The sequence below is a fragment of the Bombina bombina genome, chromosome 3 (assembly GCF_027579735.1).
Source record: "Bombina bombina isolate aBomBom1 chromosome 3, aBomBom1.pri, whole genome shotgun sequence".
Taxonomy (NCBI): Eukaryota; Metazoa; Chordata; class Amphibia; order Anura; family Bombinatoridae; genus Bombina; species Bombina bombina.
Window position 1 is genome coordinate 1003271067 of NC_069501.1, and position 144179 is coordinate 1003415245.

Here is a 144179-nt window from a genome sequence, read left to right on the forward strand (position 1 = left end):
AAAATTAAGAGGCAGAATCAATATACAATTCTAAATCCAGTAGATTTGAACTTTTATGAATTACTTTATGTTTAAAAGGATTAAGAAGCAAAATGCTAAATGAGTATTGTACTTTATAACATAATAAATGTGTATTTTTCAGGGATTTTTAATGTGTTCTAAACATGAGATAATTATACTGTTATGGAGCAAAAGTTATTTGAAGTGCGCTCCCTTTCCACTCTCTGAAGAAAACAACTTTCATATGGCTGGGCAGTAACGCCAGGGCACGAGCTTAGTACAAACTCTAAAGCAAACTAGCAGTAGAAAGCCCCTGTGCACTCATAGCTCGGGTGTATGGCAATACGCATGCAAGTCTCCTGTGCACAAGAGTCCTGCAATGTGCTTGTAAGACAATGTAATATACATCGTACAATAGGCATATCTTCAACCCAATTCATTCCTGCTCAGCCAGGCAGTCAAACAAGACCCACATGATTTCTGACTTCGCATGTATGCCTGTCAATGTGGTCAAAAGGCAGATTTCTTAAAGGGACACTATACCCAAACATTTTCTTTCATGATTAATGTAGAGAATATAATTTTAAACAACATTCTAATTTACTTCTATTACCTAATTTGCTTTATTCTTTAGATATACTTTAATGAAGAAATAGCAATGCACACAGTGAACCAATCACAGGAGGCATCTATGTGCAGCTACCAATCAGCAGCTACTAAGCATATTTAGATATGCCTTTCAGCAAAGAATATCAAGAGAATGAAGCAAAATAGATAATAGAAGTACATTAGAAAGTTGTTTATAATTGTATGCTCTTTCTAAATCATGAAAGAAAAAATTTGGTTTTCATGTCCCTTTAAGAGACAGTACAAAGACACAGCACATAAACCCATCTCTCCAGTACCATGCAGGAGCAGGCCGTAAATAGCCACTCAAGGTCGCCTACATCTGACAGTGACAGTAAAATAAGTGACATTTTTACCTTGTCTGACAGCATATCAGCTGCGGTAACAAGTGGCTGCCACAACTGAAGCATAAACCCTGGGCAAGCAACAGGGAGTCATTGGCAGTGTCATTACTCAAGTGCATGTGTGCACATATGACTATTCATGCTGTATGCAACATCAAATGTGTGTTACAGGCATGGAAACTAAACGCACGTTTTCTTTTATGATTCAGATGGAGCAGTAATTTTAAGCAACTTTTAAAATTATTTCTATTATCAATTTGCATTCCTATTATCACTAGCAAGAGAATGAAGAAAATGTTATAATAGGAGTAAATTAGAAAGTTGCTTAAAATTACTGCTCTATCTGAATCATGAGAAACAAAATGGATTTAGTAGCCATTTAAGTGGAAATATTCTTATTCATGAAAATCACAAAAAAAATCAGAGTAGCAAAGAAGTACCTAAAGGAAATACATTCTCACTCTGTATACTGTAGATTAGCGTTTGTCACATGCACCTTTAATTCCCCATCACTTCTGCTCCAGGTGCTGGCCGTCATACAGAGCTATCAGGGAATATGATGCCCCCTACAGCAGTAGCCTCTTAAGCTTGTGTGCACAGTAAATAATTACTACTAAAGAAGTGATACGTTTTAATTAAAGGGCCATAATACCCAAATGTTTAAACACTTGAAAGTGATGCAGCATAGCTGTAAAAAGCTGACTAGAAAATATCACCTGAACATCTCTATGTAAAAAAGAAAGATATTTTACCTCAAAAGTTCCTCAGTAGCCACCTCCCATTGTAAAGGATTTCTAAGCAGCATTTTAGTGCGTCTGTCCTGGGACATCTGAAGGGACTAGCATCGTGCACTCTCATATTATTTCAATCATCAGGTAAAGGGAGCTTACTATGAAATCTCATGAGAGTTAAGTCAAATCTCATGAGATCACAGTAAGAGTTCATGACCTCAGCACTGCTCATGCTGATTGGCTGCTGTTTATTTCTTCATTTTTTTTTTATTTTTTTTACCTGCAGCTGGGAGCAGGTGAAGTATAACTTTTTACACAGAACTTACTCTGCTGAGCTGAGGAAATTGTGAGGTAAAATATCTTTCTTTTTTACATAGAGATGCTCAGGTGATATTTTCCTGTCAGCTTTTTACAGTTATACTGCATCAGTTTCAAGTGATTTAGCATATGAGTATTATGTCCCTTTAAGTATTTATCAAACAGAAGTTAAAGTATTCTTGTGAATTTCAAATTCTACTAGAATGGTTTAGACCTTCTGTGAGTCTAAACACATGTAAATAGAAGAAATAAAGGGGCCGCACTCCACTTGATATTTGCTGGATGCAACGTTTTGGGGCTGCTTAAAAAGAGGGACAGGAAGCCCGAAAAGTTTCTCTTGTATGAATGATGTTTTTACGTCAGCAAAAACCAAGTGCAGTGCCGCCCCATAATTTCTTCTATTGACGTGTGTTTGGGCTCACTGAGGGGAGCCTTGGGACTGTGCACCCTGACTAACACGGATACATAACCCCTAGAGTGCACGTTAAATGACAGTCTAGTAGTCTTTCAGGCCTTTGGTCATGCTAAGACAACCTACTCTAATAAAACCTTGGTGCTTCAGAACAACGGGTTATTGGATTATGCTAACAATGTTCTATCACAAATCTATGTTGTATGGTAGAAGTTGGGAGTATAGTATGAACTATATCTACTTCAGCATAGTGAGCATTCACCTCCTATTTCCACTTATCCATGTTAGAAGTTTTTTTTTTATTCAACAATAAAATTAGATTTTTGGTTTTACCTCACATTCACAATCGTTCCAGAGGGCCTAGACATTCAAATCCTCATAAAATGAGCAGTATAGTAGGTTAGCAGAAGAAAATTATATCCAGCAATTTGTTCTATTGCAATTTTGCAGATACAAAATGTCATTGATATTTCTTATGCAATAATACAGCAACTACACGGCCAATGTAAAAGGGTTGGCTAAGAAGGGGTTGGTTTTCCAGAGGTTTTGTAACTACATTTCCCATGATGCTCAGCCAGCGCATCATGGGAAATGTAGTTTTTTAAAACCTCTGGAGAGCCAAGGTTGATCACCCCATGGCTAAGGAGTTAGGTTGACATCTGAAATATAATTCCTTGGATCCAAAAGCTAAACATGATTTTCCTCCACCATCAGTATTTGGTGAAGGTGCAGCTATGTCAGCCTTAACACATGTAATGTTACAACATTATTCCTCTGGCAGAGTCACCATGCAGATATGTATGAGAATCAAAAAGAGAAGACTTAGGTAGGCTGATAGGATTGTTTGCTACAATATAGAACATTGCTATATACACTGTTGCAAACACTGCTGCTAAGACACGTGAATGCTCCTGAGCGCACCTTGGATTACTCTTTAACAAAGGATTATCAAGAGAACTAAGGGAAACTGATAAGGATTGAAAAGTTGTTTAAAAACTTTCATGCTCTATTCAATCCATTTAAGTTTCATATCGAAATAACTGTCCATTTATGCTCAAAGCATATAATTAAGCACTGTATTACACAGTCATTTTGTTAGCACAACATATAAGGTTAATCTGACCTAACAAATCAGTGTGTAGAATGTTAATGGCTTAGATACATTTCATCACTTAAAAAAGGAAAATGTATTCAAGCAAACAGCTAATAATTAATTGTACTCTTTTTACTTGAACAGTTTTTTTACAGCTAGACAGTGCTAGTCTGTGTGCCATATAGACAACATTATGCTCACCCCTGTGGATTTACCTATGAGTCAGCACTGTTTGGCTAAAATTAAGGTCTGTCAAAAGAACTGAAATAAGGGGGCAGTCTGCAGAGGCTTAGATACAAGGTAATTACTGAAGTAAAAGTAATAATTTTTAAAAATATACATAAAAGGCAAAAATAGCTATTTTACACAACAAAATAAAGACAAATTAGCAATTTATAAACAATTTAAACATTCCAGCAGGTAAAATGCATCAATGACAACACATTAAAAAGGGAGAAATTGCTGATTACATCTAATTACATCTAGTAATGTACTCACCATGCCACCATATTTCCTCCTGCCCCTGCAGCAGTCTTCAAAGTTATTCTCTTATTTTAACCCCCTACAACTATCAGTTAATGGAGCTCTGCATCTTTACACTGGGAGCCGCCATCTTGGAACTTATATTTATTATATAACATTTAAATTGTGCAAAAAAAATCCTGTAAACTCTTTGCTCTTATTTTGTGAGCTAAACTGAAATGAAAGGTACAGTTGTCAAAAAAGCAATTGAAAGTGCACTGCTTTTATCACAAGAAGCAATAATAAACACACTACAAGATGGCAGCACCCAGTATAAGATGCAGAGCTTTACCAGCTGGATTCTGTAATGAGTTAACAGCTTTAAAGGGACACTAAACCCCAATTTTTTCGTTAATGATTCAGGTAGAGAATACAATTTTAAATATGTGCGTTAAAAAAAAACAAAAACACCCCAAACGGGTGGGGCCTCGTGAACTCTCGCCACCATGATAGAAATTAATTTATCAGGTAAGAAATAAATTATGTTTTCTTTCATATAGGTGGTGCGAGTCCATGAGCTGTTACATATGGGATATAATACCCAAAATGTGGAAGTCCACGTGTAACATTAAAGGGAGGGATAAAATAAAAAAAAGCTTTTCTTTCCTATGGCATGGAGAGTCCACAACGGCATTCCAATTACTAGTGGGATATTCAACTCCTTTCCAGCAGGAGGAGGCAAAGAGCACCACAGCAAAGCTGTTAAGTGTACCTTACCCATAATCTCCAGATAGATTACCTATCTTTTAAACAATAACATTTTTGGTGTTTACTATCCCTTTAAGTCCATAATAGCAAGAATATGGAAATCCCTGCGTCCCCCTTCTAGACAAATTTGGGTTGATAGGTTAGAAGATTATTAATATCTTTAGAAGGTTATGGTTTTTATAAAAGACAGAAAATATAATAATTTTTTCATGCATTACAATTTTATTGGGGCCAATTTGCGGGGCACTTTTATTCCCCTCCCCTGTATGGACAACCCCTGTCCCAACATTAAATGTTACCTATATAAAGAATAACAGTGTATATTACATTTCCTGATACCATAAACACTTCTACATAAGCTAAATACAGGATAAACATTGCACCTTTTCATAACTTTCCTGAAAGTGTGGGCCCCCAAAGCACGGGGCCCTGGGCGGGTGGCCCCTCTCACCCTGCTCAGAGGGCAGACCTGCTTCCATTAGTGGAACAACTTCCTAAACAAACGTCAAATGCAGTAAAAGTAAATGTTGAATATTTGCAAGTCTGTTTTGAGAGAAGGTGCTATGATTTAATTTGCTGCTATTATTCTAAATACACACACTTCCCATAATTGTTTGTATTGTTTATGTTTTGTTTTTTTATGTTTTAAATGTAGCAGTTTACTTTTTTGCATTTTTCACACAAACACTGCTCTTTTGCTATTTGGATCATCATCATAAGTTTTACTGCTACAATACACCCAATATTTGTGTTCAGCTATGTCCCATGAGTACAACGATACACCCCATGCACAAGTTTTATTGGGTTTCAAGAAGTTACAGAGCTTAACATGGGGCCGGCCCATTTACATGGAAATTCGGCACATTGATTTTCTGGACCTATGTTGCCTTTGAGACAGTATGGCAGCCCAGGAATGAAAATTACCCTCATCATGACCATTTGCAAAAAGTAGATAACTCAGGTGTGACGGACTCCGAATAGTGGACACACTACTCTGTATAATGATGTGAGTATCTATACACTAATAGTGAACATGCTGCTCTGTATAATGATGTGAGTATCTATACACTAATAGTGAACACGCTGCTCCCTGACACTAATAAAAGTTATTAACCCCTAATCCGCCGCCCCAACATTACAGACACTAATAAGTTAACCCCTAATCCGCCGCCCCCACAACTAAATAAACCTATTAACCCCTAAACCGATGGCCCCCCACATCGCCAACACTATAATAAAATATTAACCCCTAAACCTCCAGCCCCCCCCCAAATGGTAACAACTAAACCTATTAACCCCTAAACCGATGGCATATAGTATTAAGAAAAACCTTAAAACACACAGTGTGTCTAGAAACTGTGTACATGCACACAAAGGACAAAAAAACCCATTATGAGCATCATTCCAATTGAACACATTCCGAGATCAAATGCCAATGCCTTTATTACCCTCAGAAGTAGAGAATCATTTGACAAGCTTTTAAAAAATATATTTGTACACTCTAAGTCATATAAGTATTCAAAAAGTTTAAAAAAATATTTAACTCCCTAATATTAAATACCTATTTTTTTTTAAATTCTGTTACTCTCTTTGCAGATGAAGCTGCAGTCTGGTATAGGTGTGTACTGCCCTTTTCTAGCAGTTATCAGTGTTTGTTATGTAATTTATTAATGTTTATATTACTGGATACAATTATACTGGGGGAAAAAAATCATATTACAGATTTAGTATGTAGGAAATAAAATGGATAATTAACCAAATGGACCTGTATATACCCACAGAAACCTATCCTGATGTATTTCACTGTGTGCGATATGTTGTGTGCCGGAGTCATGAAAGGGGGGGACGATACCTGCCAGGAAGGAAAGGAAATTATCTGGTAAGCAGAAATTATGTTTTTCAAAAAAAAAAAAAAAAAAAAAAAAAATTATATATATATATATATATATATATATATATATATATATATATATATATATATATATATATATATATATATATATATATATATATATATATATATATATATATATATATATATATATATATATATATTCTCTTGGAATCCTTTGTTGAAAATAAATATGCACATATCATACACTAATGGAAGCTAGCTGGTGATTGGTGCCTGAATACATTTGTCTCTTGTGATTGGCTAACTAGATGTGGTCAGCTAGCTGCTAGTAGTGCAATTCTGTTACTTAAAGGGACAGTCTAGTCAAAATTAAACTTTCATGATTCAGATAGGGCATGCAATTTTAAACAACTTTCCAATTTACTACTATTATCTAATTTGCTCAATTCTTTAGATATCCTTTGTTGAAGAAATAGCAATGTACATGTGTGAGCCAATCACACAAGGCCTTTATGTGCATCAACCAATCAGCAGCTACTGAGCATATCTAGATATGCTTTTCAGCAAGTGATATCAAGAGAATGAAGCAAATTAAATAGAAGTAAATTAGAAAGGTGTTTAAAATTACATGCTCTTTCTAAATCATGAAAGAAAAAAATTGGGTATCATGACCCTTTAAGCAAATATGAGAATAAAGCATATTTGATAATAAAAGTAAATTTGACATTTGTTTAAATTTGCATGTTCTATCTGAATTACGTAGAAATTTTTTGGGGTTTCCTGTCCCTTTAAGAATGACATAGAATGACAAAATCAAAGCTAAATATAGCCGATTACAGCTTTAGATAAAGACAAATGGCAAGAATCTGCACTGTAGCTCAAAATGAATATTTTAGTTTGAAACAAAAATTTCAAACAAAATTTGTTTGAAACGAATACAACCAACGTAAATGAAAATTTAAAAAATTTACTGAAAAGAACATTTCAGATGAAAATAAAAAAATTCCTGTGCACATCTCTAGTACAATGTCCCTTTAAGAATTTTCCTAGGAGATTAAATGTTGGTTTAAACGGAAAATAATTATAATGTGCCTTATGGATTCCCAGTTGGAGTGTTGCAACAGGAGAGTGTAAGAAACATGTATAGGCCCTTTTCTCTTCCCTATGGCAAAGGAGAGCAGGAAGAAGGCTAGAATATAACCTGGCAAATAAAACTATACCGGCTTTACACTACATGGTTAAGCACAGTGGGTACTTCATGGGCCACAATTACAACAGAAATATAAACATAGCTGAACAGCTCAAAAATAACCGGTTTTACTGTGAAAATAGAATCACTTTAAACTAGTCTAAGCAAATAAATATATTAATTCACAGCATCCTTAAAATAAAGACATTTATATATATATATACTGTATATATATTTTGCGAGACTACAATAAATGCCCTGTAACATGACAAAGGAACATAAAAATACAGCCCCCTTCATGTGACCACAGATTTCATTGTCATTATCGGATTAACCAGAACCATGTATTTATTCCACATGAAAGCCTATTAATAAATATCTGTCATTTAAAAATTATTTTATTCTATTGCACTGACAACAAGCTGAAAGTCCTAATCTTATCTTGACATTTAAATGCACCACTGACAACATACTATTTTATCTTGCCAGCTGAGTTAAAAGAATGTGTGTGTGTTTTTATTAAAAAATATTAAATTAAACTTATGACAGTTTATTTTGTTTTTGAATGAGATAGATGAAGAGCACTAATGCTACTGCAAGAAAAAAGGATTTCATGAGTGTTTTGTCATTATTTGAAAAGGACGCAGGACTCATTTATTCTATCCTATCCTATATATGAAGGGGCAAGCAGCCAATAAGAGTTCATTGTATTCAGGTTGGTAAAAGAACACACTCTCTCCCACCCCCACTTGGTTTATTTCTACTGCTGCCTCTAGCTTACATAGGAGAGTTGTGTGTGGGGGGGTTAAATTAAGAGTACAATATCCCTTTAAATTCTGCTTCTATTTGATATATTCATAATGTCTCTTTTATAAGATGTTTTATTTGCATAAATCAAGGAACAAAATGTTCCTCAATCCATTCAGCCGCCACTTTACTTTTAAGGACATGACAAGGTAATAATCATTCCAATAATATACATCTTTGGGTATACAGAGACATTCATAAATTTATTGTTTTAAGTCATTTTGTGTCTCCACCATACAAGCCAACATTTCCAATCTCATTATGCATTATGTCATCTAAAATACTTGTATATAATATGTGAAATGTTATTTACTCATCAATACTTTGAAGGAAAAAAAAGGAAAAGGATTATGCATGGTTCTGATGTTTTAACCAAACATGATGATTTTACTAATAAGATTCTATATAATAGAAATAATTATTCCCAAGAATAACCAGGGAACACCAAATGCACTACAAATTTAGGATATACATTGACGTTCCAGCCTTCTTTAATGGAGAGTGTTGCAAGCCTGCTAAAGTTTAGTCATGCCCTAAAGCAGGCTTACAATATTGTTATTTTTGGCCCCTGATGACATGGCTATGAAATAAAGGCCTATTTAAATTAGAAAATGCAGGAACTTGTATTTGGTGGAAGCCCCATTGTTCTGTGCCTGTTTGGAGTGTGCTGTATTCCGATTTTTTTATATTGGAGTCTTTGCAAATTTAGGAGCCAATGGGAATAGAGAGGAGTCAGGCAAACACGTTTTAGAAGCAAGGCAGGTTTGTTTTATATATGGAGGTAAGTAGAATAAAACTCAAAAGGTTAGGAGTCAAAATCAAATTAAAGGAGCTGTGCATCTCTTGCTTATGGGATGTTAACCCTGTGTACCCTCATCATTACTGAAGGAAAAACAATTAACAAGTCCACTTAAATTAAATGAAAGTATATTATTGAGGTGGCACATCTTTGGTAATACTTATTGCATATATCTCTTCTTTTCAAATCCTTTAACAAAATGTTAAATGAATTCTGAGGTCAGTAAGCAACAATGAGAATCACACAGATAATACTACTCACAATAAGTCAATAGTGACTGCTATTTTTCATACTGGCACCAATATGGCACAGCTTAATCGCTAAACACTGTTCTGCATATTTCCTTACGGATTTGGCAGCTTAATCCAAGTATCAGTATTGCAGATATCAGTGGATGAAATTGCTGCATAATAAAATTTTCCATGAAAAAAATCTCAATAGTGCTTTTACGCTCCAAACAATCTCCTTGGAAGTGACAAATGTAAGGACAGCCCAAGCAGATGTAATCATTTTCCATTCCAATAGAATATTTTACCCTTGTTGAAGCTTTGACTCTTATGGCTTTTTCCAATGACTTATTACATTTTATCCCTAGGCCTTCAGGCATGTTAATAAGGTTGGTGACCGTGGGAATTTCTACGGTCCAGTTCATCTTCGTCATTCATGTCACTGTCTTCATCAAAAAGTTCTCTCTCTAAGAATGAGCCGCCCATGCCGTATTCATGCTCATGAATGGAAACCTCATTAGGTGTCAGATGAGGTGAACCTTCCACAAAATCAGCAAACCTATAGAAAGATTATAAATAAATAGGGGATATTCCACTTTAGTTAAAAGAACAAACAAAAGTTAAATAACTATTTCTACCAATGGAGCATTAGAAGTCCACAACTGATCCTGTTATATTTGATCCAAATTTAAAGTTAAATTTATATTTTTTTCAGGGTGTAAAAAAAAAAAAAAAAAAAAGGAGGTAAGTGCAGCTTTTCAAACGGATGAAAATGAGATACAAAGTTCCTTTATCAGCGCAGCCTTAAGCTTTCTTTTATTGTTGCTTTTTGACAATCCAGGGTAGAAAATTAGACAGTTTTAAATTTTGCATCAATGCCAGCTCACCTCTTATCCATTCATCAAAATGTCACTTTGGACACTCAATCGCCAAATCTAAGCATTGCTACGTAAAATACCTTGTACATCAGGTGGTTACTAGCCAGCAGTCTACTCTAATCTTTTAGTCTATGCAATAGTCTTTTTTTGCAAATATTTACACCACATATCTAATATCACAGTTTTAATGAATAGGTTGATAACTTTCAAATGATAATTGAGGTTGGTAAATTAATTTCACTCTTAGGAGTCAGCAGTAACATTGATATGCCTGTCAAATGTGTTTTTTGATTATCCTATGTATGTTTGTATACAAAAGGTAGGAGCCATTATCAAATAAATTAAAAGTAAATTAATAAAAATTAAAAAATTAAAGGCCCCAGGGTTTGTCAAATCTGAATACTAATAATCATCTGTAGACACAAATAATGTGCAAGTGTTTTTTATATTAAACCCCCCCCAACAACTTCATAAAGTTTAAATCTGCTCTTTTAAAATGAATAAAGTCTCTATAATACCTGTGATTTAAACCATTTATACAAAATGTACACCACATTCACGTCTTAGATTTTCAGTGAAGGCTCAGATGCTAAAAAAAAACAGTGTAGGGGCTTAAGAGATGATAAACTTGATAAAATCAGAATTAAATCATATAAGCCACAAAGCTAAATTTTAATGTGTTTCTTTGTCAAGGTTTAAAAGGGACAATGAACCCAAATTGTTTCTTTTGTGATGCAGATAGAGCATGCAATTTAAAGCAACTTTCTAATTTACTCCTATTATCAAATTTTCTTCATTCTCTTGGTATCTTTATTTGAAATGCAAAAATGTAAGTTTAGATGCCGGGCCATTTTTGGTGAACAACCTAGGTTGTTCTTGCCGATTGGTGGATAAATTAATCCACCAATGAACAAGTGCTGTCCAGGGTCTGAACCAAACAAATAGCTTAGATGCCTTTTTCAAATAAAGATAGCAAGATAATAAAGAAAATTATAATAGGATTAAATTAGAAAGCTGCTGAAAATTGCATGCTCTATCTGAATCACGAAAGAAAAACATTGGGTTCAGTGTCCCTTTATAAAAGGGACAGTAAACACATTGGAATTACAAGATATTTCTGTTGAGCTGCTATGGAATAACGTATCAGCCAAGAACATTAAAGGGACAGGAAACCCCAAAATTTACTTCCATTATCAAATTTGCTTTGTTCTCTTGTTGTCCTTTGCACACGGAACAGCATTGCACTACTGTCAGCAAGATGAACACATCTAGTCAGCCAATCACAAAAGACAAAATGTGTGCTGGCACCAATTAGCAGCAGCTCCCACTAGTGTAGGATATGTGTGTATTCTTTTTTCAACAATGGATACCAAGAGAACAAAGCATCTTTGAAAATAGAAGTGAATGTAAAAGTGTTTTAATATTACATGCTCTATCAGAATCATGCAAGTTTAATTTTAACTTTCCTATCCCTTTAAAAAACAACAACTCATTTTTACTGAAATAGTGGTTCAATAGCCAATCTCCGCCCTCTATTTGCATTATTTAGAGAAATCAATCTGCCTCTTAATATTATACCTGTGTAAGGTCACACATATGCATGCATATAGCTAGTTTGTTATAAGAAAAACTTACAAGGGTGCCATACAGAGCACACTCTCATTCATGCAACTATGCAAGTACTACTGAATGCACAACACACATCTGTATATCCTTTTTGCTGGATGTTAGCACAGCTGCAAAAGTATTAGAGAAGGATTAAAAAAAATGTTTTTTAATTGACTTGCTTTAAAAACTTAAAGGGACATTCAACACTTTGAGATTGTAATATAAAATTATAAAATCGTATTTATATAAAATATAACTCTACAATATACTTTCATTATTTATTTTGTCCCCTTTCCCTGTAATTCCATTCTTAAATTGTGAGCTTTTCAGTTCCTGTTAGAAATGGATGTTCAGATTCAGAACACGTATATACCACAGAGACCTATTTATAACTCTCTCAGACGGGCCATAGGAGAGAAGGTAACTTAAGTTACAACATTGCTTTATAAACTACACATTTTTCACTTATTTTGTCAATATTTAAACAGCTAATGAAACTTTAAAAAATACATCTACATATAATTATTATACTAATCTTTCATTTGAATGCATCATTCTATTGAGCATGTATTTAGTGTCCCTTTAAAACTGTAAAACAATGTTCATAAAAGAAGCTAGTCAGCCGTCCCTGGATCCTCTAGATTTACAAGACACAAAAAAGAAAACATTTAATGCTTTTAAAGCATCAATCTTTATGTTGTATTTTTAACAAGACATTCCTCAATTCCAAATATAAAAACTATATAGATAACATTTTTTTAGGTAGTAATTCAGAAAGTTAATTTACTTCAGCTCATCTGTCAGGTGTAATAAATATTTACTGTATAGAACTCAGTGACCCAAATCTGCATTCAGATCAGAGGGACACCCAGATATTGTCAGAACCTTATTTATCTCAAGAATTCTTAACTTTTACAACAACATTTATGACACTTTTAACCTTTAATCTTAACCTTTACAACACTTATTTCAATTTGTACAGTTTGAAACGTTTTTTTAACCCAATGACGAACAAGAAAGGTTACATCTCCCTGTACAGAAATACTTCAGATCCCTCTCTTTAGCGTATGGTTAAAAGAAAAAAGTCAATTTAAAATGTTCTTTTATGATTCAGATAGAACATACATTTTTAAACAACTTTCCAATTTATTTCTATTTATATCAATTGTGTTTCATTCTCATGGGATCCCTTATTAAAGGAGCAGCAATGCACTACTAGGAGCCTGCTGAACACATCGGTAAGCCAATGAAATAAGGCTTACAGCCACCAATCAGCAGCTAGTTCCCAGCCCGAGCCTACCTAGGTATGCTTTCCAACAAAGGATAAACAAACCAGGTGGGCACGGAGGTGTAAAAGTCAAATATTCTATTGCAGTCCATCAGAATAATTAAAACAAGAGTGTAACAAAGGATACCAAGAGAACTAAGCAAATTAAATAGAAGTAAACTAGTTGTTTAAAATTGTATGCTGTGATTCGTAAAAGAAAATTAAAAATGTTTTTTATGTCCCTTTAAAATTTCATGGTTCAGATAGCACATGCCATTTTAAAGGGCAATTATAGTTTAAAAATGACATGCTGTATTCTGTTAGAGAATGTCATTTTCCAACAATCAACCCTGCTCTACAGTGTATTTAATCCCCGCAAAGTACCACCACTCAGGACCTGCAGTGTACTTCTGGTCCCAAGTAGAACCCACTGCTAATCCAATCAGCGGCACCAGTGGCATGATTAAGGTGTACAACGAGAGCCGCTGATGGGATCAGTGGCAGGTTCTGCATGGGACTAACAGTGCACTGTGGGTCCTGAGCAGAACTCAAGCAGTTTGAATAAAGGATATCATACTTGTATAATCCTATATTGTAAAAGGTTAGGTATGTTTGTCCAATGCAGTCAAGCGCAGTAGAGACTGCGCGAGGACAAACATACCTGGCCGTAAGAAGCATTGGTAGGAGACTGCGCGCCTGCTGCAAGGCTCAGTAGTGGCGCGTGTCTGTGAGAGAAAGGCCGTGAGGACTTACTGGGAGGGTTAGGAGGGAGGCGGGTGGGCCGATCATCGCTGGAGGGCGAGACCGCTACGTGACTAAGTTGGTGGTGTGGGAGGGTTAGTAGGGAGGCGGATGGGGCCGCTATGCGGCTAAATTGGTGAAGGATTATGAGGGAGGTGGGCGGGCGGATGATCGCTGGAAGGGGGAAAGAGCGGGGAGAGGTGATTTTGGCCCGTGTAACGGGCTTTAAGACTAGCAACTAATAATTTGCTTAATGTATGGGGAAAAAAAACAACTTATGCAAACATGGATTTTCATGGTCTGTTTTTGTTTACAGACAGGCCCCATAAACCTGAGAAAACTGCAGGTCAAATTAATTTTGGTCAAAGATTTTAAATTGTATTTTTAACCACAGGAGTTTATTAGTCTGTTTTAATATTTTTATGCACTTTTGCCTCTGTAATAGTTTGAGCGTTTTATTAAGGCTTGATTAACCCATTGTCAGGTCTGACAGAGAGGTTTGTGTTTACAGCTATTCAGCTAGCTGGGAACTAGTCACCACTGCCTGATTTAATATTCTATCTAATGGGACTTAATTACTAAATAGTATACCCTTGGATCTCTCTTTGTTGTTTCAATATTGTATGCATCGTTTAAAATGCTTGGTCTGCTGAAAATGTAGGATTTGTGTGGGTACCTCACTGATAAAGATGTTTAATTGTGATCAGTGAAAAAGATTAAAAAAAGGCTTTAGCACAGGATGGTAATTGGTTTAATGAAGGGGTTAAACCAGGGGATGGCCTATCCAGAACTACATTTCCCATGATGCTCAACTGGACTTCAGAGTGCCTAAGCATCAGGGGTAATGTAGTTCTGAGACATCAGGAGGGCCAAGGTTCCCCATCCCTGGCAAACCATGGCTGCTCTATCATAGCAATAAATATACACATGTGTAGAGCAGCTTTCAACCAAGTCAGAGCATCAATGATAGTTTAACAAGGTTAGGGCTACATGCTAAAAAAGTTACCTTTTTGGTGACTGGATACGAGAGACAGTCTTCCATGCTGCAAATTCAGGACTATTGCAGTATTCCCGAAGCTCTTCCAATGCTTTATGAGTCTCCACCTCACCCTGCTTTCTGTATTCTTCCTCTGAGAGGAGCCGTGGTGGGACAGGTTTGGATCTTGATTTCACAATAATTCTACAATAAAAATAAATCAATGTACAAGTCATTATGGAAGAGTATCTAGCTGGTAACGCAGCATAATGATTTCTCCAAGGAATTATTTAGAAATGATACAACACTAAATGTAGCTTTTAATTGATTCCTCCCCTCCTTATCTTTGTATGTGTGTGTGTGTGCAATTAGGGGTGGGATTAGTTTAACCTGTGTTGGCCTATACTATACATTTAGCACATAATTGTGTGAGGGCTTGCTGTATTCGTTTCTCTGTTTAAAGGGACATTACGGTCAAAGATTAAATCCACATAATTGAATTACATCTTTGAAAAGAAACATATTTGCAATATACATGTATTGGCAAAAATGCTTTTAGTAAAAAGTTATCACGGTTTTAGTGGTAACATTTTTCTCTGCGCGTGCATGTGAAGTATAGCTAGATTTTCTCAGAGCACCAGCATTTTAAATAACACAGCTGCTCTGAGTGCAAGTGGGGCTTGTATCATGTCAGCAAATAACAAATTGAGTCATTAGCAGATGGAACAAGCACCTTAGGCTGTCTGAGCAAGTGCAATGTTAAAATGCTAGAGCACATTTAAATACACTTTTGAAACAGCTGTAGCTTTTAATTAGAAGCATTTTTGCTAATACAAATATAATACAAAGATGCTTCTATTCAAAACTGAAATGCATTCATGTGGGTTTCAATATTGTTAGGCCCTCTAAGTATGAAGTTAGAGTAAATAAGGGATTTGAGTAACCAAGGGTGAATATAAATCTTTTATAGATAAACCATTTAAGTAAGAATGTGTAAGAATCTCACTCAGTGTACAGTATGTTTGCATCACTGGAGCAGCCACTTCAGGGATCACATGTGTAACAAGTGTCAGCATATAGGCTCTTTAGAAACTCGTATTAGAGTTCTGGAGGAACAAATTGCAACACTGCGTGATATTCAGACACTTGAAAGAGAAATGGATATGACTGAGCAGGTTGTTCATGGTTCTAGCAGGGGGATTGGAGAGGATTCAGATGGGGAGAATCCGGGAAGTAGCTGGGTTACAGTTAGAAGGGGAAGTAAAAGAAATAAAAAGAAAATTTATGCTTACCCGATAAATTTATTTTTTTTGACACGATGAGTCCACAAATCATCTTAATTACTATTGGGAATACCACTCCTGCCCTGCAGGAGGCGGCAAAGAACATCACAGCAAAGCTGTTAAATATCACCTCCCTTCCCTCCCAACCCAGTCATTCGACCGAAGTAAAGGAGAGAAAGGAAGTAACAAGGTGCAGAGGTGTCTGAAATTTATGAAAAACCTGTCTATAAAACAGGGCGGGCCGTGGACTCATCGTGTCAAAAAAGAAATACATTTATCAGGTAAGCATAAATTTTCTTTTTAATGACACGAGTCCACGGATCATCTTAATTACTATTGGGAATCAATAACTAAACTAGAGTACACAGATGATACGGGAGGGACAAGACAGGGAACCTAAACGGAAGGCATCACTGCTTGAAGAACCTTTCTCCCAAACGCGTCCTCAGCCGAGGCAAAAGTGTCAAATTTGTCAAATTTTGAAAAAGTGTGAAGAGATGACCAAGTTGCAGCCTTGCAAATCTGTTCCACAGAAGCTTCATTTTTGAATGCCCATGAGGAAGCAACAGCCCCTCGTGGAATGAGCCGTAACTCTCTCTGGAGGCTGCTGTCCAGCAGTCTCGAATGCAAACTGTATGATACTCTTCAGCCAAAAAGAAAGTAGCCGTAGCCTTCTGTCCCCTACGTTTTCCTGAGAAAACCACAAACAAAGCAGAAGACTGACGAAAATCCTTAGTCGCCTGCAGGTAAAACTTTAAGGCACGAACCACGTCCAAATTGTGTAGAAGCCGTTCCTTCTGAGGAGGAGGATTAGGACACAAGGAAGGAACAACAATCTCCTGATTAATGTTCCGATCAGAAACAACTTTAGGAAGAAATCCTGATTTAGTACGTAAAACTACCTTATCTGAATGAAAAATAAGGTAAGGAGACTCGTACTGCAAAGTCGAGAGCTCTAACACTCTGCGAGCAGAAGAAATAGCAACAAGAAATAAAACTTTCCAAAATAACTTAATATCTAAGGAATGCATAGGCTCAAACGGAACCCCTTGAAGAACTTTGAGAACTAAATTAAGACTCCATGAAGGGGTAACTGGCTTGAACACAGGCCTGATCCTGACCAAGGCCTGACAAAAAGATTGTACATGTGGAACATCTGCCAGACGTTTGTGTAACAAAATAGATAAGGCAGAAATTTGACCCATTAGGGAATTTGTCGATAATACTTTCTCCAAACCCTCTTGGAGAAAAGACAAAATTCTAGGAATCCTAACTCTACTCCAGGAGTAGCCCTTGGATTCACACCAATAGAGACATTTACGCCATATTTTATGGTAAATGCTTCTAGTTACAGGTTTACGAGCCTGAATCATGGTCTCTATGATCGATTCTGAAAAACCCTGCTTGGATAAAATTAAGCATTCAATCTCCAAGCAGTCAGCTTCAGAGAAACTAGATTTGGGTAAAGGAAGGGCCCTTGAATTAGAAGGTCCTTCCTCAACGGAAGTCTCCAAGGTGGCAGAGATGACATGTCTGCCAGATCTGCATACCAAATCCTGCGAGGCCAAGCCGGTGCAATGAGGATCACTGAGGCCTTCTCCTGCTTGATTCGAGAAATGACCCAAGGAAGAAGAGCAAACGGAGGAAATAGGTAAGCTAGCCTGAAGGTCCAAGGTACAGCCAGGGCATCTATCAGTACCGCCTGAGGGTCCCTGGACCTCGACCCGTACCTCGGAAGCTTGGCATTCTGTCGAGATGCCATGAGATCTAATTCCGGCTGACCCCATCTGAGAATCAGGCTGGAAAACACTTCTGGATTGAGTTCCCACTCCCCCGGATGAAAAGTCTGCCTGCTCAGGAAGTACGCCTCCCAGTTGTCCACCTCTAGGATGTGGATCGCCGACAGACAGCAAGAGTGGGTTTCCGCCCCCTGAATTATTTTGGTTACCTCTGTCATCGCTAAGGAACTCCTCGTTCCTCCCTGATGATTGAAGTAAGCCACTGAAGTTATGTTGTCCGACTGGAACCTGATAAACTGGACCAAGGCTAACTGGGGCCAGGCCAGAAGAGCATTGAAGATAGCTCTCAGCTCCAGAATGTTTATAGGTAGAACAGACTGACGGAGTCCAAACTCCCTGAGCCTTTAGGGAGCCCCAGACTGCTCCCCATCCTAGGAGGCTGGCGTCTGTTGTCACAATAACCCAAGATGGTCTGCGAAAGCAGGTTCCCTGGGAGAGATGATCCAAAGACAACCACCATTGAAGAGAATCCCTCGTCTCCAGCTCCAGTAGTATTCGAGGAGAGAAGTCCGCATAATCTCCATTCCATTGCCTGAGCATGCTTAACTGCAGAGGTCTGAGGTGGAACCGAGCAAACGGGATGATGTCCATGGCCGAGGAGTGGACTGAAGAGCTAGACAAGTATTGAAGATCTTTGATTTCCTGACTTCTGTCAGAAAAATCTTCATTGATAGGGAATCTATTATGGTACCCAAGAAAGTTACCCTTGTCCTTGGGACTAAGGAACTCTTTTCCAAATTTACCTTCCATCCGTGAGATCACAGGAAGGATAACAACATTTCTGTGTGGGATCTTGCTTGTTGAAGGGATTGCGCCTGGACTAGGATGTCGTCCAGATAGGGCGCCACTGCAATGCCCCGTAACCGAAGCACCGCCAACAGCGAACCCAGAACCTTTGAGAAAATTCTGGGTGCTGTGGCAAGACCGAAGGGCAGAGCCACTAATTAGAAGTGTTTGTCTAGAAAGGCAAACCTTAGAAACCTGTGATGGTCCCTGTGAATGGGAACATGCAAGTACGCGTCCTTTAAATCCAAAGGGAGAATGGAACGAATAGTTTCCATCTTGAAGGACGGTACTCTTAAGAATTTGTTTAGACTCTTGAGATCTAAAAAAGGCCTGAAAGTTCCCTCTTTTTTGAGAACCACCAACAGATTGGAATAAAATCCCAGACCCCGTTCCTGAATCGGAACAGTCACTCCCAGGTCCGAGAGGTCTCTTACACAGTGGAAGAACGCCTCTCTTTTTGTCTGGTCTACAGATAATCTTGAAAGCAGAAACCTGCCTCTGGGAGGAAAACTTTTGAACTCTAGTTTGTATTCCTGGGACACTATTTCTACTGCCCAGGGATCCTGAACATCACAAACCCAAGCCTGAGCAAAGAAGGAAAGTCTGCCCCCTACAAGATCCGGTCCCGGATCGGGGGCAGACCCTTCATGCTGACTTTTACTCAATAAGCAGGCTTCTTGGATTGTTTTCCCTTATTCCAAGACTGGTTGGGTCTCCATGAAGGTTTAGACTGTTCCTGCTTGGAAGCGGAAGAATTTCCCTTGAAATTTCGAAAGAACGAAAATTACTCTGTCATCCCTTTTGTTTGTTTCTCTTATCCTGAAGGAGAAGGTGACCCTTACCTCCCATGATATCAGAGATTATTTCCATCAAGCCAGGTCCAAACAAGGTCTTCCCCTTGTAAGGAATCGCTAAAAGCTTAGACTTAGAGGATACATCCGCAGACCAAGGCTTTAACCATAAGGCTCTGCAAACTAGGACAGAAAAACCTGAAATCTTTGCTCCCAGTTTGATAACTTGTAGGGAAGCATCTGTAATAAAGGAATTAGCCAATGTAAGAGCTTTTATCCTGTCCTGGATTTCATCCAGGGGAGTTTCTGTCCTAATAGCATCAGACAACGCATCAAACCAATATGCCGCTGCACTAGTGACGGTAGCATTGCCCACAGCTGGCTGCCATTGTAAGCCCTGGCGTACATAAATCTTTTTGAGTAACCCCTCTAATTTTTTGTCCATAGGATCTTTGAAAGCACAACTATCCTCTATGGGTATAGTAGTTCTCTTAGCTAAGGTGGAAACAGCTCCTTCCACCTTGAGGACCGTTTGCCAAGCCTACTTAACAGAGTCGGCTATGGGAAACATCTTTTTAAATATAGGAGATGGAGAAAAAGGTATACCCGGTCCCTCCCACTCCTTAGCAATGATCTCAGAAGCTCGGTCTGGTACCGGAAAAACCTCGAGAAATTTACCTCAAAATATTTGTTCAGCTTACTGGATTTCTTGGGATTAACAACAACCGTGGAGTCTCTGTCGTCTAGAGTAGCTAAAACCTCCTTAAGTAACAGACGGAGGTGTTCTAGCTTAAACCTGAAGGATACAACTTCAGTATCAGCAAGAGGAATTACACTGTCAGAATCTGAAATTTCATCTTCAGATGCTACTACGTTATCCACATCCTCAGGCTTCTGTGAGGGGACATTAGAAATAGCGACAACTATGTCAGAATCCTCGCTTACTGAATGTCTAATTTTCCTCTTACGCTTTCCCTGCAACATTGGGAAAGCAGACAACGCAACTGAAACTGCCGAAGATATGAGAGAAGCAATGCCTTTTAAAGTAACTCCAGCAGGAGCTAGAGAGGAAGCGCAGGGCACTGCATGTGAGGGCGGTAACATTTGGGACACTTGAGGAGAAAGCTGCGGCATATATTGAACATTGGCATTAGATTCCTGAACAGCATCCTCTTTAGAAAATGTTGGCTCAGAATTTTTTTTATCCCTGTAGCTTAAAGTCCTCTCAATACATAACAGAAAAAGATTGGTGGTTTCACATTGGCATCAAAACATAAGGAACAAGTGACACTTTGCAAGGCCTCTTGGTCCATTCTGACTCTTAATGAAACATACAAAAAAGCGTTACTGTCCTTTTAAATTTTAAACAGTAACTTTTTTTTCCTTTGTCAAATGAAGTTAGACAGGCTAGAAGGCTAAACTAAAACTACAGAGTGCCTCTACACCTCAGCAATACTTTGCTGAGGTGCCTACCTGACCAATGAAACCTCTGAACAGGAGCCGATTCAGATCCGGGACTCGCAGCAGCAGAAGAGTACAGTCTGTCTAAACGCGCAAATTGATTCGGAGATGCGTATTAGACAAATATCGACATTAGAACTTCCCCTCCGTTGTCGGAAGTGAAGGAAAAAAAAAGGCACGCATACACGAATGCCGCCTCCTCTTGTCCCGCCCATTGTGGGCGTAGCAAACGTAACAATCTCCTGGTCTGTATACTTGTTAAAGTAAATGCCGGGAGATAAAATTACTGCCATTACAGAAATACCTGCCCCAGTGCCTGCGACTCTGCTGTCTCATAGTGTCTCCTGATAACCAGGAGAATTTATGTAATACAATATAAAGTCCCCCTTTCTAAAAAAAGGTTCCCTTATATGTCCCTCATATGAAGTAATGTGCCCAACTTTTTCTGACTCTGTTATCCCAGAAATCAAGCCAGCACTTACCTCCTCTTCTGCCTGACAGCAAGGCAGATCCCAGGTTTGAGAGGTCCTCTCCCTCACATGGACCTGTGGCAGAAAAAGAAAGCACTGAGTAAGACTTCTCAGTTTTTCCAAGTTAGGGCAGCATCAGTATGGGAGGCGCAGTGAGAATTATGTCCCACAAGTTCCCATTGCTCTAAAGCCACCACTGCTCTACTGAAGAGACTGATATGGACTACGGCTACACCCTAGGACAAAGCAGCACAATCTTGCACTACTTTAAAAAACAAACTCTTGATTGAAGAATCTTTTTCTAACACCTACTTTACCACCTCCTTGCTCTTAATGTAGGCAAAGAAAATGACTGGGTTGGGAGGGAAGGGAGGTGATATTTAACAGCTTTGCTGTGGTTCTCTTTGCCGCCTCATGCAGGGAAGGGGTGGTATTCACAATAGTAATTAAGATGATCTGTGGACTCATCGTGTCATTAAAAAGAAAGAGAGACAGGTCAGTCCTGATCCTATATAAGAAGCTCCAAGGTAATATTTTCAGAGATAAACAATTTTCCAATTTACTTTTATCACCAATTTTGCTTTGTTCTCTTGGTATTCTTAGTTGAAAGCTTAACCTAGGAGGTTCATATGCTAATTTCTTAGACCTTGAAGGCCACCTCTTTTCAGAATGCATTTTAACAGTTTTTCACCACTAGAGGGTGTTAGTTCATGTATTTCATATAGATAACTGTGCTCGTACACGTGAAGTTATCTGGGAGCAGGCACTGATTGGCTAAACTGCAAGTCCGTCAAAAGAACTAAAATAAAGGGGCAGTTTGCAGAGGTTTAGATACAAGATAGTCACAGAGGTTAAAAGTATATTAATATAACTGTGTTGGTTATGCAAAACTGGGCAATGGGTAATAAAGGGATTATCTATCTTTTAAAACAATAAAAATTCTGGTGTAGACTGTCCCTTTAATTCCTGGTTAAAAACCATGGTGTAAAAATGAGGGGTTTGACTTTTTAGAGCACTGGGCTAACTTTTCACTTTGGTACAATTTGTACAGAAAGGAAGGATTGCACCTGAATTACATGGGTGCAGGTCTGTTGGGGGGAGCGGATGATAGCACGCTCAGAGAATCTTTTAAACTAGGCAAAGGGGGGGTCAGTCCAAGCTTAATAGAACAGACAGATCAGTCTGTGAATATGTCACAACTAGAATATCTCAAAGAAGGGATGACAGAAGGGTACACTTAGGAAATGTCACATTAGAAAGTCTAATTAGAAAGTCTTAAGGCAAATTATAAATCTATGACAGCAAATGGAAGAAGCATGATGTGTAAAACGGGGAAGCTGGAGCTCTTAATTAAGAGTACTATGATATTATGAGTATAACTTATACTTGGTGGGATGATTCATATGCCTGGGCAGTTAACTTCTACTTTATTTAGGAGGGGCAGGAGTAATAAAAGGTGTGGGGGAATTTGCATTTATATTAAAACCTGACCTTCAACCTATAACAATGGAAGATATTTATGATGATACAGGTTATAATGTAGAGACCCTGTGGGTTTAAAAAAAATCCTAAAAAAAACAAAATAAAAAAAGTTTCTAGTGACATGGAAGAAACTCAACTACTAATGCCAATAGGAAAGGCTGCGAATAATAACAGTGCTGTAATTATGGGAGATTTTAACTACCCCGACATAAACTGGGCCAATGAAACTAGTAATACAGCTAAGGGAGATATATTTTTAAATGTTCTCAGGGATAACTTATTTTCACAATTAACCCCTTAACGACCGAGGACGTGCAGGGTAAGTCCTCAAAAAAAAGGCAGTTAACGCCTGAGGACGTACCCTTCACGTCCTCGGTGTGGAAAGCAGCTGGAAGCGATCCTGCTCGCTTCCAGCTGCTTTCCGGTTATTGCAGTGATGCAATATTGCATCCTGCAATAACCTTTTAAAGCCATCCGGTGCAGAGAGAGCCACTCTGTGGCCCTCTCTGCACCGGAGATCGGTGGCTTACAGTGCGTTGGTGAGTGGGAGCCGAACCGGGAAGCGGGTGGCGGCCATTGATGGCCCTCGTGATGTAGAGGGGGGCGGGATCGTGGGCGGGGATGCCAGGGGCGTGCACTGACGCGCGCACGTGCACGGGGAGGGAGCGGGTGGGAACCGCTACACACAGAAAAAAAAAAGTTTAGGAAAATAAAAAAAAAAATGTTAAATTTTTTTTACAAAATCAGATAAAAAAACACATCAGTTAGGTGGTGGGAGTTGGTCTGTGGGGAGGGGGAAACTACACTACAGAAAAACCGGGGGGAAAAAAAAAAAAAAAACATATTTTCTTGCAAACTGGGTACTGGCAGACAGCTGCCAGTACCCAAGATGGCCCCCAATAAGGCAGAGGGGAGGGTTAGAGAGCGGTTTTGGGGGGGATCCTACACAGTAGCATATGTAAATATGCTAAAAAAAATAAATTGTATTATTTTTTAAAAACCCTTTTATTTTAGTACTGGCATACTTTCTGCCAGTACTTAAGATGGGGGGGACAATTGTGGGGTGGGGGAGGGAAGGGAGCTGTTTGGGAGGGATCAGGGGGTGGGATGTGTCAGGTGGGAGGCTGATCTCTACACTAAAGCTAAAATTAACCCTGCAAGCTCCCTACAAACTCCCTAATTAACCCCTTCACTGCTAGCCATAATACACGTGTGAGGCGCAGCAGCATTTAGCGGCCTTCTAATTACCAGAAAGCAACGCCAAAGTCATATATGTCTGCTATTTCTGAACAAAGGGGATCCCAGAGAAGCATTTACAACCATTTGTGCCATAATTGCACAAGCTGTTTGTAAATGATTTCAGTGAGAAACCTAAAATTGTGAAAAATGTAAAGTTTTTTTTAATTTGATCGCATTTGGCGGTGAAATGGTGGCATGAAATATACCAAAATGGGCCTAGATCAATACTTGGGGTCGTCTACTACACTACAGCTAAAATTAACCCTACAAGCTCCCTAAAACCTCCCTAATTAACCCCTTAACTGCTGGGCATAATACACGTGTGGTGCGCAGTGGCATTTAGCGGCCTTCTAATTACCAAAAAGCAACGCCAAAGCCATATATGTCTGCTATTTCTGAACAAAGGGGATCCCAGAGAAGCATTTACAACCATTTGTGCCATAATTGCACAAGCTGTTTGTAAATAATTTCAGTGAGAAACCGAAAGTTTGTGAAAAAATTTGTGAAAAAGTGAACGATTTTTTTTATTTGATCGCATTTGGTGGTGAAATGGTGGTATGAAATATACCAAAATTGGCCTAGATCAATACTTTGGTATGTCTACTAAAAAAAAATATATACATGTCAAGGGATATTCAGGGATTCCTGAAAGATATTAGTGTTCTAATGTAACTAGCGCTAATTTTGAAAAAAAAATGGTTTGGAAATAGCAAAGTGCTACTTGTATTTATGGCCCTATAACTTGCAAAAAAAGCAAAGAACATGTAAACATTGGGTATTTCTAAACTCAGGACAAAATATAGAAACTATTTAGCATGGGTGTTTTTTGGTGGTTGTAGATATGTAACAGATTTTGGGGGTCAAAGTTAGAAAAAGTGTGTTTTTTTCCATTTTTCCTCATATTTTATAATTTTTTTTATAGTAAATTATAAGATATGATGAAAATAATGGTACCTTTAGAAAGTCCATTTAATGGCGAGAAAAACGGTATATAATATGTGTGGGTACAGTAAATGAGCAAGAGGAAAATTACAGCTAAACACAAACACCGCAAAAATGTAAAAATAGCCTTGGTCCCAAACGGAAAGAAAATGGAAAAGTGCTGGGGTCATTAAGGGGTTAAAAGGAGGAGCCAATTAGGAATAAAGCTATAGACGTCAAAGAACATTTGAAAGCACATTACATAAGCAGTGTCTTAAGAATTCAACTAAGAATTTTAAGATAGCAAAATTTAACGATTGCTTTACAAGGGGATCTGCAAAAATTAGAAGAATGGGCAGGTATATGGAAAATGAGATTTAATACTAGAAAATGCAAGGTTCTACATTATGGAAATAAAAATAAGCAGGCAATCTATTATTTAAATGGGACTATACAGTCAAACAGAGAAGGAAAGGGATTTGGGAGTAGTAATAGATAACAAGCTAGATAAAGATAGGCACACAATGCAGGGCAGCGGCTTCTAAGGCTAGTAAGATACTAGCATGTATTAAGAGAGACATTGATGCTATGGAGGAAAGCATAATTCTGTCACTATATAAATCCCTAGTAATACCTCACATTGAATAAAGACTGCAATTTTGGGGATTGATCTCAAAAATAATCATTTATGTAAGAACTAACCTGATAAATTCATTTATTTTATATTGGCAAGAGTCCATGAGCTAGTGACGTATGGGATATACAATCCTACCAGGAGGGGCAAAGTTTCCCAAACCTCAAAATGCCTATAAATACACCCCCACCACACCCACAATTCAGTTTAACGAGTAGCCAAGAAGTGGGGTGATAAAGGAGCAAAAAGCATCAACAAGGAATTGGAATAATTGTGCTTTATACAAAAAAATCATAACCACCATAAAAAGGGTGGGTCTCATGGACTCTTGCCAATATGAAAGAAATTAATTCATCAGGTAAATTCTTACATAAATTATGTTTTCTTTCATGTAATTGGCAAGAGTCCATGAGCTAGTGACGTATGGGATAGCAGATACCCAAGATGTGGAACTCCACGCAAGTCACTAGAGAGGGAGGGATAAAAATAAAGACAGCCAATTTCGCTGAAAAATTAATCCACAGCCCAAATCAAAAGTTTTAATCTTTATAATGAAAAAAACTGAAATTATAAGCAGAAGAATCAAACTGAAACAGCTGCTTGAAGTACTTTTCTACCAAAAACTGCTTCTGAAGAAGAGAAAACATAAAAATGGTAGAATTTAATAAAAGTATGCAAAGAAGACCAAGTTGCTGCTTTGTAAATCTGATCAAAGGAAACTTGATTCTTAAAAGCGCAGGAAGTGGAAACTGACCTAGTAGAATTAGCCGTAATCCTCTGAGGCGGGGATTTACCCGACTCCAAATAAGCATGATGAATGAAAAGCTTTAACAAAGATGCCAAAGAAATGGCAGAATCCTTCTGACCTTTCCTAGAACCAGAAAAGACAACAAATAGACTAGAAGTCTTCCTGAAATCTTTAGTAGCTTCAACATAATATTTCAAAGCTCTTACCACATCCAAAGAATGTAAAGATCTCTCCAGAGAATTCTTAGGATTAGGACACAAAGAAGGGATAACAATTTCTCTACTAATGTTGTTGGAGTTCACAACTTTAGGTAAAAATTTAAACGAAGTCCGCAAAAACCACCTTATCCTGATGAAAAATCAGAAAAGGAGACTCACAAGAAAGAGCAGATAATTCAGAAACTCTTCTAGCAGAAGAGATGGCCAAAAGGAACAATACTTTCCAAGAAAGTAATTTAATGTCCAGAGAATGCATAGGCTCAAACGGAGGAGCCTGTAAAGCCTTCAAAACCAAATTAAGACTTCAAGGAGGAGAGATTGATTTAATGATAGGCTTGATACGAACCATTAGCAATTTTTCTGTGGAACAGAACAGAAAGAGCAGAGATTTGTCCTTTCAAGGAACTTGCAGACAAACACTTATCTAAACCATCCTGAAGAAACGGTAAAATTCTAGGAATTCTAAAAGAATGCCAAGAGAATTTATGAGAAGAGCACCATGAAATGTAAGTCTTCCAAACTCTATGATAAATCTTTCTAGACACAGATTTACAAGCCTGCAACATAGTATTAATCACAGAGTCCGAGAAACCTCTATGACTAAGCACTAAGCGTTCAATCTCCATACCTTCAAATTTAATGATTTGAGATCCTGATGGAAAAACGGGCCTTGAGATAGAAGGTCTGGCCTTAACGGAAGTGGCCAAGGTTGGCAACTGGACATCCGAATAAGATCCGAATACCAAAACCTGTGTGGCTATGCTGGAACCACCAGCAGTACAAACGAACGCTCCATTATGATTTTGGAAATCACTCTTGGAAGAACTAGAGGCGGAAAAATATAAGCAGGTTGATAATTCCAAGGAAGTGTCAACCCATCCACTGCTTCTGCCTGAGGATCCCTGGACATGGACAGATACCTGGGAAGTTTCCGGTTTAGATGAGAAGCCATCAGATCTATTTCTGGAAGTCCCCACATCTGAACAATCTGAAAAAACACATCTGGGTGAAGAGACCACTCTCCCGGATGTAAAGTCTGACGACTGAGATAATCCGCTTCCCAATTGTCTATACCTGGGATATGGACCGCAGAAATTAGACAGGAGCTGGATTCCGCCCAAGCAAGTATCCGAGATACTTCTTTCATAGCTTGAGGACTGTGAGTCCCACCCTGATGATTGACATACGCCACGGTTGTGAACTTGTCTGTCTGAAAACAAAACAAATGAACGGTTCTCTCTTCAGTAGAGGCCAAAACTGAAGAGCTCTGAGAATCGCACAGAGTTCCAAAATATTGATTGGTAATCTTACCTCTTGAGATTTCCAAACCCCCTGCGCTGTCAGAGATCCCCAGACAGCTCCACAACCTGAAAGACTCGCATCTGTTGTTATCACAGTCCAGGTTGGCCGAACAAAAGAGGCCCCTTGAACTAAACGATGGTGATCTAACCACCAAGTCAGAGATAGTCGAACATTGGGATTTAAGGATATTGTGATATCTTTGTATAATCCCTGCACCATTGGTTCAGCATACAAAGCTGAAGAGGTCTCATGTGAAAATGAGTAAAGGAGATTGCATCCGATGCTGCAGTCATGAGACCTAAAAACTCCATGCACATAGCTACTGAAGGAAATTATTGAAACTGAAGGTTCCGACAAGCTGCAACCAATTTCAGACGTCTCTTGTCTGTTAGAGACAAAGTCATGGATACTGAATCTATTTGGAAACCTAAAAAGGTTACCCTTGTCTGAGGAATCAACGTACTCATTGGTAAATTGATCCTCCAACCATGCCTTTGAAGAAACAGCACTAGTTGATTTGAGTGAGATTCTGCAGAACGTAAAAACTTAGCAAGTTATAGTCCAAGATATCGTCCAAATAAGGAAACACCGCAATACCCCCGCTCTCTGATTACAGAGAGTAGGGCACCGAGAACCTTTGAAAAGATCCTTGGAGCTGTCGCTAGGCCAAAAGGAAGAGCAACAAATTGGTAATGCTTTTCTAGAAAAGAGAATCTCAGGAACTGATAGTGATCTGGATGATTCGGAATATGAAGATATACATCCTGTAAGTATATTGTGGACATATAATGCCCTTGCTGAACAAAAGGCAGAATAGTCCTTTATATAGTCACCATTTTGAAAGTTGGTATTCTTACATAACTAATGAAAATTTTTAGATCCAGAACTGGTCTGAAAGAATTCTCCTTCTTTGGGACAATGAACAGATTTGAATAAAACCCCAGACTCCGTTCCTGAGAAGGAACTGGCACAATTACCCCAGATAACTCCAGGTCTGAAACACACTTCAGGAAAGCCTGAGCTTTTTCTGGGTTCACTGGAATGCGTGAGAGAAAGAAACTTCTCACAGGCGGTCTTACTTTGAAACCTATTCTGTACCCCTGAGAGACAATGTTCTGAATCCAATGATTTTGGACTGAATCAATTCCAAACATCCTTGAAAAATCTTAGTCTGCCCCCTACCAGCTGAGCTGGAATGAGGGCCGCACCTTCATGCGGATTTGGGGGCCGATTTAGATCTTTTAAATGGCTTGGATTTATTCCAGACTGAAGAAGGCTTCCAATTGGAAACCGTTCCTTTAGGGGAAGGATCAGGTTTCTGTTCCTTATTTTGTCGAAAGGAACGAAAACGATTAGTAGCCTTAAATTTACCCTTAGATTTTTTTATCCTGAGGCAAAAAAGCTCTTTTCCCCTCAGTGACAGTTGAAATAATTGAATCCAACTGAGAACCAAATAATGTATTACCTTGGAAAGAGAGAGATAGCAACGTTGATTAGAAGTCATATCAGCATTCCAAGATTTAAGCCATAAAGCTCTTCTAGCTAATATAGCTAAATACATATATCTAACATCAATTCTAATGTTATCAAAAATGGCATCACAAATGAAATTATTAGCATGTTGAACTAACTTAACAACTATACACATTATGATCTGGTACTTGTTGCGCTAAGGTTTCCAAGCCTAAGAAGATGACCTGAACATAAATAAGCCTTCCTTAGATAAGATTCAAGTTTCCTATCTAAAGGATCTTTAAAAGAAGTACTATCTGCCGTAGGAATAGTAGTACGCTTTGCAAGAGTAGAGATGGCCCCATCAACTTTGGGGATCTTTTCCCAAAACTCCAATCTATCAGTCGGCAAAGGATACAATTTCTTAAACCTTCAAGAAGGAGTAAAAGAAGTACCCAGTCTATTCCATTCCCTAGAAATCACATCTGAAAGAGCATCAGGAACTGGAAAAACCTCAGGAATAACTACATGAGGTTTAAAAACCGAATTTAAACGTTTATTAGTTTTAATATCAAGAGGACTAGTCTCATCCATATCTAATGCAATCAACACCTCTTTTAATAAGGAACGAATATACTCCATTTTAAACAAATATGAAGCTTTGTCAGTGTCAATACCTGAGGCAGAATCTTCTGAACCAGATAGATCCTCATCAGAGATAGAAAAATCAGAATGTTGTCGGTCATTTAAAAATTCATCAATTTTATGAGAAGTTTTAAAAGACCTTTTACGTTTATTAGAAGGCGGTATGACAGACAAAGCCTTCTGAATGGAATTAGAAACAAATTCTCTCACATTAACATGAATATCCTGAACATTAGATGTTGAAGGACCAGCAACAGGTAATGGACTACTACTAATGGAAATATTGTCTGCATGTAAAAGTTTGTCATGACAACTATCACAAACTACAGCCGGAAGGAACAGTTACCACAAGTTTACAACAAATACACTTAGCTTTGGTAGAACCAACATCAGGCAGCAGGATTCCAGTAGTAGATTCTGAAACAGGGTCAGTTTGAGACATCTTGCAATATGTAAGAGAAAATATAACATATAAAGCAAAATTATCAATTTCCTTACATGACAGTTTCAGGAATGGGAAAGAAATGCAAAACAAAATGAGCCACTGGAAACAAGAAGCAAAGTCTTAAATAATGTCAAAAGTTTGGCGTCAAGTATGACGCCCACAACTGACAAAATATTTTTTGGCGCCAAAAACGTCTGCAACAAACACGAGCGTCATAGATGACGCAACTACGTGAAAAAACTCGGTGCCAACTAAGACGCCGGAAATGGCGAAATAACATCAAACGTAATTCTCGCGCCAAAAAAGTCTTGCGCCAAGAATGACGCAATAAATTATAGCATATTGCGCTCCCGCGAGCCTAACAGCCTGCAATTTAGAAAAGAGAGTCAATTTGATAACTTCAGGTAAGAATTTTTTTTTTATTTTATATGAATTTCCCAAATATGAAATAGACAGTCTGCAAAAAGGAAATATACTGATTAACCTGAATCATGGCAAATATAAGTACAAACATATATTTAGAACTTTATATATTATAAGTGCCAAACCATAGCTGAGAGTGTCTTAAATAAAGGAAACATACTTACCAAAAGACACTCATCTACATAAAGTAGATAGCCAAACCAGTACTGAAACGAGAATCAGCAGAGGTAATGGTATATAAGAGTATATCGTCGATCTGAAAAGGGAGGTAGGAGATGAATCTCTACGACCGATAACAGAGAACCTATGAAATAGATCCCTGTTAGGATGACCATTGTATTCAATAGGTAATACTCCCTTCACATCCTTCTGTCATTCACTGCACTCTGAGGAACCGGGCTTCAAAAAAGCTAAGAAGCGCATATCAACGTAGAAATCTAGCACAAACTTACTTCACCACCTCCATAGGAGGAAAAGTTTGTAAAACTGAATTGTGGGTGTGGTAGGGGGTGTATTTATAGGCATTTTGAGGTTCGGGAAACTTTGCCCCTCCTGGTAGGATTGTATATCCCATACGTCACTAGCTCATGGACTCTTGCCAATTACATGAAAGAAAACAGCATTTTGCACCCTTGCGAGCCTAGATTTGCCCGCGAAAAAATGAGTCAAAATGAAAAAGACTGAACCCCAGGTAAGAAAAAAAGTTTAAATAATTCCTAAACTGAAACTGTTTAGACTGCAAAGGGAAATACACATATACCTGACTCATGGCAAATATAAGTAAAATACATATATTTCAAACTTTATATTAATACATAAAGTGCCAAACCATAGCTGAGAGTGTCTTAAATAATGACACACTTACTGAAAGACACCCATCCACATATAGCAGATAGGCAAACCAGTACTGAAAACTATCAGCAGAGGTAATGGTATATAAGAGTATATCGACGATCTGAAAAAGGAGGTAGGAGATGAATCCCTACGACCGATAACAGAGAACCCTTGAAAAGATTTCCCGCAAGGGAAACCATCAAATCAATAGGCGTTACTCCCTAAAAACTGAATTGTGGGTCTGGTGTGGGGTGTATTTATAGGCATTTTGAGGTTTGGGAAACTTTACCGCTCCTGGTGGGATTGTATATCCCATACGTCACTAGCTCATGGACTCTTGCCAATTACATAAAAGAAAAGACATTGCAGACTTAGAAAAAGTTCAGAGAATGGCCACAAAACGTATAAGGGGAATGGAAGCTATGATGAGTTGTTCGCCAAATGGTTTTTTATCTAGAAAAAAGGCGCTTGAGGTGACATGGTTATAAAAAAAATTTTCTTTCGTGATTCAGATAGAGCATGCAATTTTAATCAACTTTCTAAATTTACTCCTATTATCAATTTTTCTTTGTTCTCTTGCTATCTTTATTTGAAAAACGCATCTAAGCTTTTTTTTTTTTTTTTTTTTTTTTTTGTTCAGAACTCTGGACAGCACTTTTTTATTGGTGGATGAATTTATCCACCAATCAGCATGGACAACTCCGGTTGTTCAAAAATGGGCTGGCATCTAAACCTACATTCTTGCATTTCAAATAAAGATACCAAGAGACTGAAGAAAATTTGATAAGAGTAAATTAGAAAGTTGCTTCAAATGTCGTGCTCTATCTGAAACATGAAAGAACAAAATTGGGTTCAGTGTCCCTTTAAGCTCAACTGGAGCTTTTTAGTAAGTATATTACGATTTGTTTAGGTTGAACTAGATGGAATTCTGTCTTTTCTCAACCTCATCTACTATGTTACAATGTAAATTTCCCATGGGATAGATCTGGAGACTCTTTGTCTTTAGAAACTCACTTATATAAGCTGTATATCCACTGTACAGGATATTCAATTTGTTTGGTACAAAATGCAATGACTATCAAGGTAATTGCAATCTGTCGAATTTGCACCCCAATGTACATCAGCAGCAGGCCAATCAGCTGTAGTGTCCAGTTCAGCAAGTTGATGCTCCGCTCATTTTCTAGAGGTCCATACTTGTAGCACACTGCAAAGCTGACAAAGCCCACAAGGCCCAGATAACCTGAAAATCAATGAAGACCGTAAAAGTGATGTATTGCAATAAAAAAACAAAAAAACATTTATTTCAAGACAGCAGTGAAGTAATTATCTAATCAATTGCACAATTAATGTTTTGACAGCATAAGAAATAAAATAAAAACATTTTTGTCTTGTACTCTACTAAAAACGTACTGGCCCATTACATGCGTACACAAAGTATTCTGTATAAAAACATAATTTATGCTTACCTGATAAATTTATTTCTCTTGTAGTGTATCCATAAAACATGCAGAGAAAGGAAAAACCATAGGGTGCAGTGGTGACTGTAGTTCAAATGAAAAAATTACCTGCCTTAAAGTGACAGGGCGGGCCGTGGACTGGATACACTACAAGAGAAATAAATTTATCAGGTAAGCATAAATTATGTTTTCTCTTGTTAAGTGTATCCAGTCCACGGATCATCCATTACTTATGGAATACCAATACCAAAGCTAAAGTACACGGATGATGGGAGGGACAAGGCAGGTACTTAAACGGAAGTTACCACTGCCTGTAAGAAACCCTTTCTCCCAAAAATAGCCTCCGAAGAAGCAAGGTATCAAATTTGTTAAATTTGAAAAAGTATGAAGCGCAGACCAAGACTCTGTCTTGTAAATCTGTTCAACAGAAGCCACATTTAAAAAAGGCCCAAGTGAAAACCACAGCTCTAGTAGAATGAGCTGTAATCCCTTCAGGAGGCTGCTGTCCAGCAGTCTCATAAGCTAAATGAATTATGCTTTTTAACCAAAAAGACAGAGAGGCTGCCGAAGTCTTTTGACCTCTCCTCTGTCCAGAATAGACAACAAACAAGGTGAACGTTTGATGAAAACTGTAGTAGCTTGTAAGTAAAACTTTAAAGCACAAACCACGTCCAATATTGTGTAATAGACGTTCCTTCTTTGAGGAAGGATTAGGATACAAGCATGGAACAACTATCTCTTGAGTGATGTTCTTGTTAGATACCACCTTAGGAAAAAACCCAGGTTGGTACGCAGGACTACCTTATCCGTACGAAGGACCAGATAAGGAGAATCACATTGTAACACAGATAACTTGGAGACTCTACGAGTCGAGGAAATAGCTACCCAAAAGGAACTTTCCAAGATAAAGATTGATATCTATGGAACAAAAAAAAGGTTAAAACGGAACTTCTTGAAGAACCTTAAGAACCAGGTTTAAGCTCCATGGCGGAGCAACAGTTTTAAACACAGGCTTGGATCTAACCAAAGCCTGACCAAATGCCTGAAGGTCTAGAATACCTGCCAGACGCTTGTGCAAAAAAATAGACAGAGTAAAAATCTGTCCCTTTTAAGGAATTAGCTGACAACCCTTTTCTCCAAAACATCTTGGAGAAAAGATAATATCCTGGGAATCCAGACTTTACTCCATGAGTAACCCTTGGATTCATAACAATCAGATATTTACACCATATCTATGTTCAATTTTCCTAGAGACAGGCTTTCATGTCTGTATTAAGGTATCAATGACTGACTCGGAGAAGCCATGCTTTGATGACATCAAGCGTTCAGTCTCCAGGCAGTCCATCTCAGATTGATTCTATTTAGATGGTTGAAAGGACCCCGAGGTAGAGGGACCTGTCTCAGAAGCAGAGACCGTGATGGAAAGGATGACATGTCCACCAGATCTGCATACCAGGTCCTGCGTGGCTACGCAGGCGCTGACAAAAACACCAAAGCCCTCTCCTGCTTGGTCTTGACCTCCGGAGGAAATCCCACTCCCCCGGAAGAAAAGTCTGACGACTTAGAAAAACCACCTCCCAGTTCTCAACACCTGGGATATGGATAGCTGATAGACAAGAGTGAGTCTCTATCCAGTGAATTATTGTAAGACTTCTAACATCGCTAGGGAACTTCTGTTCCCCCTTGATGGCTGATGTAAACCACAGTCGTGTATATTGTCCGACTGAATATGATGTACCTCAGAGTTGCTAACTGAGGCCAAGTCTGAAGAGCATGGAATATCACTCCCAGTTCCAGAATATTTATTAGAAGGAGGGTCTCCTCCTAAGTTCACTATCCCTGAGCCTTCAGGGAGTTCCAGACTGCATCCCAACCTAAAAGGCTGGCATCTATTGTAACAATTGTCCCATCTGACCTGCGGAAGGTCATACCCTTGGACAGATGGACCCGACATAGTCACCAGAGAATCTCTGGTCTCTTGGTCCAGGTTTAACAGGGGGACAAACCTGTGTAATCCCCGTTCCTCTGACTGAGCATGCATAGTTGCAGCGGTCTGAAATGTAGACGTGCAAACGGTACTATGTCCCTTGCCGCTACCATTAAGCCGATTTCATTCATGTACTGAGCCACCGAAGGGCGCGGATGGAATGAAAAACACGGCAGAAATTTAGAAACTTTGACAACCTGGACTCCGTCAGGTAAATTTTCATTTCTACAGAATCTATCAGAGTCCCTAAGAGGGAAACCCTTGAGATTGGGGATAGAGAACTCTTTCCTTGTTCACTTTCCACCCATGTGATCTCAGAAATGCCAGTACTACGTCCGTATGAGACTTGGCAATTTGGATGTTTGACGCCTGTATCAGGATGTCGTCTAAATAAGGGGCCACTTCTATGCCCCGCGGCCTAAGGACCGCCAAAGTGACCCCAGAACCTCCATAAAGATTCTTGGGGCTGTAGATATCCCAACGGAAAGAGCTACAAACTGGTAATGCCTGTCTAGAAAGGCAAACCTGAAAAACGATGGTGATCTTTATGCATCACAATGTGAGGATAAACATCCTTCAAATCCATTGTAGTCCTCTATTGACTCTCCTGGATCATAGTTAAGATGGTACGAATAGTTTCCATCTTAAAAGACGGAATTCCGAGGAATTTGTTTAAGATCTTTAGATCCAAAATAGGTCTGAAGGTTCCCTCTCCTTGGGAACCACAAACAGATTTGAGTAAAAACTCTGTCCCTGTTCCTCTCTTGGAACTGGATCGATCTCGTACACAATGTAAGAATGCCTCCTTTATCTGGTTTGCAGATAATTGGAAAGGCGAAATCTCCCCTTTTTTGGGGGGGAATCTTTGAAAATCCAGAAGATATCTCTGGGATATAAATTCCAATGCCTAGGGATCCTGGGCATCTCTTGCCCACGCCTGGGCGAAGAATGAAAATCTGCCCCCTATAGGATCCGTTACCGGATAGGGGTCCGTTCCTTCATGCTGCCTTAGAGGCAGCAGCAGGCTCCTTGGCCTGCTTATCTTTGTTCCAGGTCCGATTGTCTCCAGACCGCCTTGGACTGAGCAAAAATTCCCTCTTGTTTTGCCTTAGAGGAAGTGGATGCCACACCTGCCCTGAAGTTTTAAAAGGCACGAAAATTAGACCTTTCTTGGCCCTTGATTTGGACCTATCCTGAGGAAGGGCATGACCTTTTCCTCCAGTGATATAAGCAATAATCTCCTTCAAACCAGGCCCGAATAGGGTCTGCCCCTTGAAGGGAAGTTAAGTAGCTTATTTATTAAAGTCACGACAGCTGACCATGATATAAGCCATAGCGCTCTGTGCGCCAGTACAGTAAAAAACTGAATTCTTAGCCGTTAGTCTAGTCAAATGAACAAAGGCATCAGAAAACAAAGGAATTGGCTAGCATAAGCTTGTCAAATATATTCATCCAATGGAGTCGCTAACTGTAAAGCCTCATCAAGAGACTCAACCCAGAACGCCGCAGCAGCAGTGACAGAAGCAATGTATGCAAAGGGCTGCAGGATAAAACCCTGTTGAATAAACATTTTTTATCCATTGGATCTAAAAAGCACAACTGTCCTCCCCAGAGGTAGTGGTACGCCAAGCTAGAGTAGAAACTCTTCTCTCCACCTTAGGAACTGTCTGCCAGAAGTCCCGTGTGGTCGTAACTATTAGAAAACATTCTTCTAAAAAATAGGAGGGGAAGAGAACGGCACACCTGGTCTATCCCATTCCTTATTAAAAGATTATTTTTTTTAATAAACCTCTTTAGGTATTGGAAAAACATCAGTACACACCGGCACTGCATATTATTTATCCAGTCTACACAATTTAGACTGCGATTGTACACATTCATTCAGGGCAGCCAAAGCCTCCCTGAGCAACAAGTGGAGGTTCTCAAGCATAAATTTTAAATGTAGAAATTTCAGAATCAGGTTAAATCATCTTCCCTGAGTAAAAAAAAAAAATCACCCACAGACTAAGCATATTGTGAGGTAGTATCATACATGGTTCTTAAAAGCGTCTGTATGCTCTGTATCTACCCCCAGAGCTATCTGCTTTCCTTTAATTTCAGGTAGTCTGACTAATACTGCTGCCAGAGTATTATTCACCACCTTTGCCATGTCTTGTAAAATAAAAGCTATGGACGCCCTTGATGTACTTGGCGCCATTTGAGCGTGAGTCCCTGAAGCGGGAGTCGAAGGGTCTGACACGTGGGGAGAGTTAGTCGGCATAACTTTCCCCTCGACAGAATCCCCCTGGTAAAATAAACGCTATGGGTGCCCTTGATGTACTTGGCGCCATTTGAGCGTGAGTCCCTAAAGCGGGAGTCAAAAGGTCTGACACGTGGGGAGAGTTAGTCGGCATAACTACCCCCACGACAGAATCCTCTGGTGATAATCTTTTTAAAGACAACAAAGGATCTTTATTGTTAAACATGAAATCAGTACATCTAGTACACATTCTAAGATGGGGTTCCACCATGGCTTTAAAACATAATGAACACAGAGCTTCCTCTATGTCAGACATGTTAGAACAGACTAATAATGAGACTAGTAAGCTTGGAAAACACTTTAAATCAAGTTAACAAGCAAATATATAAAACGTTACTGTGCCTTTAAGAGAAACAAATTTTGTCAAAATTTGAAAAACAGTGAAAAAAGGCAGTAAAACAAACAAAAATTTTACAGTACATGTAATAAGGTAACAGAGCATTGCACCCACTTGCAAATGGATGATTAACCCCTTAATGCAAAAAACAGATAAAAAAACAAACGACAGACGTTTTTAAAAACAGACACAACAAACTGCCACAGCAGAGCTGTGGATTACCTTCCCTATAAACGATTTTGGAAGTCTTTTTAGCCCTTTAGAAATGTCCTGTAGTATTCATGGGACTGCTGAGGGAATCTGGATGATTCATTTTGTAATTTTAACTGCGCAAAAAAGCGCTAAATTAGGCCCTTCCCACTCATATTACAACAGTGGGAAGCTTCAGTTAACTGTTTCTATGCAAAATTTAAGCCAGCCATGTGGAAAAAACTTAGGCCCCAATAAGTTTTATCACCAAACATATGTTAAAAAACGATTAAACATGCCAGCAAAGTTTTAAAACACATTTTTACAAGAGTATGTATCTCTATTAATAAGCCTGATACCAGTCGCTTTTACTGCATTTAAGGCTATACCAACATTACAGTGTTATCACCAATGTACGTTAAAAAACGATTAAACATGCCAGCAAACGTTTTAAAACACATTTTTATAAGAGTATGTATCTCTATTAATAAGCCTGATACCAGTCGCTATCGCTGCATTTAAGGCTTTACTTACATTACTTCGGTATCAGCAGTATTTTCTTAGTCAATTCCATTCCTAGAAAAATATTTTACTGCACATACCTTATCTGCAGGAAAAACTGCACGCCATTCCCCCTCTGAAGTACCTCACTCCTCAGAATGTGTGAGAACAGCAAATGGATCTTAGTTACGTCTGCTAAAATCATAGAAAAACGCAGGCAGATTCTTCTTCCAAATACTGCCTGAGATAAACAGCACACTCCGGTGCCATTTAAAAATAACAAACTTTTGATTGAAGAATAAACTAAGTATAAAAAACCACAGACTCTCACGACCTATCTATGTTGAGGCTTGCAAGAGAATGACTGAGTATGGCAGTTAGGGGAGGAGCTATATAGCAGCTTTGCTGTGGGTGGACTCTTGCAACTTCCTGTTGGGAAGGAGAATATATTCCATAAGTAATGGATGATCCGTGGACTGGATACACTTAACAAGAGAAAAGGATATTTGCAATTGCTTATAATTTCTGAATGGCTAGACACATTTTGCCAGAAATGTGGTAGTTTACTTCTTTCTAATAGTAACAATCCCTGGATAGGAAAGTTAAAATAAAACTTGCAGAGAGCGCATGTACTTTTAAGACCCTTTTAAAATTAACTTCTATTTTCAAAAGTGCTTTCTCTGTATCCCTGCTTGAAAAAGAATACGCATATATCTTACACTAGCGGGAGCTAGCTGCTGTACATATTTGTCTCTGGTGATTGGTTAAATAGATGTGTTCATCTAGCTGCCAGTAGTGCAATGCTGTTCCTTCAGCAAAGGATAACAAGATACAGCAAATTTGATAATATAAGTAAATTGAGATGTTGTTTAAAATTATATGTTCTATCCAAATCATAAAATTTGGGGATTTCCTGTCCCTTTAAAGGGACAAGAAACCCCAAAATGTTTCTTTCATGATTTGGATAGAACATAACATTTTAAACAACTTTCCAGTTTACTTTAATTATCAAATTTGCTTTGTTCTTTTGGTATAAATTGGTTTAAGAAGCAGTAATTCACTACTGGTTTCTAACTGAACACATGGGTGAGCCAATGACAATCGGTATATATATGCAGTCACCAATCAGCAGCTAGAACCTAGGATCTTTGCTGCTCCTGAGCTTATCTAGATAAACATTTCAGCAAAATAAAATAATAGAAGTAAATTGGAATAATTATTTTTTTAGGTTATTTTAAAGTGTTAAGAGACAGCAAAATAAATTAGACACCTTAGAAAAGGCAATAAAAATACTCAGGAAAGTATTTGGCAGGTCACTGACTGCAAGATTAATGTGAATGCATCTGGCACAATTAAATTTAAATTGCCTTTTATGAGGCAAATACATGAAAGTCGGCATTTCTTAAAAGGATTAAGACAGAGAACACAATTTAAAAAAAATAAATACTTCTATTACCCAATTTGGTTTTTTTCTCGTGGTATTCTTTGTTGAACAGATACCTAAGTGAATAGTGTGCACGTCTGGACCACGTCAGAGAAAAAGTGCTCTTAGGACAGCTTATACCAAGCATTCTTGAATTCCCTAACAATATTTGCCTAAACCACCTTTATTGGAAGTCTATTCCATGAATAAACCACCCTTTGTGTAAAAGTGAAGTGCTCTTGTAAGTTACTCCTGAACCTGCTACCTTTAAGATCAGGACCCCATGTTCTTGTGTTATTTTTGTGCAAATATTTTCATCATAAGCTTTAACAAACCTCTTGAGGGTTTCAATCGTATCACCTCTCCATTCTCTGCTCAAATTCTTTCCTTGGAGGTTATTTTAAGACCAAATGTGTTTTAATTGATTATACATTTTAACTGACCAATTCAAAAGGTTTTGCATTTTTCAGATTATCTACAAAAATGTAGAAGCCCTGCTATAAATAGTATATAGCCTTTTTTATATTCTTCATGAAATACAGTCTCCAGAACTAGTCATACGTATACAGAAAATTAAACACACAATCAGTTGGCCAGGTATAGAACAGGTTATACCCGCACACATGATAGTGACCACATACCTAATACATACTGCCAGTATTCACTGCAGATTTCCTGGAAGTTTTTCAATACCAGCTGGATTACATATAGCGAAAAAGACCAACCTCCAAACAACAACACGTAAAAGGGACTTTTCTACACAAGTATAAAAAATAAATGAATGAAAAATGGTAAAATTATTAGACATCTTATGTACAAAATAAACACTATAAATAACAATAATGAACAATGACAGTTTGTGGAAAATAGATTTGACAGGAAGAATTGCAAATGTTATTAAAAAGAGCGCCAAAGCCATTTTAGATTATTTTCTTTTATTTCTTTAAAATCATATTGGGTATATTAACCCCTTAAGGACCAGCGACGTACCCTGTATGTCGTTGGCCTTTTTTTGGGACTTGATTGTTTTATAGCGCGGTCTTGCCACCAGCTTTGAGACTGCTCTATTCCACAAAGCCTGCTGGAGGGAGGGCATTAATAGCGTGTTCTTGCTAGACTTATGCTATTATGTCCTGAAAAAAACCCTTAACGACCAGTGACATACAGGGTACATTGTGGTCATTAAGGGGTTAAAATGTATTATAGTATTTGTTGCTTTAAAAATTACTTTGCTGTACTGAGCGAGACCATAAAAGATTAATCTCTGGGTATCAACATAATTGAACAGCTTTAAAGCATAACATGTAAATATATTTTTAATATGCATAATTGCTGTTCTTTCACATGAATGAGGAAATGATTCAGTTTAATGCTTCTTTAAGAGAAGAGACTCAGTAAGGCCTGAATTCTTTAAAGTGAATGTCAATTTTGATGTTAAAGTCCCCGGTTTTTAAAAATTTGATTAAAAACAGGGGGACTTTAATTCATCAAAATTTACATTTCACTCCTGTTGAGAAAAAAAAACGTACCTTTTAATCTTCACAGCAGCTCCAGCTTCCTCCGGTCGTTGCAAGCCATTTCTGACGTCAGAAATGATGGATAGGTCATCCTCCAATCACAGCTTCCCCCCCGGGGGAAGCAGTGTCTGATTTAATGCCTTGATTGGAGGAAACCGGATTCCTCATTTTAGACCCAGGAAGATGCTTTGCAACGGGCGGAGGAAGCTGGAGCTGCTGTGAAGATTAAAAGGTAAGTTTTTTTCTCAACAGGAGTGAAATGTAAATTTTGATGAATTAAAGTGCCCCTATTTTTAATCGAATTTTTAAAAACCGGGCACTTTAGCATCAAAATTGACATTCACTTTAAAAATAGTGGACTTCTATGGAACATTTAGAATAAGTGATTATTTCTACCTATTATATATAAAACACAATGAATATTATACACGTCAGAGCAAGCAAAGGAGATAAAGAGTAAAGTACATGAGCCAATAAAAAAATATAAGGAATTTCTGTTATGACTGCCTATTTACAGCATTGCTTTGATTTTTTATTTTATTCATAAAGTAACAATGTTATAAGTAGTTGAATTGTAAATATTTGTCATCCAAAAATATGACATGCTTTACTTCATAAGAGCATATAATGTTTTATTAGTCACCCTACACAGCTATGTGTTTATCTACGTATTTATTCCCTCTGAAGATATGCAAGGCTGACTTATGTCCTGCTTGAGGCTTTACTTCATAAGAGCATATGTTTTATTAGTCACCCTACACAGCTATGTGTTTATCTACGTATTTATTCCCTCTGAAGATATGCAAGGCTGACTTATGTCCTGCTTGAGGCTTTACTTCATAAGAGCATATGTTTTATTAGTCACCCTACACAGCTATGTGTTTATCTACGTATTTATTCCCTCTGAAGATATGCAAGGCTGACTTATGTCCTGCTTGAGGCTTTACTTAGGCGTTTAACCAATGTGTAGAGGTTAGACACAGTTATCTAGTGTCTCAAATGCAAACATTACATGCGCTAACTAATGACAGCATGCACTTTTATGATCCTTTAATTCACACAATACACTAATTACAATTACATTAGGGAAGTAGAAGCAAATCTAGTTGCAAAAGCATTATAATGTTTTAATAAAAGTTACCCTTGGCAACAACTTGGAGAGAATAAACACAAGTATCAGCATTGACGCTACCATTCCCACGCTCATGCCAGTGCTGTAGAAAAAGAGTTGGCTTCTGTGAATAAAAAAAAAAAAAAAAATGATATATAAAAAATTACTTTCAACTTGCAATATACGCGCTAACCTGTGCGCAAAAAAATGACGTCTAGCGGTGTTTACACGCGAGTTGGAGCACCAAATACTGCTCCACTTGTAATCTAGCCCAATGTATTAAAGACCTTTGTTTTTGTAATTGTTAAAGGAACAGTATTGCCCTTTTCAACATGCAAGCAATATATATGCAACCTTTCTGAATACTGGCTAACACTCCCACTTGTAACCCTTGACCAGTGGAGGTTTGCCTTACATGTGAAACTCAATTATAGTGACAATCTTGGTAAACTTTCCAAGATTATCTACTAAAACAGAATCAATTATCTTTCAGATATATTTTCTTTATCCTCATAAAAATAAAAAAGGTTAGACCTTAAAGCGATAGTATACTGTAAAATAGTATTTCTTTTACTCTGTTTCCAATGACTTGTTATACCAGCTGCAGAGTATAATGTGTGATAAATTGCATTTCAAGTTTGTGTATATAAAAGTGCAGGTTTTGTGCTTTGAAATTAAAATGGGCTGACCTTGCAGGTAAAATCAGATCTCATTATTGTTTTACTTCGTGTACACACACACATTCTTCCTTAGTTTATATCTCCCTGTAAACCAAAGACAAATACTTGGAGAGAACAATGGAAAATTCACATTTTATTACTTTATCTCTCCTACCTCCCACTTGGAGAGTAATTTCTTCTGCTGGTTGGGTTTACTTAGTTTGTCAACAGCCTTGGCAAAAAACCTAATTAAAAAGTCGATATGAAGGCAAAGGAGCTATTCGTAAACAATTTAAAAAAAACACTCCAGAAGATAATAGATAATTGTGAAAAAAATTAAAGGGGAGAAAATTTGGGGTAAACTGTCCCTTTAAAGTTAAGGGGTATTTAACAGTGCTCCTTTTGTAAAAAGAAACATTAAAAGAAAGTAAACATAAAAAAAGAAACAGAGTGTATAATAAACAGCAAACAACTTATTTGCTTTCTTTCTAAATAAGAACTTCTCAGTGCAGCCCTGCCCACAGCTAGATATGGTTGCCACCATTACAGTCATGGGATTTCTGCCGCAAAGGTCCTTTACTGAACATGGGCAATAAACAAATTGCAGCAAGCAGAGCGGTGTCTCCTGGCAAAACTTCAAAAGACTAACTGCTAAACTGCCTTCTGCAGAGGCCCCGCCTCCTTGCAGGGCTGTGACAGGAAGTAAAGAAAACTAATGAAGTTAAAGTAATAAAAAGGTAAAATTCACATTGCAATGATATCTATTAAAGGGACACTGAACCCAAATGTTTTCTATTGTGATTCAGATAGAGCATGACATTTTAAGCAACTTTCTAATTTACTCCTATTATCAATTTTTCTTCATTCTCTTGGTATCTTTATTTGAAATGCAAGAATGTAAGTTTAGATGCCGGCCCATTTTTGGTGAACAACCTGGGTTGTTCTTGCTGATTGGTTGATAAATTCACCCACCAATAAAAAAAGTGCTATACAGAGTACTGAACCAAAAAGAAAAAAAACTCTTAGATGCCTTCTATTTTAAATAAAGATAGCAAGAGAACAAAGAAAAATTGATATAAGGAGTAAATTAGAAAGTTGCTTAAAATTGCATGCTCCATCTGAATCATGAAAGAAAAAAAATTGGGTGCAGTGTCCCTTTAACCCCTTAATGACCGGACCATTTTTCAATTTTCTTACCCTTAATGACAATGGCTATTTTTACATTTCTGCGGTGTTTGTGTTTAGCTGTAATTTCCCTCTTACTCATTTACTGTACCCACACATATTATATACCGTTTTTCTCGCCATTAAATGGACTTTCTAAGGATACCATTATTTTCATCATATCTTATAATTTCCTATAAAAAAAAATATAAAATATGAGGAAAAAATTGAAAAAAAAACACACTTTTTCTAACTTTGACCCCCAAAATCTGTTACACATCTACAATCACCAAAAAACACCTATGCTAAATAGTTTCTAAATTTTGTCCTGAGTTTAGAAATACCCAATGTTTACATGTTCTTTACTTTTTTTGCAAGTTATAGGGCCATAAATACAAGTAGCACTTTGCTATTTCCAAACAACTTTTTTTCAAAATTAGCGCTAGTTACATTGGAACCCTGATATCTGTCAGGAATACCTGAATATCGCTTGACATGTATATATTTTTTTTTAGAAGACAACCCAAAGTATTGATCTAGGCCCATTTTGGTATATTTCATGCCACCATTTCACCGCCAAATGTCATCAAATAAAAAAAAAAGTTCACTTTTTCACAAATTTTGTCACAAACTTTAGGTTTCCCACTGAAATTATTTACAAACAGCTTGTGCAATTAAGGTACAAATGGTTGTAAATGCTTCTTTGGGATCCCCTTTGTTCAGAAATAGCAGACTTATATGGCTTTGGCATTGCTTTTTGGTAATTAGAAGGCCACTAAATGCTGCTGCGCACCACACGTAAATTATGCCCAGCAGTGAAGGGGTTAATTAGGTAGGTTGTAGGGAGCTTGCAGGGTTAATTTTAGCTTTAGGGTAGAGATCAGCCTCCCACCTGACACATCCCACCCCCTGATCCCTCCCAAACAGTTCTCTTCCCTCCCCCACCCCACAATTGTCCCCGCCATCTTAAGTACTGGCAGAAAGTCTGCCAGTACTAAATAAAAGGAGTTTTTCTTATTTTTAATAAAAAAAATTAAAATGTTTTAGCTGTGATGGACCCCTGCCTTAGCCCCAACCTCCATGATCCCCCCCCCCCCAGCTCTCTAACCCTCTCCCCTACCTAATTGCCGCCATCTTGGGTACTGGCAGCTGTCTGCCAGTACCCAATTTGCCCCAAAAACAAGTGTTTTTTTTGCACTTTTTTGGCCATTTTTAATGTTTTCTGTAGTGTAGCAGCCCCCCACAATACCCCAACCCCCTCCCCCTCCCAGATCCTTATATATTTATTTATTTTTCATACCTCTTCCTTTCTCATTGGTGTCAGTGGCCATGTAATCGGGCGCGCGCGCGCCCCCGCACGCTCCCGGCACCCGGCGTGCACATAGCACTTACAGGAACCGGATGCCGGGTAGCGATGGGCCGCCCACCCGCCTCCCTGATATGCTCCCACCCACCAACGAACCGGCACCATCGCTACCGGTGCAGAGAGGGCCACAGAGTGGCTCTCTCTGCATCGGAGTCTTCTGAAAAGATATTGCAGGATGCCTCCATATGGAGGCATCACTGCAATACCCTGAGAGCTGCTGGAAGCGATTGCGATCGCTTCCAGCACTCTCTTAGACAACTGACGTACCAGGTACGTCTATTGTCATTAACTGTTAGTTAATGCATGACGTACCTGGTACGTCAGTTGTCATTAAGGGGTTAAGTATAACGCACTGCTTAGTGCATTTGATATCAATACAATGAAACAGACTGTTTAATGTCTCTTTAACTTGGTCTAAATATTATGTGGTTTCTAAAGCACAAAAAAATGCTATACAGCTGAGATATGTTTGTGTGTCTATATACATGCTGTATTATAAAAATCTAAATACAAAATATATTTCAACATAAAGTTAACTTGGTCTATAATCATTTTAGTTAAAATACAAGTTATGTAACATAATAGAAAATGTAATTAATAATGTAAAATGCAGCTGTGGTTAACATGTCAATGGAATAAAAAACATTCCAACGGTTTAAAAAAATGACACATTTAGCTGCACCCAATTATGCAAATTCCTGCCCCAATCAGATAATCTTAGCCCCAGAAGCAATGAAAATGTGCAGAACTCACCTGCTAAGAGAGTCGCCATAAAAAAAAAGTAGCAGCCCAATTAGGAAAACCAGAAAGAGTTTTGGATCAAAACCTGTAGGGAAAAAAAAAGGCAGTGTTATTTGGTAAAACAGCTCCAGCTGGTGGTTGATTAGAAAATCTGGTTATATCACATCTGACTTTATAGCCGTAAAACAAAAAATGGGCTCTTTCATGAAACAAAGGCTTTGCAAAAGAAAAAACACAAGTTATAAAAACTCCACATTTATTACATGCAGAAAATATTATATAAAAATGGGATAGGGCAACACAACATCAAAAAAAGATTAGTATAAGTTCTAATGGAGTTCCTATTATTAAAGGGCCATAATAAGCCAAAAAGGGAAATTTATTCTTACCTGATAAATTTGTTTCTTTTACGATACGATGAGTCCACGGATTTCATCCTTACTTGTGGGATATCGCCTCCTGGTCAGCAGGAGGAGGCAAAGAGCACCACAGCAGAGATGTATATATAGCTCCTCCCTTCCCTCCCACTCCAGTCATTCGACCGAAGTTAGGAAGAGAAAGGAAAAGCCAAGGTGCAGAGGTGACTGAAGTTTAACAAAAATAAAGACCTGTCTCATAAAAACAGGGTGGGCCGTGGACTCATCGTATCGTAAAAGAAAAATAATAAATTTCCCTTTCTTTTACAAGATACGATGAGTCCACGGATTTCATCCTTACTTGTGGGATACAATACCAAATCTATAGGACACGGATGAAGCGGGAGGGACAAGACAGGGAACCCAAACGGAAGGCACCACTGCTTGAAGAACTTTCCTCCCAAAAACAGCCTCAGACAAGGCAAAAGGATCGAATTTGTAAAATTCTGAAAAGGCGACCATGTTACAGCTTTGCAAATCTGTTCAACAGAAGCATCATTTTTGAATGCCCATGAGGAAGCCACAGCCCTAGTGGAATGAACCGTAATTCGTTTAAGAGGCTGCTGTCCAGCAGTCTCATATGCAAAACGGATGATACTCTTCAGTCAAAATGAAAGGAATGTAGCCGTAGCTTTCTGACCCTTACGCTTCCCAGAAAACACAATAAACAGGGAAGATGATTGACGAAAATCCTTAGTGGCCTGTAAGTAAAACTTTAAAGCACAGACCACGTCCAAAGTATGTAACAAGGTCCTGATTAAAATTTTTATTAGAAACAACCTTAGGAAGAAAACCAAGTTTGGTACGTAACACCACCTTATCAGAATGAAAAATAAGATAAGGAGAATCACATTGAAATGCCAAAAGCTCAGAAACTCTGCGAACAGAAGAAATAGCAACCAAAATAAAACTTTCCAAGATAACAACTTAATATCTATGGAATGCATAGGTTCAAACGGAACCCCTTGAAGAACATTAAGAACTAAATTCAAACTCCAAGGAGGATTGGAGAATCTATAACACCTCACTCTGCCTCTTCCTATCACTAACACAGGCAAAGAGAATGACTGGAGTGGGAGGGAAGGGAGGAGCTATATATACAGCTCTGCTGTGGTGCTCTTTGCCTCCTCCTGCTGACCAGGAGGCGATATCCCACAAATAAGGATGAAATCCGTGGACTCATTGAATCTTGTAAAATAAATTAAAAGCTTTTATTTGTTAGAGCATTATTGACCCTATAATACAAAGGGGTTAAAGACATAGTAGAAGTGCCCCTCAGGACCCGCGGAGCACTGGAAACAGCACATCTAAGATGTGCAACTAGCGCTGCTGATTGGATCATTGGCTGGTTAATGTCTTTGGGTCCTTTATATACATAAATGTAATCTTCAACAAAAGGGACATTATACACTTGTTTTTTTTCTTTGCATAAATGTTTTGTAGATCTATTTATATAGCCCATAAAGTTTTTTGTTTTTTTTCCTCAAATGGATAGTTTTGCTTATTTTTAAATAACATTACTCTGATTTTCAGACTCCTAACCAAGCCTCAAAGTTTTAAGAGAATACCGACATATACCTACTCCAGCTTGCTACTGTTTGTGTAAAGGGTCTTTGCATATGCAAAGGAGGGGAGTGTCTCTGATATTATTCTGATAGTGGATGTTCAGTAACCTTTTAAAACAGAGCTAAACTGGAAGCTTCTAAGTAAGTTTTTAAACAGTTTTATTCTGGATTTTTATATCAGTATCTGTGCATATTATTATTTATAGTAGTGTCTATTACATGCAGTTATATAAAAATTGGTGTATACTGTCCCTTTAACAATACATGATAACATTGGTTCACTTAACAGAGCTTTGGATGAAGTTATTGTAGAGCAAAAAAAGTAGTTGTATACCCAAACTCACCCCTGAAAAAGGACACATTGTACTTCGTGTCTGCCTCAATTACATGAATCCTGATACAGGTTTCATTACTATAAAGGTCCACAGAAATGAAGGTGTCATTTAATTTTTCCTTTAGGAATGAAGAAAAAAAATCAACAATATTGAAGCTCTCCATTTCCTTCAACTTTTCTTTGTTTTCCACTTGGGTCACTCGAATCATTTTGCTGCTGTTTACCCGGATCTGCATTAAATATACAAAAATGAGAAGATGATGCTTAACTGTGGAAATCTAGATGTAGTATTGATATAGTAATAAAAAAAACACTGTCCTCCCTAAGAGTAAAACTGAAGCACAAGATAGTTTTTGTTTTCTTTATACAGTAAAAGGCGCTTTTAGTTCTTAAATATTTTTAGAACAAGAGGTGACAAATAAAATTGTTTTTCAACTCTACAAATAGGCCTAAACTAACATAGCATGTTCTTAGTGCTGTGGAATCTGTTGGCGCTCTACAAATACCTGATACTATTCTTGCTGCTCTGTATACAAACTAGATACCTGCGCTGTATGCAGAGTGGCGGGCACACACAGTCCAGCCTAAAAGATGGTAGGTAAAGCATTATGGTTACTGGTACTGCCTTTCTTTAAGGCTTGCTATCATTATTCTTTATTTATAAAGCACCAACAGATCCCGCAGTGCTGCCCATGGGTACAAGGATAAAAGTACAATGGAGAAACAATACAATAAAAGACAACATTTTACAGACAAATATTGAGGGCCCTATTCCCGTGGGAACTTACAATCTAGATGGGTAGGAGGATGGGAAACAGGAGGTGGGGACTGCAAAGGTGAGAATTATATTAGTGAGGAGATAGATGAGGGCAACTGTTGGGTTAGTGAAGTTCATTTGTTAATGAGTCGGATGATAAGCTTCCCTGAACAAAAAGGTCTTTAGGGAACGTTTAAAGGAGGAGAGGTTAGGGGAAAGTCTATTTGCAGCAGGTGGTGCAGGCCAACAAGGAGCACCAGATGGGGTGCAAAAAAATAGCATGTGGTAATTGTTTAAAAAGGATTGGAGTTTAGTACACATTAGTCCATACAGGAAAGCAAATTTGGTATTTTTCATGACTTGGCTATTATTCTTCTGATTTTATTTGGGGTAAACACTCGAGCATTGGAATTTACATATCTTTAATACAATGTAACACATTTTGTGTGTACGTGTGTGTGGGGGGAGGAGGGCAAAATCAGTGTCCTCTCTCTCACATAACAGTTCGTAACTGTGTCCTGTTTTTATTAGATTCCATCACAGATAATCAATGTGATCGGATATGGTTAACAAAATCCAGGTACTCTTGTGCCATTTGATAAAGTATATGGCATTGCTGGGAGGTTTGGTAATGGATGTGCTAACAGTTTAAATAACAAAAAAATTTTTACATCTGCAGTGGAATTCTCAGCAAACACTAGGCCATGCATCAAGATTTAAAAGGACAGTCAAGTCCAAAAAAAAAAACAAAAAAAAAAAAAAAAACATGATTTAAATAGGGCATGTAATTTTAAACAACTTCCCAATTTACTTTTATCACCAATTTTGCTCTTGGTATTCTTAGTTGAAAGCTAATTCTAGAAGGTTCATATGCTAATTTCTTAGACCTTGAAGAATGCCTTTAATCTGAATGCATTTTGACCACTAGAGGGCATTAGTTCATGTGTTTCATATAGATAACATTGAGCTCATGCACGTGAAGTGATCTAGGAGTGAGCACTGATCGGCTAAAATGCAAGTCTGTCAAAAGAACTGAAAATAAGGGGGCAGTCAGCAGAAACTTAGATACAAGATAATTACAGAGGTAAAAACAGAATTTATGCTTACCTGATAAATTACTTTCTCCAACGGTGTGTCCGGTCCACGGCGTCATCCTTACTTGTGGGATATCTCTTCCCCAACAGGAAATGGCAAAGAGTCCCAGCAAAGCTAGCCATATAGTCCCTCCTAGGCTCCGCCCACCCCAGTCATTCGACCGACGGACAGGAGGAAATATATAGGAGAAACCATATGGTACCGTGGTGACTGTAGTTAGAGAAAATAATTCATCAGACCTGATTAAAAAACCAGGGCGGGCCGTGGACCGGACACACCGTTGGAGAAATTAATTTATCAGGTAAGCATAAATTCTGTTTTCTCCAACATTGGTGTGTCTGGTCCACGGCCTCATCCTTACTTGTGGGAACCAATACCAAAGCTTTAGGACACGGATGAAGGGAGGGAGCAAATGAGGTTACGGAAGGCACCACGGCTTGCAAAACCTTTCTCCCAAAAATAGCCTCCGAAGAAGCAAAAGTATCAAATTTGTAAAATTTGGCAAAAGTGTGCAGTGAAGACCAAGTCGCTGCCTTACATATCTGGTCAACAGAAGCCTCGTTCTTGAAGGCCCATGTGGAAGCCACAGCCCTAGTGGAGTGAGCTGTGATTCTTTCAGGAGGCTGCCGTCCGGCAGTCTCATAAGCCAATCGGATGATGCTTTTAAGCCAAAAGGAAAGAGAGGTAGAAGTCGCTTTTTGACCTCTCCTTTTACCAGAATAAACGACAAACAAAGAAGATGTTTGTCTGAAATCTTTTGTAGCCTCTAAATAGAATTTTAGAGCACGGACTACGTCCAAATTGTGTAACAAACGTTCCTTCTTTGAAACTGGATTCGGACATAAAGAAGGTACAACTATCTCCTGGTTAATATTTTTGTTAGAAACAACCTTTGGAAGAAAACCAGGCTTAGTACGCAAAACCACCTTATCTTCATGGAACACCAGATAGGGCGGAGAACACTGCAGAGCAGATAACTCTGAAACTCTTCTAGCAGAAGAAATTGCAACCAAAAACAAAACTTTCCAAGATAGTAACTTAATATCTATGGCATGTAAAGGTTCAAACGGAACCCCTTGAAGAACTGAAAGAACTAGATTTAGACTCCAGGGAGGAGTCAAAGGTCTGTAAACAGGCTTGATCCTAACCAGAGCCTGAACAAATGCTTGAACATCTGGCACAGCTGCCAGTCTTTTGTGTAGTAAGACAGATAAAGCAGAGATCTGTCCCTTTAGAGAACTTGCAGATAATCCTTTCTCCAAACCTTCTTGTAGAAAGGAGAGAATCTTAGGAATTTTTATTCCATGGGAATCCTTTGGATTCACACCAACAGATATATCTTCTGATTGGAACCTTATGAATCTGGCCTTTGCTAGTTGAGGCCAAGCCCTGAGAGCATTGAATATCGCTCCCAGTTCCAGAATGTTTATCGGGAGAAGAGACTCTTCCCAAGACCATAGACCCTGAGCTTTCAGGGATTCCCTGAGCTTTCAGGGATTCCCAGACAGCGCCCCAGCCCACTAGACTGGCGTCGGTCGTGACAATGACCCACTCTGGTCTGCGGAAGCTCATTCCCTGGGACAGATGGTCCAGGGTCAGCCACCAACGGAGTGAATCTCTGGTCTTCTGATCTACTTGAATCATTGGAGACAAGTCTGTATAGTCCCCATTCCACTGTTTGAGCATGCACAGTTGTAATGGTCTTAGATGAATTTGTGCAAAAGGAACTATGTCCATTGCTGCAACCATCAACCCTACTACTTCCATGCACTGCACTATGGAAGGACGTGGAACAGAATGAAGAACTTGACAAGTGCTTAGAAGTTTTGACTTTCTGACCTCTGTCAGAAAAATCCTAATTTCTAAGGAATCTATTATTGTTCCCAAGAAGGGAACTCTTGTTGACGGAGACAGAGAACTCTTTTCTATGTTCACCTTCCATCCGTGTGATCTGAGAAAGGCCAGAACGATGTCTGTATGAGCCTTTGCCTTTGATAGGGACGACGCTTGTATTAGAATGTCGTCCAAGTAAGGTACTACTGCAATTCCCCTCGGTCTTAGAACCGCTAGAAGGGAACCTAGTACCTTTGTGAAAATCCTTGGAGCAGTGGCTAACCCGAATGGGAGGGCCACAAACTGGTAATGTTTGTCCAGAAAGGCGAACCTTAGGAACTGATGATGTTCTTTGTGGATAGGAATATGTAGGTACGCATCCTTTAGATCCACGGTAGTCATAAATTGACCTTCCTGGATAGTGGGTAGAATCATTCGAATGGTTTCCATCTTGAACTATGGTACCCTGAGAAATTTGTTTAGGATCTTCAAATCCAAAATTGGTCTGAAAGTTCCCTCTTTTTTGGGAACTACGAACAGATTGGAATAAAATCCCATTCCCTGTTCCTTTATTGGAACTGGGTGTATCACTCCCATCTTTAACAGGTCTTCTACACAATGTAAGAACGCCTGTCTCTTTATTTGGTTTGAGGATAAGTGAGATATGTGGAACCTTCCCCTTGGGGGTAGTTCCCTGAATTCCAGGAGATAACCCTGAGAAACTATTTCTAGCGCCCAGGGATCCTGAACATCTCTTGCCCAAGCCTGAGCAAAGAGACAGAGTCTGCACCCTACTAGATCCGGTCCCGGATCGGGGGCTACTCCTTCATGCTGTTTTGTTAGCAGCAGCAGGCTTCTTGGCCTGCTTACCCTTGTTCCAGCCTTGCATCGGTTTCCAGGCTGGTTTGGGTTGTGAGGCATTACCCTCTTGCTTAGAGGATGCAGAATTAGAGGCCGGTCCGTTCCTGAAATTGCGAAAGGAACGAAAATTAGACTTATTCTTGGCCTTGAAAGGCCTATCTTGTGGAAGGGCGTGGCCCTTTCCCCCAGTGATGTCTGAAATAATCTCTTTCAATTCTGGTCCAAATAGAGTTTTACCTTTGAAAGGGATGTTAAGCAATTTTGTCTTGGATGACACATCCGCTGACCAAGACTTTAGCCAAAGCGCTCTGCGCGCCACGATTGCAAACCCTGAATTTTTCGCCGCTAATCTAGCTAATTGCAAAGCGGCATCTAAAATAAAAGAGTTAGCCAACTTAAGTGCGTGAACTCTGTCCATAACCTCCTCATATGGAGTCTCTCTACTAAGCGAGTTTTCTAGTTCCTCGAACCAGAACCACGCTGCTGTAGTGACAGGAACAATGCACGAAATGGGTTGTAGAAGGTAACCTTGCTGTACAAAAATCTTTTTAAGCAAACCCTCCAATTTTTTATCCATAGGATCTTTGAAAGCACAACTATCCTCGATAGGAATAGTAGTGCGTTTGTTTAGAGTAGAAACTGCCCCCTCGACCTTAGGGACTGTCTGCCATAAGTCCTTTCTGGGGTCGACCATAGGAAATAATTTCTTAAATATAGGGGGGGGAAACAAAAAGGTATGCCGGGCTTATCCCACTCCTTATTCACTATGTCCGCCACCCGCTTGGGTATAGGAAAAGCGTCGGGGTGCACCGGAACCTCTAGGAACTTGTCCATCTTGCATAATTTCTCTGGAATGACCAAGTTGTCACAATCATCCAGAGTAGATAACGCCTCCTTAAGCAGTGCGCGGAGATGTTCTAATTTAAATTTAAATGTCACAACATCAGGTTCAGCTTGTTGAGAAATTTTTCCTGAATCTGAAATTTCCCCATCTGACAAAACCTCCCTCATGGCCACTTCAGATTGGTGTGAGGGTATGACAGAACAATTATCATCAGCGCCCTGCTCTTCAGTGTTTAAAACAGAGCAATCGCGCTTTCTCTGATATGTAGGCATTTTGGATAAAATATTTGCTATGGAGTTATCCATTACAGCCGTTAATTGTTGGATGGTAATAAGCATTGGCGCGCTAGATGTACTAGGGGCCTCCTGCATGGGCAAAACTGGTGTAGACACAGTAGGGGATGATGTAGTATCATGTTTACTCCCCTCATCTGAGGAATCATCTTGGGCAATTTCATTATCTGTGGTAGTACTGTCCTTACTTTGTTTGGACGCTATGGCACAATTATCACACAAATTTAAATGGGGAGACACATTGGCTTTCATACATATAGAACATAGCTTATCCGAAGGCACAGACATGTTAAACAGGCTTAAACTTGTCAATAAAGCACAAAAAACGTTTTAAAACAAAACCGTTACTGTCTCTTTAAATTTTAAACAGAAAACACTTTATTACTGAATAAAGACACAGTGACCACAGTGTCTTAAAGCATTAAGAGTATTGCACACCAAATTTCAGAGCTTTAAACCTTAAAATAACGGAACCGGAGCCGTTTACAAATTTAACCCCTATACAGTCCCAGCTATAGCCTTTGCTGAGACCCAACCAAGCCCAGAGGGAAATACGATACCAAGTGACGCCTTCTAGAAACTTTTCCAGCAACTTTCAGATCCTCACACATGCATCTGCATGTCCTGCTCTCAAAAAACAACTGCGCAGTAATGGCGCGAAAATTAGGCTCTGCCTACAACTAGGAAGGCCCCCTGACTGGAAAAGGTGTCTAACATAGTGCCTGCCATTTAATAAACGTTCCCCAAGTTTATAAATGTGAAATATCAGCCTAAACATGAATAAAATGCCCAAATAAAGCAATCGATTTAGCCCATAAAAGTGTCTACCAGTTTTATAGCCCATATTAAGCCCTTTATTCTGTTTGTTTGACTAAGAAAATGGCTTACCGGTCCCCATGAGGGGAAATGACAGCCTTCCAGCATTACATGGTCTTGTTAGAAATATGGCTAGTCATACCTTAAGCAGAAAAGTCTGCTGTTTCCCCCAACTGAAGTTACTTCATCTCAACAGTCCTATGTGGAAACAGCAATCGATTTTAGTTACTGTCTGCTAAAATCATCTTCCTCTCACAAACAGAAATCTTCATCCTTTTCTGTTTCAGAGTAAATAGTACATACCAGCACTATTTTAAAATAACAAACACTTGATAGAAGAATAAAAAACTACATTTAAACACCAAAAAACTCTGAGCCATCTCCGTGGAGATGTTGCCTGTGCAACGGCAAAGAGAATGACTGGGGTGGGCGGAGCCTAGGAGGGACTATATGGCCAGCTTTGCTGGGACTCTTTGCCATTTCCTGTTGGGGAAGAGATATCCCACAAGTAAGGATGACGCCGTGGACCAGACACACCAATGTTGGAGAAACATTTATTATTATAACTGTATTGGTTATGCAAAACTGGGGAATGGGTAATAAAGGGATTATCTTTCTTTTTAAACAACAACTATTCTGGTGTTGACTGTCCCTTTAATAGATGTGGTTTTCAACCTGAAAATTTGAAGAAACTGGGCATACTGAGGATGGAAACTGCAAATCAATACCTTAAAAGATACCTGCATCTGATGAATAATAGAAGCAGTCAATACAGGGCTTATTAGAGTTTTCCCAGCTGGTGATGGGGAAGAAGGTAGTCATGCTATGGGCATAGATCAGCAATCACAGCTCTGAATGCTCAGTACGTGGCATCGTGCAATGTATTCCCAGTAATGAACTGGACTAATTTTACATTATGTGCAGCCACAGTTCAAGTATATATACTAAAGGCAGAATTAAAGGGACAGTCAAGTTACAATTAAACTTTCATGATTCAGATAGGGCATGCAATTTTAAACAACTTTCCATTTTATTTTTATCATCAAATTTGCTTTGTTCTCTTGGTATTCTTTGTTAAACGGTAAACCTAAGTAGGCTCATATGCTAATTTCTAAGCCCTTGAAGGTCGCCTCTTATTTTAGTGCATTTTTCACAGCTAGACAGTGTAGTTCATGTGTGCCATATAGATAACACTGTGCTCACTCCCGTTGAGTTACCTATGAGCCAGTACTGACTGGCTAAAATGCTAATCAAAAGAACTGAAATAAGGGGTAGTCTGCAGAGGCATAGATACAAGGTAATAACAGAAGTAAAAAGTATAATAACAGTGTTGGTTATGCAACACTGGGAAATGGGTAATAAAGGGATTATCTATATTTTTAAACAATAACAAATCTGAAGTACACTGCCCGTTTAAAGTTTCACAATTCAGAGTGGGCACACAATTTTAAACAAACATTTTGCTTTGCACAGACAGTCCATCACAAACACTGTACCACAGTCAGACATTTCACCCAAACTGATCACGCCACCCTAAACCGCAAAATTAAAGTACTTAAAAGGGAAGTTTAAAAGACACCCACAAACAGAAAACATTTGAGATGAAACAGATAACACTTTTCAACGCCATAAAGGAGGGACTTAACGTCATTTTTTTTTTTTTTTTCATTTTAAATCTCTTCTACACTTTGCTATACTTTTATTTCAGTATATATATATTGATTATGCAACATAAAATCCACAATGCAGCAGCATTTCCCTATAAGCTTCTTTATTCAGTCCATATACAGTGTGTGTGTGTGTGTGTGTGTGTGTGTGTACACACACACACACACACACACTGTATATGGACTGAATAAAGAAGCTTATAGGGAAATGCTGCTGCATTGTGGATTTTATGTTGCATAATCAAACAGGGCATAAAATACAGTGTCAAATGCACAAAACTGAAAAATATGGAATTTAAATACATAAATACTCCTTAACCCACACAACTTTTTTTTTCCTTTTCTTTAAAAAAAAGAAGATAATGGAAATACTTGCATGTGATTTGTTCAGAGTGAACAATACCTCTCTTATGTAGCAGTGTCACTATAATTTTAAAGGCACATTCTACCTTTTGTAAATGTTTAGCTGCTGCATAGGATATATATATATATATATATATATACACACACACACAACTTTCCAACATCTATTATCAAATTTGTAGGGCTGCATCTAACTTATTGATTAATCAGCCGATAATTTTTTCGATTAATTGTTTAATCGGATAAAAAAATGTTTTTATTTTATTCCTGTATTTAAAAACAGATTCCACATACTGAACGTTACAAATATAAAACTTCAAACTTAACATTAACAGAACTGTTTGTCCAATTTGTAAGCAGCAGAGCACATTTTTATAATTAAGCAAAACAAAACCACAAACTTTTTGAAGAGGTAGAGCTAGAAAGAGGTAGACTATCACTGGTTATAACATTCTGTTAGGAACTTTGCATTGAAATGCAAAAATGTCAACATACCGACATGCTCCTTTCTGGCTGAGGCCGGCTCTCTTTTTGCAAGCTATTTTGCCTGCAGCAGAAAAGGCGCTCAGATGGTGTTGAGGTACCTGAGATGCATAAGAAGGGTTTTGCCAAGGTGGGATATTTAGCTCCACCAATGCAAAGTGATTTCTTCCTTGGCATGGGGCCTCTCAATAAAGTAAACCTAGACTTCATTCTAACATAAAAATATCAAACTTCTATATGCTATGGTAAATAACCAGCTATAAGGTTAGGGAAAACAATATCTAGTCTGCTCTTAAAATAACAAATATATACTTAGAGGTTGAATCTGATACAAATCACAATTTATTAAAAATAAAAAAAATAACAAGCCCATCACTATATCATGCAAAAGCATAGTCCCAAATCACCTGATTTAATATAAACAATCCAAATTATGACTCCTATTATTTCTGGGTTGCACATAAGCCAGGAGTAGTTGTATACTTAAAAAGAAACTTATACTATCCTGAAAAAGTGAAAAGTAAACGTCTGTAGCCGTTATTTAGGCTAAGGACAGAAACATAAAACGCAATACCATGTGCAGGAGTTAATCAGAGTTAAGCATCTGGTGCTGTGTTCAAACCAACTAATCGATTATGAGATTCGTTGACAACTATTTTCATAATCGATTATGAGATTAGTTGTTGCAGCTCTACAAATTTGCTTAATTCTCTTGGTATTTTTTTTGACAAGGCAGTAATGCAGTACTAGGAGCTATGACAATGCATATATGTGCATCCACCAATCAGCAGCTTCTGATCCTACCTAGATATACTTTTCAACAAAGGATACAAAAAGAAAAAAATTAGATAATAGATAAAGTATTGTATTGAAGTCATTATAGTTTATTAATCAATCTGTCAAAAAAAAAAAAAAAAAAAAAAGGATGACTTTGTATGATTAATAACATTTGAAATTTGGGTAGATTAACTACATCAGCTTGAAGAACTAGAGCTGGAAGATGTCACAAACATTTTAAACTTTAGGAACAGGGCCCCATCACCTCACATCTCTTTAGCACTGAAAAAAGCTCTGAGGAAGCCCTGAGATGCAACTTCTTAATGATGATAAACTATTCCACCCTCAACTCTTGCTGCAGATTTGCCCTGGCACAACAGCCAACCAGACCACTCCCCCTTTGGCCATGCAGCATTCTGGGGCTTGTAGTAATTGGCCTGGAAAGGATTTAACTACACTGTGCTGTGTTGTGCAAGCAGAGAAAGGTGGCGGTGGAAAGTGGGGACATAGAGATCCAAAACAGGGCTACAGGGCTAATTTTAAAAAGGTAACAGTAGTGCTCAGATTACTAGACCACAGTAATTTATATTTTAGATAATTGATTACCATCTATTACCATTATCATCCGCCCCCTGCAGAACTCATATGGCAACAAGCATGAGCAGCTCAGCAAAACATGTTTTTTGCATTTTGTTTTGCTAAGTCGTACTGGTATCATAGTGGATTGTATAAGAGATCAATACGTCACAGAGAGGGAGGAAAAAAAAAAGTTTTGCAGAGGGTTGGACGGAGGGGGGGTAATAATGGTAATAGATTCTTAATCTAACAAATTGAAGCATCTATAACATGTTATAAATGAAAGTACTATAAGGATCCACTTATACTTTGTATAAACATTACCATAACTAATTTGTAAAAACTCAATTTTATTTTAATTTTATTTTTTTTAAAGTCATCTCTCAAAGCAAAATTATTTACAATTAGGCTTTTCCATTACATGTTCTCACACTAAACGACCATATTTCCACATTCAAAATGTAACAGATGGCTCCAAACTTCCCTTTTGGGCCTTTATATTTGTCAAACAGATGGATAGTCTAATAAAGGCTTTGTTGTTGTAAGAAAGACAGATTTGTATTCATACCTTTCTTTAAAAACTTAATGAGAACAGTTTTTACCTGCACCTTAGTCCAGACATCATTCCACTTTGGTTCAAAAGTTTTTCTGTAGCAGAAATTATGAGATACGTTATGTTGTTGTATTCCGCCCTCAGTAAGAAAAATCACCTCCACTGTTCGTTTCTCTAAACACAAAAATTAAGAAAGAATTCAACAATTTGCTCATATAAGTCAACATAATGACATTTAATTACCAATATGTTGTAAAAGACAGTGTGCACTTTAAAATAATCACATGCATCAATATATGAATGTTATATTCACCTCTAGGCTTTGTTCTACATTTAATATAAACTTATAGAAAGTTGATAAATAGCCACAAAGCTTTACAAAGGTTTTTTCTTAAAATTATATATATATATATATATATATATATATATATATATATATATATATATATATATATATATATACACACACTATAGGCACCAACACAACCATATCCACTATGCATATTTATATTGCAATAAAACCCATAGTGAATTGAAAATAAGGGTGAAGTAAAAGCTGAGCCTTGCAGCCACATGCCCAAAGCTGTCAGGTAAAAAAAATTACAATCTAGAGTGCTGGTAGATGTCACACGGGGGGAGTGGCTGTGGCCCGCACACTAATCCCCATCCTTCAATGAGAGTCATCCATGCTTCAAAATGTATGCAAACAGACATTACAAAATCCAAGTTCTAATGTCACATGATTTTTGCAGCAATAGTCCTTTTCTTCCTTGCAAGGGCTTCCCCTCCAGAGCAAACATTGCCTGAGGCCACGACGTGATTGGAGGAAGCCGGATTTGTCATTTCTGACAAAAGAAGAGACACGACCTGGATGCGGGGGAATCGCTGCTCCAATGTAATCTTTCATGAATGAGAGTGCCTGTTTTTAATAGTATTTTTAAAAACAGGGCTTTCATTCGTGAAAATTTACATTCACTTTAATCATGAAAGTTTGATTTTGACTTTCGTGTCCATTTAAAGGGACATAATGGTAAATATGACTCTAGGGTTGAACATCCTAATGGAAAGCAATGCTAAATACTGTGCATTTAAAACAGCAGATATTGACATCATGTGTATGTGCCCAGTAACATTTTCTAATCTTACACAGACTGACAGTGCATGCTGTATAACTCAGAAATCTGCACTAAGCACATGACCTAGTATTTTGTTTTGTTTTCTTCCCTTTTTTAACCCGCTCCACGCTGTTATGACGTTCCATGCCACCCTAACAGCACTGGGCTTTAATGCCATTTGGATGGCATGGAACGTCCTACCTTACATGGTGTCCAGCAGTCTCCTCCTTTTATGGAATGCGAATGCACACAATTACGTTATTGCACTCCACGTTTCAAAAGAACGTGTGGAATGCAAATACAGAATTACAAGCATGCGCTCATCGTCAGGAAACAAATTTTGATGAAGGAAATTAGTCCTCGCATTTCTTCTTAAAGTGGCCATGTGTATGTGCAGTTAAACATGGTGGTAGCAAATATTGACGGGGTAATTTCTCATTCAGTTACACAAGGTTTTTGACGTCTCATGCGCACACACACACACATCTTAGTTACAGGTCCGTATTTAAAAAAATTAAATAAAGTGTCTCTTCACTTCTCCAACTGTTTTTAAAATGCACATTATTTAATAAAGCTATAATGTGCATTTTAACCCTTTCCAGACTGTACTTATTTGTCTCAACGGAACAAAGTTGCAATGTAAACAAATAAGTAAAAATTTGAAAACACGCGATTGTGTGATTTTAATGATGTGCTCTACATATAACCGATTAAAAAAAAAATAATCGTATCGGGGGGAGTGCCTATGATGCTAGGCACCCCCTCCAACCAGCGATCGATCCCATTCAGGAAGCACCTATGGTTGCAGTACAGTTTTGGGCGTTCCATGCCGTCCTAATGGCGCTAAAGGCCAGCGCAGTTAGCATGGCATGGAACATCCTAATGGCAGAAAGGGTTTAAAACGGTTGTGTGTATATATATATATATATATATATATATATATATATATATATTTATTTATTTTACGGACCACCAGGTTAAAATGTTAGCCAATATTAAACTAAAATTAGCCAGTAATTAAAAAAAAATAAAAAAATTAGGGCACAAATTTAATTATACAATTAATTTGTGCTTTGGATGGCAGAAAATGATATAAAAAGTGGAAAAATTACCCCCACCAGGCTACTTCAAAATGCCCCTGCAGCTGGCAAAATTCTTTAAAAAATACTGATATTATACATACATACACATACATATATACATATACAAACACACACATATATACATGCATACAGTGTTCTCCCTGTGCCCTTTTAAATGGTGACCACCCGGTTAAAATTTTAGCCATAAATAAGCTAACACTGGCTAATATTAAAGGGGCAGTAAACCTAGAAAATAATGTTATACAAGTCTGCACATAGTGCAGAATTATATAAAATTAGCTTAGCGCCAGCTTTGTAAAGCAATGGGTTAGATAGATATTTTACAAGAACATTACACCGCTCCTGGCTCTACTGAGCGGGTTTGTTTTCTTCTCCTAAGCGCATTGCGGCATGCTATCTAATCACAGTCGGCCCGATCACGCTATTAAACTCAATGTAGCTGGCTCCCGCTATCAGACCAGAGCGAGCTAGCTACATTGAGTTTAATCGTGCAACTAGATATCTGTGACTAAATATCTTGCCTGCAATGCGCTTAGGAGAAGAAAACAGACCCGCTCAGTAGAGCCAGGAGCGGCGTTGTTTTCGTTGTAAAATATCTATCTAACCTTTTGCTTTACAAAGCCGGCACTAAGAAAATGTTATATAATTCTGCACTATGTCCTGAATTATATAACACTATTTGCTAGGTTTACTGCCCCTTTAAAAATTGTCAATGTTAAAGGGACACTGTACCCAAATTTTTGATTTTGTGATTCAGATAGAGCATGAAATTTTAAGCAACTTTCTAATTTACTCCTATTATCAAATTTTCTTCATTCTCTTGGTATCTTTATTTGAAATGCACAGATGTAAGTTTAGATGCCGGCCCATTTTTGGTGAACAACCTGGGTTGTCCTTGCTGATTGGTGGATAAATTCATCCACCAATAAAAAAGTGCTGTCCAGAGTACTGAAACCAAAAAAAGCTTAGATGCCTTCTTTTTTCAAATAAAGATAGCAAGAGAATGAAGAAAAATTGATAATAGGAGCAAGTTAGAAAGTTGCTTAAAATTGCATGCTCTTTCTGAATTACAAAAGAAAAAAATTTGGGTTCAGTGTCCCTTTAATTGCGCAAATTATTATTAAATTAATTTAAGGTTTAATTATGCAACTAAATTTGTGTTTTTGATAGCAATATATAATACTATTACAAAATATTACACGTCCCACCCAGCTACTTCATAATGCCACCCAGCTAGCAAAGTTTTCTGTACAAGTTTCAGAAAGGTTACATATGACAAGCCCGAAACATCTGTGTACCCATTTCCTTTTAAAACTTTTTCCGGGCTTTATTTGAATCCCTAGCTTATTCATATTGCCTGTACTATAATTACCCAGAGATACCTGTTTTAACTTTACTTTTCTCTTTAGCCATGTTCAACAAAACATATTTGTTACATCAGTTCTATACTTAGTTCCACTAATGAGTACTAAATCGGGATACATTTTTAAAAAAAATATTTTATTAAGAAACAAAACAAAATAACGTGCAATTAAGCAAAGCCGCAGACGTGCTACAAATATCCGGAGACCGTGAACCGACAACACAATCACAGGTTTGCTTATCGCCTGTTTACCTGTGTTTGAGGTTGCCCGCAGAGCAGGTAACATTAATAACATTACTGCAATTCCAAATATCGCTCCATGGCCTCCTCCCGCCATATTCATAAACTTGAACGTAGAGAACTGAAACGAGGCTTGAAACGCAAGCTTCTAGTGGTCGCTAATGAGGTACGTGCTACTAAGCGGAAACGGAAGTTTACGATGATGATTGACGGATAGCCAACAAACGAATACGCCTGTGTTCCAAAGTAGTCTATCTGCAGAGTGGAGCTCCACTCTAGACAGGAAACATGTGACCTCCACTGCAATTTTTTTTATCTATTTCAATAAAACTTTAATGTATCAAACAACCAATATGCACAATCATTCAGAAAACGTTTTTTTTTATATATATAAACTTTATGCACAATCATTCAGAAATCTTTTTTTTTTTAAATAAACTAATGTATCAAACAACCAATAGGCACAATTCTGAAAACGAAATTGCTTTCTTTTGGTTTATGGCGAGTGACATAAGGTTAAATAAGTTGATTTGTGTTCTATTAGGCAAAGTGTAAGCAAATGTAATGATTAAAGGGACATTATACACTCATTTTTTCTTTGCATAAATGTTTTGTAGATGATCTATTTATATAGCCCATAAAGTGTGTGTTTTTTAAAATAAATGTATAGTTTTGCTTATTTTTAAATAACATTGCTCTGATTTTCAGACTCCTAACCAAGCCCCAAAGTTTTATGTGAATACTGTCAGCTACCTTTTCCAGGTTGCTCCTGTTTGTGTAAAAGGTCTTTTCATATGCAAAAGAAGGGGGAGGGGGGAGTGTCTTATTTGCCACTTGCAGTGGGCTTTCCAGCTACCTTTTCAACAGAGCCAAACTAACAGCTTCTAAGTAAGTTTTTAAACAATTTTATACTGGATTTTATATCAGTATCTGTGCATCTTATTCTTTATAGTAGTGTCTATTACATGCAGTTATATGAAAATGAGTGTATACTGTCCCTTTAAGTTATAAATAGATCATGTCAGGAAATCACAGGAGGAATTCTTTAGTTTTCATGTATTATCTACTGCTTTAAATTAACAATATTGAACTATTTAAAGCTCCACTCTACACACAAAAAATGTGACATCCACAACCTCCACGGGGAAGTTCTCTTTAAACAAGAAGAAGGTTTGCTGCTTTTTTTTATTTAACCCTTTAGTGACCTGACTGTTGTACCAATTTTTTAGCATTAGCGACCAAGGCTGTTTTTACATTGCTGCGGTGTTTGTGTTTAGCTGCAATTTCCCTCTTATTTATATATTTTTACCATATTTAACCCTTTAGTGACCTGACTGTTGTACCAATTTTTAGCGTTAGCGACCAAGGCTATTTTTACATTTCTGCTGTGTTTGCGTTTAGCTGCAATTTTCCTCTTACGCCTTTACTAGGGTTGCCAACTGTCCTTCAAAAAAATACTGGACAGCCAAAATGATAGAGGGGGTTCGAAGCGTGGTAGGGTCTTGCAGAGAAAAAGGCACACACATTATATATATATATATATATATATATATATATATATATATATATATATATATAGTCTATATCCAATAAAGGACTGCACTCACTGGATTTAGTTTCAGAAACCTTCAAATCTTTATTGTGGTAACGTTTCGGGGTTCGCAGACCCCTTCCTCAGACCAGACAACAGTGCAAGTGAACAAAGTGTGCAATATATAGCACTAGCCCCACCCATCACAAACATCAAAATTGCGCCAAAAATCCATCACCATGGTAACACACAAACAAGGCCCCATGACCATACCACCAGAAAACACAATCAAAATACAAAATAAAACAAACTGCATATGCAAGTATTTTGCATAACCTCATAGTTGAACACTAATATGTACAATCATCAGTAGTAGTAGATATTCAGTAGTTACAATAGAATCAGAGAGATTGGCAATAAAGACACTCTCCTCTGACCCTGATATTGTCATACGCCCGGCTGACAAGGGTGGGGCCATTGTCATTATGAATTATACGCAGTACCGGACAGAAATACTGAGGCAACTCAATGATGGAGTGACATACAAAAAACTCACCTGGAACCCCACTGAAGAATTCAAAATGGAGATTGATACAACACTGACAGAAGCATTACAACTTAAGTGGATTGATCAGGATGAATTTGACTTCCTCTGCACTATACATCCCATCCATCCGATACTTTATACCCTGCCAAAAATACACAAGGACCAAATAAACCCACCTGGAAGACCGATAGTCTCCGCAAGGGGCTCTCTGCTACAACCATTGGCTCAATATGTTGATGTAGTTCTACAACCTATCGTTAGATCCATGGACTCCTACATCAAAGACTCAGGTGAACTTATTAAGATACTTAACACTGTGGAGGGTATCACCCAGGATGATATCCTGGTAACTATGGATGTGAGAAGTTTGTACACGGTGATCCCTCATGCCGGGGGTATAAATGCAATTGCAGCAGCATTGGACCAGTACCCATACATAGGACCACCCACAACCTTTATCCTAAATCTTCTTGAGAAATGTCTAAAATTGAACTATTTTCGTTTTGAAGATACTTTCTACCAGCAACTGACAGGGACAGCCATGGGATCTAATATGGCACCGTCGTATGCAAACCTTTACATGCAGCAATTTGAAAGAGACGTCATGGATGTGTTCAATCATGGAATGATAAGACACTATAGAAGGTACATTGATGATGTCTTCTTTGTGTGGCATGGACCAGTGGGACTCCTCACTGAATGGGTAACCGAACTCAATGCACTACCAAACCCAATCAAATTTGAGTTGAAATATGATCCAGAGAAGATAGATTTCCTTGATTTACGGATTTATAAGAAACATGATAGACTTTTCACAACCCTTTTCTCTAAACCTACTGACCGAAACTCATTGCTAGAAGCCACAAGCAATCACCCCCCACATACCCGGAAGGCAATAATTAAATCACAGCTGATACGGGTTGTACGAAACAACACGGAGACCACAAATAGAGATCTCCAACTGGACCAGATGGCTGAGAAATTCCAACAAAGGGGATATAAGGATAACCTGATTAAGAAGGTGAGAGAGGAAATTGAAACAAACATGGCACAAGACACTCCAGCAATCACTAGGAAAGAGACCCCAAGGATGGTCTTTACAACCACCTTTGACAGAGGAAAGAAACCATTGGCAGATTCAATTCGTAACAGGTGGGAGATTCTGGGCACAGACCGGACACTACCCTTTGGGCATATGGATCCACCAATCATGGGCTATAGACGGGGTAGAAGTCTAAGGGACATACTTATGCAAACAGATCCTCAACATAGTTACACCAAGAAATGGCTTAGAACTAACAAAATGGGTTGTTACAGATGCAAGGGCTGCACAACTTGCAGCGGTATGATCCCATGCAAAGTATTCAGACACCCCCATACTACCCAGAAATTCACTATAAAGCACTTCATCACCTGTACAACAAGCCATGTCGTATACCTACTGAGCTGTTGCTGTGGACGTTTTTATGTTGGCAAAACAACAGACAACGCACGCTTAAGAATGGCAAACCATCGCTCGGCGATAAGAACTGCTATCGACAAAGGGACCTCGGATCAACCGGTGGCAAGACATTTCGTGCAAGCAGGCCACAAGGTAACAGATTTACGCTTCATTTTAATTGACCACGTCCCCCCCCCTCAGGCGTGGGGGTGACCGGGGCAGGACACTCTTGCAGATGGAGGCTAGATGGATCCATAGACTAGATACCATCTACCCCAGAGGATTAAACATGTTGAATGATTGGCACTGTTTCCTCTGATGCCTTGACTCACCATAGCTGTATATGTCCTTGTGCACAACAATGTATTCGTATTGACAGCACTTAGTGTATTATATATGCTGGTTAGGGTGCACTTGTACTATACATTTTTGATATGGTGACCCGTAGGCGCTGTGCATTTAGCATCTTGATATTGCCTTGATATATATTTTTTGATATTTTCTGTCTTTTGCTATTCTCTGCAAATTTTGGCTCAACTGAAATGTCTACCTGTAGCGTGCCCTCTTTTGATTGTGTCTCTCTAACTCAACTTGATTGCCATATGTATACAGGGGGTCAATGATATCTGTATTGAGATCCTACTGTACGAGTGACCTTCTCGGGCACAAGCATGTTTTATACATGTTACATTTGGGAGGACCTGTAGGGGTATTAGACCATTGAACTATGGTATACCATTCGTCAAACTGTTACTATGGTGCCTATTCTAAATAGAATTACCCCGTAATAATATCTGTGGTGCATGATCTAACATTCATATAAATTACACCCTAGTGGCTCTTATGAGCATGTAAGACCCATGATGGCAGTACCCAACTACCCCCCTTTTTTCTCTACTTGGCCTGTGATGCAGGCTGGCTATTGATTTAATTTAATTTATTCACTAACGGTTTAATATTAATTTGGTTATTTTTAATTTTTTATATTTTTTATCTTTTAATTTCTAATGATTCACGTTTTAAGCAGTATATCCGTGTTGCTCTAGGTTCGTCTTATCCTGAATCTGCCTGCCTCCCATTATCACGCACACAGCGGTTTTTTATAGCTCCCACCAAATGCTCTGATGTTTAGGCACACATATGATTATACATACTTATTCACAATAGACCATATTTAAGACCTATGTGACCATTTAATATAAGCCTGATATACTAGCTTTGATTTTCTTGGGGCTCACAAAGAAGCTCAGTTGAGATAGGTATAGTAGCAGCCCGGCATAACTCTAATCACAGGCTCCGCTGTCACTCCGTGACCTAGCTACGCCCATTGACTGACTGACAGGCTATGCTAATTAGCCATGCGGTCGTGCTCCAAGCTCACTCACGCTATACCGGGTTGAGCCGCGCCTGTTTCACTGATGCACTACAGACTCGGTACACAGACTTGCTACATAGGTAAATACACGCACCCATGTTTACATCTATCTTAGCTCCCAACACTAGGGTATAATACACCGGCTAAGACATCCTGCATAGAACCCTGACACTGGGAACTACGGGCCTTTTTGTTATATTCAACTCGCATGGGACACAACACATTGCTCTGCGCGCCCAGGGGGCTTGACAATTTTGTATTTTTGTATATTTGTATCTGCCAGAATGTCAGATTAGTACTTATAGCTCACATACTTTTACATAGGATTGGTCGTAGCAAGCCTTGGGATAAATATGGGGGACATTGAATTAGCAGTAACAGACCTCATATATATCTATATATATCTGATTGACTTTTTTTTATTTTTTATTATTTGTTTATTTTTCATCTAGTTCAAATGCTAGAAGTTTAAATGCCTAATCTATGTTGCAATGTTTATATGATATGGCTTATGTGTATATTTCCTTAAGATTGAGTCCTGTAACTGGATACAGGGAGGTGGATATGTTTTTAAACAGTGCAACTGATAGATAGATTCCTCTTCTTGCATGATGTTTACTTTGATTATTTGATTAGTGTGTTTTCCATCATTGCTTGTCTAAATATACTTTAAGCTACTTAAACTGGATCAGTAACTAATTACAGTGATTCTATTGTAACTACTGAATATCTACTACTACTGATGATTGTACATATTAGTGTTCAACTATGAGGTTATGCAAAATACTTGCATATGCAGTTTGTTTTATTTTGTATTTTGATTGTGTTTTCTGGTGGTATGGTCATGGGGCCTTGTTTGTGTGTTACCATGGTGATGGATTTTTGGCGCAATTTTGATGTTTGTGATGGGTGGGGCTAGTGCTATATATTGCACACTTTGTTCACTTGCACTGTTGTCTGGTCTGAGGAAGGGGTCTGCGAACCCCGAAACGTTACCACAATAAAGATTTGAAGGTTTCTGAAACTAAATCCAGTGAGTGCAGTCCTTTATTGGATATAGACTGTATACTTGTTTGACTTTGCACCCTGGTTGATGACTACACAGCATTGGGAGTGCAGACACACACGGAGGATATATATATATATATATATATATATATATAAAATTATCTATCTATACATTTTTATATATATATATATATATATATATATATACACACACACACACACATATATATATATATATACACACATATATATATATATATTATATATAAACACACACACACACACACACACATATATATATATATATATATATATATATATATATATATATATATATACACACACACACACACACACTTATACAAACACACACACACATATATATATATATATACACACACACACACACACACATATATATATAATTGTCAGGGTGATGGTGATGATATAATAACATTTATTTAAAAAGACTGAGAGTGACTGAGACATACCTTATTGTTTTAATAATGTAACAGTTAACAGAGTCTCACTTTCAGTCCCTGGCTGCTTCAATGGATTATGTTGATGAAGAATTGTTCAATCACAGACTCAGTCACATCACACTGTCTATTCCCTTCCCTTGGCAGGGCAGTGGACAGACACACACTAATCTAAGTAATTCTTGCTGGCTCAGAGTCAGACGCTGGCAGCTCAGTACTCAGTCACTGCAGCATAGTCATACACTGAGATGAGAGCGGGTCTTCTTGCTATTGTGTGTGTCGTGACGTCACGTGACCCGCGCGATCACGTGACGACGTCCGATACAGCACAATCAGAAGACAGTTACAAGTTACACAGGCACTGCAGGCAGATCTCACAGATGGGTGGTGGTAGGCAGGCAGCGCGCAGAGGTTCCGACCGCAACTCTGGCTCCGCACACTGTCAGTATGATGATATATGATCCGATCATCTGGACAGCTGAGCAGAGCCTGAATTGACACGGGCTGCAGAATTTAGTAAAAAAATTCTAAAGAAAAATTACCTAGTCTACCTAAGGCTATGTCCGGTATTTTAAAAATAAAATTACCGGGCAAAAGCCTGAAATACCGGACAGTCCGGTCTAATAACGGACACCTGGCAACCCTAGCCTTTACTGTACCCACACTTATTATATACCGTTTTTCTCGCCATAAGATTGACTTTCTACAGATACCATTATTTTCATCATATCATATAATTTTTAATAAATATTTTTATAAATTATGCTTAAAATTTTTTTTTAAAACCACACTTTTTTTTTTATTTTTACCCCAAAATCTGTTATGCATCTACAACCCCCAAGTTTCTTCATTTTGTCCTGATTTTTGAAATACCCAATTTTCAATTTTTACGATTAACCTTTTTCTCCTTCAGTGACCTTTTAACCCCAACCCTCCCCTAGATCTACCACTAAGCCTAGATCTACCCCTAACCCTACATAACTATTTATTTTTATTATTTTTACTATTTCATTTTTTTTCATCTGTTACAGCTGCGGTCCTTAAGGAGATAAAGGGATAGTAAATTCAAAATTTAACTTGCATGATTCAGATAGAACATGTCATTTTAAGACACTTATAAATTCATATCTATTTTTAAATGTGCTTTGTTCTCTTGTTATCCCTTGCTGAAAGAGAATACGCACATATTCAACACTAGTGGGAGCTAGCTGCTGATTTTTGCCTGCACACATTTGTCTTTTGCGATTGGATGACTATGGCTCCGTTCGGGCAGCGCTCCAAGCAAACTGGGACTCGCTTGTAGCGTTTTCCTCACATTTGCAAGTGAGATGCCTGGCGTTTTTGAGTGCTCTGATGACATAAGTCCCAGCGCTTCCATCGTGCTGGAAAAGCTGTCACTTTTCAGAGCAAGCTCAGACGCTTGGCAACATGGCAGCCTCCACACACGTTTTGCTGTGGAGGCTGCCATGTTTTTATAAGCAGCAGAGGAGGGACAGGTGAGGCGGATAAGTCTGACAGCAGCATTTAGTACAGGGTAAATTGGAGATAGGTTAAGTAAGCCCTGTACTAAATGCTGCTGTCATGCTTATCCTGTGTTATGCTGATAATTGTTTCCCCAGTGTCTCTGGTTTCCCCTGCCTCTCTGCAAACATCGGAACTCTGACCCACCTCCATCCAGCTGCCCTCAGCTCAGCACCCGTACTATTATTAGCTTAATGGGGCAGGATAAGCTACAGGGGCTGAGCTGAGAACAGCTGAATAAAGGTGGGTCAGAGTTCCAATGTTTGCCGAGAGGCAGGGGAAACCATTCTCGAACAACGGTGTTGTGTAAACAGCTTAAATAAAAATAATCCTCCACTAATAAAGAGAGACACAATTTTAATATTTTTACAGTCAGCTACAAGGGAGCTTATTTAAAAACGTTCATTATTGTGCAGCAGATCCCTTTGCGCATGCAATCGTTTTCTCTAAGCTCCCTTGCTTGTGACGTCACCTAGCGCCACGTCATCGCTGGAAGTGAAGCGCCTCCACTATCTCCTGAGCGCTGCCCAAACGTGGCCTATATGTGTTCATCTTGCTGCCAGTAGTGCAATGTTGTTCCTTCAGCAAAGGATAACAAGAGAACAAAGCAGATTTTATTATAGAAGTAAATTGGAAACTGCATGTTCTTTCTGATTTATAAAAGTCTGTTTTTGACTTGAGTGTCCCTTAAATGATTTTTTATTTATTATGAAAATAACAGTTTTGATTCTGACTAAGACTAAGTTTCCTCCCATGTGCTTGACACAGGAGCCAGCAATCATTAAAGATCTACACATTGCTATACAATGGGTTGTCAAGAATGAGGCACTGTTCTGTGGGCGCATAACCATGTTATGTGTCAATGAATGAAGATGACCGCCAGAAGGCCATAGATAACGTGATGCAAAGAGAAGAACCAGAAGCAATGGGGCCATTCCTCTTTGTATTTCAGCACAGAGAAGATATGGAGTTGTTTTTGCAGTCTTGACCAACATGACCTCCAAGTTAATGCCATGTTCAACAAATGACTGAAGGACAAGGGGTGGTGGTGTGTTTCTGTTTAAATTATTGATAATAATAAAAAAATAAGATAATTAACACCATTTCTGAGTCAGTGCTTTAATAACACACTACCACAAGTATGAAAGGTACAGATAATTATAGGTAACAGTATATATATATATATATATATATATATAGCAATAGCCTATTGTTGCTTCTGCTTTCATAGTATAAGGTTAGGGTTATAAGTTCAAATGGTTTCTGACCTTGATTGAACACGATTCTCCAGAGCTCCGGGAACAGCAAGAAAGCACACAAGCACAGAGAGTGTTTCTCACTAGTTCCATTTACTGTAAGTATACACTTCAGTTATATAGCAGTCTCGCATCATGAGGCTACAGGAAATGCAGTTAGAGGAGTAACATAAAATGTCCATATATGTCTATCTAAGAAACATGTTAAAGGAAGTTGTGGGTGTTGTTTGCTGTATTACAGACAATCATATGAGTTTCAAAATGCCCTCATGTGTCGGTTACAAGTCACCCACTAACATAATATACCCATCAACACACAGACACATAAAACACACAAAGACATAGAGACACACACACACACCCCTCACTGAGACATCCAGAGAAAACAGAGAGACATACACTCTCAGAGAGACACCCACAGAAACTGCACATACATACACACACCCTCACAGAGACAACCAAAGAAAACACACAGGCATACTCACACAGCCTTAGAGAGACATCCACAGAAAATGCAGACATACATCCATACACACACCCACCCTCAAAGAGACATCCACATTAAAAAAAAAAAGTCATACACATCCACCCTCACAGAGGCATCAAGAGGAAATACACAAAGACATACATACACACACCCTCACAGGGACACGAATAGAAAAAGCACAAAGACATACTCACACACCCTCACAGACATACACAGATAATGCACAAAGACATATACACCCACTCTCACAGAGAGACCAACAACAAAACAGTGTGTGACATGCATGATAAAAAAATTGCAGAAATTAAGAGATCACTTTTTAAACAATCAAATGTGCAAACAAAAATTAAACTCTATGAATTCAAAATTGTAGATTAATGTTATCGGTAGATGGTTAGATGAAGAAAAGTACTTTTAAAAGGTTGACATATGTTTGTGTTTTTTCCCCCAAACAAGAGCAACACTTCAATTATGTGTAAACATGTTCCCATCTGTCAGCTGTACTTATGGATTTTGAAAATGCTGTACTCTATATTGTCTTGGTGGAACCATAAGCAGTGGAACTAGGTCTCATACCATTAGATATGGTTAAATGCATGATTTAGGCTCGTTTGTATGTATTTCAAAATTAAGTCAGCTGTAGTGTAAACTGAACAGTGTTAAGTTAACCTGTATCATTTGAAACACTGAGAAATCTTAGTTTGAAAGTATAACTTTTTATGCATATGTAAAAATCATAGATAAATGCCTCCTTGCATCTGTAAAGTCCTTGCATAAAGGGGCAGTAAACTGAAATTTAGTTAAAATGTATATATTACAAAAAAAATATCTTTCAAAAGGGCAACTACCATTTGTGTATTAAGGAGGAAACCTTTATGCATGGCTTTAAATATAGAATTTCTACAGCATTGTCAAATAATCATAAATACACTGCTGCAGATTGCTAAAAAATAAATGTTTTTTATGGACCCCTGGCCCCACCATACTACTACCACACTGAAGTTACAATCCAAAATTGCACAAAGAAATAAAAAAAAAATGACTATGTAAGTCCTACCTCCTCTGCAAATGAAAGTGCTCTGCCATCTGACTCAGACACACACTGTACAAACTTAAAGGGCTACTGGACCCACATTTTTTCTTTCATGATTCAGATAGAGCATGCAGTTTTAAGCAGCTTTATCATTTATTCCTATTATAATTTTTTATTCATTCTCTTGCTATCTTTATTTGAAAAGTTAGGAATGGAAGCTTTGGAGCATGACTATTTTTTTGTTCAGTACCCTGGATAGAGCTTGCTAATAGGTGCCTGCATTTAGCCATCCAATAAGCAAGCGTAACCCAGGTTCTCAAACTAACAGGGCCGACTCAAACGCTTTTATTTCTTCTTTTTCAGATAATATAGGAAGAGAACGAAGAAAATTTGATAATAGAAGTAAATTAAAAAGCTGCTTAAAATTGCATGTTCTATCTGAATCTAGAATGAAAAAAATTGTGTTTAGTATCCGTTTAAGTGCCAAGTCTGTCTCACTACGCATAGTGGTTTAGTGCACACTCAAAAATCCTCTCAAATGCTAATGCTTTACTCATTTTAATACAATTGTGTTTAGTGTCCTTTTAAGTGCCAAGTCTGTCTCACTACGCATAGTGGTTTAGTGCACACTCAAAAATCCTCTCAAATGCTAATGCTTTACTCATTTTAATACAATTGTGTTTAGTGTCCTTTTAAGTGCCAAGTCTGTCTCACTACGCATAGTGGTTTAGTGCACACTCAAAAATCCTCTCAAATGCTAATGCTTTACTCATTTTAATAAAATTGTGTTTAGTGTCCTTTTAAGTGCCAAGTCTGTCTCACTACGCATAGTGGTTTAGTGCACACTCAAAAATCCTCTCAAATGCTAATGCTTTACTCATTTTAATACAATTGTGTTTAGTGTCCCTTTTAAGTGCCAAGTCTGTCTCACTACGCATAGTGGTTTAGTGCACACTCAAAAATCCTCTCAAATGCTAATGCTTTACTCATTTTAATAAAATCGTGTTTAGTGTCCTTTTAAGTGCCAAGTCTGTCTCACTACGCATAGTGGTTTAGTGCACACTCAAAAATCCTCTCAAATGCTAATGCTTTACTCATTTTAATAAAATTGTGTTTAGTGTCCGTTTAAGTGCCAAGTCTGTCTCACTACGCATAGTGGTTTAGTGCACACTCAAAAATCCTCTTAAATGCTAATGCTTTACTCATTTTAATAAAATTGTGTTTAGTGTCCTTTTAAGTGCCAAGTCTGTCTCACTACGCATAGTGGTTTAGTGCACACTCAAAAATCCTCTCAAATGCTAATGCTTTACTCATTTTAATACAATTGTGTTTAGTGTCCTTTTAAGTGCCAGTCTGTCTCACTACGCATAGTGGTTTAGTGCACACTCAAAATCCTCTCAAATGCTAATGCTTTACTCATTTTAATACAATTGTGTTTAGTGTCCTTTTAAGTGCCAAGTCTGTCTCACTACGCATAGTGGTTTAGTGCACACTCAAAAATCCTCTCAAATGCTAATGCTTTACTCATTTTAATACAATTGACCACACTCAGTAGCAATCTGCTGTAGTACCCTCTGGTGGCTGCCAAAATTGTTTAAAGAAAATAATAGTTGTTCTTGCCTCATGGGGAACCCTGGCCCATTTGGCCCCTGACAGGAGTCACCCCTGTAACCCCCTGATGGCAGCCAGGTGTGATTTACAGAGATGATGTATTTATAACTTACAATTATCATTACTTTTGCCCTAACAGAACATAAGTTAATGTAAAGAATGTGCTTATTTAACCTTATTAATAACAATCAGCATAAACCACTGTCTATGAACATTAAGAACAGGAAAGCAAAATATTTAGTTTTCTGAATTATTGTATCTATTGATTGTTACGGTAAAGTCCATTTAAAAAAAAATATATATATATTGAGTGGAGGTCAAATGTTTCCTATGTTGAGTGGAGCTCCAGTTTGGCACAAGTTTGTTTGCCATATAAAGCGTTGGTTCAGGCTTAGAACATATATCCACACAGAAATGAGTGTCGCAAATAATTTTAAACCTTTTTAAATACAAGTTACTTTTAAAAAAGGTAAAATATATTCAGTGGCAAGGTTGGCACAAGTTTGTTTGCCATATAAAGCATTGGGTCAGGCTTAGAACTTAAAAATATGAAGTGGTTCATGCCCTGTATATATGCACACAGAAATGAGTGACTCATGGGATTTCAACCCTTTTTAAATACCAGTTTAAATACCAGTTACTTATTCAGAAAAGGTAAAATATATGAAGTGGCCAGGTTGGCACAAAAAATTGCTATAAAAGAATTGGGCACGGCTGAAAATATGTATATTCTATGAAGATGTTCATGCCGAGTATATATCATCACAGAAATAAGTGACCAAAAGGATTTTAACACTTAAAATACCAGTTACTTATTCAGAAAAGGTAAAATATATGAAGTGGCAAGGTTGGCACCAGATTGTTTGATATAAAAAGCATTGTGACAGGCTGAAAACATGTATATCCTATAGAGAGGCTTATTCCATGTATATAAGCACACATTAATGAGTGTTCCAAAGGATTTTAAAAGTTTTTAAATACCAATTACTTATTTAGAAAAGGTAAAATATATGAAATGGCAAGGTTGCCTGCAATTTTTTTTGCTATAAAAAGCATTGGGCCAGGTTGATAACATGTCTATTCTATAATGGGGTTCATGCCCTGTATATATCCACACATAAATTAGTGGGCCAAATGATTTTAACCCTTTTTAAATACATTTACTTAATAAGATAAGATAAAATATATGAAGTTGCAAAGTTGGCACCAGATTGTTTGCATTGGGCCATGCTGAAAATATTTGTCTATTCTATGATGAAGTTCATGCCGAGTATTTATCATCACAGAAATGAGTGACCCAAAAGGATTTTAACCCTTTTAAAATAACTGTTTATTATTCATAAAAGGTAAAATATATGAAGTAGCAAGGTTGTCACCAATGTTTTCCATAAAGAGCGTTGGGCAAGTCTGATAACATGTCTGTCCTATGATGGGGTTCATGCCGTGTATATATCCACAAATAAATAAGTGGCTCAAAGGATTTTAACTCTTTTTAAAATAACAGTTACTTTTTGAAAACATAACCACATTTGTTCCACATTTGCTATCTGTTTATTGCAATACTAGTGTTAAAGTCCGTGTAGACGGTCAAAAATGTGTCCAACTTACTAACCACTCCCTTATTTACCCACCTCTCCCTCCAAGAACCTTTGCCTACCATCTGACCCCCCCATCCACTCAGATCTCCTCTCTCTTATCCCCCCTTCCTCCTTCACCCTCCCTGCCACTTTCAACATCTAATTTTCTGCAGCGCAGAGGTACCACCCGCTCCCGTCTATATCACCAATCCCTCTATCTCTATCACTATCCATATATCCCTCTATTGCTGTGTCCATCTATCCCTATCCATCTATCCCTCTATCTCTATTCATCTATCTCTATCCCTATCTCCCTATACCTATATCCATTTATCTCTATCCATCTATCACTATCCTTCTATCCCTATCTTAACATATTTTTTTTATGCAGCGCAGTGGTCCCAGCCTCTCCAGCCCCTCCAGCGATGGGCTCCCACCTGCCTCCCTCCTTACCCTCCCACGCCACCGATTGGCACCACCGCTGCACAATACAGAAAGGGACACAGATTTCAGAAATGCCTCAATATTGAGGCATAGTGCATTACCATTTTCTAAGCAACCATTGCAGAGAGGGCCAGTGATGGTGCCGATCGTTGGTGGCATGCGAAGGATAGGAGGGAGGCAGGTGGGTGGCCCATCACTGGAGGTAGGAGGAAGAAGGCGGTAGGGTGTGTGAGAGGGGCAGGAGCGGGTGGGAACGCTTATACTATGGAAAAAGTTGGAAGCTGGAAGGAGGGAGAGGGGGATAATAGATTAGTAAAATAAACTGGGAGAGGGTAGAGTGGTAGGGGAATGAGGGTGGGCAAATACACTTCAGATTTTATTTTATATATCTACTGTATATAAAAAAAATAAAAGCAAATAAATATTAACTACTGGCAGACAGCTGAAAGTACATAACATGTACGCTAAAAGGTAGAAGGGGGGGGGTTAGAGAGCTGTTTGGGGGGGGGTCCTGAACAAAGGAGATCCCAGAGAAGCATTTACAACCATTTGTGCTATAATTGCACAGCTGTTTGTTCAGTGATAAACCCAAAGTTGTGAAAAAGTAAAACATTTTTTTTATTTGATCGCATTTGGCGGTGAAATGGTAGCATGAAATATAGCAAAATGGGCCTAGATCAATACTTTGGGTTGTCTACTACACTAAAGTGAAAATTAAACTTTCAAGCTCCCTACAAGCTAATGAATTAACACCTTCACTGCTGGGCATAATACAAGTGTGGTGCGCAGCAGCATTTAGCGGCCTTCTAATTACCAAAAAGCAATGCCAAAGCCATCTGCTATTTCTGAACAAAGGGGATCCCAGAGAAGCATTTACAACCATTTGTGCCATAATTGCATAAGTTGTTTGTAAATAATTTCTGTGAGAAAAAAAAATTTTGTGAGAAAATAAACATTTTTTTTTATTTGATCACATTTGGCGGTGAAATGGTGGCATGAAATATACCAAAATGGGCCTAGATCAATACTTTGGGATGTCTTCTAAAAAAAAATATATACATGTCAAGGGATATTCAGGTATTCCTGACAGATAGCAGGGTTCCAATGTAACTAGCTCTCATTTTGAAAAAAAGTGGTTTGGAAATAGCGAAGTGCTACTTGTATTTATTGCCCCATAAATTGCAAAAAAAGCAAAGAACATGTAAACATTGGGTATTTCTAAACTCAGGACAAAATTTAGAAACTATTTAGCATGGGTGTTTTTTTGGTGGTTGCAGATGTGTAACAGATTTTTGGGGGTCAAAGTAAAAAAAAGTGTGTTTTTTTCCATTTTTTCCTCATATTTTATAAAAAAAATTTATAGTAAATTATAAGATATGATGAAAATAATGGTATCTTTAGAAAGTCCATTTAGTGGCGAGAAAAACGGTATATAATATGTGGGTACAGTAAATGAGTAAGAGGAAAATATAGCCCTGGTCCTTAAAGGGACATGAAACCCAAATTTTTTATTTCATGATTTAGAAAGAGCATGCAATTTTAAACAACTTTCTAATTTAATTGTATTATCTAATTTGCTTCACTTTCTTGGTATACTTTGCTGAAAAGCATATCTAGATAGGCTCAGTAGCTGCTGATTGGTTGCTGCACATTGATGCCTCCTGTTATTGGCTCACCCATGTGCATTGCTATTTCTTCAACAAAGGATATCTGAAGAATGAAGCAAATTAGATAATAAAAGTAAATAGGAGTGTTGTTTAAAATTGTATTCTCTACTTGAATCCTGAAATAAAATTGTTGGGTTTAGTGTCCCTTTAAGGGTAAGAAAATGTAACAATGGTCTGGTCACTAAGGGGTTAATGTTCATTCACAGTGGTTACCTTATAAATCACAATCTGCATAAAACACTGTGAATGAACATTAAGAAGAACAAGAAAGCTACAAAATGTTTCGTTTTCATAATCATTGTCACAGTCTATAGCTTGTTTGTTACATTAAAGTTGATTAAAAAAAAAAAAAAAGCTTTGAGTGGAGGTCACATGCTTCCTGTCTAGAGTGGAGCTCCACTCTGCAGTTGGACCCTTCTCCTGTGTTCACTCACTGAACCTTTGTTTTAGACCTCTGACCAATTGCATTTGAGCTCAGTGGATGTCTATATTTTTTTTTTTTACGTTTCTGTGTCTAAACACTTTTCTGTAATCGTTGGCTTATTAGAAGACATTTTGTTTTTAATGCTTTTAATTTATAGCTTTACTACATGTTTTAAAATTATAAGTTATCTGTCTATAATCGGTTTCCTGTTAACCACTTAGTCTATTAGTGCAGCTAGCTTACTGGTATGATGTTTACTTGGTGCTCCAGCTCCTTCCACAACAACGTGACGTGAGAGAAAAAAAATAGGGCTCTAATATATTATATGTACTATGAATAGTACCCTAAACTTCTTCCCTGGTCCCTGGACCCTGTAGTACTCAGTGAAAAAAAGAAGAAACATACAAAATACATTTCGAGAACTACAGTTATTGATGTGGTGGAGGGAATACATTTTCTGAAAATATACTATCTTTAAAAAAAAAAATGTTTTCAGTATTCTAGCTAAATGATCCCTGGCTGTAGTAACCAGTGTAAATACAATGATCATTTAGCTATGAAATGTCACATTCCCTTTTCCAATATGGCTCCTGATATTTATAATCACATGATCACCTAGATCATGTGGTTACAAATTAGCCAATGGTAGAGGAATGCTTTTTATGAAAAACGAATAATATTTTTATTATTAGTCTTTTTAGCCTGTGTGGTAGGTGAGTAAACATCCTCTTTGCTTAGGCTTACCAGAAGTCCCACTTTTACTGGGATTGTCCCGGTTTGGAGGCGCTGTCCCAGTGTCCCACCCAGTTGTTCATTCTGTCCCAGTAGGGTTGCCAACTCCAGGTTTCAAATCATGTGTCTGGGTTTCAGCCCACCTCTCCAGCATAATTGGATGCTGATACTTTGTTACATACAGCTGCTTAGCTTAACGTTTGTGTCCTTCAAAGTTTACATTTAGTAATACAGGCTGAGTGAGCAGCATAGGTTTTTTTTTTATTTTGTAGTACTATTTGGTTTATTTTTCTAAGAATTTAACACCCCCCCCGAACCCCTGGTGACATTGCTGGTAATACACCTTTAGGGGAATCATATGGGTATGACTAGGAAGTACAGACAGGCAGGATTTTTGGCCTGAATCTTGCTTTACTTCATGCAGGATAGTATTTTGGCTATAATCTTCCTGCATTATGGTATAGAGTAGCCTCTTAAACAGCTTTAGCAGGTACGTGTTTCTTTTTTACTTTCATTCAATATTGTATTTATGCCTTATCAGTATTTGGCTCTGTTCCTTAATTAGACACATAAAACACATATTACACTGCAGATATTAAATTGTGAAATTAATAATTATGAAAGTGATAATTATGCTTGATGTTTGGCATTATTTAGCACCTGAGATTTAGATTAATGATTTATTTGCCATGACAACGTAATGGTGCCTTTTTCACTAGGGGGTGGTGTTATGGTCTATTGTGATTCACTTGTTTGACTGAGGAAGGGTAGAGTATCCACGAAACATTACACACACAAAAGCTACTACTTTAAAAGGACCGGTAATTGCCACGCCCCCTTGACCACGCTCCTGACCACACCCCCACTGGCACCGCACCAGGTGGTCCCAGTTTCACCTCTAAAAATTATGGTAAACCTATGTACTTTGCTCAGCTCTCCCCATAGTCTAAAATGCTTTCATTTTTGCTACAAAAAGCTTATTTTTTTGCAGTAAAATGTATATCTTTTATTTCTAGCAGCATAATTTCTTTGAAAATATCTTTATTTTTTGTAAAGAGAATTATGGCTAACGATCTGATGAGTGCTCAGGAAGCAGATGAGATTCTTATGAACTCAGACTCTGATTCCTTCTTTGATGACACATCTGCTTCAGAAGATTCTGACAGCGACTTTTTCCCTGGGCTGTTATCATTTAGTGACAGTTCAATTAAGACTGATGAACTAACTGAGCTACAGCATGACCGCAGACAGTTCAGAGCTGTCAGTCCCCGTGGCAGAGGGATGGCAACAACATCCGCTGTGGCCCCACAGCAAACTGTTGGAGTCATGGGCATGGGGGATGTTGCAACAACATCTGCAGTGGCCACACAGCATACTGTGGGAGTCATGGGCATGGGGGATGTTGCATTCCAAGGTGCAAGCAGTCCTGTTCCAAGCTACACCTGGACCTCCTCTAATATGGTTCAGCCAGTGTTGCCTCCATTTACTGGCAATGCTGGCCTCTTGGTGGGCACTGCACATTTTGAACCCATCAACTACTTTCAGTTGTTTGTGGATGATGAGTTCTTAGAATGTATTGTTCAGCAGACAAATCTGTATGCTGAGCAATTTTTTCAAAATACTGGAGCAGAATTGAGCCGCCATGCCAGAGCTCATCGGTGGACTGCGACCAATTTGCAAGAGATGAGGAAATTCTGGGGCCTTACTCTGCTAATGGGGATTGTGCAAAAGCCAAGTATAGCCTCATATTGGTCAAAGCAATCTACACAGATGACCCCTATCTTCCCTGCTACAATGAGCAGGGACAGATATGTATTACTGCTGAAGTTTTTGCATTATAATAATAATGCAAAATGCTCTGCCACGGGACAATCCAGAACATGACCAATTGTTTAAAATAAGGCCTGTTCTTGACCATTTATTGGCAAGATTTCAAGAGTGCTATACTCCAGGCCAGAACATATCAGTCGAGAAATCCTTGATCTTATATAAGGGACAGATTGTTTTTAAACAATACATTCCTTCTAAGAGAGCTCACTATGGGATCAAGCTGTATAAGCTGTGCGAGAGCTCTAGTGGATACACCTATCGTTTTAGGGTATACACTGGCAAGTATTCTGTTCTAGCACCCCCTGACTGTCCCTCCTCCCTTGCTGCCAGTGAAACAATAATGTGGGACTTACTGCACCAATATTTAATAAAGGTTACCATGTATATGTAGATAACTTTTGCACTGGTGTGACATTATTTAAATTGCTATATAGCAAGGGCACTCTTGCGTGCGGCACATCCGTGCCAATCGCAAAGGCTTTCCGATCATGTTCAGAAAGCAAAAGAGAGGAGAGACAACAGCTTTGCGCTCTGATGAGGTGCTAGCTGTTAAATTCACGGACAAAAAAGATGTGCATCTCTCACAACTATACATGATGAGAGCACATCACCTGTCTATGTCAGGGGGCAGAACAAGCCAACTATGAAACCCATATGTGTTCTGGATTACAGTCGGCATATGGGAGGGGTAGATAAAAACTGACCAGATTCTTGAACCATACTTTGCTTCTCGCAAAGCATATACATGGTACAAAAAACTGGCAATCCACTTGATACAATTGTCAATGCATAATGCGTTGTCCTGTATCAGGCTACCCAAGGAAGAGGGCTACATTTCCTGAAATTTCAGGAATCTGTTATTAAAAGCCTTCTCTCAACATCAGGGGATATTCCAGTAGCTGGCCAAGTGAGGAAAATACAAGGTTGCATGGCCGTCACTCTTGCTGAGTTTATACCAGCTACTGAGAAAAAAACTTTCCCTAGTAGAAGGTGTAGAGTGTACAGTCAACATGGACGTCGTAAGACACTCGTTACTACTGTCCAGACTGCCCCTCTAAACCAGGGCTATGCATGCCAGAATGCTTCCGTATTTATCATACTATGGAAACATACTAGCTGCATACCCTCACAACCCAAGGAGGATCAAGATTCTGAAATGCAGATACATGGCCCTATTCGAGGCTTTCGCCTGAACAGCCAGTGCCCTGGTTAAGGATTTTGCCTGACCAGCCCAGTGATTGAGTTGCCCCTAGCAAAAGGGCTAACTTGGGTATGAATGAGATATGAAAGGTGTGTGGCTGGGCCAGTGGTAGGGGTTGTACTCCTGTGTTTCTGTGAGTGAATGAAGATACAAAAGGTGTGTATGGTCAGTAGTAGGGATGAAAGTCTTGATGCATGGAAGTATGTTGTGCGCTTCTGTGAGTGAATGAGACATTAAAGGTGTTGTGAATGGACAGTAGCAAGGGTTGAAGCCTTGACGTGGCGTTACTGCTCACATGGGTATCTATGTGCTAATTCAACCAGTGTGAGTGCCTGTAATGCTTGTGTGGGTAATGAAAAAGAGTGTTATATTTTTAAACATAAAATAAATAATTTAGAATTAGGTTAGTCAATTAATGAGGTAGATAAAACTGTTTAATTGTAGATATAACCCCTATATGTTTAAAGTGTTCCAAGGTACCCATGTCTGCAGTTTAACAGCTGTAGCCACCTGGAATTTAAGATACAGAATACAAGGTACACAGTTTTGGAAAGTACACCATTGGCACATCAAATGAGGGGCTGCATGTATTGCTAGCACACATTTGGAGTGCGTAAGACATAAATAAGCATGTCACTTTGCTTAGAAAAAAAATATTTTATAAGCAAAGCACCATATTCCATGAATATTTGCGCACTCCAATTTTGTGCTAGAAGTACATATAGCCCCTCATTTGATGCATCAGGGGGTGTTCTTTCTACAAATGGGTACTTTATGTACCTTAATTTAACTTCCCATGTGGCTAGAGATGTTTAACTGCAGATATGGCAACCTTGAAAATCTTATTTGAAAATGGTCTTTAAACATTTAGTGATAATGTCTACAATAAACAGCTGTAGCCACCTAGAATTTAAGATATAGTATACAAGGTACACAGTTTTGGAAAGTACACCCCTTAGCGCATTAAATGATGGGCTGCATGTATTGCTACCACAAATTTGAAGTGTGTAAGACATAAATGAACATGTCACTTTACTTAGAAATAAATATTTTCTAAACAAAGCACCATATTCCATGAATATTTGTGCACTCCACTTTTGTGCTAGAAGTACATATAGCCCCTCATTTGATGCGTCAGGGGGTGTACTTTCTACAAATGGGTACTTTATGTACCTTAATTTAATTTCCCAGGTGGCTAGAGCTATTTAACTGTAGGTATGGCAACTTTAAAAATGGTCTTTAAACCTCTTGGCGCATAAAATGAGGGGCTGCATGTTTTGCTAGCACACATTTGGAGTGCGTAAGATATAAATGAACATGCCACTTTGTTTAATTTTTTTTAAGTGATATTCGCTTATTTTTTGCACACTTCAGATTTGTGATACAGAATTTTCCTGCCTTAATTCCGATTGGCTGATAGAATCCTATCAGCCAATCGGAATTCGAGGGACGCCATCTTGGATGACGTCATTTAAAGGAACCTTCATTCGGACTTAGGATGCCGCAAGAAGAGGATGGATCCGCGCCGGAGGTCTTCAAGATGGAGCCGGTCGTCATTGGATGGAAAAATAGAGAAGATGCGGCTTGGATGAAGATGTTTGCCGGTCCGGATCGACTCTTCTGCCCAGATAGGATGAAGACTTCTGCCCGAAGATGGAATTCTTTAGCCGCCGCTTGGATCCAGACTTCAGCCGGAGGATGGACGTCACTCTTCAGCCCCCGCTTGGGCTTGGATGAAGATTTCGGAGGCTCTTCTGGACAGATCGGGACCCGGTGTGGTGAAGACAAGGTAGGGAGATCCTTTAGGGGCTTAGTGTTAGGTTTATTTAAGGGGGGTTTGGGTTAGATTAGGGGTATGTGGGTGGTGGGTTGTAATGTTGGGGGGGGGGTATTGTATGTTTTTATTTTTACAGGCAAAAGAGCAGAATTCTTTGGGGCATGCCCCGCAAAGGGCCCTTTTAAGGGCTGGTAAGGTAAAAGAGCTTTTCTATTTTAATTTTCGAATAGGGTAGGGCATTTTTTTATTTTGGGGGGCTTTGTTATTTTATTAGGGGGCTTAGAGTAGGTGTAATTAGTTTAAAATTGTTGTAATATTTTTCTAATGTTTGTAAATATTTTTTTATTTTTTGTAAACTTAGTTCTTTTTTTATTTTTTGTACTTTAGTTAGTTTATTTAATTGTATTTATTTGTAGGTATTGTATTTAATTAATTTATTGATAGTGTAGTGTTAGGTTTAATTGCAGATAATTGTAGGTATTTTATTTAAGTAATTTATTGATAGTGTAGTGTTAGGTTTAATTGTAGATAATTGTAGGTATTTTATTTAATTAATTTATTGCTAGTGTAGTGTTAGGTTTAATTGTAACTTAGGTTAGGATTTTATTTTACAGGTAATTTTGTAATTATTTTAACTAGGTAGCTATTAAATAGTTATTAACTATTTAATAGCTATTGTACCTGGTTAAAATAATTACAAAGTTGCCTGTAAAATAAATATTAATCCTAAAATAGCTACAATATAATTATAATTTATATTGTAGCTATATTAGGGTTTATTTTACAGGTAAGTATTTAGCTTTAAATAGGAATAATTTATTTAATAAGAGTTCATTTATTTCGTTAGATTTAAATTTATATTTAAGTTAGGGGGGTGTTAGTGTTAGGGTTAGACTTAGCTTTAGGGGTTAACACATTTATTATAGTAGCAGTGTGGTCCGGTCGGCAGATTAGGGGTTAATAATTGTAGGTAGGTGGAGGCGACGTTGGGGGCGGTAGATTAGGGGTTAATAAATATAATATAGGGGTCGGCTGTGTTAAGGGCAGCAGATTAGGGGTACATAGGTATAATGTAGGTTGCAGCAGTTGTACGGAGCGGCAGATTAGGGGTTAATAAAATATGCAGGTGTCAGCGGATAGCGGGGGGCGGCAGATCAGGGGTTAATAAATATTATGTCGGTGTCGGCGGTATTAGGGGCAGCAGATTAGGGGTACATAGGGATAACGTAGGTGGCGGCGGTGTGCGGTCGGCAGATTAGGGGTTAAAATTTTTTAATAGAGTGGCGGCGATGCGGGGGGGCCTCGGTTTAGGGGTACATAGGTAGTTTATGGGTGTTAGTGTAGGAGCCTCTAACGCTGGTTTTGACGGCTAACGCCAAACTCTAAATCTAGCCGATAGTTTTGTTGTCATATCTTAACTTCCCAGGCATCTGAAGCTGTTTAATTGCTGGCAACAATACATTGAATTTAAAGATGCTTTTTGTGATAGTCTATCAAATTGACACCTCGGCAATAAAACAGTAGAAAAACACAGTGAAATGTTCTCAATGTCTGCTTATTTTAGACAGGTTTCCTACTGCAAATATTTAGCAAAACAAGTTTTGAGTTTAGAAAATAAAATACAAACTAAGGCCTAGATTTGGAGTTTGGCGTTAGCCGTGAAAAATAGTTCTTAACTATTTAATAGCTATTGTACCTGGTTGAAATAATTACAAAGTTGCCTGTAAAATAAATATTAATCCTAAAATAGCTACAATGTAATTATAATTTATATTGTAGCTATATTAGGATTTATTTTACAGGTAAGTATTTAGCTTTAAATAGGAATAATTTATTTAATAAGAGTTAATTTATTTCGTTAGAATAAAATTATATTTAACTTAGGGGGGTGTTAGTGTTAGGGTTAGACTTAGCTTTAGGGGTTAATACATTTATTAGAATAGCGGTGAGCTCCGGTCAGCAGATTAGGGGTTAATGTTTGAAGTTAGGTGTCGGCGATGTTAGGGAGGGCAGATTAGGGGTTAATACTATTTATTATAGGGTTAGTGAGGCTGATTAGGGGTTAATAACTTTTATAATAATAGCGGTGCGGTCCGGTCGGCAGATTAGGGGTTAATAAGTGTAGGCAGGTGGAGGCGACGTTGTGGGGGGCAGATTAGGGGTTAATAAATATAATATAGGAGTCGGCGGTGTTAGGGGCAGCAGATTAGGGGTACATAAGGATAATGTAAGTAGCTCGGCGGTTTACGGGAGCGGCAGATTAGGGGTTAAAAATAAAAATGCAGGTGTCAGCGATAGCGGGGGGACGGCAGATTAGGGGTTAATAAGTGTAAGGTTAGGGGTGTTTAGACTCGGGGGTACATGTTAGGGTGTTAGGTGCAGACTTAGGAGGTGTTTCCGCATAGCAAACAATGGGGCTGCGTTAAGAGCTGAACGCGCTTTTTTGCAGGTGTTAGTTTTTTTTTCAGCTCAAAACAGCCCCATTGTTTTCTATGGGGGAATCGTGCACGAGCACGTTTTGAGGCTGGCCGCTTGCGTAAGCAACTCTGGTATTGAGAGTTGAAGCTGCGTTAAAAAATGCTCTACGCTCCTTTTTTGGAGCTAACGCAGCCTTTATGTGGACTCTCAATACCAGAGTTATTTTTATGGTGCGGCCAGAAAAAAGCCGGCGTTAGCTACGCGGGTCCTTACCGACAAAACTCCAAATCTAGGCCTAATTTTTATTGAGTGTAGAGTAAAAAAATACACTTTTCTCATATTTTATGCTTTAATTTTAAACCTGTTGAGACATACACATATAATAATGGTATATTTGGAATCTGGTACGTCTGCTGAAAAAAACAACCTAAATATAGTTTCCATAGTTTATTCACACAAACTTTACTTCTAAAAGTGTTTAAACGTGAACTGCAACAAAAAGCTCAAAACCAGCTTAGCACACAGGTGGGAAATGGCTTAGCAGCCAACGGGTTAATCTGTATTAAAGGGATATAAAACCCAAACATTTTCTTTCTTGATTCAGATAAAGCATACAGTTTTAAACAACTTTCTAAATTACGTTGAAAAGCAAGGACGTAAGCTTAGGAGCTGGCCCATTTCTGGAGCACTATATTGCAGCAGTTTTGCAAGAATTTTCCATTTACAAGAGCACTAGATAGCAGCACTATTTCCTGCCATGTAGTGCTCCAGATGTCTACCTAGGTATCTCTTCAACAAAGAATATTATGGGAACAAAGGGAATTTGATAATAGAAGCAAATTGGAAACATTTTTAAAATTGTATGCTCTGTCTGAATCACATTTTTAAAAAAATAAATAAATTGGGGTTTTATATCCCTTTAAGTAAATTGCAGTTAGATTTTTTTTTTTTTTTTACTGTCAGGAATCTTATTTTAAACCTTTAAAGGGATAATATAGTAAAAAAAAATCATGATTCAGATAAAGCATTAAATTTTAAGCAACTTTCTAATTTACTCCTATTATCAATTATTTGTTCTTTTGGAATCTTTATTTAAAAAAGCTGGAAAGTAAGCTTAGAACCTGGCCCATTTTTGGTTCAGAACCTGGGTAGCGCTTGCTGATTGGATGGCTACATTTAATTTAACACACATTGGGATAGCACGACTTCAGAGCTCTGCTTAACTGTTAACCTCAACTAAAAAGCTGCACAAAACACATCACAATTACATTTAAATGTACACATATAATAACAGTCTCTAATAAAAAGTATTTTAAAAAATTGCAATAAAAAGTTATAAGGGCTCAAAGATAAGAGGGTCCATTTATTAAGCAGCGGATGCTGCTTCAGAGAGCCATCGTTTCAGGTCCGCTGCTCCTTAACTTCTCCACCACATTTTAGGTGGCGGACTGAAATCATCCCAACCCGATCGGGATGATTGATATCCCCTGCTAGCTTCCGATTAGCTGCCAGTGAGCAGGGGCCGGCATTGCACACGCATTTCACCAGAAATGCTTGTGCAATGTTAAATACCGACAGCGTATGCTACAGCGAATCATGTCCACTCGCCTCTTAATAAATCTACCCCACGATCTCAGGTGTTAGAGCAAAAAAAAAGTTTGCAAAGGGCTCTAACATAGAGATACATACATATACATACCTAGATATGTGAATTTATGTATATATGTGACATTAGGCATCTGATTCCCTCCTATGGGGCTAGTTTAATAGTGTGCAGCTATGCGCTAGGCAAGTTTTGCCTATAGGTATCTGGGATTAGCTGTATTAACACGATCGGGATGGCTGTCCATCTAAGCTGTTTATAATACTATGCCGAGCTGTCACTAGACTTATGCTCCCAATCTATAGGAGAAGGGGTGTGCCCCTGGTGCTCCTATGAGGTTATATGCAAGTGGTTTTGTGAGATAACGGCTTCACCCTCGGGTTATGACAGGGAAGGTGATCAGAGTGTTGGGCGTTGTGTATAGCGCTAAAACGAGTGAACAATAGAGGCGGGGTGATTCTTTCTCTGGCATGCGATGCTGGCCAGATTAGCCACTGTAAGGCATAAGTGCCCACAGGAGTGTTGCATAATGTTACTGCAGGGATAAACAGGAACTGGGAGTGTTCTCCCGGAGGGGGGTAGTTATCAAGCCGTCAACCTCAAATACGCTGGAATTCCGCAGCGTATTTGTGGCGAGGCTGATTCGCCTTAGTTATCAAAGGCTCTGAGACCGGCAAAAGTAGAATTTTGTGACGTAAGCTTCGATCCGCCGGACTCAGTCCGACACAGATCGATTCTTACGTCACTCCAGATGTTCCGCACACAAGTGCGGCACATTCTCACTACTTTTGCTAGCTATCAAAAAACTAGCAGGTACGCTCGGCACTTTTACGGCCCAGCGTACCTGGTTTTCAATCCGCCACCCCTGGAGGCGGCGGATCCCATAGGAATCAATGGGAGTCTGACCATAGCGAAAGTACAAGTTCGCTGCTGACAGACATCCCATTGATTTCTATGGGAGCTGTCTACACCTAACACCCTAACATGTACCCCGAGTCTAAAACACCACTAATCTGACCCCCCCCTACACCGCCGCAACTAAATAAAGTTATTACCCCCTAAACCGCCGCTCCCGGAGCCCACCGCAAGCTACTCTATACATATTAACCCCTAAACCGCCGCTCCCGGAGCCCACCGCAACTATAATAAATGTATTAACCCCTAAACCGCCGCTCCCTGAACCCGCCGCAACCTATATTAAATGTATTAACCCCTATCTGCCCCCCCTACACCGTCGCCACCTATAATAAATTTATTAACCCCTAATCTGCCCCCCCCTACGCCGTCGCCACCTTTAATAAATTTATTAACCCCTATCCTGCCCCCCCACTACGCCGCCGCCACTGTAATAAAATTATTAACCCCTAAACCTAAGTCTAACCCTAACCCTAACGCCCCCTAACTTAAATATTAATTAAATAAATCTAAATAAATTAACTCTTATTAACTAAATGAATCCTATTTAAAACTAAATTACTTACCTTTAAAATAAACCCTAATATAGCTACAATATAAATAATAATTATATTCTAGCTATCTTAGGATTTATTTTTATTTTACAGGTACCTTTCAATTTATTTTAACCATGTACAATAACTATTAAATAGTTATTAACTATTTAATAGCTTACCTAGCTAAAATAAAGAGAAATGTACCTGTGAAATAAATCCTAACCTAAGTTACAATTACACCTAACACTACACTATACTTTAATAATTATTCCTATTTAAAAATAAATACTTACCTGTAAAATAAACCCTAAGATAGCTACAATGTAATTAATACTTATATTATAGCTATCTTAGGATTTATATTTAGTTTACAGGTAACTTTGTATTTATTTTAGCTAGTTAGAATAGTTATTAAATAGTTATTAACTATTTAATAACTACCTAGCTAAAAGAAATACAAAATTACCTGTAAACTAAATCCTAACCTAAGTTACAATTAAACCTAATACTACACTATCATTAAATTAACTAAATAAACTACCTACAAATAACTACAATGAAATACAATTACATAAACTAACTAAAGTACAAAAAAATAAAAAAAGCTAAGTTACAAAAAATAAAAAATTAAGTTACAAACATGTTAAAAATATTACAACAATTTTAAGCTACTTACACCTAATCTAAGCCCCCTAATAAAATAACAAACCCCCCCCAAAATAAAAAAAAATCCCTACCCTATTCTAAATTACATAAATTTCAAAGCTCTTTTACCTTACCAGCCCTTAAAAGGGCCATTTGTGGGGGCATGCCCCAAAAAGTTCAGCTCTTTTGCCTGTAAAAGAAAAATACAACCCCCCCCAACATTAAAACCCACCACCCACATACCCCTAATCTAACCCCAAACCCCCCTTACAAAAACCTAACACTAATCCCCTGAAGATCATCCTACCTTGAGTCGTCTTCACTCAGCCGAGCCACCGATGGAACTGAAGAGGACATCCGGAGCGGAAGAAGTTAATCCTCCAAGCGGCGCTGAAGAAATCTTCCATCCGATGAAGTCATCATCCAGGCGGCGCTGAAGAAGTCTTCGATCCGGCCGATGTCATCTTCAAAGAGGCGCTGAAGAGGTCTTCTATCCGGGCGAAGTCATCTTCCAAGCCGGGTCTTGAATCTTCCTTCCGCCGACGCGGAACCACCTTCTTCACCGCTGGACTACGACGAATGACGGCTCCTTTAAGGGACGTCATCCAAGATGGCGTCCCCCTCAATTCCGATTGGCTGATAGGATTCTATCAGCCAATCGGAATTAAGGTAGGAAAAATCTGATTGGCTGATGGAATCAGCCAATCAGATTGAGCTCGCATTCTATTGGCTGTTCCGATCAGCCAATAGAATGCGAGCTCAATCTGATTGGCTGATTGGATCAGCCAATCGGATTGAACTTGAATCTGATTGGCTGATTACCCGGAGTGTTTACTTCAATTGTTATGACTACTCAATACCCATGATGTAGGTGTGGTTGGGAGTTGTCCAATGGTATTACCTGCAGCGTTTATTGTTCCATCTGCATGCAGTCCAGGGGCACTGACTGGCTGGGGGTATTGTGGGATCACTGATCACTTTTTGCATGAAGTATTGTGGGATCACTGATCACTTTTTGCATGAAGAGGCACTTTTTTTGTAAGATCACTATACATGATTTGACAGACACATATGCCATTTTGTTAAATATATGCGATTTTTGTTATATAGCACTGTTATATTCAATTCACATTTGGGCTACCTATATGGTTTAGCCCCCTAATGTTTGCACACGGTCTCCAGAGAATGGTGACCGGATTGGGGGAGGGGCCTACAGGCCTTTTTAAGTTTGTTCATTTGTACACTCTGGTTGTCAGAAGAAGCGATGTTTGAGGTCCCGAAACGTCACTAATAAACGCCTAGATTTAGAGTTTTGCGGCCGAAGGGGTGCGTTAGCTACGCATCTTTTTTTTCTAGTGCTGCTTCAAAACAACGCTGGTATTTAGAGTTCTCTGAAGGGCTGCGTTAGGCTCCAAAAAGGGAGTGTAAAGGCATATTTACAGCCACTTCAACTCAATACCAGAGTTGCTTACAGTAGCGGCTAGCTGGAAAAACGTGCTCGTGCACGATTCCCCCATAGGAAACAATGGGACAGTTTGGGCTGAAAAAAAACCTAACACCTGCAAAAAAGCAGCGTTCAGCTCCTAACGCAGCCCCAACCTTACACTTATTAACCCCTAATCTGCAGCCCCCGCTATCGCTGACACCTGCATTACACAATTAACCCCTAATCTGCCGCTCCCGGACACCGCCGCAACCTACATTATCCCTATGTACCCCTAATCTGCTGCCCCTAACATCGCTGACACCTACATAATATTTATTAACCCCTAATCTGCCCCCCCCCAACGTCGCCGCTACCTAACTACACTTATTAACCCCTAATCTGCCGACCGGACCTCGCCGCCACTATAATAAATGTATTAACCCCTAAACCGCCGCACTCCCGCCTCGCAAACCCTATAATAAATAGTATTAACCCCTAATCTGCCCTCCCAAACGTCGCCGCCACCTAACTTCAAGTATTAACTCCTAATCTGCCGACCAGACCTCGCGCTACTCTAATAAATGTATTAACCCCTAAAGCTAAGTCTAACCCTAACACCCCCCTAAATTAAATATAATTTTAATCTAACTAAATAAATTAAATCTTATTAACTAAAGTATTCCTATTTAAAACTAAATACTTACCTGTAAAATAAACCCTAATATAGCTACAATATAACGAATAATTATATTGTAGCTATTTTAGGATTTATATTTATTTTACAGGCAACTTTGTATTTATTTTAACTAGGTACAATAGCTATTAAATAGTTAATAACTATTTAATAGCTACCTAGTTAAAATAATTACAAAATTACCTGTAAAATAAATCCTAAACCTAAGTTACAATTAATAAACTATCAATAAATTAATTAAATAAATTACCTACAATTACATACAATTAAATAAACTAAATTACAAAAAAAAACCCCACTAAATTACAAAAAATAAAAAAAGATTACAAAAATATTAGGCTAATTACACCTACTCTAAGCCCCCTAATAAAATAAAAAAGCCCCCCAAAATAATAATGGTCCCTACCCTATTCTAAATTAAAAAGTAACCAGTTCTTTTACCAGCCCTTAAAAGGGCTTTTTGCGGGGCATGCCCCTAAGTAATCAGCTCTTTTGCCTTTAAAAAAAATACAACCCCCCCAACATTAAAACCCACCACCCACATACCCCTACTCTAACCCAAACCCCCCTTAAATAAACCTAACACTACCCCCCCTGAAGATCTCCCTACCTTGAGCCGTGTTCACCCAGCTGGGCACCGATGAACCAAATAAGGACATCCGGAGCGCAGAAGTCTTCATCCTATCCGGGCAGAAGAGGAAATCCGGACCGGCAGACATCTTTATCCAAGCGGCATCTTCTATCTTCATCCATCCGACGAGGAGCAGCTCCATCTTCAAGACCTCCGGCGCGGAACATCCTTCTTCCCCGACGACGAATGACGGTTCCTTTAAATGACGTCATCCAAGATGGCATCCCTCGAATTCCGATTGGCTGATAGGATTCTATCAGCCAATCGGAATTAAGGTAGGAAAAATCTGATTGGCTGATTGAATCAGCCAATCAGATTGAGCTTGCATTCTATTGGCTGATCGGAACAGCCAATAGAATGCGAGCTCAATCTGATTGGCTGATTGGATCAGCCAATCGGATTAAACTGGAATCTGATAAACTGGAATCTGATTGACTCAATCAGATTTTTCCTACCTTAATTCCGATTGGCTGATAGAATCCTATCAGCCAATCGGAATTCGAGGGACGCCATCTTGGATGACGTCATTTAAAGGAACCGTCATTCGTCGTCTAGTCGTCGGGGAAGAAGGATGTTCTGCGCCGGAGGTCTTGAAGATGGAGCCGCTCCTCGTCAGATGGATGAAGATAGAAGTTGCCGCTTGGATGAAGATGTCTGCCGGTCCGGATGTCCTCTTCTGCCCAGATAGGGTGAAGACTTCTGCCGCTCCGGATGTCCTCTTTTGGTCCATCGGTGCCCGGCTGGGTGAACACGGCTCAAGGTAGGGAGATCTTCAGGGGGGTAGTGTTAGGTTTATTTAAGGGGGGTTTGGGTTAGAGTAGGGGTATGTGGGTGGTGGGTTTTAATGTTGGGGGGTTGTATTTTTTTTAAAGGCAAAAGAGCTGATTACTTTGGGGCATGCCCCGCAAAAAGCCCTTTTAAGGGCTGGTAAAAGAGCTGGTTACTGTTTAATTTAGAATAGGGTAGGGACCTTTATTATTTTGGGGGGCTTTTTTTATTTTATTAGGGAGCTTAGAGTAGGTGTAATTAGCCTAATATTCTTGTAATCTTTTTTTATTTATTTGTAATTTAGTGTTTGTTTTTTTTTGTAATTTAGTTTAGTTTATTTAATTGTTTGTACCGTATTTTTCGCACCATAAGACGCACCTGACCATAAGACGCACCTAGTTTTTAGAGGAGGAAAACAAGAAAAAAAAATATTCTGAATCAAATGGTGTAGTAAACTATTTAATAAACTATAACACAATAATAGAACAGTCAACAGGGGGAATAAAGAACCATCATCAGTGTCATTAACAAATGAAGAGAGACTTTAAGCTTTTAAGTACTTTTCTAGTCTGTGTACCCCAAGAACTCTGAATCGCTAGAGTCAGAATTTAAGAAGCTGAGATCACAAACATCACTTTCTTCATCTTCAGCTAAGAAATCATCTTCGGTTCCATCCAAAGCATTGCTAATGCCACATTTTTTGAATGACTGTACAACGATTTCCTCCTTCACTGAGTGCCATGATGTTTTCACCCATTCACAAACTTGAGTGATAGAGGGCCTCTTCATTCGTCCAGTAGGTGTCAGATCATGATTACCAGCAGCCATCCATTTGTTCCACTCTTCTCGCATAAAGACCTTAAATGGTTTGTTAATTGAAACGTCGAGAGGTTGCAGCTGGCTGGTAAGACCTCCCGGAATTACAGCTAGATGAGTCTTTACTTCTTTAAAGCACTTTTTTGTAGTTTCGCTAATATGTGCTCTAAACTGGTCAAGCACTAATAAGGCAGGTTTTTTCAGAAGCCCTCCAGGACGTTTGCACCACACTTTTTGAAGCCATATTCTCATTCCATTTTCGTCCATCCATCCTTTCTCATGACATGTACAACAACTCCTCTTGGAATCACTTCTTTTGGAAATGTTTTCCTTTTAAAAATTAACATGGGTGGCAATTTGGTGCCGTCTGCACAGCAAGATAACACAACCGTGTAATGGGTTTTCTCATGTCCGGAGGTTTTCACGGTGATAGTTTTGGCACCTTTCAGATCAACAGTCCTATTAGATGGCACATCAAAGGTTAGCGGGACTTCATCCATATTCCCAATCTGCCCAATTTCAAACTCATTTTTCTTCCTAGCATCAATTACAAATTTATGAAAAGACAGAATCTTATTTTCATATTCTTCTGGCATTTTTTGCGCAATTCTAGTTTTGGTGCGCATAGCAAGGCCACATCGCCTCATAAACCTGTAGCACCATGATGGTGATCCAGTAAAATCATGAATGCCATTCTCTACAGCAATGCGTTTGGCTTCATATATTATCATTTTTGTAGAGACTGATAAGCCATTATTCCGGTGATGTGTGATCCATTCTTTCATGGTCACGTCTAACTGTGGCCACTGTGCAGCATGCCCACGAAAAGTGTGCTTACTTTTATTCGCTTTTTGCAGCTGATCCTCCTGTTTTCTCCACTCTCTTATCATTTTTTCAGTTGGAGGTGGCCCAAAATGTCTCTCTGCTGCTCTGTTTCCATGCTCCTTTGCATATTTTACTACCTCTAGTTTAAAAGGAATCTTATATGCTATTCTTTTCTGCTTTATCATCTTTGTACCGGTATGTACGGGGGAGGTTTTCTGCAAGAAAATACAGTGATGAAAAAACTGTCAGTAACACACACACATTCGCTCCATAACACATGTACACACTGTGATTGTGTTTTGTGAATAGTAGTGTTTTATGGAGGCTTTTAAAGTTTGAAATGAAATACGGTACCGCAAAGAATCTTGGATTTACCGTATACCGTACATACAGTAGATTTTGACTTCTGGACTTTCTGGAATATACGTTAGTGCGCTACGGTGAGGATACATTTTGCCGCCCCCGACCCGCCATGATTACCGGTACATACCATCCCCATTGCTAGTTAAAGGGATATCAAACACCATTTTTTTCTTTCATGATTCAGACAGAGCATGCAATGTTAAGCAAATTTGATTATCAATTTTGTTTCTTCTCTTGCTATCTGTATTTAAAAATTAGGACTGTAAGGTTAGGAGTTGTCTCATTTTTGGTTCAGCACCTGAGTAGCTATTCCTACCGTAATTGCTACCCTAACCCTTAACCCTAATAACCCTACCGGTAAACCCTAACCCTAATAACCTAAACCCGAACCCAAAACCCTAATAACCTAAAACCCTAATCCCTAATAACCTAAACCTTAACCCCAAACCCTACGTAACTCTAAACCCTAACCCTAATAACCTAAACCCTAACCCCTAACCCCAACCCTTACCCTAAACCCCAACCCTAACCCCTAAACCTAACCCTAAACCCCAACCCTAAACTCAACCCTAACCCCAAACCCTAACCCTAAACCCAACCCTAACCTAAACCCTAACCCTAAAATAAACCCTAACCCTAAACTCAAACCCTAACCCTAAACCCCAACCCTAAACTCAACCCTAAACCCCAACCCTAAACCCAACCCTAACCCTAAACCCAACCCTAAACTCAACCCTAACCCTAAACCCCAACCCTAAACCTCAACCCCTAACCCTAAAATCAACCCTAAACCCCAATCCTAAACTCCAACTCTAACCCTAACCCTAAACCCCAATCCTAAACTCAACCCTAAACCTAACCCTAAACCCCAACCCTAAACCCCAACCCTAACCCTAAACCAAACCCTAACCCTAAACCCTAAACAAGAATATTCATATCACACACTGTAGTAGTGTATGATCGGTGGATGATGCTGAAATGCACCTTAAGGGTATGAAATAGGGAGAAGTGTATGTGTTACGGTACTGTTGGGTTCTCTGTGTTGTGCCGGTCATGTGACACACTCCCTTCTGCTAGGGTAGCTGAAAGAACTTGCCTCCGGACTGTCCAATTTTGGCCCCATATGCAAAGCAGGTCAGTTTATTGGAGCTTATTAAAATTGAAATCCATAGTGGCAAAAGACATCCAGCATGTCCGCCGGATCAGCAGACATGCTGGATGTTTTATGCCACTATTGATTTCAATTTTAATAAGCTAGGTACGGTAATCCGGTAATCAACTTTAAATACGGTACCTAGATTTATTTCAAACAGCTTCCATTACCTCCATCCAGACTGGTATTCATGATAAATCCATTTAAAGGATTCATGGCAGGCAGACACAAAATGATAGGACAACCTGCCATGAATCCTTTGAATGGATTTATCATGAATATCGGTCCGGATCGAGATAATAGAGGCTGTTTGAAATAAAGTTGGCTCCAATTGCCCGTTTGTTTTTCACTGAACATGAGGGGGGGGGGCGAATCCTCTCACCTGTTGCTTTTCAGAGTACTACGGTAGCTGCAGATCCCCGGGGCTTTACAGCTTCCGGTTCACTCAGTTCAGCCCCCAGGCAATTCAGGATGATCGCCAGCTACAGTAAAAGTAAGACTCTACCTGAGCCACCCCCCAGACTGAGGCCTATAACACCCGGAGTAGGCGGAGAGGGGAACCGGTCTTTACTGACCATCGGCAGCAACCAGTCAAATCTGCTAGTAAGCCGGAGGGGATGCACACCTAGGAGACTTTGGAAGGTGCCGAGACAGAAAGGCGTTCGCAACAACTGGCGATATACCCCAGCAGCCAAGAGCACTACACCACAAGCTCTGCACTCATCTACATCAGCGGTATTCCTGAGACACGGACCCCCAACCGAGAGCGGAGTGACCGGCTTGGGCAAGCAGCAGCGGTGAGACAGTGGGGAGGAGGCGCCATCTTAGGCTTACACAGTACCAGTAAGTGCGCAACGCTCCGCTACCACATTCAGGGGTCCAAGTAGAAGCCAGCAATCTAGTAATATAGGAAAGTGCTTTGCTGGTCTGAAAAACACTATACAGCACACCATTAGTAAGTAAGCAACGCTTGCTACCCGGTACCAGCCTAAAAATGCAAGCACAGGGCCTGCATTCGCACCATAAGACGCACAGACATTTCTCCTTACTTTTGAGAGGGAAAAAAGTGCGTCTTATGGTGCGAAAAATACGGTAATTGTAGGTAATTTATTTAATTAATTTATTGATAGTGTAGTGTTAGGTTTAATTGTAACTTAGGTTAGGATTTATTTTACAGGTAATTTTGTAATTATTTAACTAGGTAGCTATTAAATAGTAAATAACTATTTAATAGCTATTGTAACTAGTTAAAATAAATACAAAGTTGCCTGTAAAATAAATATAAATCCTAAAATAGCTACAATATAATTATTTGTTATATTGTAGCTATATTAGGGTTTATTTTACAGGTAAGTATTTAGTTTTAAATAGGAATACTTTAGTTAATAAGATTTAATTTATTTCGTTAGATTAAAATTATATTTAATTTAGGGGGGTGTTAGGGTTAGCTTTAGGGGTTAATACATTTATTAGAGTAGTGGCGAGGTCCGGTCGGCAGATTAGGGGTTAATAAGTGTAGTTAGGTAGCGGCGACGTTGGGGGGGGGGGTAGATTAGGGGTTAATAAATATTATGTAGGTGTTGGTGATGTTAGGGGCAGCAGATTAGGGGTTCATAGGGATAATGTAGGTGGCGGCGGTGTGCGGTTGGCAGATTAGGGCTAAAAATATTTCTTATAGTGGCGGCAATGTGGGGGGACCTCGGTTTAGGGGTACATAGGTAGTTTATGGGTGTTGGTGTACTGTAGAGCACAGTAGTTAAGAGCTTTATAAACCGGCGTTAGCCCATAAAGCTCTTAACTACTGACTTTTTTTTGCGGCTTGAGTATTGTCGGTAGAGGGTTTACTGCTTACTTCATCGAAGACTCTAAATACCGGCGTTAGGAAGATCCCATTGAAAAGATAGTATACGCAATTGGCGTAAGGGGATCTGCGGTATGGAAAAGTTGCGGCTTGAAAGTGAGCATTAGACCTTTACCTACACGACTCTAAATACCAGCGGGCGGCCAAAAGCAGCATTAAGACCCCTTAACGCTGCTTTTGACGGCTACCGCAGAACTCTAAATCTAGGCAAAAGTATTTTACACTGATATCAAAGTCCAGTGAGTGCTTCACTTTGTTACTTTGCTGCATACTCCTCAAGAGCACCCTTGCATCTGCAGGACGGTGGTGAGAGTGCATATACCCTTTGAACTTTTGCTTGTATATATATATATATATATACATATAGTGTATATATATATATATATATATATATATATATATGTGTATTAATTTATTTTGTAATTTTCCCTATGGGCCTTCACCCAGACTTGTCTGGGGTTAACTGCCTGTGACTCTGTAGACAGCACAGCTTCCTGAGAGTGCTATTAGCACCCAGGGCTGAGCATGTTGCAGGGTCATGGGATGTGTACCCAGTCCAGTCTGAGAGTTCCGTGTTTTGTATATGTCTAGGGTGATTACATAAGTCTGTGAACCCTGACTTGTTCCCAGTTTGTTAGATTGAGAGTTTGCATTTGTGTGGCTGTTTTAGGGACCCAGGTTTTGAAAGAGACCTTAACTTGGTACCTGGGCTTGTCCCATTTGGCCAGATGCGGTAACTAACTCTTCCAGTTTTGCTTTTAATTTTAGCTGAGAGCTTGTAAGCGAGTTCTGGACTTTCTCTGTGTGTGTGTGTGTGTGTGTGTGTGTGTATATATATATATAAGTACTGTGCAAAAGTCTTAGGCCACTATTAGATTTGTTGTTTTAGCAATGGTATGGTAATGACCATATATAATTATTTTTTCAGTCGCCTTATTAGAATACAACCTGAAAATACAGGATATTTGTATGCAGTATTAAAAAACAGAAAAAAAAATCCAGAAAAAACAGCTTCTATAGGCTAAAGTGGCAAGTATTTAGTGTGACCTCCCCTTACACAATAGCAGGAACCTGGCTCTCGTAAACCTAAATGGAATGGAACCCTAATTAATGTCATTGCTAACACCTGTATTTGTTCTTTTATTTCATGTCAAAATGACAGCTGTGAAAAAGGTCTATTATACCAGGTTTGTGCAAGACATGCTTGAGCATTACATACACGTGTGGCATGAGTTTGATTACTTGGAAGCTTGCTAATAATACCAACTTTCAATCACATCATTCCATTCATATACCAGAAGACTACATCAGAAAACATCAGGACAGTCTCCCCCAAAAGATTGCAAGATGTGCTTAGTACCAAGGGAGCCCGCAAAAGATTGCAAGATGTGCTTAGTACCAAGGGAGGTCACACTAAATACTGGCTTTGGCCTGAAGAAGCCATTTTCTTCTGAAAATGGTGTTATTTTATATTTTGTGTACATATTTCCGGTATTTTCTGTTTGTTTCTTATGACAATTTTATAGTTTATTGTATAAGTAACTTACTGTACATTATCACAATCGTTTATATTAAAATAATAACAAGATATACAGATAATGAAAGATCTTAAAACAAAAAGCTGTAAACAATGGACCAAGAACTAATACTCTCCTTCTAAGGTGGACCGCAGGCTTTTTGCAGTCTCTCCCAAGGGACTGTAAATATATGGCTTTAGAAATGTAGATGGAGCAGGTCCTCTCTGGATCGTTCTGGATATGTAAATATTTCTGATGGTAAAAGAAAACTGCTTGATTTATGTATGTATATATGCCAAAAGATATGAGTGCAATATACTCACTCCATAAAATCTGTATAGTCAGCCGGTCTGGAGGAAATCCCTCGATATATATGATGCAATCGACTGGGGAAGAAATTATATACTCCGTTAATGAAAAGGTAAGGACTCCGTATATAAAAAAAGTAATCATTCCTTGGAATCCATGTATCTGTGTGGTCACAGCAGAAAGCAGGAAACACAAATAGTGTTGATAACAGAATACAAAATATTTATTATGAGCTAATAAATATTTTGTATTCTTTTATCAACACTATTTGTGCTTTCTGCTGTGACCACGCCGATACATGGATTCCAATGAGTAAGTGATTCCTTTTTTTATATATGGAGTCCTTACCTTTTCATCAACAGAGTATATAATTTCTTCTCCAGTCTGATTGCTTCTTATATATCGAGGGGATTTCCTCCAGACCGGCTGACTATACAGATTCTATGGAGTGAGTATATTGCACTCATATCTTTTGGCAAATATACATACATCAAGCCGTTTTCTTTTACCATCAGAAATATTTACATATCCAGAACGATCCAGAGAGGACCTGCACCTTCTACATTTCTAAAGCCAATTGTGTATATTACCATAATAAAATTATGGACTTGATTTGTTTTGCGATAAAATAATAGTTAAGTAGCATCTTGCCAACATTTCATAAAAGGCCTATAACAGTATATTGATGTTTCTCACCTGATACCACAAGAAGAAACTGATAATACAATAAACAGTTACATCCAGGACCGGACTGGGACCAGAAAAAGGCCCGGGCATTTTGGGGCATAGAGGCCCACTTCCCCCCCCCCTCCGCTCACCACTTATTTAATCGTACTTTAGGTAGGGTGTCTGACCTTAAAGGGATACTAAACCAAAACAAACTCTTGCATCATTCAGATAAAGCTTGCAATTTTAAGCAACTTTCTAATTTACTCCTATTATTAATGTTTCTTCTTTCTCTTGCTATCTTTATTTAAAAAGCAGGAATTTAAAGCTTAGGAGCCGGCCTATTTTTGGTTCACAACCTGGGTTATGCTTACTTATTGGTTTGCTAAATATAAGCACTATCCATGGTGCTCGTTAGGACATATTAGCATTACCGACGCCATTTTGTCATGGGCATCCATTTTGTCTAAGAATGGTTTATTTTAAAAGCTTATTATGTAGTGAGAAATATGCTTATGTTATTCGGACTTGCATAGCCAGAATGGCCCTGGGAATGTCCCTGACAATGTGCTTGGATGCCCTGTTATCTCTATAAGATGTCAAATGGCCTTGCTTTGTGCTAGGCTATGAGGCTCAGATTTACTCTTATCTAAAACTAGATATTTCTGTAGAAATACTCCCTAACACTCCTTTTTACCAATTATATTTTAATGAGCTTCTTTTGTTCCTGAAGAAATACTATGTAAGATGATGTAGTTATGAACACGTCATTGTTTAACCCTATATGCTGTAACCGCTGCCTATAAAAGTATTGTGCATCTTATAATAAACAGAACAGCTTTTAGACTGACATGCTGCTTGTCTGATTCCTGTTCTCGGGATATCCCGTCATCAAGTAACCCATTCATTTCCAGGTGAAGGTGTAGGATACAGGCCAAGTGCTAACTGACACTCCCCCCCTGAAAATAACATCTAACAATTCTGGTGTCAGATCGTGAGATTCGCACTGGGTAAGTAGATAAGTGTTTTTTTACTCTACTTTTCCCTCTGTGAATCTGAACCTTCATTTATTTATATAAAAGGTGTTAGTGATATATATAAAGGGTTAAGGAGTTCCGGCGGTGAAGGCGCAGGTTTGCAGAGGTTCGAGTTTTGCCGGCATTTATAGTGGCAAGTTTGAGTCTTGCTTTGTATTAACCCCTCTAGACAGGTTAAAGTCCTGCTAGTCTAGACGGGTTACAGTCCTGCTAGAGCGCGTGAGGCGCAAAAGAGTAAGCAGGCATTTGCAGTGGTTAAAGTCCTCGCGCAAGTTGCAGCGCTGTTTTACGGTGAGTTAGAGTCTCATCTGTGTTGAAGTTTTCCTTTATATATCCCTATACTAGAGTTTTGTTACCTATCACTGGAGCTGAATTGGTATTTGGTGATGTTTTGTGCTTGATCGCTTATGCTTTTACTGCCATATCATTGTGCTGTGCTTAGAAAATATTAAGTAATTGTGCATTTTATCATTGCTGCTATTATTGTGTTGTGGAAATAGGGTCTGCTTATAGTACAAATTGTAATAATAATACTGAGATTCAGAAATGTAATATTAACCCCTTAAGGACCAGCGACGTACCCTGTATGTCACTGGCCTTTTTTTGGGACTTGATTGTTTTATAGCGCGGTCTTGCCACCAGCGTTGAGACTGCTCTATTCCACAAAGCCTGCTGGAGGGAGGGCATTAATAGCGTATTTTTGCTAGACTTGTGCTATTATGTCCTGAAAAAACCCTTAACGACCAGTGACATACAGGGTACATTGTGGTCATTAAGGGGTTAAGTATAAATCTATTCAGCATGTACAATCTAGTGCTGGTAAGAATACCTTAAGTATTACAAACCCTAAGCCAGTTAAAGGTGAAACTCCCAGAGATTTTGTAACTAGAATAGCAGGAGGATTCTATACTGTTCCCTTTAATGACAATGTGTCCGGCTGGACGGAGTCATTATATCCTCAGGAAACAAGTCGGTTCCCTCGTACAGGCTCTCTCTGTGAACCTCATGTTACTATGATAAGGGGCATGTGTTTAAAGGATTCTGCTTATCAGGGTCCAGGTGGAGACCCCTTATGGGATATGAAATACGTGAGAGAATGTGGAAAGGTTTGGGTGAAACTTTCTTTTTGGACAGATTGTAACACCCTGCCTCCTCCATATCCAGCTGTTCCCTCGGCTCCTCCACTTGCATTGTATCCCTCATTAGTCGCTTTTAATGGAGCACGAAGAAGGGAGACAGAGCAGGTGGAAGACACTGCTATTGCATTGTTAGTAGCTACAAAAGGGTTAAGAGTTTCTGTTCAGGGCAGAAGCATTTTAGGCAGCGAGACATCCACTCCAGAGATGGAGGGGGACAGGGGGATTTCACACGGTGAGTGATCACAGCTCTGTAGATTCAGCGAGAAAACTTGCTCCTTTAGTTAGGAATGTTGTGGGTCGAAGAAGGGGGGCCACCGAGTGCACCAAGACAGATTCAAGCAGTCAGTGATCCTAGTCCTGTAGGGAAGCACACGAGATCACATATTTAGAAAGCAGTTACAGAAGCTCCGTTTGTAAAAAACTTTCTTTTGTTGTATGTGTGTTTGCAGTAACGAAACAGAGATTCTGTGTATTTTATGTTTAAGAAGTGTTTGTCTGTTTAATGTATTCACTATGTCCCATGTTATGTGTAAAAGGTTTACTCTACACTAAATATCTGAGGATTTATTATCCTGTCTAAAAATAATTTATGTCTCAATCTGTTGGGAAAATGGCCATTCCTTGCAAATTCTGACACTTTCAGATACATTTTAAATTTGGTGGAAAGTTAATCTTATTGTATTTCTAAATGTCTTTGCTATGTTTGACATACATGTTTTCCTGGAAGAGAGAGAACGTTAATAAAATATGTTTTCAGTGTCTATAAAAAGTTAAAATTGCTCAATGTTGGGAGTGAATTTATGGTATGCAAGTTGATATGAGCTTGTATGTGTATCGTTGTAAAAATGACCTTGGTGCATTTTTCTTTCTGAATGGTAATTATTCAGGCTAGTTTCTTAGCTATGAAATCGGACGTTGTAATGAGGTATTTTAAAGTGTTATTACTGTTCTTAATTATGTGTGTTATTAATAGCATTTTTATTTTTTTATTTTTTATTTATTTATTTATTTTTTTAAATATTTTTATTGAGGTCAAAAAGCATAATTAACACGTTTGAAAAACCAAAAGGAGATACATTAAATGCTCAGTACATGTCAGATCAAAGATAAGTAATAAAAGTCCTCATTTTTTCATCTTTTCCTTCCCCTTCTGTCAATATGTAAGGCCACTTTTGGACCTATGTAACCAAATATATCAAAGTCCACAGGGGTTGTGATTGAAACATAGAAGAAAATAAACATTGAAAGAGAGAGAGAAAAAAAAAGTGTATCCATACAAATATCATTGCTGAGTTTGCTAGGCAATCTGGTAGTCAATAAAGATATACAAGATATACATTAAGGGTAATGTGTAGATATGATATACATAAAAAGTTATAATACATATGCAATTTATACAGGTAGAAGTATGAATATCAAACTATACATCAACAGTCAGATAAAGACCTGTGTTACATATGATAACATGTACATATGTCCTCTTTATGCCACCTTACAAGGAGGGACCTCTTTTGGATCCTTAATACAGTATAGAAATGGTAAGTTAGGTGTTTTTTCTAGTAAGGCTTACTTATAATATCAAAGCTAAACTATGTTATTTCTTAAGTAAATATATGACATTGTTAACAAAGAGATATATATAAAACAACCAGAGCTGGACAGCCAAGCAATAGTATAAACCTTTACAGGAAATGTGTGCCTTACCCCATAAAAAAGAAGGAGTGATCTCTGAAAAGTAAGATGTTAGGTTTGTTGGAGAGAAGGTCCAAGTCCCATGCTGCATACCACACCGTAGCTATCGTTGCAGTATCATGCTTTGATATTTGCTGTGTTAAGGGGGCCATCTAGTGGCCAAAGAATGAATCAGACTTAGTGGCAAGTTAATTCAGCTGAATTCCCGGTATGTGTGAAAGCAGGGAGGTTTATCAATTAGCGCACTGTAGATGATGAGCGCTAGCCCCCTAACTGCCCACATACTACATATACGGGATATGTATATCTAGTTGGCTCTTTGAGAAATTACACCCAGATAAGAAACAACTAATGCTAGAATAATTCCTCTCTGAATCTGTGAAGTACAAAGCCTGCATCAACATCGCTAAGACATAATGGGGTATTAACAGTAGGTTATAATGAAACATAAACATATCCTGGGAAGAGAGTACTAACACACTGCATAAGTCATAATACCTTGTATGTTCCAAATTGGTATGTGTTAGAGCAGTACATTCCTGACTGAAATTACTATCCTATTCCCATCTTCCAAACACACCCCAGTCCCTGTAGTCTAGAATGTCTCACCGCCATGTAGCTGATGATAAAGAAGGGGCGCTGTAAGGGCAGCAAGGCAAATTCCGTTTTCCCTGCGGAGGTAAACTCTGTAGTTAAGTATTTCCCAGTAGCAGAGTGTAGATGAGCCACAGCACTAGTATGAACTTCAAGTTGTGACAACAGTGACTGCCGTGAGTGGATATCCTTTACTGCATAACCGATGGGTGATGTTAAAGGTATGACGATGTCCCGGTTTAAATCTAGCACAGTGAAATGCAGTTGAACTGTGTCGCCATCCTTAGGGGACTGTATGCCTTCTCCCACTGCAGCCAAAAGCGGTTTCAACCTCCTATCAGAGCTGGTCACCAGAGGGGTACTATCAACTCCATATTTGCTAGTGTATGCCTCAGGAGTGTTTGCCAGACTGGATAAGCTATTAGGAATTGTTGATGCTGTCAGCAATGGCGGCTCACTAGTCCAGTTGGTCACATCGGGTGGTGAAAGGAGGCCTGCCGCTGCTCCCTGGTAGTGCTGCGTGTGCCCTTCCTTCTCCTTTGCAAATGTGACACTGTCCATAAATGATAAGAGCTCTTGTTCTGTTGGCACTTTATCTATTAGGGATTGGAATAAAGCCTCAATCTTAGCAAAATGGCGATCCGATTTGTCCAGCATGTCGGTGCACCATGTGGTTGTGACTATTCTCGCCATTGCAATTGTCAGTGAAGATCTTTAGCTTGAAAGTAGGTATTAGATTTGTAGAAAGACGAGGACCTGTTTAGATAGAGTAAGTCAGTAAGGCAGATATCTTCTGCCAGCACTGGTAACCCGGTAGGACCGGGGGGGTCGTCACCTATATGTAGGCCGCTGCCTTAGGTCTTGTATTGCCGATTTGTAGCCCTGAAGTCATAAAAACAGCATGCAGAAATAGCCACCAACCTCTGTGGAGCTATTATTTGAAGAGTAGGTTAAGTGATGTTGCTGTTATTTCTCTGTAATCAGCGGATTAGAGAGGATCCTATGCAGAGCTCCAAGAAAGTGCGTCCATTCTGGTACGCTGTTCGGACACGCCCCGCATTTTTAGTTTTTAAGTGATATTTGTTTTATGCAAATTATTATTATTATTATCGGTTATTTGTAGAGCGCCAACAGATTCCGCAGCGCTATTAACAAAGGCGGAGTACAAAAAAAAAACAGTTATATGGATCAAATGGGTAAAGGGCCCTGCCAAGAGTTGCACTGTTGTAGTCAGCTCTTGAGAAGGTGATCAACAAACAGCTGGACTCTTAAGCTTACATGCTAGGGGGGTTCAGGGGATAGCAATGGAGGAGAGGAACTGGTATAAAGTAAGGTTAGCGTAGGTTGTATGCATCCCTGAACAGTAGAGTCTTTAGGGAGCACTTGAAGCTTTTAAAACTAGAAGAGAGTCTTGTGGAGCGAGGCAGAGAGTTCCACAAGATGGGAGCCAGTCTGGAGAAGTCCTGTAAACGGGAGTGTGATGAGGTGACAAGAGAGGAGGAGAGTAGGAGGTCTTGAGCAGAGCGAAGGGGACGGGAAGGAGAGTATCTGGAGACAAGATCTGAAATATAGGGGGGAGCAGTGCAGTTGAGGGCTTTGTATGTCAGAGTGAGAATTTTGTGTTTGATCCTAGAGGCAAGAGGAAGCCAGTGAAGAGATTGGCAGAGAGGTGCAGCAGATGAAGAACGACTTTTAAGGAAGATGAGTCTGGCAGAGGCATTCATTAAGGATTGTAAAGGAGCTAGGCGGTAGGCGGGGAGACCAGAGAGGACAGAGTTGCAGTAATCGAGGCGGGAGAGGATGAGAGAGTGGATTAAAATCTTAGTTGTGTCTTGTGTAAGGAAGTGTCTAATTTTAAAGATGTTTTTAAGGTGGAAGCGGCAGGCTTTAGCCAAAGACTGAATGTGAGGAGTGAAAGAAAGAACTGAGTCAAATGTGACCCCAAGACATTGGGCATGCGGGGTAGGGGTAATGATGGAGTTGTCAAATGTTATAGAGAGATTGGGGGTGGAGAGTTTTGAAGAAGGGGGGAAAATAAGGAGCTCAGTTTTTGAGAGATTTAGCTTGAGGTAGTGAGAGGACATCCAGTTGGAGATGTGAGAAAGACAGTTAGTGACATGGGTTAGCAAGGAAGGAGAAAGGTCTGGTGCAGAGAAGTAGATTTGGGTGTTGTCGGCATACAAATAATATTGTAAACCATGGGACTTTATTAGGGAACCTAGTGATGACGTGTAGATTGAGAAGAGAAGGGGACCGAGGACAGAGCCTTGCGGTACTCCGACAGAAAGTGGTGATGGGGCAGAGGAGGCCCCAGAGAAGGCTACACTAAAGGTACGGTTTGACAGGTAGGAAGAGAGCCACGAGAGGGCTGTGTCACATATGCCGAAGGATTGGAGGGTTTGGAGCAAGAGAGGGTGGTCAACAGTGTCAAAGGCTGCGGACAGATCAAGGAGAATAAGCAGAGAGAAGTGGCCTTTTGATTTTGCTGTAAGTAGGTCGTTGGTAACCTTAACAATTGCTGTTTCTGTGGAGTGATGGGGACGAAATCCAGATTGCAATGGGTCAAGGAGGGAGTTTATTGTAAGGAAATGGGAAAGGCGTGCATAAGCTAGTTTTTCGAGAAGCTTTGATGCAAGAGGGAGGAGGGAAATAGGGCGGTAGTTGGATGGGGAGGTAGGATCAAGGGAAGGTTTTTTGAGGATAGGTGTGACCAGTGCATGTTTGAGCGATGAGGGAAATATACCGGTGCTGAAGGAGAGGTTGAAAGTGTGTGTGAGTATAGGGGTAAGGGTGGCAGAGAGGGAGGGGAGTAGCTGTGAGGGGATAGGGTCAAGGGGACAGGTAGTGAGGTGAGAGCGCAGTATAAGTGCCGAAACTTCTTCCTCAGTAACAGGGGAAAATGAGCTAAGTTTAAGGTTATGTGGGTTGTTGTTGATTGAGAGCATTTGAGGGGGTGAGAGAATGGAATTATGTTGAGAGCTGATTTCATTTCTGATGGAGTTGATTTTGTTATTGAAGTGGTTGGCAAAGTCTTGGGCTGACAGAGAAGTTGTATTAGGAGGTGGGGGAGGGCGGAGAAGAGTATTGAAAGTGGAAAACAAACGTTTTGGGTTTGAAGAAAGATTAGAGATAAGAGTAGAGAAGTAGTGTTGCTTATGGAAATTAAGGGCAGAGTAGTAGGAGTTCAAGATAAATTTGTAGTGTTGAAAATCAGCTGAACTCCTAGATTTTCTCCAGTGCCGCTCAGCAGTACGGGAACATCTGCGTAGGTATCGTGTCAGAGGAGTATTCCAGGGCTGAGGATGAGTGTTTGATTTCCGAGCTATGGTAAGAGGGGCGAGATTGTCAAGGATGGATGTAAGGGTGGAATTATAGTGGCAGATAGATTGGTCAGGGCATGAAAAAGAGGAGAAGGATGAGAGGAGAGGTTTGATGGAATTAGAAAGCTGTTGTTGATCTAATGACGTAATGCTTCTGTGAAGTTTGGTGTGAGGAGCAGAAGGAGGGAGAGTTGTAGGGAGGGATGATATGTTGCAAGCAAGAAGATGGTGGTCAGAAAGAGGAAAGGGGGTAGTTTGTGAAGTTTGAGAGGGTGCATCGATAGCTAAAGATCAGGTCAAGGGAGTGACCATCTTTGTGAGTGGGAGAATCAGTCCATTGTGACAAACCAAAAGAGGAAGCGAGTTGCAGAAGTTGTTTTGCGGAGGAGGCAGTGGGATTGTCAAGAGTGATGTTGAAGTCACCAAGAATGAGGGAAGGGGTGTCTGAGGAAAGGAAATAAGGTAGCCATGCAGCCAAGTGATCTAGAAATTGAGTTGAGGAGCCAGGAGGACGGTATATGACTGCGACACGTATAGAAAGAGGAGAGAATAAGCGAATCATGTGGGTTTCGAATGAAGAAAATGTGAGGGAAGAGATGGGATGTATTTGTTGAAAGGTGCAATGAGAGGAAAGTAAAATACCTACACCACCTCCTTGTCTATTACCAGACCTAGGAATGTGGCTGAAGTGGAGACCCCCATGTGACAGAGCAGCAGTGGATGCTGTGTCTAGGGGAGAGAGCCAGGTTTCTGTTAGGGCCAGAAGGTTGAGGGAGCGGGAGATAAAGAGGTCATGTATAGAAGTGTGTTTGTTGCAAACAGAGCGAGAGTTCCAAAGTGCACAAGTGAAAGGGGAAGTGGCTTTTGATGCAAGAGGAATGTGAGTAAGGTTGTCAGAGTTTTGTTTTTTGAGTCTGTGGGATGGTACACATGGATGTGCACGGCTAGGCAGTTGTTGGGGACCAGGATTAGGGGAGATGTCGCCAGCAGTTAGTAGAAGCAAGAGGGAGAGTGACATAAGATGAGATACAGATTTGCAGTAGTGAGACTGCTTTTGAGACAAGGTGCGGGGGGAGAGAGAGTGTTTCGGAATAGGTAAAGTTCATGAGTACAAAAGTAATGTGAGTTTAAGAGAGATGAGCTAATAAACAGTGCAGGTGGAGAGGGAGAAGGAGTAATTGAATAATGTAGTTTGTTATAGAGACAGAAGGCAGCAAAAAGGAATAAGAAGATATTAGGCATTTTTACAAAAGAGGGAACCAGTTAAACACATAAGACACAGTATTACAGTAGCAATCATATTTGAAAACAGTAAGGTATATCAAACATAATATTACAAAAGTACTTGCCTTGTGTCTTGCCCCTTGCCCAATCCTTGTTGAATTCTTGTATAATTCTATTGCTATATTGCTAGTGAATCACTTATAAAATGTTCACTTTGAAAATGTGTACCTATGTTGTTAGAGCAATGCACATCACTGTGCAATGCACATCTCAGACTGGTGTGAAATATATGCAGGGAGGGCAGTCAGCTGAGTCCACTAAATTTAGTTGATTGCTAATCAAAGACAATTGGAAAGGCCAATTGGAAAGTTAGATTCTGGTCTGGTCAGGGTGAGATGTTAAAGGGACAGTATACTGTAAAATAGTTTTTCCCTTAATGTGTTTACAATTGCTTTTTTTACCAACTGCAGAGTAAAAAATGTATGAAAATTAGCTTTTTTAAGGCTTATTTGTGTATATTAAAGCTCTGATTTTGTGTTTTGAAGCCACAACCTAATAAAATGGGTTGAGCTTGTAGGTATAATCCGATCTTATTACTGTATCACATTGTGCAAATATACCTGCTTCTTTATCTTATATCTGTCCTTAAAACAATCACCAGTACTTTGAGAGAACAATGGAAAATCAACATTTTATTACCTTATCTCTGCTATATCGCACTGGGAGTGTAATTTATTCTGCTGGCTGTGTTTACAAAGCTTATCTATAGCTGGTACGCGCGGCCACAAACTTTCAGAATAGGTGGGGATACCACATGCTAAATCAACAATTTCAAATGCCAATATAAGGGTAAAGGAGCTACTTGTAAACAATTTAATACACTCCAGCATGTAAAGTGGATCATTGGGAACAAATTAAAGGGGAGAAAAATTTTGAGTAAACTGTCCCTTTAAGTAAACAGACAATAAAATTTGGGGGAGGTTAAAACTATGGAATAAGACAGCTATTATACATTTTAGAATAATAGCAAGTATTGATAAGGATTGAACATCACATGGCAGTTAAATGAACATTAGAAATAACACATTGGATAACAGTACAACAGATGTAGGACTAAATTAACAAACAAATCATTTGCTCTATGTAAATATTCATGTACCAGAAGAGAGTTACAGGAGAGTAAAAAACACCAGAGAGCAGTGAATAGTTGCAGAATGACAGGGTCTCTATTCACGTACCAGAAGAGAGTTACAGGAGAGTAAAAAACACCAGAGAGCAATGAATAGTTGCAGAATGACAGGGTCTCTATTCACGTAGATGAAAGCAGAGGAGAGAGAATAGGGTTAGCTTGATGCAGTGTGCAATTTTTCAGCAGATGTCAATAGGCAGCATGTTCTCTTCATAAGCAGCACTGTGCTGAGTAGTGAATGCAGTTCTTGTATAATTCTATTGCTATATTGCTAGTGAATCACTTATAAAATGTTCACTTTGAAAATGTGAACATATGTTGTTAGAGCAATGCACATCACTGTGCAATGCACATCTCAGACTGAAGAGAGATTTGTTGTGTTTTCCCACCTGTTAAAGGCACATAAAATATATGGCTTTTGCAAGTGAAGTAACTAAGGAACGTATACAATGGTGGAAGTGATTTTAAGTCTGGTAAATATAAAAGTGAGTTGTTTTTTTTCTGACAAGTGATTGAGAGGTTGATTAAGGTATGTTATGTGCGTAATGTAAGATTCATGCAAGGAGTTAAAACAGGAGAATAGAAAAGACTATACGCGGTATGCTATTAAATGTATCTAAAGTATTTGGATCTGTTTCTGTTGCAAGTAGATTAATTCAGTAGAAGTTTTAATATAAATGGGTAACATATTACAGTGTAATATTATTTATGCTGTGATGGCTCTCATTTAAATATGCAGGTTATGATACAGTAAAGAAGTAGAATTTTAATGGTAAATAAGACAAGTGTCTTAATCATAGCTAGGTTATATATATGTAATATACATGTTATAAATGGTCAGTCCTTAAAGAGACAGTTCAATGATTTGTTATTCCAGCTAGTAGTATAAAAAAAAAGTAGGAGAAATTGTATTTTCAGGTTTATTTGTATATATGAAGTAGTTGCTTTTGTGCTTTTAAATCACAGCCTATTACAATGGGTTAAGTTTCAGGTTATAGCATATCTCATTGTCCTTATCTGATATTTGTCTGTAAAACAGAGCTATTTGTAAACTATTAAAGGCACTCCATCAGGTGAGATGGATCATTGGGAACAATTTAAAGGGAACATTTTTGGTCAAACTGTCCTTTTAATCTATTAGTGTAGATTATTATTATTATTTTTAGAAAGCTCATTTTTTTGTATACAATTGTTATATGTAGTCAGAGAGCTGCAAAATTTTGAATATCAAATTATATTAAAAAAATCAATCAAATAATTGTGTATTTATTAAAATCTTGGTTATGTAAAAGTATAGACTGGATTCTAGAGCTTTTCACAAATAATTTGTGCCAAACATGATTTATTTAACAATGGGTTTGCAATGTGCATGCAAGCAGGGGCTATATAGAACAGTGGCTGTACCATTATTGTCTGACCTTTCCCAGAATATAGTACTTAGGTGTTTGTGTGTTCCTTTGTAAACTTATAGTTAGGGGTTTTATTTGTAAATATGCAATTGGAGTTTATTGATCTTCTGAAGTAATTGCATTATTAGCATGATCTCATAGTATGTGCATGGTAGAATTTGCAAAACCAGGACATAGAAGGTTGTTATAGAATTTTAATTATTTGTAGTGTTTTGCTAGAAACATAGAAACATAGATATTGACGGCAGATAAGAGCCATAGGCCCAGCAAGTCTGCCCGACCTTACCTAACAGTATAAACTTATCTAGTTCGTAGGATAGCCCTATGCTTGTCCCATGCATTTTTAAAGTCCCCCACAGTGTTTGTTGCTACTACCTCTTGAGGAAGTTTATTCCATAAATCAATCACTCTTTCTGTAAAGAAGTGCTTCCTCAAATTACTCCTGAATCTACTACCCTTTAGCTTGAGCTCATGACCCCTTGTTCTTGAATTTTCCATTTTATGTAAAATACCCACAGCCTCAGTTTTACTAAACCCTTTAATGTACTTGAAAGTTGCTATCATATCACCTCTTTCCCTTCTCTCCTCTAAGCTATACATATTTAGGTCATTGAGCCTATCCTGGTAAGTTTTATTTTTTAGACCATGTACCATTTTGGTAGCCCTCCTTTGCACAGATTCAAGTTTGTTAATATCCTTCTGAAGATATGGCCTCCAGAACTGCACACAATACTCAAGATGAGGCCTAACTAATGATCTATAAAGTGGCATAAGAACCTTACTATTTCTGCTGCAAATACCTCTACCAATACATCCAAGCATTCTGCTAGCCTTACTCGCTGCATTACTACATTGTTTACTAAGTTTTAAATCATCTGAAATAATAATTCCCAAGTCCTGTTCCTCGTCTGTAACAGTCAGTAAAGTGTCATTGAGTCTGTAATTAACATTTGGATTTTTCTTCCCTAAATGCATTATTTTACACTTTGCTGTGTTAAACTTTAGATCCCAGTCGTTTGTCCAATCCTCCAATTGTTGTATATCACTTCTCATTTTGTCTACCCCCCCTGGAACATCCACTCTGTTGCAAATTTTTGTATCATCTGCAAAGAGACATACTTTCCCCTGTAGCCCTTTGCTGATATCGCAGATAAATATGTTAAACAAAACAGGCCCCAGAACTGACCCCTGAGGAACACCACTAGTAACAGCCCCCTCTGCTGAATGAACTCCATTTACTAAGACACTTTGTTTTCTGTCCTTAAGCCAGCATTCCACCCAGTTCACAATTTTTGAATCTAGACCAAGGAGATATAGTTTGTGAATAAGTTTATTGTGTGGGACGGTGTCAAATGCTTTGCTGAAATCTAGATATGCTACATCAACTGCTCCTTCCTTGTCTAATACTTTTGTTACATAATCAAAGAAGTCAATTAGATTAGTCTGACATGATCTCCCTGAAGTAAAACCATGCTGATTTTGGTCCTCTAAATTGTTTGTCTTTATGTAAGTCATAATTCTTTCTTTTAAGAGGCTTTCCATTAATTTCCCTACTACTGAAGTTAAACTAACTGGCCTGTAGTTGCCAGATTCTTCTCTACTGCCCTTTTTATGAAGAGGAATGTAGTATTTTTCAGTGTTGTGTTTCAGTGATGTGTAAGTATATGTGTTGAATTTCAGGTTGATTCTGGTTGTTAAGGTTGGTGCCTGTGATGAGAGCAGGAAGTGATGTCACTAGTTTGGGGGAGGGGCTTAGGTCCGGTAGTCTGTGTCGCAGTTAGTTAGTGAAATCAACTTGACTAGATGTATGTTTCCATGCTCTGTAATAAAATAGAGTTGTACCATCATTGCTGTGTCCTGCATATGTCCTGCATCTCATGACATGGTGTCAGAAGTTCTTGCCTGCGCTTCTGTTCCTGATTGATGACGATGTCAAAGTTTACCCCACCTGAGCCTTTTGACTTCTCTCAGCCTGCAGCTTGGCCCACATGGCGTCAGCGGTTTCAGCGCTTAAGGATTGCTTCCAAGCTGGACAAGGAGAGTGGTGAAGTACAAGTTAATTCTCTTTTATACTCTATGGGGAAAGATTTGGAGCCAGTGTTCAATGCTTTTACTTTCCAAGAAGGGGAAGAATTTAACTTTGATATAGTTATGGATAAACTCAGTGCCCACTTTGTGCCCAAAAGAAATGTGATTCATGAGAGAGCTTGTTTTCACAAACGTAATCAGTGTGTGGGAGAATCTGTGGAGTCATTTGTGGGCAGCCTGTATGAACTAGCTGAATTCTGTGAGTTTGGTGTTGCTAAAGAAGAGCAAATCAGAGACAGAATAATTATAGGAATTGCAGATGCTGAAGTCTCACTGAAGCTGCAGTTAGAGTCTGATTTAACATTAGATGGGGCTATTAGGATGGCCCGCCAGAGTGAACTGGTGAAAAAGCAAAGTGCTGATCTGAGGTCTGAGAGTATTGTGGATGAAGTGCAACAGTTCAGGAAAACTGCTAGTGAAAGGCACAGTGTGAGCGGTAGATCTAAAATAATGGATAGACCTAGAAGTGGATGGGCGCAGCATGCCCGATGCACACGGTGCTACCGTGCCCATGATCAGAGTGTTATATGCCCGGCCAGAGATAAAAGATGCAGAAAATGTAACAGAATGGGCCATTTTGAAGTGGTGTGTAAAACTGAATACATTAAGGAGATGCAGGTGGACAGTGACCAGGAGGGTCAGGAAGTGTCTTTTGTGGGGTCTGTTGTGGAACGGTCAAGCTCAGAGGAAGATTGGAAGGTTACTTTTACTGTAATGGGAGCCAAAGTTGATTTTAAGATTGACACAGGAGCAGATCACTGTAATGTCTCTCGCTGCATTTATGAAATTGCCTCGACAGCCCCAGCTGGCGAAGGTTATTACAAATGTCCATAGTCCTGGTGGCCGCATTGATTGTGCGGGGACATTTCTTGCCAGCTGTGAGTACAAGCAAAGGAAATTCACCATGTGGGTGCATGTGATTCGGGGTCAGTGTGTTAGCAATTTATTGAGCAGAACAGCAGCCTGTGACTTGGGCCTCGGGCCAGAGTGAATGAGATCTCCGAAGATATGTTTGGTGAATTGGGCCTACTGAATTGCAAGCCAGTCCGTATAGCACTTAAAAATTAAAAGTGACGCAGTCCCATACAGTATTTCTACTTCCCGTAGAATTCTGTTCCCGCTCATGCCTCAAGTGGAGAAGGAGCTTATGCGCATTAAGTCTATGGGGGTTATTGAAGAGGTTGTTGAAGCGACTGATTGGTGTGCCCCCATTGTTCCTGTTGCAAAGAAAAACGGAAAGGTGCGCATCTGTGTGGACCTGAAAAGGTTGAATGAGGCAGTGAAGAGAGAGAGATTTGTGCTGCCGACATTAGAAGATATAGCTCCAAAGTTGGCTGGGGCGAAGTTCTTTTCTACATTGGACGCTTCTAGCGGCTTTTGACAGATCCCCTTAGATCCAAAGTGCCGCAAACTGACTACCTTTATCACACCGGTAGGTCGGTTTTGCTTCTGCAGACTCCCCTTTGGGATATCCTCTGCTCCTGAAATCTTTCAAAGGGAAATGAGTTCTCTCCTGAGTGACCACGTGGGCATGGCAGTCGTCATGGATGACATTCTAGTGTATGGGTCTACAGTGGAGGAGAATGATCAGCGTTTAAGTTGTGTGCGGCAGGCTATGAAAGAGTCTGGGCTGAAGTTAAATAAAGAAAAATGTCATTTTAGGAAAACTGAATTATGTTACTTTGGGCATATTATCAATGGGGATGGCATCAAACCAGACCCCACAAGAAAATTCGTGCTATTGAACAGATGAAAAGTCCTTCTGATGTACATGAGCTGAGACAGATATTGGGCCTTGTAAATTATGTGGGCAAGTTTCTTCCAGATTTATCAACAGTCCTACACCCTATCACAGAGTTGCTAAGGAAAGACGTTGCCTGGGTCTGGGGACCTTCACAAGAAAAATCTTTTATGCAGGCCAAGTCCCTGCTGGGGTCTGCCCCAGTGCTGGGGTTCTACGACCCTTCTAAAAAGACTGTGGTTAGTGCTGATGCAAGCAGTTATGGGTTGGGGGCTGCTCTCCTGCAATTAAATGAGAATAAACTACAGCCCATCGCCTACTGTTCCCGCACACTAACGGCTGCTGAGTCAAAATATGCTCAAATTGAGAAAGAGTGCCTGGCTGCAGTTTGGGCCTGTGAGCGCTTTCAGCGTTATCTAGCGGGTTTAGAGAAATTTAGTCTGGAGACTGACCATAAACCGCTAGTCCCTCTAATCAACTCCTATGATATTGACAAAACACCCCTAAGATGCCAGAGACTTCTGTATATATATATATATATATATATATATATATCCTGTATTAGGCTACAATGTGTGATTTTGTAAAATTTTGGGATGGTGGTGTGCCACAAGATTTTTTAATGTAAAAAAAAGTGTGCCACGGCAAAAAAAAGGTTGCAAATCACTGCTCTAATAAACTCTTATGATATCGACAAAACGCCCTTAAGATGCCAGAGACTTTTAATGAGACTACTCAGGTTCAATGTTCAGGCAGTGCATGTGCCGGGGAGACAACTGGTTGTGGCAGATACACTATCCAGGCTCTCGCTGGCTGCTGCTGAAGAATCCTCAACCAAATCTGATGTGAAAGTGTATGTTGATTCGGTTCTGGCCTCAAAGTCCATTTCTTCAAGGAAACTGGAAGAAATAAAGAAAGAGACATATTTGGACACAGATCTGCAAGAGGTTAAAAGTACATAAAAGAAGGCTGGCCCGAGAGTCGGGCAGCCTGGATGTCTTTAAGTTCTTACCAGTCAGAGAGGTTGCAGCTCAGAGACCTGGAGTGGTTGGTGCTGTTCCAAGACCGCATCGTTATTCTTGTCAGCATGAGGAAGGAGATGTTAAACAGGATTCATGATGGCCACTTAGGCATTACAAAGTGCAGAGAAAGGGCAGCTACAGCTGTGTGGTGGCCTGGGATCAGCTCCGACATTGCAAATCACGTGTCCAAATGTGCCTTTTGGGCTATCGTTTCTTCTACGACAGGAGACATTCTGTCAGGCCCTTACAGGAACTAAATGCGGGGCAAAGTGTCAGAATTAAACTGGATGATTAGAAGAAATGGAAGACGCCTGCTACGGTAATTGGACGCTCTCCAGAACCAAGGTCTTATGCAGTCCTTACTGATGGAGGGACGGTTACACGCCATAACCGGAGACATCTTCAGCCTGTACCAGAGAGTCTCAAACTGGATGCCTCAGTACCACCGCCGGTGTCATGATCCGGTGTACATGCGCTCAGGAAACAGACCCTCGGGGCAGTGGTAGGGATTTGAAGACACCGACCCCTGACCCGGGGAAGAGTATCCTGGACGTGGATAGATGATATTCTGTGATTCATAGTTGCTAGAAGTTATTGAAGAATTAATGGAGAGTGCAATATTTGTTTACAATATATTCTGGCTTCACTGTGAGTTATAATTAGTTAACAGGAGTAGCTGCAGGATTGAATGAGAGAAATATATAGCAATGTTCAGGCTCCAGAGTAAACAGGTAGAAGTTTGATACTTAGATGCAAACTAAGGTTTGTTGTAGGTTCACAGTACATAATGTTTTATAAGGTTGCATGTCAGGGTTAAACATAGCAGCACAAGTGATAAACAGGTTGCGAGTCTTAGGCCTAGATTTGGAGTTTGGCGGTAGCCGTGAAAACCAGCATTAGAGGCTCCTAACGCTGGTTTTAAGCTACCGCCGGTATTTGGAGTCACTCAAAAAAGGGTCTAACGCTCACTTTTCAGCCGCGACTTTTCCATACCGCAGATGCCCTTACGTCATTTGCGTATCATATCTTTTCAATGGGATCTTTCTAACTCCGGTATTTAGAGTCGTGTCTGAAGTGAGCGTTAGAATTCTAACGACAAAACTCCAGCCGCAGAAAAAAGTCAGTAGTTAAGAGCTTTCTGGGCTAACGCCGGTTCATAAAGCTCTTAACTACTGTACTCTAAAGTACACTAACACCCATAAACTACCTATGTACCCCTAAACCGAGGCCCCCCCACATCGCCGACACTCGAATACATTTTTTTAACCCCTAATCTGCCGACCGCCACCTACGTTATACTTATGTACCCCTAATCTGCTGCCGCTAACACGGCCGACCCCATATTATATTTATTAACCCCTAACCTGCCCCCCACAACGTCGCAGCCAGCTACCTACAATAATTAACCCCTAATCTGCCGACCGCAAAGAGCCGCCACCTACATTATCCCTATGTACCCCTAATCTGCTGCCCCTAACACCGCCGACCCCTATATTATATTTATTAACCCCTAATCTGCCCCCCTCAATGTCGCCTCCACCTGCCTACACTTATTAACCCCTAATCTGCCGAGCGGACCGCACCGCTACTATAATAAAGTTATTAACCCCTAATCCGCCTCACTAACCCTATAATAAATAGTATTAACCCCTAATCTGCCCTCCCTAACATCGCCGACACTTAACTTCAATTATTAACCCCTAATCTGCCGACTGGAGCTCACCGCTATTCTAATAAATGTATTAACCCCTAAAGCTAAGTCTAACCCTAACACTAACACCCCCCTAAATTAAATATAATTTTAATCTAACGAAATTAATTAGCTCTTATTAAATAAATTATTCCTATTTAAAGCTAAATACTTACCTGTAAAATAAATCCTAATATAGCTACAATATAAATTATAATTATATTATAGCTATTTTAGGATTAATATTTATTTTACATTTAACTTTGTATTTATTTTAACCAGGTACAATAGCTATTAAATAGTTAAGAACTATTTAATAGCTAAAATAGTTAAAATAATTACAAATTTACCTGTAAAATAAATCCTAACCTAAGTTACAATTAAACCTAACACTACACTATCAATAAATTAATTAAATAAAATGCCTACAATTATCTACAATTAAACCTAACACTACACTATCAATAAATAAATTAAATACAATTCTTACAAATAAATACAATGAAATAAACTAAAGTACAAAAAATAAAAAAGAACTAAGTTACAAAAAATAAAAAAATATTTACAAACATTAGAAAAATATTACAACAATTTTAAACTAATTACACCTACTCTAAGCCCCCTAATAAAATAACAAAGCCCCCCAAAATAAAAAAATGCCCTACCCTATTCTAAATTACTAAAGTTCAAAGCTCTTTTACCTTACCAGCCCTGAACAGGGCCCTTTGCGGGGCATGCCCCAAGAAGTTCAGCTCTTTTGCCTGTAAAAAAAAACATACAATACCCCCCCAACATTACAACCCACCAACCACATACCCCTAATCTAACCCAAACCCCCCTTAAATAAACCTAACACTAAGCCCCTGAAGATCTCCCTACCTTGAGTCGTCTTCACCCAGCCGAGCCAAATTCTTCATCCAAGCAGAGCAAGAAGAGGTCCTCCATCCGGTAGAAGTCTTCATCCAAGCGGGGCAGAAGAGGTCTTCCATCCGATTGAAGTCTTTATCCAAGAGCCATCTTCTATCGTCATCCATCCGGAGTGGAGCGGCAGCATCCTGAAGACCTCCGATGCGGAACATCCATCCTGGCCGACGACTGAACGACGAATGACGGTTCCTTTAAATGACGTCATCCAAGATGGCGTCACTCGAATTCCGATTGGCTGATAGGATTCTATCAGCCAATCGGAATTAAGGTAGGAATATTCTGATTGGCTGATGGAATCAGCCAATCAGAATCAAGTTCAATCCGATTGGCTGATCCAATCAGCCAATCAGATTGAGCTTGCATTCTATTGGCTGTTCCAATCAGCCAATAGAATGCGAGCTCAATCTGATTGGCTGATTGGATCAGCCAATCGGATTGAACTTGATTCTGATTGGCTGATTCCATCAGCCAATCAGAATATTCCTACCTTAATTCCGATTGGCTGATAGAATCCTATCAGCCAATCGGAATTCGAGGGACGCCATCTTGGATGACGTCATTTAAAGGAACCGTCATTCGTCGTTCAGTCGTCGGCCAGGATGGATGTTCCGCGTCGGAGGTCTTCAGGATGTTGCCGCTCCACTCCGGATGGATGACGATAGAAGATGCCTCTTGGATGAAGACTTCAATCGGATGGAAGACCTCTTCTGCCCTGCTTGGATGAAGACTTCTACCGGATGGAGGACCTCTTCTTGCTCCGCTTGGATGAAGAATTTGGCTCGGCTGGGTGAAGACGACTCAAGGTAGGGAGATCTTCAGGGGCTTAGTGTTAGGTTTATTTAAGGGGGGTTTGGGTTAGATTAGGGGTATGTGGGTGGTGGGTTGTAATGTTGGGGGGGGTATTATATGGTTTTTTTTACAGGCAAAAGAGCTGAACTTCTTGGGGCATGCCCCGCAAAGGGCCCTGTTCAGGGCTGGTAAGGTAAAAGAGCTTTGAACTTTAGTAATTTAGAATAGGGCATTTTTTTTTATTTTGGGGGGCTTTGTTATTTTATTAGGGGGCTTAGAGTAGGTGTAATAAGTTTAAAATTGTTGTAATATATTTCTAATGTTTGTAAATATTTTTTTATTTTTTGTAACTTAGTTCTTTTTTATTTTTTGTACTTTAGTTAGTTTATTTCATTGTATTTATTTGTAAGAATTGTATTTAATTTATTTATTGATTGTGTAGTGTTAGGTTTAATTGTAGATAATTGTAGGTATTTTATTTAATTAATTTATTGATAGTGTAGTGTTAGGTTTAATTGTAACTTAGGTTAGGATTTATTTTACAGGTAAATTTGTAATTATTTTAACTATTTTAGCTATTAAATAGTTCTTAACTATTTAATAGCTATTGTACCTGGTTAAAATAAATACAAAGTTACCTGTAAAATAAATATTAATCCTAAAATAGCTATAATATAATTATAATTTATATTGTAGCTATATTAGGATTTATTTTACAGGTAAGTATTTAGCTTTAAATAGGAATAATTTGTTTAATAAGAGTTAATTAATTTCGTTAGATTAAAATTATATTTAATTTAGGGGGGTGTTAGTGTTAGGGTTAGACTTAGCTTTAGGGGTTAATACATTTATTAGAATAGCGGTGAGCTCCGGTCGGCAGATTAGGGGTTAATAATTGAAGTTAGGTGTCGGCGATGTTAGGGAGGGCAGATTAGGGGTTAATACTATTTATTATAGGGTTAGTGAGGCGGATTAGGGGTTAATAACTTTATAATAATAGCGGTGCGGTCCGCTCGGCAGATTAGGGGTTAATAAGTGTAGGCAGGTGGAGGCGACGTTGTGGGGGGCAGATTAGGGGTTAATAAATATAATATAGGGGTCAGCGGTGTTAGGGGCAGCAGATTAGGGGTACATAGGGATAATGTAAGTAGCAGCGGTTTACGGAGCGGCAGATTAGGGGTTAAAAAAAATATGCAGGGGTCAGCGATAGCGGGGGCGGCAGAATAGGGGTTAATAAGTGTAAGGTTAGGGGTGTTTAGACTCGGGGTACATGTTAGAGTGTTAGGTGTAGACGTAGGAAGTGTTTCCCCATAGCAAACAATGGGGCTGCGTTAGGAGCTGAACGCGACTTTTTTGCAGGTGTTAGGTTTTTTTCACCTCAAACAGCCCCATTGTTTCCTATGGGGGAATCGTGCACGAGCACGTTTTTGAGGCTGGCCGTGTCCGTAAGCAACTCTGGTATCGAGAGTTGAAGCTGCGTTAAATATGCTCTACGCTCCTTTTTTGGAGCCTAACGCAGCCATTCTGTGGACTCTCAATACCAGAGTTATTTTTATGGTGCGGCCAGAAAAAAGCCAGCGTTAGCTTTTCGGGTCGTTACCGACAAATCTCCAAATCTAGCCGTTAGGCATTAATTACTGTTTTGTGCATATATATGCAAACCAAGGTTTGTTGCAGGTTCACATTTCATAATATTATGTAAAGCTGTATATCAGTATAATCAGAGCAGCACAAGTGATAGACAAGTTACAAGTCTCAGGCATTAATTACTGTTTGATCAAACTAGGTTTGTTGCAGGTTATTTCAGCAATGACAACTAGAAGCAGAGAAATAATTATAAAGTTCTGAGTAAGATGATGTTATTGTAATTAGAGAGTGATGGTAAGCAAAAGCATAGTTGATTTATAATAAAGTTCAGAGATTGTTAAGTTGCTGTGTCCAGGAAACAGAATGGAAATATATTTGATACTTGCGGTTTGATGATATTAGCATAGGTAATAGAAAATGCTGTATCTTGGAATAGTTGGTAAGTTCATGCAGGAAACTGACACAAGCCTCTGTTGTTCAGGATCACACTTCAATGTTAATGCAAAGCACATTAGACCTGAGAAGGCTTAAAAAGAGGCTGAGGTAATCAGGTGCATGAATGATTAATCAGGCAGGCAAGCAAGCTGAATGTGAATACTGCCCAAATGCAGCAGTCAGAGAAAGAAGTCTTAAAGGGATAGTGACATTAGGCTGAGATATGTTACAGCCGGTGGGATCCCCTGTTCTAAGAGAGGTGCCTTCCCCTCAGCAAGATCACAGCGGAGATATGTCTTTGCCTCCAGCGGACTCTTATTCACCTCCTTCTGTATCAGAGGACAGTTCATGCAAAGTTACATCAAACGGAAGAGTGGTGAAACTTCTGGCCCGATATAGGGACAGACTTTAGCTAGAACAGTGACCGGAAGTATGGGCAGAATAATCCCATGGTCACTGTGGACTAGGGTAGTCTACCCGGATGTCCAAGTCAGGATGTAATTAATGTTGTCTATTTTTCAGTAACCAATTTGCTATATACTGTTTAAAAATGTTGTTGTATGCTCTTTATATACCCTGTTATTTGTCATATTTAAATGTATGCTTCGCCCTTTGAAAAGGGGGAAGATGTGATGAGAGCAGGAAGTGATGTCACTAGTTTGGGGGCGGGGCTTAGGTCCGGTAGTCTGTGTTGCAGTTAGTGAAATCAACTTGACTAGATGTATGTTTCCATGCTCTGTAATAAAATAGAGTTGTACCATCATTGCTGTGTCCTGCATATGTCCTGCATCTCATGACAGTGCTGGCTGTTAATGTTTTGTTTTGTGGAATGGACAGTTGGTTTTAAGTATTTTCTCTGAGAATGTTGTGTTTTTATTTTTAGTGAATGTGTGTGGAAGGGTGCTGTATGAATGGACTATTGAATATTGAGGTTTATTTGATTTTGCCTGATTTTAAGAATAGTATACTACTTCTTTTAGGAGTGCATGAATTGTCTTATAGTTTGGTGTTCTATTGTGTTTGCCTGACACATAGGGTGTTTCACGCAAACAAAGGGGGGAGTATTGATGAGTATCTCTATGTGATTTGGGTGATTGTTTTAAGTAAGAAAATGAACCTAAAATGTTTTTTTTTTTTATTTTGTTCTTAACACAATATTTGTATTTGCCGGATGAGATGATGAAGCTGTATCCAGAGAGTAGAAACACTTAGGCCTAGATTTGGAGTTCGGCGGTAAAAGGGCTGCTAACGCTCCGCGGGCTTTTTTCTGGCCGCACCATAAATTTAACTCTGGTATCGAGAGTTCAAACAAATGCTGCGTTAGGCTCCAAAAAAGGAGCGTAGAGCATTTTTACCGCAAATGCAACTCTCGATACCAGAGTTGCTTACGGACGCGGCCGGCCTCAAAAACGTGCTCGTGCACGATTCCCCCATAGGAAACAATGGGGCTGTTTGAGCTGAAAAAAAACCTAACACCTGCAAAAAAGCAGCGTTCAGCTCCTAACGCAGCCCCATTGTTTCCTATGGGGAAACACTTCCTACGTCTGCACCTAACACTCTAACATGTACCCCGAGTCTAAACACCCCTAGCCTTACACTTATTAACCCCTAATCTGCCGCCCCCGCTATCGCTGACCCCTGCATATTTTTTTAAACCCCTAATCTGCCGCTCCGTAAACCGCCGCAACCTACGTTATCCCTATGTACCCCTAATCTGCTGCCCTAACATCGCCGACCCCTATATTATATTTATTAACCCCTAATCTGCCCCCCTCAACGTCGCCTCCACCTGCCTACACTTATTAACCCCTAATCTGCCGAGCGGACCTGAGCGCTACTATAATAAAGTTATTAACCCCTAATCCGCCTCACTAACCCTATCATAAATAGTATTAACCCCTAATCTGCCCTCCCTAACATCGCCGACACCTAACTTCAATTATTAACCCCTAATCTGCCGACCGGAGCTCACCGCTATTCTAATAAATGTATTAACCCCTAAAGCTAAGTCTAACCCTAACACTAACACCCCCCTAAGTTAAATATAATTTTTATCTAACGAAATAAATTAACTCTTATTAAATAAATGATTCCTATTTAAAGCTAAATACTTACCTGTAAAATAAATCCTAATATAGCTACAATATAAATTATAATTATATTATAGCTATTTTAGGATTAATATTTATTTTACAGGTAACTTTGTAATTATTTTAACCAGGTACAATAGCTATTAAATAGTTAAGAACTATTTAATAGTTACCTAGTTAAAATAATAACAAATTTACCTGTAAAATAAATCCTAACCTAAGTTATAATTAAACCTAACACTACCCTATCAATAAAATAATTAAATAAACTACCTACAATTACCTACAATTAACCTAACACTACACTATCAATAAATTAATTAAATACAATTCCTACAAATAAATACAATTAAATAAACTAGCTAAAGTACAAAAAATAAAAAAGATCTAAGTTACAGAAAATAAAAAAATATTTACAAACATAATAAAAATATTACAACAATTTTAAACTAATTACACCTACTCTAAGCCCCCTAATAAAATAACAAAGCCCCCCAAAATAAAAAATTCCCTACCCTATTCTAAATTAAAAAAGTTACAAGCTCTTTTACCTTACCAGCCCTGAACAGGGCCCTTTGCGGAGCATGCCCCAAGAATTTCAGCTCTTTTGCCTGTAAAAAAAACACATACAATACCCCCCCCAACATTACAACCCACCACCCACATATCCCTAATCTAACCCAAACCCCCCTTAAATAAACCTAACACTAAGCCCCTGAAGATCTTCCTACCTTGTCTTCACCATACCAGGTTCACCGATCCGTCCTGAAGAGCTCCTCCGATGTCCTGATCCAGGCCCAAGCGGGGGCTGAAGAGGTCCATGATCCGGTCAAAGTCTTCATCCAAGCGGGGCAGAAGAGGATCTTCCATCCGATTGAAGTCATCATCCAGGCGGCATCTTCGATCTTCTTCCATCCGGAGCGAAGCGGCAGGATCCTGAAGACATCCAGCGCGGAACATCCATCCGGACCGACGACTGAACGACGAATGACTGTTCCTTTAAGGGACGTCATCCAAGATGGCGTCCCTCGAATTCCGATTGGCTGATAGGATTCTATCAGCCAATCGGAATTAAGGTAGGAATTTTCTGATTGGCTGATGGAATCAGCCAATCAGAATCTAGTTCAATCCGATTGGCCGATCCAATCAGCCAATCAGATTGAGCTCGCATTCTATTGGCTGATCGGAACAGCCAATAGAATGCGAGCTCAATCTGATTGGCTGATTGGATCAGCCAATCGGATTGAACTTGATTCTGATTGGCTGATTCCATCAGCCAATCAGAAAATTCCTACCTTAATTCCGATTGGCTGATAGAATCCTATCAGCCAATCGGAATTCGAGGGACGCCATCTTGGATGACGTCCCTTAAAGGAACAGTCATTCGTCGTTCAGTCGTCGGTCCGGATGGATGTTCCGCGCTGGATGTCTTCAGGATCCTGCCGCTTCGCTCCGGATGGAAGAAGATCGAAGATGCCGCCTGGATGATGACTTCAATCGGATGGAAGATCCTCTTCTGCCCCGCTTGGATGAAGACTTTGACCGGATCATGGACCTCTTCAGCCCCCGCTTGGGCTTGGATCAGGACATCGGAGGAGCTCTTCAGGACGGATCGGTGAACCTGGTATGGTGAAGACAAGGTAGGAAGATCTTCAGGGGCTTAGTGTTAGGTTTATTTAAGGGGGGTTTGGGTTAGATTAGGGGTATGTGGGTGGTGGGTTGTAATGTTGGGGGGGGGGTATTGTATTTATTCTTTTACAGGCAAAAGAGCTGAAATTCTTGGGGCATGCCCCGCAAAGGGCCCTGTTCAGGGCTGGTAAGGTAAAAGAGCTTGTAACTTTTTTAATTTAGAATAGGGTAGGGAATTTTTTATTTTGGGGGGCTTTGTTATTTTATTAGGGGGCTTAGAGTAGGTGTAATTAGTTTAAAATTGTTGTAATATTTTTATTATGTTTGTAAATATTTTTTTATTTTCTGTAACTTAGATCTTTTTTATTTTTTGTACTTTAGCTAGTTTATTTAATTGTATTTATTTGTAGGAATTGTGTTTAATTAATTTATTGATAGTGTAGTGTTAGGTTAATTGTAGGTAATTGTAGGTAGTTTATTTAATTATTTTATTGATAGGGTAGTGTTAGGTTTAATTATATCTTAGGTTAGGACTTATTTTACAGGTAATTTTGTTATTATTTTAACTAGGTAACTATTAAATAGTTCTTAACTATTTAATAGCTATTGTACATGGTTAAAATAATTACAAAGTTGCCTGTAAAATAAATATTAATCCTAAAATAGCTATAATATAATTATAATTTATATTGTAGCTATATTAGGATTTATTTTACAGGTAAGTATTTAGCTTTAAATAGGAATCATTTATTTAATAAGAGTTAATTTATTTCGTTAGATAAAAATTATATTTAACTTAGGGGGGTGTTAGTGTTAGGGTTAGACTTAGCTTTAGGGGTTAATACATTTATTAGAATAGCGGTGAGCTCCGGTCGGCAGATTAGGGGTTAATAATTGAAGGTAGGTGTCGGCGATGTTAGGGAGGGCAGATTAGGGGTTAATACTATTTATGATAGGGTTAGTGAGGCGGGTTAGGGGTTCATAACTTTATTATAGTAGCGCTCAGGTCCGCTCGGCAGATTAGGGGTTAATAAGTGTAGGCAGGTGTCGGCGACGTTGAGGGGGGCAGATTAGGGGTTAATAAATATAATATAGGGGTCGGCGATGTTAGGGGTAGCAGATTAGGGGTACATAGGGATAACGTAGGTGGCGGCGATTTGCGGTCGGAAGATTAGGGGTTAATTATTTTAAGTAGCTTGCGGCGACGTTGTGGGGGGCAAGTTAGGGGTTAAGAAATATAATATAGGGGTCGGCGGGGTTAGGGGCAGCAGATTAGGGGTACATAAGTATAACGTAGGTGGCGGTCGGCAGATTAGGGGTTAAAAATGTAAATAGAGTGGCGGCGATGTGGGGGGACCTCGGTTTAGGGGTACATAGGTAGTTTATGGGTGTTAGTGTACTTTAGGGTACAGTAGTTAAGAGCTTTATGAACCGGCGTTAGCCAGAAAGCTCTTAACTCCTGCTATTTTCAGGCGGCTGGAATTTTGTCGTTAGAGCTCTAACGCTCACTTCAGAAACGACTCTAAATACCAGCGTTAGAAAGATCCCATTGAAAAGATAGGCTACGCAAATGGCGTAGGGGGATCTGCGGTATGGAAAAGTCGCGGCTGAAAAGTGAGCGTTAGACCCTTTAATCACTGACTCCAAATACCAGCGGGCGGCCAAAACCAGCGTTAGGAGCCTCTAACGCTGGTTTTGACGGCTACCGCCGAACTCCAAATCTAGGCCTAACTAAATTATTTCTGAGTTTTTCATATTTAGGTAAATCTGTACAGATAAAATTCCATAGTGCACTCTCCAAAATATCGAATGCAAGTAAACCTTTTAAATAAAGAAATGCCTGGTGCCTAGGTGAAGAAAAAATGAAGGTAAAAGACCTTTTGTCAAGTTTGTTTTAACCACCATACTGCAGTAAAAGTTGCTGAACTATCTTTGGATCCATTCTTTGCTTTGCAAGCTGGTACCAGCTCCAGAACTGGACTCTATGACTGTTTACTATGATGTGTGTCTTCAGAACATAAAGACTATCCTTCTCTGGACTGTGCCTTGCCTGTTGGAATTGAGGACCTGTTACGCTGTTACAGAGTCATCCACATTTAAATTAGGGGAGTATTGTTTTACCTTGTTCACTTATATTGCTTGTTTTGTATTCTCTTGTAATTGTGTTAATTTTGTTGATTATTTTTAGTTATAAGAAGTCATATAGCTTTGTCTGCAGAAAAGTATGCCTTATTTGTATTAGTACACATTATAGTTTATGTACTTAACAAAGTAACCCTCTAGATAAGTGTAACTCTAAACTTTGCAGTATTGTAACCTATTGAATGGCCCACTGAGTATAGAGAATATGTTTGCACCTTTATAGTTTAAAGAAAATGCTGCAATATCACAGAATAGTCTAGACCCTTCACCCTTGTAGAACACAGAAGGCTCACCCATGTTTTTTTGGGAATAGTATAATTATAGTGATATTGATGGTATATTTTCTACCTACAATGACTCTTATTGGAGCTGTGTTATGAAAGCAAATATATTTTCCATTTTATTAACTGGTATGATATCTACAATTTGAGTTTTGTAAATGTTTGTCAGTGAAAGGAATTATCTTACCATAAAGATGTGTTTACCTTTAAAAGATTTTGTAGTTTTAATAACTTTATGATTGTATTCTTTCCTCATACAGGATCACGAGAGAATTTAGGTTTCATAAAATAATTAGTAGTGTCTATAATGGATGAGACAGCTGATTCTATATTAAGATCATATTTGGAGAATTATAAACATTACATATAGTAGCTTTGCAGAATAAAGCAACACTAGGTTATTTTATTTTTAGTAGTTCAAAGAGAAAGTGTGAAGAAATGTATTTTAAAGAAAATATTTTTATTGACTGTTTTATTTTTCATTTTTGTTGCAGGGCAGGCCTTAGAATAGCAATACAGCCTGTTGATGAAGTCTAGCAGTTTTTACTTGTTCAGTTTTCATGTTTAAGGTATCATTTAAATTGAATAAAGAAACTGTGAGTTATTCTCTGTAAAAGTATAATCAATGTATTTAGTTTGTATTATATATCCACAATGTTTTCCTGGTTTTAAATGGCATAGGATATATTAAGATATTAAAGGAAATGGTGATGCTTACAAAAAAAGGTGAAAGAAGTTTTGTTGGACATAATTGTGATTGTATCAGGGTGTGTGCTCATTTTGTGCTGTTTTGTTTCCTTCTTAGACCCCTGACTCAAGTGTCTGCTTGCTATGAGGATCCACCTGCTTTCCTTGTCTACCCCATAAACAAACTATCGGACTTCCAGCATATACCTGCAGATGGACACTGGCAAAGCACCCCTACTGCAAATGGACTATGGTATTGAAGCAGAGTGTCTGAGGAAGGTGGAGCTCTAAGAGGACAAAGACTGTTCTTAAAGTGATCAGAGGCCACCCAGAGATACTTGTGCTGCTCCCATGTCATGCTTCACTGTGGAGAATGAACAGAGCAAGAAACTGTTGGAAATATTGGGGGGGTTCTAGCTATGCAGGTTGAGAAATAAAGATGCAGCATTGTTTGGGGGTAGATAGGGGGCTGGTTGGGTCTGTGCAGATAGACCAGTAGTTTGAGGATGCTGGGAGGTAGACGGAGAGTATTGGAGGGGCCATACCTATGTGCAGTGACAAATTGTGCCCTGTTGGCCTGTAAATTCATATTAGCAGTAAATGTGAATACATTTCTCTACAGTATTCTCACATAGATTCATGTTATACTGAAGTATTAGGCTTATATTGTTGTTAACGGAGTTACTAATTTTCTGTGCTTTTCCTTTCATGTTATTCTGTTAGAATAAAAGGGTGGTATGTTAGGATATATTAGCATTACCAACGCTATTTTGTCTTGGGCATCCATTTGGTCTAAGAATGGTTTATTATAACAGCTTATTATGTAGTGAGAAATATGCTGATGTTAGTCAGACTTGCATAGCCAGAATGGCCCAGGGAATGGCCCTGACGATGTGCTTGGATGCACTGTTATCTCTATAAGATGTCAAATGGCCTTGATTTGTGCTGGGCTATGAGGCTCAGATTTACTCTTATCTAAAACTAGATATTTCTTTAGAAATACTCCCTAACACTCCTTTTTACCAATTATATTTTAATGAGCTTTTTTTGTTCCTGAAGAAATACTATGTTAGATGATGTAGTTATGAACACGTCATTGTTTAACCCTATATGCTGTAACCACTGCCTATAAAAGTAGTGTGCATCTTATAATAAACAGAACAGCTTTTAGACTGACATGCTGCTTGTCTGATTCCTGTTCTCGGGATATCCCGTCATCAAGTAACCCATTCATTTCCAGGTGAAGGTGTAGGATACAGGCCAAGTGCTAATTTACACTCCTCCCCTGAAAATAACACCTAACAGTGCTGAATCTAAAATGGGCTGGCTCCTAAGCTTTATATTCCTGCTTTTTAAATAAAGATAGCAAGAGAATAAATAAATTTTGATAATAGGAGTAAATTAAAAAGTTGCTTAAAATTGTATGTTCTAACTGAATCATGAAAGAAAGAAATTGGGTTTACACAAAAAATATTTGCACAATTCCAGCTATAGGTTTCTATAAATATTTTATTATGTTTACAGAGGGAAATTCTATGATTTGCTCAAGAATTACATTTTTTTTAAACTTCTTTCTCATTCTTATAATAAATAATATTTAAAATATGCCATGAAAGTATAGAAAGTCTGACATACCATTGAGTCTTGGAGGTCGATTTATGAAGCAGCGAATGCTGCTTCCGACCCACTCCACTTCAGTTCCGCCTGAAGCGGAAGTTAAGAAGCAGGGGTCCTAAGAACGCTGTTCTATAACTCGTCCACCACCTCTGAGGTGGCCGACAGCAATCAGCCTGATCGAATACGATCGAGTTGATTGACACCCCCTGCTAGCGGCCGATTGGCCATGAATCTGCAGTGGTCAGTATTGCACCAGCAGTTCACAAGAACTGCTGGTGCAATGATAAGTGGTCTCTGACTATTTAATCTAGTTAATTTTATTTATATACTATAACAGTAATTGTGTAGTGTTACACCAGAAATAAACCCACACACATCTTTCTACATACACACACATACAAATACACACATAATTACATGCATACATGCATATTCACTCAAATACATACACACACATACAAATACACACATAATTATATGCATTCATACATACATATTCACTCACATACATATAGGGAGTGCAGAATTATTAGGCAAGTTGTATTTTTGAGGATTAATTTTATTATTGAACAACAACCATGTTCTCAATGAACCCAAAAAACTCATTAATATCAAAGCTGAATAGTTTTGGAAGTAGTTTTTAGTTTGTTTTTAGTTATAGCTATTTTAGGGGGATATCTGTGTGTGCAGGTGACTATTACTGTGCATAATTATTAGGCAACTTAACAAAAAACAAATATATACCCATTTCAATTATTTATTTTTACCAGTGAAACCAATATAACATCTCAACATTCACAAATATACATTTCTGACATTCAAAAACAAAACAAAAACAAATCAGTGACCAATATAGCCACCTTTCTTTGCAAGGACACTCAAAAGCCTGCCATCCATGGATTCTGTCAGTGTTTTGATCTGTTCGCCATCAATATTGCGTGCAGCAGCAACCACAGCCTCCCAGACACTGTTCAGAGAGGTGTACTGTTTTCCCTCCTTGTAAATCTCACATTTGATGATGGACCACAGGTTCTCAATGGGGTTCAGATCAGGTGAACAAGGAGGCCATGTCATTAGATTTTCTTCTTTTATACCCTTTCTTGCCAGCCACGCTGTGGAGTACTTGAACGCGTGTGATGGAGCATTGTCCTGCATGAAAATCATGTTTTTCTTGAAGGATGCAGACTTCTTCCTGTACCACTGCTTGAAGAAGGTGTCTTCCAGAAACTGGCAGTAGGACTGGGAGTTGAGCTTGACTCCATCCTCAACCCGAAAAGGTCCCACAAGCTCATCTTTGATGATACCAGCCCAAACCAGTACTCCACCTCCACCTTGCTGGCGTCTGAGTCGGACTGGAGCTCTCTGCCCTTTACCAATCCAACCACGGGCCCATCCATCTGGCCCATCAAGACTCACTCTTATTTCATCAGTCCATAAAACCTTAGAAAAATCAGTCTTGAGATATTTCTTGGCCCAGTCTTGACGTTTCAGCTTGTGTGTCTTGTTCAGTGGTGGTCGTCTTTCAGCCTTTCTTACCTTGGCCATGTCTCTGAGTATTGCACACCTTGTGCTTTTGGGCACTCCAGTGATGTTGCAGCTCTGAAATATGGCCAAACTGGTGGCAAGTGGCATCTTGGCAGCTGCACGCTTGACTTTTCTCAGTTCATGGGCAGTTATTTTGCGCCTTGGTTTTTCCACACGCTTCTTGCGACCCTGTTGACTATTTTGAATGAAACGCTTGATTATTCGATGATCACGCTTCAGAAGCTTTGCAATTTTAAGAGTGCTGCATCCCTCTGCAAGATATCTCACTATTTTTGACTTTTCTGAGGCTGTCAAGTCCTTCTTTTGACCCATTTTGCCAAAGGAAAGGAAGTTGCCTAATAATTATGCACACCTGATATAGGGTGTTGATGTCATTAGACCACACCCCTTCTCATTACAGATATGCACATCACCTAATATGCTTAATTGGTAGTAGGCTTTCGAGCCTATACAGCTTGGAGTAAGACAACATGTATAAAGAGGATGATGTGGTCAAAATACTCATTTGCCTAATAATTCTGCACTCCCTGTATATTCACACATATACAATTACACACATAATTACATGCATACATACATACATATTCACTCACATACATTCACACACATACGTACAAGTATACACACATAATTACATGAATTTATACATACATATTCACTCACATACATACACACACATACATACAAATATACACACATAATTACATGCATTCATACACATACGTAACTTATACACACACACATAATTACATGCATACATACATATTCACTCACACACATTCACACACATACAAATACACACATAATTACATGCATGCATACATACATATTCACTCACATACATGCACACACAAACATACAAATACGCACACATAATTACATGCATACATACATACATATTCACTCACATACACACACAAACATACAAATACATGCACATAATTACATGCATACATACATAAATATTCACTCACATACATACACAAATTTGCACAAAAACATTTAGTAAAGGGAACTAGGACCATGTTACGTTAAAAGCCACAACTTCGATTCCACCGAGCAGTCATCCCTGTGAGCTGAATGCCGGTGTAGTATATAATCTGATCCTTCACCCTTGTCAGAGAGATTTCTGACTACTAACATGTCAACTGCTTCACTGATCACAGGTGAAGGGGGCCTGAAACACTATGAACAACTTTAAATGTGCAGCGTGCATTGCCACTGCACAGGGATTTTAAAGCCGATCTATCTGCTTTAAATAACAGCAACGTGCACTGCATGCCTCTCTAAAATGTAGCCTGCCAGCTCCAGCGGCCCATTGTGAAATCTCCCAGGCCAGGTCAGCCCTTATTAGAGGTATCAACTTAGACTGTAAAAAAATCCACTTAATTGGAGAGTGGCTCCGCCTCCTACCTTAGCTTCTATGAGGCGCTTTCTAAGGGAATTCTTTTACATGCCTCAGCCTCATATGTTGCCTGCCAGTGTCACTGTCTGTCTAAGTAACATTTGATCCAGTACTTGCGGTGATGGTGGGTGGGGCTAAAGAAACTGTAGGCCCAACAGCCGCATTTGCCCGGAATGCCCTATGGTCAGTCCGGGCCTGGTTACATCCCACTTTTTCAATACATTTATCCACACTTTCCTTATTATTAGATACATTTTAAATTAAACTGTATCCTTTTGTTAGATAATAATGATACAAACTCATTCTCATTAGTAATTTGTCTATATTTTGTTCTATTATTTATCCTACAAGTGTGTGTGTCCAAAGCTGTCATGCACGGTAGAGACTGTGCAAGGACAAACACACCTGGCCTTCAACAGACTGACCTGGCTGGCATCTGGGGCCAACCGGATGTGAGGTGGGGCGTGACGTGGCGAGGCCGGGTGTGATGTGGGCAGGGCCCGGGTGTGACGTGGGCAGGGCCGTGCGGATGACGGATGTGAGAGAGCTCAAAAGAGGAGGGATAGAGAGAGAGCAAAAGAGGGGAATAGAGAGAGCAAAAGAGGGGGGATAGAGAGAGCAAAAGAGAGGGAGAGAGACAGCAAAAGAGAGGGGGAGGGAAAGCAAAATGGGGGGGAGAGAGAGAGAGAGAAAAAGAGGGGAGATAGAGAGAGCAAAAGAGAGGGGGGAGAAAGGGGAGAGAGAGAGCAAAAGAGAGGGGAGAGAGAGCAAAAGAGAGGGGGAGAGCGCAAAAGAGGGGAGAGAGAGCTCAAAAGAGAGGGGGGAAGAGAGAGAGAGCAAAAGAGAGGGGAGAGAGAGAAAAAAAATAGGGGCAAAAGAGAGGGGGAGTAAGAGAGAGAGCAAAAAAGAGGGGAGAGAGAGATCAAAAGAGAGGCGAGATAGAGAGCGCAAAAGAGGTGGAGTAAAGGGGAGAGAGCAAAAGAGGGGAGAGAGAGCAAAAGATAGGGGTAAAGGTGCAAAAGAGAAGAGAGATAGAGTGTGCAAAAGAGAGGGGGGGGGGAGAGAGAGCAAAAGAGAGGGGGAGAGAGAGAGCAAAAGAGAGGGGGAGAAAGAGAGCAAAAGAGATAGGAGATAGAGAGAGCAAAGGAGAGGGAGGGAGACAGCAAAAGAGAGGGGGAGAAAAGGGGAGAGAGAGAGCAAAAGAGAGGGGAGAGAGCAAAAGAGAGGGGGGGCGCAAATTAGGAGAGAGGGAGCGTGCAAAAGGGAGGGGGAAAAGAGAGGGGGGAGAGAGGGGGAGCAACAGAGAGGGGAGAGAGAGCAAAAGAGGGGAGAGGGCAAAAGAGAGGGGAGAGAGAGCGCAAAAGAGAGGGGGGAGAGAGAGCAAAAGAGAGGGGAAGAGAGAGAGCATAAGAGAGGGGGAGAGAGAGCAAAAGAGAGGGGGAGAGAGAGAGCAAAAGAGAGGGCGGAAAGAGAGCAAAAGAAAGTGGCTAGAGAGAGCAAAAGAAGGGGATAGAGAGAGCAAAAGAGGGGGGATAAAGAGAGAGCAACATAGAGGGGAGAGAGAGAGCAAAAGAGAGAGGGGGGAGAGAGACAGTAAAAAATGGGGGATAGAGAGAGCAAAAGAAAGGGAGAGACAGCAAAAGAAAGGGGGGAGAGAGAGCAAAAGAAAGGGGGGAGAGAGAGCAAAAGAGAGGGAGAGAGACAGCAAAAGAGGAGGAGAGAGAGCAAAAGAGAGGGGGAGAGAGAGCGCAAAAGAGAGGGGGAGAGTGCAAAAGAGAGGGGGAGAGAGAGTGAAAAAGAGAGGGAGGAAAAGAGAGGGGGGAGAGAGAGCAAAAGAGAGGGGGATAGAGAGCAAAAGAGAGGGGGGAGAGAGCAAAATAGAGAGAGGGGTAGAGAGAGAGCAGAAAAGAGAGGGAGAGATAGAGCAAAAGAGAGGGGGGAAAGAGCAAAATAGAGAGAGGGGTAGAGAGAGAGCAGAAAAGAGGGGGAGAGATAGAGCAAAAGAGAGGGGGGAAAGAGCAAAATAAAGGGGGGATAGAGAGAGAGCAATGGGTGAAACCGCTGTACTGCAAAAAAATGGCCCGTGTACACGGGCTTTAAGACTAGTTTATTTATAAATGTTTTACCAGGAAAAAAATACATTGAGATTTCTTTCATTTTCAAGTACAGTATGTCCTGGGATATAGTTAGATACAGTTTTAAAGTTATATCTATACTTGGTCAGTTTGTTTAAATATTCACATAATCTGTGCTTACATTTAGCAATGCTAACAATAGTAATTGCAATCATGTCCTGATCATTGTGAGCATTGTTAATGTGCAATGTATTTGGTTTGTTTACACAAGTTACTATGGTTATAGATATATGTGTTCACAGAGGTTGATGAACATGTGCAGTTCCACCTTTGTTTTTATAGTGTTTTTGAGAGATTTGACCTGGCAGATAGAATATTTATATTAGTTGTTTGAACATATAATTCTGTCTGATGAAGGGTGTAGTAAAATGTATTATTTTGCCACAGTTAGCGCTCTGTGATTATGAGTTGAAAGTAAAAATTTTGCCCTCTTGCATTCGCAGAGTCGCAGAAACAGTGGCAAACACAAAATTGTATTCCCCCATAGATTTCAATAGAGCCAAAAATACTAACGCCCACAAGTCGCGTAAACACGATCGCAGTTATTTAAAAGCGCAACTTAAGGTAATATTGCAAATGTCATAATCCATTGTTCTTCGCATAGCAGAATAGGTTCTATTTATTCTTAAATAAATATTTAAATATATATCTGAAGGCTGGATTTTTGCACAAATATATTTTTATACCTATAAATATACATGATTATACAGGCATGTGAGAAATAACTACACCCTCTTTGAATTCTATGGTTTTACGTATCAGGACATAATAAAATTCATCTGGCCCTTAGCAAGTCTTAAAATTAGGTAAATACAACCTCAGATTAACAACACATTACATAATACACTGTGTCATGATTTATTTAACAAAAATAAAGCCAAAATGGAGAAGCCATGTGTGAAAAACAAAGTACACCTTATGATTCAATAGCTTGTAGGACCACTTGTAGTAGCAATACCTTGAAGTAATTTTTTTTCTGTATGACTTTATCAGTCTCTCACATAATTGTGGAGGAATTCTGTCCCACCTTTCTTTACAACGTTGCTTCAGTTCATTGAGGTTTGCAGGCATTCGTTTATGCACAGCTCTCTTAAGGTCCCACCACAGCATTTCAATCGGGTTGAGGTCTAAACTTTGACTGGGCCATTGCAACACCTTGATTCTTTTCTTTTTCAGCCATTCTGTTGAAGATTTGCTGGTGTGCTTGGGATCATTGTCCTGTTACATGACCCAATTTTAGCCAAACTTTAGCTGTCGGACAGATGGCCTCACATTTGGCTCTAGAATACTTTGGTATACAGAGGAGTTCATGGTCAACTAAATGACTGCAAGGTCCTGTGACTGCAAAACAAGCCCAAATCATCACTCCTCCACCACAGTGCTTGGCAGTTGGTATGAGGTGTTTGTGCAGATATGCTGTGTTTGGTTTTTCGCCAAATGTGGCTCTGTACAATGTGGCCAAACATCTCCACTTTGGTCTCGTCTATCCAAAAAACATTGTTCAAGAAGTCTTATGGTTTGTTCAGATGCAACTTTGCAAACCTAAGCCATGCTTCCATGTTCTTTTTAGTGGGAAGAGGCTTTCTCCTGGCAACCCTTCCATACAAACCATACTTGCTCAGTCTTTTTCTAATTGTACTGTCATGAACTTTAACATTTCATGCTAACTGAGGCTTGTAGAGTCTGATATTTTTAACAAAATTTCTCTGTGCATTGCAAGGTCTGACCTTGGGGTGAATTTGCTGGGACGTCCACTCCTGGGAAGATTGGCAACTGTCTTGAATGTTTTCCACTTTTGAATAATCGTTCTCAATGTATAATGATGGACTTTAAATTGTTTGAAAATGGCTTTATAACCCTTCCCAGATTGATGGGCGGCTTCTCTAAGATGATTGCTGATGTCTTTCCTCCTTTGCATTGTGTTAACACACACCTGAAAGTTCTAGACCAGCACACTGCTAAAACTTCAGCTTTTATAGAGGTGGTCACACTTGTTGATGATCAACTGATCACGGGCAGTTGGTTAGCAGCACCTGGCTGCTACTTAGCCTCTTGATTCCTATGGAAGCAGTAAGTGTGTACTTTTTTCACATGTCTCCTCCATTTTGGTTTTATTTTTGTTAAATAAATCATGACACAATGTAATATGTCATGTGTTGTTGTTCATCTGAGGTTGTATTTGTAATAACTTTATAACTGGAAAATCACATTTTGCTATAGCAAGGAAAGCTGAAATCTTCTGATTAAACTAGTTTCCAAGAGATGATATCAAGCAACTCAGACCCCAAGGCCTGTACTCAAAGATCAAAGGCTACCACCCCATGTAGATAAGACAGGTGATACCTGCTCTCCTTCCTGAGGACAGAAAATCTAATGTTATAAAGCTTCAAAGGACACAGGACAGGACAATGGGATCATAAATCTTCAAAAGGACTCGGATAAGGTCTGTCCTGAGATGGGTCACAAAGGTCAGATGGCATTAGGAAAACTAATTTCCTGGACCACATTGACATCTACAGGCAGTTAACTCAACAGGGGAATTGTTATAAAACAGATGATGAATGGATTTGATTGGCTGGGACGTCTTCATGGTGTGGCTGTTTGGCTATAAATATGTCTTGAGAAGCAGCTTTGGAAGAGGAAAAAGAAAGAAGTATAATAACAGGAAAGGTAACAGAGAGACTTCATCTTCCTTTGCATGCAAACACCCACAGGCATTAGTTTCTAGTTTAGATAGATTTGAGAAATAGAGTCTTATATGTTAGATGCTTCTCTCACCACTCATGTATAGATCTGTCATTTAATAAATGCATAAACTATCATTCTTTAAATAAGGTCAATGGTATATAAAGGAAAAGCCTGACACAAGTTGTAGTCAAAATCCCAGTATTTAGGGGGGGCTTTTTCACATTGGCGAAGCCAGGCAGGTTAGCATTCCAGTTTTTTTAAGAAGACAAACTATTGGGGAGCCCAGTACAAGCTAAAGTTGTGGCTGGACTCAGACATTAGCGCACTGGAACGCTGTATCAGAACAAGAATTCTGGACCAGTCACTGTGAGCAGGTGAGATGGAAGTTATTAACAGATTTGCAAATAATAGTACTATTGAATATGTGCGTAAAGATAATTTCAATGCATTAGAATTTAATGATTTGTTGCAACAATTTGAAGATGCTGTTTATAAAATTAAGAAGTCTGTGTTTAATAAGAATGTAAAATATAATGGCAATTTAGCTAAACGTATTGTACAGTACAAAGGTGCATTGGAAAGGTTAGAATTGTCCCCTGTTTTATCAGAAAAAAATAGATGTGTAAACAGTAATTAGGCTAAGGAAGAAATGAATGGTGTTTGTCACAAAAGTGAATCTAGCCAGAAAGAGAATGTAGTTGAACATCCAAAAAATAAAGAAATGTTACAATAGCAACAAATACATTAGAAGGTAAATCAAAGCTACTGCCATTATTTCCTGTAAATACCACAACAGAGCTGGACAATACAAATTGTAAAAAAAACTATTTCTACCATGTGCCAGGATAGATTAGAAAGTTCATAAGCAACAGGGTCTCAGATTATTGAAGAGAGTGCACAGACTCCCTCTTTGCTGAATAGTGCACCAGAGGACCCATTTAAAAAGTATGCCAGAAATCTTAAAGCTCTTATTCAGCCTTATAATCCAGGCTTGCATATGTTGGATAATATAATACATTTTGAGCAGTTTGTTACTCAACAAGTCCCAACAAGAAATTAGGAGAAGAAACCAATATTAATATGAATAAGTATCCTTTGTTTATTACACAATTTAATTGTAATCATCATCTGATTAAACAGATTATTACTAAACACTGGGATATGTGTAATAATGATAAATAGTGTAATAAAACAAGTGAAGGCCCCTAACAATATAGTCTCCATTTGTAATTATAACAAATAGTGCCAATACACTGCAAGTACAAAGCTATGTAATTATTAGTATGTAGGGGGGTGCTGACTGTCGAGTATATAGAGGAATGAACAAGAAAAAGTTGACAGTACCTCAGCACTCAAAGGGTTACTATTATCATGGAAGTAATAGTATCAGGGCAGTGGTAGATGCCAGACAATGGACATATATTAAAACATAACTTTTACTAGTTTGCTTCTAAAAGGTAATGAGAGTGTGACACATAGAGTGTGTGTGATGATACAAACATTTAAAACTTAGGTTAAAAAAGTATATACAATGTGTGTGTGACCTCAAAAAGTCAATTATGGTCAGGGATAAATAAATTACCATAAAGCCCAGCTCCAGGCCCTCACGGTTAACGGATTGCAGCAAAACTATCTAGAAAAAGGGTATTGACCCCACAACAATTATTCTCAACTATGCAATACTGTAACCGGAGGTCAGGGCTGAGCTACGTGACAGGACACGTTAAATAAGGTGAAGAAAAAGCTTCATGAGAAATTGACAATTAAAGTATCACAAAATTATAGATTTGAGGGTCTCACACACAGAAAATATGCCTGATGCACATTTCGCTGCTAGCACAGCTTTCTCAGAGGCTAACCAGAGTCTGGCCACTAGCCCGGTATTTGTCATGCTCTCAGCCAATCAGAAGTGGCTGAGGAACGCACCTCTCTGAATAGCCTATCAAGTAAGACATATCGTAATTGGTTATTCCCTAGTCACATGTGTACTATCAGACCCATCTGTTGTCATACAGACCAAAAATACAATATCTGTACACTGAATGTGATTGGGGACGTATGAGGGGAACCACAAATTTGACAGTGCGATTACTGTGACTCTTGTATTATAGCGATACATAAAATATTGGGTTAAAGAGTTTGCTAATCCAATTCATAAATGGAACAGATATGATCATGATATGTTGTGTCTGAATTATCATCGCACCAGTTCTGAAGATTGTAAAAAGGTTGCATAATTACTAAGAAGTGGTGAAATGTATGGGTTACATCTATTCCAAATGTTCAAATGCTGGTAAATTAGATTGCGCCCTTATCGTAAATTGCGCCGTAATATTAAATACTATACAGACTCAAAGTCAAAATCTATAACAATGTGTTCATGTATAGTCAATAGTAAATAAGAATGCACATTGAATAGTCCAAACTAAACATATAATTATGATCAAGTCCAAATCGCATTGAGTGTTTTTGGATTTGGTCTCAAACAGATAAATATTACAGTGTAGATCCTGCGTTCCATCATGAATGACAATTGCAGTCACGGTAATATCTAAAATGTATCTCAGGCATCTCCAACCTGTTAACTTCATGTGATTCAAGACACATATGGGGAGTCACTAGTTAGATGGTACACTAATAGTTGTCAATATATAGTGAAAGTGAACAGAAAATTGAGTTAAGAGGTTAGTTAGTTATCATCGTAAATGGAGCAGGTATAATCGAATTACAATATATTTGTATCATCTTCACAACGGATCTAAACTTATAACTTGTTAGGGTGATAACTGCTAAGTGGTGGACTACATAGCATATCCATACATAAGTATTTACATGTTTGTCAAATAAATATGGTCATAGTGTATAATAATATGCCGGCAATTAATAACCATCTATGTGATTATGTTCATGTATGGTGAGTCAGAGTCTCTTTCATTGCTTGCGGGTCTGACATAGAGCGAATAAAGACTTAAGTACAAATCCTATGGACCATTGTGAACGAAAAATACAGTCACCACGATATAATAATTCTGTAGCAAGCGTGTCCAATGTAATTCCGGGATGTTTATAATATAGATTTCCTGCCAGATATCCCAACTATAATCTCAACATTATAGAAGTACTGAATAATAAAGAAATTAAAGAATTGAG

At 38.9% G+C, this 144179-nt stretch overlaps 1 protein-coding gene and 1 long non-coding RNA gene across 2 annotated transcripts; one reads left to right on the top strand and one right to left on the bottom strand.

The window, feature by feature from the left end:
• Window positions 1-8179: 8179 nt before the first annotated feature.
• On the bottom strand, window positions 8180-63979 carry NEMP1 (nuclear envelope integral membrane protein 1). Its single transcript, XM_053704981.1, has 9 exons — window positions 63853-63979; window positions 60069-60193; window positions 49112-49331; window positions 46799-46871; window positions 42887-42980; window positions 40870-40984; window positions 33050-33275; window positions 15133-15306; window positions 8180-10191 (listed from the first exon to the last, which is right to left on the bottom strand). Exons 1-9 carry the CDS (start codon window positions 63941-63943, stop codon window positions 10014-10016), a joined length of 1296 nt encoding a protein of 431 aa, XP_053560956.1. The 5' UTR covers window positions 63944-63979; the 3' UTR covers window positions 8180-10013.
• A 667-nt stretch (window positions 63980-64646) lies between these two features.
• On the top strand, window positions 64647-72845 carry LOC128652027 (uncharacterized). Its single transcript, XR_008401250.1, has 2 exons — window positions 64647-64728; window positions 72511-72845. It is a non-coding gene; the product is annotated as an uncharacterized LOC128652027 (long non-coding RNA).
• Window positions 72846-144179: the final 71334 nt, after the last annotated feature.

Excerpts from the sequence above, each read along its gene's own strand:
- NEMP1 (XM_053704981.1), bottom strand. The coding sequence starts at position 63,943 with ATGAATATGGCGGGAGGAGGCCATGGAGCGATATTTGGAATTGCAGTA. Across the intron at positions 40,985-42,886 it reads TCTCCAAGTTGTTGCCAAGG|AAAAGTCCCTTTTACGTGTT; the intron begins GTAACTTTTATT and ends ATACTTGTGTAG. Across the intron at positions 33,276-40,869 it reads ATACTGGCAGTATGTATTAG|GTTATCTGGGCCTTGTGGGC; the intron begins GTATGTGGTCAC and ends ATTGATTTTCAG.